Genomic DNA, 144179 nt, shown 5'->3' with positions numbered 1-144179 from the left:
TAGTCTATAGTCTAGTCTATAGTCTAGTCTATAGTCTAGTCTATAGTCTAGTCCATAGTCTAGTCTATAGTCTAGTCTATAGTATAGTCTATAGTCTAGTCTATAGTCTAGTCTATAGTCTAGTCTATAGTCTAGTCTATAGTCTAGTCTATAGTCTAGTCTATAGTCTAGTCTATAGTCTAGTCTATAGTCTAGTCTATAGTCTAGTCTATAGTCTAGTCTATAGTCTAGTCTATAGTCTAGTCTATAGTCTAGTCTATAGTCTAGTCTATAGTCTAGTCTATAGTCTAGTCTATAGTCTAGTCTATAGTCTAGTCTATAGTCTAGTCTATAGTCTAGTCTATAGTCTAGTCTATAGTCTAGTCTATTCTAGTCTATAGTCTAGTCTATAGTCTAGTCTATAGTCTAGCCTATAGTCTAGTCTATAGTCTAGTCTATAGTCTAGTCTATAGTCTAGTCTATAGTCTAGTCTATAGTCTAGTCTATAGTCTAGTCTATAGTCTAGTCTATAGTCTAGTCTATAGTCTAGTCTATAGTCTAGTCTATAGTCTAGTCTATAGTCTAGTCTATAGTCTAGTCTATAGTCTAGTCTATAGTCTAGTCTATAGTCTAGTCTATAGTCTAGTCTATAGTCTAGTCTATAGTCTAGTCTATAGTCTAGTCCATAGTCTAGTCTATAGTCTAGTCTATAGTCTAGTCTATAGTCTAATCTATAGTTTATTCCATAGTGTAGTCTATAGACTAGTCTATAGTCTAGTCTATAGTCTAGTCTATAGTCTAGTCTATAGTCTAGTCTATAGTCTAGTCTATAGTCTAGTCTATAGTCTAGTCTATAGTCTAATCTATAGTTTATTCTATAGTTTATTATATAGTGTCTATAGTCTAGTCTATAGTCTAGTCTATAGTCTAATCTATAGTTTATTCTATAGTTTATTATATAGTGTAGTCTATAGTCTAGTCTATAGTCTAGTCTATAGTCTAGTCTATAGTCTAGTCAATAGTCTAGTCTATAGTCTAGTCTATAGTCTAGTCTATAGTCTAGTCTATAGTCTAGTCTATACTCTAGTCTATAGTCTAGTCTATAGTCTAGTCTATAGTCTAGTCTATAGTCTAGTCTATGGTCTAGTCTATAGTCTAGTCTATAGTCTAGTCTATAGTCTAGTCTATAGTCTAGTCTATGGTCTAGTCTATAGTCTAGTCTATAGTCTAGTCTATAGTCTAGTCTATAGTCTAGTCTATAGTCTAGTCTATAGTCTAGTCTATAGTCTAGTCTATAGTCTAGTCTATAGTCTAGTCTATAGTCTAGTCTATAGTCTAGTCTATAGTCTAGTCTATAGTCTAGTCTATAGTCTAGTCTATAGTCTAGTCTATAGTCTAGTCTATAATCTAGTCTATAGTCTAGTCTATAGTCTAGTCTATAGTCTAGTCTATAGTCTAGTCTATAGTCTAGTCTATAGTCTAGTCTATAGTCTAGTCTATAGTCTAGTCTATAGTCTAGTCTATAGTCTAGTCTATAGTCTAGTCTATAGTCTAGTCTATAGTCTAGTCTATAGTCTAGTCTATAGTCTAGTCTATAGTCTAGTCTATAGTCTAGTCTATAGTCTAGTCTATAGTCTAGTCTATAGTCTAGTCTATAGTCTAGTGTATAGTCTAGTCTATAGTCTAGTCTATAGTCTAGTCTATAGTCTAGTCTATAGTCTAGTGTATAGTCTAGTCTATAGTCTAGTCTATAGTCTAGTCTATAGTCTAGTCTATAGTCTAGTCTATAGTCTAGTCTATAGTCAAGTCTATAGTCTAGTCTATAGTCTAGTCTATAGTCTAGTCTATAGTCTAGTCTATAGTCTAGTCTATAGTCTAGTCTATAGTCTAGTCTATAGTCTAGTCTATAGTCTAGTCTATAGTCTAGTCTATAGTCTAGTCTATAGTCTAGTCTATAGTCTAGTCTAGTCTATAGTCTAGTCTATAGTCTAGTCTATAGTCTAGTCTATAGTCTAGTCTATAGTCTAGTCTATAGTCTAGTCTATAGTCTAGTCTAGTCTAGTCTATAGTCTAGTCTATAGTCTAGTCTATAGTCTAGTCTATAGTCTAGTCTATAGTCTAGTCTATAGTCTAGTCTATTAGTCTATAGTCTAGTCTATAGTCTATAGTCTAGTCTATAGTCTAGTCTAGTCTATAGTCTAGTCCTATAGTGTAGTCTGTAGTCTAGTCTATAGTCGAATCTGTGGTCTAGTCTATAGTCGAGTCTGTAGTCTAGTCTATAGTCCTATGTTCTCTACTTTTATAATTTTAAAGTTTGTTTCTATCATCACCTCCAAATGTAACCTTTAAAAAACTCTAAATTAAATTTGAATTTTTGTTTGTGTTTTTTTTTATAATTGTCAATTATGGCTGACGTCAATTAAAAAACAACAACATATTGAATAAAATCAACAAATGAGAGAAAAAAAGTTTAATTTAATTCTAATTCCAATAGCTTAAAAATAGAGACAGAAAGAGAAATGGCGAAATTTAAAATAAAAAAAGGTTAATGGCACGTTTATTCTCAATTTATTGCACGTTTGGCAACTCAGTTTTATAGCTTAGGTTTGCAGTGATGCCACCCTATTATTCAATAGACCTAAGACAACCAAGTTTCATGAAAGCTGTTGGTTTTATTGACATTCATACGAGAGTATCGGTTAACTTTGGCAAATCGCACTTTAGCTATCTGATAACGATCTCCTAAGAGGATCAACCTTTAGTAAGTTCCAGATTTAGTATTGTCTCCAGACTATGACAAATTTATAGAACAAATTTTATACGATTAATATTTAATCCCTAGTTTGTTTCACTAATAAAAATCAAATAAACAAAAGTTAAAAACGTCTTTAAATTATAACTTTAACGACACAGTTATATTAGCTAACCGGTTTTTAAAGGGTTAATTATAATAAACAGGAAGCTATACATTTTATAACTACATACTATTATAGTTAAATAGATCTTCATTAAATAACACAAAATGTCTATTAATATGAGTTGTAGTAGTGGTAGTATTTAAAATCTATACAATTGTAAATTTTTAAGCACATGTAACTAACAATCAAACCTGCCTTAATGTAAATGAATTGATCATTATTTTTTTTTTTGTTTTTTACTTAATTTATTTATGTAATTATTTATTATATGGTTATATCATTTAAACGAGTATATGTTGTAATATTCATTTCAAGCAGGTTTTAAACATTAAACAAATAAACGAATAAACTGAAGGAAATTTGGTATAAAATTAAGGATTTTATAAAGTAAAAAGTTGTTAAATTTTTATTGCTAGTAATTAAATATTTGAAGAATAGAAGAGATTGTTAAAAACCTTTATTAGATTCTATGGAGTATAATATAAAATAAGGGATAAAACATGGCTCCGCATTTACCCTCTAACGAAATCTCAATAGACAACAAACACGTTACGTGTCTATAGTCTAGTCTACGTTTTGAAGAGTTAGAAGGATTAAATTTTGTAAATTTCTGAAATTGAACCGCGTTATTTTGGGGTTAAACGAATGTTGAGCAAGTCCTAAGTATCACTGGTTTCCCAGGAATCAAGTGAAAACACTCAAAATTTGTTTAATTTAAGGTCCCATAAAACCGAAGCATATCCCGTCTCCGGAATATATAACATTAAGTTCCGATGTCATGACGATGCCAACGAAGTGGAAGAATATTGCATTTGGTGTTCGAATTCTAAATAGAAATCAAATAGAGATTTTGATTACAATTTCCTCACCGGGTTTTAGATTATAGTTTTAAACAAGTCTTGAAGATCACTGGTTCCCATTAAAGCAGAAAGGGAAGGCTCCTCTTTAAAACTAGAGCAAGTTTTGAGGATCACTGGTTCCCATGAAAGCAGAAAGGAAAGGTTGCTCTTTAAAACAAGAGCACTCCTTTTCCCCAGAAAAAAAGAATAAGTGGCAAAAAGTGACGATGTTATTATACTAAGACAGTGAGTTCAAATTATGAAAATCGTTTGACGATTGAGGTCTCAATTGAGACTTCGGTCGATATCGAATGCTGTAATTTGCTTCCAGGAGAAAGTTTTGTGAATTTGTGATATTTAACAAGATCAAGTCTTGAGGATCACTGATTCCCATGCAGGCCCCACAAACCGGTAGCACCTTCCTTCCCCAGACAAATTGCAACATCGACCGATATCGAACAAAATCTTAACAGGTATGGAACAAGTCTTGAGGATCATTAAGTAAGTTTGAGAATTTCACAGATTCCCATGGAAACTGTGGACAGTTGTGAGTTAACAGCTTCTTCAATTTAAGGTCCCGTAAAACTGGAGCACCTTTCTTCCCTTTCAAGTTGCCGAATGCCATGAAGCTATATTACCTTGAAAGTGGTTCAGAAAAGAGCAAACCCTTTTCTGAGAGCATATATTGCGACATCGATCAAAATCTTAAAAGAATTAAATCGATCGAAATTTTCGATAAATATCGTTTATAGCAATTTGTTATCTGCAACATCGATCGATATCGAACAAAGTCTTAACAGGTATGGAACAAGTCTTGAGGATCACTAGTTCTCATAGAAGGAGTTTGGGTAGAAGTTTGGGATTTCCACAGAATCCCAAGCAAATTGTGGACAGTTGTGAGTTAACAGCTTCTTCAGTTTAAGGTCCTGTAAAACTGGAGCTCCTCTTTTCCTTCTCAAGTTACCGAATGCCATGAAGCTATATTACGTGAAAAGTGGTTCAGAAATGAACAAACCCTTCCTGAGAGCATAAATTGCTAGATCGAAATTTCCAATAGATATCGATTATAGCAATTTGTTATCTGGGTTTCAATACATTTGGAACGAGTCTTAAGTTTCACTAGTTCTTTTGGAAGAAGTAAATTTTGTAAATTTGTGATATTGAACTTGGTTGTTTGGCTTTAAACAAGGATCGCAAATTCCCATAGGATCCCATGGAAACTGTGGAAAGTTGTAAGTTATCAACTCCTTCAAGGTCCCCTAAAAATGGAGCACCTCTCTTTCCCGAAAAGCTATGACATCAAGTTGCAGAAAGTCATAAAAAGCAAACACTTCTTTCTCTAAAGAGACAGATTGCGTCATTCGATTGTTATCTGTTGAAATCTTAATCGATCGAATCTCATCTCCGAATCCAAAAGAAGTCTTCCCTGTTGTGAATGACCTCCTCCAATATTACGTTCGGTAAAACCGGAGCACCGCTTTTTCTCGGAAACCAAGGGAAATGGATCAAAAAGAGCAAACACTATTTGAGGGAATAAATTGCGTCATCGATCGTTATCGAATATCCCAGAGTTTTTGAGAAATTGAAGTATTAAGTGTTGGCAATGTCTAACATTTAATCTTTTCGACTTCGTTTGTTTGGGTTTAAAGCAGAACAAAACAAGTCCTTAGGATCACTGTTTTCATTGGACCAGATACGAACTCCACAATATCATGAGTTTACAACTCCCCGGAAAGCAATAACATCAAGTAGCGGAAAGTATTAAAGTTTCCAAAACCAGGAAAGTGCTTCAGGAAAGCGTAACCATTTCTCTCGAACATTTTCCCAAAAAAAACTTGGCACACTGAAAGAAAACTAACTTCTAAACGAAGAAATTCTTACTACAACCTGTTTACGCTAAACAATTCAATCGCCTTCAACTACAAAATTTTAATAAATACCAACAACAAAAACTGTCTTACAAACCCCATTCATAAGCGATGTCAATTGAATACAAGAACAGGCGAAAAATTCTTAGTAAAAACACCAACAACTAAAATATAGATTTTCAAGAAAAATCTATAAAAGTGTTACCCATGTATAATTATTTACAACGTTACTCTTTTGTTAAAATGCATGTTAAAACTTGGCGTAAAAATGTACTGTAAGACAGCCATCAACTATTATCATCATCAGTATGAATGTGAAAGAAACAAGCCAAGTAAACAGACATGCAGCAAGAAGCTCCATCTATATATCTATCTCTACTGGCAAGTTAAAAGCAACGGTTTAAAGTGAGCGCTATATTAAACGAGTACGTTTTACAAAGCATTTACCTAAAGCGGGGTTTAAAGCCAAAACTATGTAGTGCTGATGACGCTGGCAATGATGATAATAATGGCGTTGGTGCTGGTGGTAAAACCACTTTAAGCCAGTACAATGATTTTTTTTTAATATTTCTTTAAGTTAAATCGAAACACTTGCCAATAAGTTAGTCTCCCTCTCCTCGTGTATTTCAAAACACTTAACCATTTTTATATTGCGCTGCAGTGTACAGTGGTTGCACATTTAACGCAATACACTTGGGCTGGCAAGAGTCCATATTTAAGAAAAAAATATATAAATATTTCTTTAGCGCAAAATTGTTTTATATTTTCTTGGATTTTGGTTTTTTTTTTTTTTGTACAAATCTTGTCTTGTATTGAGTGGCACCAGCGACTTGTAAAAATAAGTAGAACTTAGCGGCTAAGGGGGAAATTTATCTTGCAGTTGTTGTAGTTGTTTTTATTTATTTTTATTATTTAAGGCAGTTTGTTTTATATAAACTTTTTATGGTTTAACAAAATTTTTTCAGTAAAGTTTTAAAAACATCAAATATTAAAGGAATATTGAAAGACGAATTTAAAATGCCCTGCTTTTTCAGAGTAAAAGGAAGATTAACCATCAATATTTTGAACTGAGAGGAAGATAATAGGCAAATTTGAACGCTTTGGAATCTCTAAGGTTCATAGACTCTATAAATTTAACAGCAGCTTTTAATTGCTGACGATGTCGTAGTTCAGACCTAACTATTACATTTTCTTAAATAGGCAAAGAATTGTGGATTTGCCAAAAACCCCACAATAACAAAGTTTCCGAATATCGTGGTACTCCTTCGGAAAATAAAAAAGAATGAAGGACCTGCAAAAAAAAACTTTATTTATTGAGAAGTGTTACGATCCACTTTCCTGAAAATTTATTTTTGGATCTCTGCTCTAAAGATACAAGTAGAACGCTTCGAGCCTTACATACAGAGCAAATTTATGTGATATTCAGTAGAATAAAAACCGCTAGGAGCGTTTTGAGTTCTTCAGTCCGTTTACGATAAATGAAGCTCAGCATTTCATCAGAATATTTCTTTTGAGATCAATTGACTCTAAGGCTAGAAAAACTCATATCTCTGCCTATGACTAACTTGAATCTACTGTTTGGTTACGAAATGATGATTTGCATTTCATTCTGCTATTCCTAGTCCATGACAACTTTTATTCATTATTATTTTAACAAACATTTTTAATAGATCCAACATACTATCTAACCAGCTCAACTAATCAATGGCTGGTAAGCAGTTAAACATGAACAGGAATCCGAGATTGGATCCAAAATATACACTGAGAGGATTATATAAATCCTTTGGTACATTTACAGAAATGGTCGGCAACACTATATTAAAACTTTTAGCTTTGATTAGGGGTTACATTGAAAGGAGGATGTACATAATCGGTACTTCTGAGCACTCCTTTCATGGAAAATGTTATTGAATCTATGAAAGGAATTATTGTTAAATGTTCAGAAACTCAGTTTTCTATCAGTGTTCCTGAAGGATGTAAAATGTATTCGACGAAGCCCCGACAATGACAAAGAACATTTCACTCTCCTCTTTACAAGATATACCCCTGCCAACAATTTCTATCCAAATTGTAACCATAACGTTACAGCTTAATGTTTAAAACAATCTAATTTGATATAATCTGAGTGAATGAAAAGTGACCCCGTTCGGAAGAAACTGTTCCGCCTGTTTAATACTTACTTGATGTGCCCATTTCGTTTCAGTTTCAAGTCACTTTTTTATAACATAAAATTTCGTAAATGTAGTAAATTTCCAGTTTTGCCATAACAATAGAGAAGCTGGAAAGTGTTATGATTTTATACTCTTTTATGATATAAAAGCGACTTTATAATAATTTTTTTATTTCTCCTTTATTATACTGTTTTGCACTCACTAATCCCTCACTGATGCTTATTTTATATTAAACTATGTTTTAAATATATTAAATTTTAAATTAACACAATTTATTACAAAATCTAAATTTCACAATATATCACACAACTGATCACAATGAAATAAATATATTTACTGAAATGTGCAAACACTTTTCCTTCTGAATTTTGAGAGCAAGAATGATTCTGCATTAAACTATCTTCTTAGTGTATTAAAAAGTGTTAGTTTTTGAAATTTTTATTCTATCTACTTATTATCATTTAATTTTGCTTTTGGTATATTAAAACGCACTAAAATTTAACAAAATTATGATCAAAATTAGAAAGTACTGTATTTTGTTTTTGTAAATTTTTTAACTTAGCACTGAGAAACATAAAATTGAGCCTTTATAGTGACTATTCAGTTCATGTATCCAAAATTAAACTCAAATTTGCTGGCAGGGTACATTCATCTGAATCCTTTTATCCATTCATTAGTCTGGTATAGTGGAGAGAACCTATTCTCACTATTTTTTAGAAGTCGGAGCATTAGACATCAATCGTCGACTTCGATTTCGCTACAATTTCGTTCAATTTCGGGAAAAAGTGGTACCACACCACTACCTCTAATCTTGTCAATACTCTAAACTGATGAAGTGATTAGACTCCTCTACGGACTCATTCTTTTGACTCGAGTAATGGTTAGAAAACCCTGCAAGCTTATACTTATGAAATCGCGTGGGACCACAGGGTTCATGAATTGGGTGTGGTAGCACCCTGCACTGCATGAAAATAATGTTAGTTTAAAGATTAATTAAGAGCGTTTCATTAATGTTTAGAATAAGTTTGTAGCTGTTGCCGAGACTGCAAGATCTCTCAGAGACTTAACTTTCTTTATTAGTTATGTTCCGGGGATGCTACCAGTCTTAACACAATGTGTACCCTGTCAATAAAAAGAAAGTCTCGGCTTATTGATAGAGATTGTATTTCCCTGCATTTCTAGCTGCTGTTGCTGAATCAATAGTCGCCATTCTATCAGTTTGGTTGTGGATCGGATTTGAAAGTAACGGAACTGCGATGGTGGAGGAATATATAGCTCAAGTACTTGAGCAAAGTTTTTTCATTATTTTTAGAAGTCAAAAAGAAGAAATATGGAAACAAGACCAATGTCTACTGCTTCTTCTAGCAAATAGCGCTATCGATAGTCGTCAAGAAAGATCAGTTTGGTTGTGGATTGTTTACGAAGAATGCTTTAGATAGGATCCGAAAGTAACGGCAATGCGATGGTCAGAGAATAGATAGATCAAGTACTTGAGTGTTTTTTTTAGAAGTCAAAACGAATAAAGGTGGGAACAAGACCAATATGTCTACTGTCTCCCTTACCAAATAGTGCTGTCGATAGACTCCAAGAAATTGTATGGTAGCACCTCAAACCCTCTTCTAGAAACCGATATAAGAATGATTGTAACAAAGATAGAGACATTGATCTTCAGTAGACAGTGGAAATTGTCTCCAGCGTGTAGTTTGCAAGTCACTAAGGGACAGTGGTTAATCGTCTATAAATCACCCTGTGGTTTCAAAAAGTACCACCAAAGCACTCGAACTTCCACTCTTAGTTCTTAAGCAGTTCTTCTAAAACTTCGACTCCGCATTCAGCAAATGCGTCTCGTGCAACAGAAAAGCCCAGCAGCCTTTCCTGAAGGACGAAGTTATACATCATTCAAACAAGAATAAGAAACTCATAAGATAATCTGAAACTCTCTGTCTTCATTTTAAAATAAAACAATGTAATAAACCGGTAGTGAGTATTATGAAATCCCTTTGTTAATAAAAAGCTGCCTCTCGGCGCTGGTCCTATTAAGATCGAAAACTTAAGTTGAGAGTCCAACTAGCATTTAGACGTTAACTTCCAACTGTGAAATCTTTGCATGAAAACCTATAGTTTTTCCAAAGGCCATTTAAGGACATTCGTTACCTCACAGAGCACTCTTATCTCTTATGATTCATCGAGGAAAGACAAGTGGTTCCTATCAAGTTTTTTAAAACTGTCTGGCTTTCATTACACGAGAGATTCTGTGAAATTTTTGCATGAAAACATGTTATAGCATTAAGGACTTTCGTTATCTTACAGAGTCTACTTATCTTCCCTGATTCCGTAAGAAAAGACACGTAGTTTCTATCAAGTTTTATAAAACTGTTACACCACAGATTCCCGTACATTTCCTTCATCCACTTTAAGCCATAAATGAAGCAGAAGGTGTGATTGATTTCCCAATTATCCCAATCGAAGTTTTGGGTATCAATCCGATCTGCATTTTCTTCAGTGTAGTTCTACTAACGATCTAAAAGGCAGGCTTATCAGTTCCGCATAGAGAAGGAGTTCGAAAAGCCGATTCCCGATTCTTAAACATTTAAATCATTTATCTGGTGTAACACATGAAGTAGGGCACAATTTATAAAAAACTATAAATATTTATCATTTAAAGCAAAATTGTTGTTGTTTTTTTTTTTTGCCAAATGATAATTACATTTACCACAATTTTAGTTTTTTTTATAGATTACATTCCACACCACCGCCTTTTCTAGTAGAGCCATTAAAAAAAACTGACTTACGTACAAATGATCATTAACCAAATAAAAAACAAGTAAATAATGAACATTCCCAACAACATAATGAAGTTATTGGTGGGAATGATTTTTTAAAAGTTTTTTTGCATGTAAGTGCAGATTTAAAAAAAAAATTAAAGAAAAATGATAAAGCAACACAATTAAACAAAACCAATTAAATTATTGGTTTTGGAGCAATGAGTAGCATGCAACAAGTTGCCAGCTTGTTATTTATTGCGTGTGCAGTATCTTTGCCAAAAAAAAAAAAAACTAAGTTTTATTTTCTAACTATTAGCAATTTAAAGTGACTATTAAAGAAAAGTTAACATAGCCACCAAAAAAAGAAGAAAAAAAAACGAGGTTAAACGTAATTGTAATTTGGTAGCGTCAAATTAACAATGTATATGTACGAACACTGTAAGGGTTGCAAAATTTGGTAGTTTAGTATTAAAAAAGGAATTTTGAACAAGTTTATATAAATAATTAATTAAAACTTATCTTAATTGATTTCTTTAAATTAAAATTTGTATATGCAATTCAAATTCATTAAATTCAATTTCAACAACTTTTTAAATGTTCTAGAATTATTACGAAATTTCGAAAAATAAAACAAATTTTGTTTGTCATTGTAATTATTGGTGTGTGAGGCAATTTTGTTCCAACTTTTGCCTTTAAGTGGATTTTTTTCCAAGTAATTGTTACTTGTAATGCTATAATATTTATCCACTCATTTATTGAGTGACTGGCTAACTAAATGACTGTTGCCATGACTAGCTAACTTGGTTGGGGTAGAATGAATGAAATCGTTTTCGTTTGAGTCGAGTATAGTAAATTGCTAATTCTGTATATATTGCATTTACTACGTAGTATATATACTTGTTTATTTGTATGTATTTGTATTTAATTTAAATTTACATAAATAAATACAAGTTGAAAGAATAAAACAGAAACAAATTACAACTTTACCAACAGGTGTTTCAGTAGAGAACAGGGTTGCCATATAGATGGGGAAATAAGAAGATAACTAAGGAGAGTATTAAATATTATATCAGCTTGGAAACAATACACTAAGGTCTCTATCGGGTCCATTGTGCGTTCTTTTTCATGGGAATTGTTACTGGAAAGACCTAATGCAGTGACCTATGAAAGGAATTATAATCGACTAATGTTCGGTATCTAAGTTTTATGGAAGAACTCCCCCAGAAATTTTCCAATCAGTGCTACGGAGCGCTTTAAATGAAATCCCTGCGATGACAGAAGAAAGTATACCAGCGTTTCTTTCCTCTTTGCATCCGTTCATTCGACCGAATACGTTCGACCAATTTTTCGACGTAGTTCCTTAGAATGTTCCAATCAGTCTAGCTGTGCGATGTGATAGCCGGATTTCGACGAAAACCTGGTAATCACAGAAGGTGCATTCCAGCTTTTATCTATTCAACCCACGTTCGTCTGACACCTATCGTCCACTTTTGTCCATTAATCACGGATTTGTTCATTTTAAGAGGCTTCTCATTCCTGTAAGAAGCGACACATTCATCGTATTTCATTAGAATCTTAGTTTCAAGGTTAGGTTACGTGGGTTGCTCGCTAGCAAGCGAGTTCACTCGGAGGCCTTGTGGTCCATTGTGATACCCTTAGAATTACCATTCCCTAATATTGAGAGAATAGTTTCGTTCGTTTTCTGTGTAAACCAGCCGGTGCTTTTAATAAAACCGTTCATGTTTATTAGTGACGCATCTTTGAGACAGTCTAGATCATGGAAAAGAGCTCTACCAAGATAAAGTAGTCTGTGCTCTTGTAAGGCTGGGCGGTAACATAGAAGGTGACCATTTCTTCTTCGTCTAAGTTTCTAAGTCTCCTAGAATTTTCCAATCAATGTTCCTGAGCACACCAGAAAATACTCCAGCGTTTCTGTACACTTCTGACGCCATAAATCTGACGTGATAAATCTGTCTAGTGGGAATGACTAGAAGCCTTATCAAGAGAGTATGTCATCTGTGCTAAGTAGAGCCAGAACTTCTAGTATTGGTGAGGCATATCTGAAATTTCACATCGTTTAAAGCTCATTGAGGGAAACAACGCTATTGATAGACGCCAAGAAAGTCGATGGCAGCAACTTGAATCCTCTATATTCTAGAATAAAATCTTAAAGAGAGTCTGTCTCGCTTTTCTTACTTTTCTAGTAAGAAGTCAATAGAAGAAAGATTAGATCAAGTCAATAGATATAGAGACATGTACCCCATGTACCAAATACAAAAAAGCGTTGTTGATAGACCGCAAGAAATTTAGATTCTCGAAACTTCGATCTCTAAGAAGAAAATGTTGCTGAGACTCTCTCCCGCTTTTCCTTCCTCTTTAGAAGTCGTTATAAAAAAGATTGAAACAAGATAATAGATATCAATCCACGGTACCAAATAGCGCTGTTGATAGATAGAAATAATGTGTATGGTAGAAGCTCGAATCATCGATCTCCTAGATCTCTGGTACCAAATACATAAAAAGAACTTCCGATAGATGAAAAGGAAGTGTTAAGCAGCGATTCGAATAATCGATTTCCGAGAAAAAATCCTTCCGAATCTACCTCTCCCTAACATCAGGGTTTGGAGATATTGTGTTCGCAAGTTGAGGCCTTATAATAGCGCGATAACACCTTTATATATAATCTAAGAGTCCAACCTGTCGACTTTAAAGTCCAAAGGTTCAACTTTCTCTCTTCTTTGAGTTATCTTAAACTAAAATTGTATTGTACAATCAACTAGACATTTGAACTTAACTACGCTGAATCCGAATCTACCTTATCTACCTCTCCAAAACATCAGGATTTGGAGATATCGTGTTCGTAAGTTGAGACCTTTTAATAGCACGAAGACACCTTTATTTATAAAGTTTGTTATATAATTTCATTTAGAATTGAAAGATTTGAGTTAGAGAAGGCTTCTTGGACTTTCTAATCTGATCCAAAATTGTATTAAGATCGTCTTGAATAAAGAAACTTATGCCAAGAGTGGCGCTTAATCCAATTATAACTGAAAACACTGTTATACTTCCAAGGTTTTCTGTGAAGAACGCCATCATTCGTGATGACTGTGAATTCAGGATCTTTCTTCCTACATTCCTGACAATGACCACACGTCAACTATTCCTCCGATAATTTTATATCTTGAAAACCATTTTAATTAGACAAAGTGTTGCCTGAATTCGAACAAGAGATGAGCCTCAATAAACGACAGACTGTCCAAGTATATGATCCATTTCATCTTCTTAAGGTTTCGATTAAACCCCGTTAACTTAAAATCCTAACTATTGACAACTCCCTTGCTAAATATACAAGTCAAATGGCAACACTGTAACCACAACTACAGCAACCATTTCAACAATAACAACATACTATTCAAGTAATTATGCATACTAACAACAACAATAAACCCAAGCAACAGCAGCAATAACATAAACAACTTGTTGTTTCTTTTTTTTTATTATTTTCTCCAGTTTTTCAAAATATTTACCATACTATATAGTAAAAATGTTAAGTTAATTTACAAAACAATAAGTAATTTATAAAATTCTACAATAATTTATTTATATAAACAATATAAATAGCCATAACAACCTAAAAAAAACTAAAAGAAAAATAATGCCATTATAACCACACAAAGTATTCTTTACCGCGTTTTCTTTAAACACGTAAATTGGAAATTATATTAATGACCTTGTTCTAATAAGAAATATTTATCGATAAATTTATTGTGCTAATATTAAAGAAGAAAAAAAGTTAAACTTTAGTTGTATTTATTATTAATAATAAATACAATATTCAAACTACTTATACAATAACAAAAACTTGTTAAGTCTAATAGAAAAAAAAACAGAAATAAATTCTAATTCTTTATAAAGGTGAAATACTAGTAATTGTAACAGCAATGAGAATTAAATGTAATATGAATATTTAAAAAAAAATATATATAGAATATAATTTCAAGTTGACCTATTTTATGGTAGAATAAAATTGTTAGCGATTAGTTGGCTTAAACTTTACTGTAATTAATTTCTGTTACAGTTGGTTAATAATTAAAAAAAATGTACACTTAAGAATGAGTAATTAATTTTGAAGTCTTTGTCATGGGGCGGTTAAACTTAGCAATTGTGGAACAGTTAGGAAAATATACCCTTTCGCAGTTCTTAGGGAGGCACTGAATAGATAGAGAGAACTATGGAATTATATTTTAGAAATATTTTTGTAAAATTCTGAAAAAAGTTATTTCGATTTGAGAGTTGTAATTCATGATTATCACATGGAAATTTCTTCAATAAAATTATTCCATATATAGTGGTAATAAATACACTTAGACCGGTACATTCGTATCATTATGTTCACTAAGTCAATTTAGATAAACATGACTGACAATGCCATAAGCAGCCTTTCCTTTCCAAATGCGGAAATATCGAATCCTGGAATAGACAATGTTCGAACATATTTGGGTATAACTTTGTACCTAATCTTATCTGAAGTCCAAACTGCAAAAAAAAAAGACTTAAGAACAGAGACTTGACAGAAACAACTTGGTTCCATGAGGATCAGTAGCCGACCTTCAGATAATGTTTACATTCAGGTAATCTCCAACTCCTTAGCATATAAATATTCCTGTACATACAATTATTTAGGAGTAATTAGAGAAACATTTAAGTGTTCCACAATCTATAAGTACTATTTGCAGGATATTTTAATGATCTATGATGATACTGAAGGACCAAGCTGATCTAAAATCCATTTTATTGATAGACTGAAGCATTGCATTCGATACAGATAAATTGTTAAATGAAATGGAATCATCTTTAATATAATATACGTAAAGCATGACTAATGTGTTCCGACCTTAATCCTTGTACTTGACATAAAACTTATATTGATAATCGCTTGATGATCTCATCACTCTAGGGATGTTGAAATGAATCGTGACTTCGATAGCTTAGCAGTAACTCATTATTTACCGTTTGCATTAGATATACCGTTATTTCAAAGGCTTCTCTAACAATGGATTATAAACCGCTAGACAAAATGTATCAAATCTGCATTGTAAGTATCAATAGATCTAGATCCAATTGCCTATGGAATTTAACTCTCTTTTTAATTTGAGAGCTCTGAAGTAGGCTGCTTAATGTCTAAAACCTGAATTTAGGTTTATGGATCCAACATGGTACGAACTTGATCTGGTAATACCAGCATGAGGGTTTCACAGAGCTTTTATCAGGCATTGCGATTTCAAGAAATAGCGATTATGATTTCATATTTATTTTAAAACATGTTTCTTTAATTATATGTTTTAACATCTGAGAAGATATACGTTAGTTCTTAATGTTCTAGTTTCTTTAAGGATTTTTTATTTTTCCGAGTTCATTCTATCCCGATTGACCTCGAAACTTATGGTCAATGGTATTCCAACGGTTTCAACGTGCTAGAGATCACCGGCCAGGCCAAGTTTGAGGTCTTGAAATAGAGGCATTACTCCATAAGTATTGAAGACGAAAGATCCAAAAAAAAAATTTTCACCTAATCATTAGTTGCGATGAAGAATGGATGCCTTACGATAACCCGAAACGTAAGTGATCGTATTTGAAGACAGGTCAATCAGACGAATCGTCATCAAAGCCAAACATCCGTGTCGCTAATGTATTAATGTGTATTTGGTGGTACCAAAAGGGGTCCTATCTACTGATTAATTTTAAGCCAGTAATGACCGAAAAACTCCCATAAGACGCGGTGAAGCCCGGTCATGCAGCAAAATCGGTACCAAAGTAAAATATCCATGGTGCAAAGGTAATGCAGTGTATTTGTTGGGATTAAAAAAAATCTGCTGAAATATGGCAACGAATGTAACTTTTAGCAAAGGTCGAAAAATGCCCAGAATATGCAGCGAAGCTCGGTCAACCAGTCGAATCGACCCCAAAACCAAATATCCGTGGAGTTAAGGTAATGCTGTGTATTTTTTGGGACCAAAAGGGTTCAGCAATGAATACAATTGATTCGTTTAGAACCAGCAATGATCGAAAAACGCCAACAACATCCATTCAGCAATCATGACAACACTCGGTCTTTTGCTGCAATATCTGTTAAAAACTATTAATAAAGAAATGATTAGGAAGTTTTAAACTTAGAGTTCAGAGCTTGCCCCGTAAAGAACGATATTCGGAACATGATATCCGAAATTGCCATTATTCGTTTTTGCCCGTCACAAGATGAACAATGCTTTTTGCGTTGCCAAAAAGATCCGAAAATTTAAGAGTCCATGCGAAAGTTACAGTAATTTGCAGTAACTTCTAATCATCTGATTGGCCCTAATTCGTCTTTCGTCATGATTGTACTACTTGTAAACAAGAGAGAAAGCAGCAAAAGCGGAAACAGTCGTCACTTTACTGAGATCTAGGTTTATTGTCATGTATTTACTCCTTGGACTAGATTTCTTAATGTCTTTTTGTTATTTATGGAGTGATGATTGCTCCCCTAGAACAAGCACATGCTGAGTAGTCGGTAATTGCCAGAAGTCAAATAGGGCGATATCAAGTGATAAAGTTATATCTAAGATTGTTTTGAATTGTATGAAATCTTTAACCGAATACTTTCCCAGAAGTAAGGTTTACATCATATGGGTACCAGGACACTCGGGGTAAGTCGCTAACGAAAGAGCGAATGTAGAAACTTTAAAGGAAAGGGAGCCCGAGGTAGTTAACCTTCTAAACGCAAAAACATTCAACGCAACGATAAATCAAATACAAATTTGGGTAAGAGAATCTCATAAGGTCTCTCGGAATAATGAAAAGGTGGGTTAGAACCACAAAATCCTATTCGGTGACCCTCTCATACTGCTCTCGATAGGGTCAAGCGCCGTTAAATGAAATGGTGAAGTCTGAGGTTAGTATGATGGTACATATTCTGAGTGGACACAGGATTAGAGCATGTATAGAGGACACTTTCTTTGTCATTGTCAGGTTTTTGTAGAAATTAAATCTAAATATGTATCTTGGGAGTGATATTATTCCGGATATAACAACCCTCATGAACACTGATTGAAAAATTTTTAGGAATAATGGCCAGTTGTGCGCCCCAACTGGCCCGATAGTGGCCTAGGTGTATTTCTTCGGATTTGATGTAGTATACATCTGCCTATCAACCTTAACTAACCCTAATTATCACATTGAAAGACTTAACATTTGACACTTAGCAAATTGGAATGCATTTTCTGAGCCCGCTGAAAGTTGACCCATAACCCTCTTATAACTAATTTTAAATAAATCTAAGTAATTATAAATGTTTGAAAAACACTTACCAAATACTAATGATTTTGTGCTCTCAAATAGGTGTATTCCCAAAAAAAATACCACTCCACTTAGTTATGATGATGCTTTTTACAAAAAATTTAAGACACTTTTTTAAAAAAAAAAAAAGTAATTTCTTTTATTTAAAACACTTGTAAAATAGTAACATAAATTATATATTTTTTAAACAAAAATTTCTTTTTTTACGCTTCTTTGGGGAGTTTTTTGAATTGAATGTTGAATTTTTCTTGGTTGTTTTTGCTTTTTACAACATTTGTTTTTGTTATTTCGCCGTAAGGGCCACAAGTATTTTTTTAGGTTTTTTTTAAACACTTTACAATGTTGTTGTTTTTTTTTTTACATAAATTGAATATTTTTTAATATAACTAACGAATGGTTGTTGTTGTTGTTGGTTTTTTATATTTCGACGGTTCGTTTGTTTGGCTTAATGGAATTTATGAACAAGAAAATAAAACCAAATAACAAAATAAAAAAAAAATTATTCGTTTTTCGTTGTTATGATCGTGATTATTGTAGTCAAAAGGCGAAGAGCAACAACAAAAAATATGTACACAACATAAAAATTTTGTTGTTGTTGGTTTTTTTCGAGGAGCAGCCACTACTTTAAGCTAAAGTAACCGGTTTTTCATTTATTTCGTTCGTTTATTTGTTCGTTTAAACTTTTCTATAGAGGCGAGTGTTAAGTTTTAAACGTGTGTGTGCGTGCCTTTGCAGCATAAACTTTACACTAACAATTCGTTTGAAAACAACACTTTTTTTCTCCCCTCTTTTTCTATATCAAATGCTCTCTCTTCTGTGTAATATTTATTCAAAACAATCTAATTGAGAGTTTTTCATTTAACATTAACAAAATGGAAACAAATTTTTTTTTTGTAACAAAACAGGGGGTCTTTTTCCTAAGATTTTTCTTAAAATTCCCAATTTTGTTATAAATTTTCTTTAAAAATTTCACTGTTTTTTTTTTCTATTAACAATGATTCACCTTCAGAAGTAAGGAGCTGTAGTTATTTTGAAATGGCTGCTTAAATTTTCTTTATGCGTTTTAAAGATTTTGCTTTGTTTTTTTAATTTATGTTTTTTTTTCTCACTTTTTCTTTTAACTGCACTTTTTGTAAAAGTTGTTGTTGTTGTAAATTAATGCATTTATTTAAACACTCTTTTTCTCAATTTATTTTGTATAAAATTTTTAAAACAACGCGCCGTTATTTTTCATAAAGACAACCTCTCACTACGATTACTGTCGTTTGACTGAGTTTATTTAACTCTATGTTGTATGGAATCACTGCTTACTTTTGGACTCTAAAAGTCCACACTCACACATTGCACTACACACACTAGATACTCGCCATAGCCACTCACCATAGTCATTGTAAAATGAATACAGGTTTATTTCTTCTTCGTTAATAATTCCTATTTATTGAAAGTGTTCTCGTTTATCATTGTATCATTTAGTCAATAGTATCCAAGTTGTAATGTTTTACTTACATATTTATGTACACTTATAACAACAACAACAACAACAAAAAGTAACAAGTGTATTTTCTTGTAAAAACAAACACTCGTTACATATTCTCTCTCTTCCTATCCAGTTCTACTCTATTTAGTAACATTTTATGAATGAGTTGTGAGCAAGAGAGTATAATTGGTGTAGTGCAACAAGTTGTGATAATTCTAAATAAAGTGATCACCTAATACATGTTTTTATACGGTTTCAACATAAGGGGAGAAAACAGTTTGGTACAATTTAACATTCTTTGGTACTTTATGAATTATTTTCCTTTAAGAGATTGTTTTGAGAACAAAAAACAAAAACGAATCAATCCAATCGATCATAATGAATAGTAGTCGCAATGCTCGCTTACTGTTTAGGTTCCCTGTGGTGGTTTGGCCCGATTTCAGCAGCTCATAAGATAGGACCCTTTTGATCCAACTAAATACAGACTAATACCTTAACGCCATGGATATAGCTTTGGTGTCGTTAATCGGGCTTTACGAAAGATCTATTAAGTTTTGCAATCTCATAATGGATCTATTTATATCAAAAATATGTATACCGATTTTTCTACATGGTATTACGAACACGATCATATCTGCTGGTCCTTCTTGATTCGTAGTAGAGTTTATGAACACGCACAGATCATACGGTCCAACTAGATCAATAGTAGAATGAACAATCCCTTATGGTATTGACACAGTTGCTGGATTGCGGATTATTAAAGAATTCACTGGTAAGAACAAAGGCCTCCACTAATAAAAGTGTGGACCGATAGACTTGTTTTTTTTTTTTTTTTTGTTTTTTTTTTTAACGTCTGATTCTGGTTTAACTGGTCTCTAAGGCGATGCTGTAGATTTTCAACTCTTATGGATTAGATTTAAATACCACCAAACACTCCTTTGTAGTAATGACACGGTAGGATTGGAATATGCAGATAATTGACTTCTTCCTAGCTGAGTTGTAAACTTTTAAATTGATGATTGAGTCACAAACATGATCTATCAATTTTATAATGAAAATTATCTAATACTCCCTAGTATCGTCACGGTTGTACTGAATTCCGCGACGTTAACAGGTGCTTGATATCATATCAGAACCACTGATAATGACGGGGGATTTCACTGAGAACGGTAGAGTCCTATAAACTTGTAGGTATAAACCTCTGACTTTTGACAGACCCTTTGTACAAGCAGATGTCTTTAATGCGAACAACTGAAATCATCTGTCCATGAGTTCTGCTAAGAAACATAATACCAATGGATAACTTTATATCTCGTGAATCGCGACATCTGTCGAAGCTGTCAAAATGAAAGGGAAGAACGAGAGTTTTGATCAATTTCCCTTAGCTCGACACGCAAGTAAGCTATTTCCTCCTGAACTGATGCATTAATCTCAAATAAGTATTCATTCTTGCACTCCCGAAAGCATGTTATCTTGGTAAACCGCCCACAACTTGATGTTACAATACTCAATAGAGGTTGGAAGAGTTATTTAACTCGCGGTCTTACCAGGGGGCAAAAATGTTCGAATCGAATTACGGAGTAACTCCCCAGAGAACCTTACACATATCTGTTGTCACGGAACTTACCCCATACTTGTTATTGGGGAGGTACTTTCGTGGTGATTATGGGAGGTACTATATCGTGGTAAGAGAATGCTGGTTGAAAGATTCATGCACTATAAAAACCGTGAATAGTTGAATATGTGTTGGATTTAATGAAGACCCTGACCACAAGCTAAGTAATGTTAAGCCTGTTGCTTCAACGCGATCTCAGTAGTGCCAAAACTGCAGCAGTTTTTCTTCAATGTCTGCTAAGGCAATAGGCGACCTCCAAGAACATCATCCTTGCAGTATCCAAAACTGTTTTATTGATGGCGTCTCTATGAATGTCGTTCAAAGCAGCTGCATATGTGAATCGGTTCAACTGGTTCTGCACATAAATAAGTATGTTTTCCTCGTATACACGAAGGTCCTTCCTGACATGCCTCGGCGGAGCATCTAACTGTGTAGGTGCTGTTCTGAGGTAATTTATAAGCAGCCCGTTACAGTATATAAGGCAGCATTTTGGTAGCTTTGAATGTTTCTCTACTGGTTATCATCAAACGGAGTATTTCCGACGACTTTGTTGGTTATAGTTGCAAGAACATTTGTATTTCCTTGAACAGTCATTTGCGCTATCACATAGTTCATAAATGTTATGACCCGTTAACATTACAGTAGAATCTCAGACACTCCTTGTGGAGCTGCAGGTAGTTTAGAAATGAAGAAGTTAAATAGGAGCGACAATAGAACTCCGCCTCTGCGAGGTTTTGAGCGTAGATATAGCAGTCCCTCAGAGTTAAGCTTTTATATGGTACGCAAATTTCCGCCCTAGAACCATTCATAATGAAAAAGTACTTTTTTCGTAACTTCTCTGGTACAATTTGTATTTTCTTTATTTGCCATCCCTAATACATATTTAAGCAAATATGTAAGTGTACTTATTAATGTATTTAAATTTAAGTGAGTGTATTTTCGTTTTTCAAAATACCTATGCACATTTCCATCCAACCATCCCTAAATATTTGTTTTTAGTGCTAAATTCATTCAGAGTTTTTTATTTAAATGTTTTTATTTGTTTCTTTCGATTCGTTTCATTTTTATTATGCTGATATGCATGACATATTTGTACACATGTTTTTACGAGTATTTTTTGTTTGAGCACGTAGTTACACAAAATAATGTTACAATATTTACACTGGCCTACAAAACGTTGTTTCTTATATGAAATACTTTAAAAAACAGTTTTTTATTTAATTGGGGTATGCAGTATTGATTCTGTTATCTATAAATTATCAGCCTAATACCACGAAATCGAAATTTTACGTAGTTACGTCTATAGTCTAGTCTATAGTCTAGTCTATAGTCTAGTCTATAGTCTAGTCTATAGTCTAGTCTATAGTCCTAGTCTACGAGTCTAGTCATAGTCTAGGTCCTATTGTCTAGTCTAGTCTATAGTCTAGTCTCTATAGTCTAGTCTATAGTCTAGTCCTATAGTCTAGTCCTATAGTCTCGTCTTAGTCTAGTATAGTCTAGTCTATAGCTAAGTCTATAGTTCTAGTCTCTAGTATAGTCTATAGTCTGTCTATAGTCCTAGTCTATAGTCTAGTCTATAGTCTAGTCTATAGTCTAGTCTATAGTCTAGTCTATAGTCTAGTCTATAGTCTAGTCTATAGTCTAGTCTATAGTCTAGTCTATAGTCTAGTCTATAGTCTAGTCTATAGTCTAGCCTATAGTCTATAGTCTAGTCTATAGTCTAGTCTATAGTCTAGTCTATAGTCTAGTCTATAGTCTAGTCTATAGTCTAGTCTATAGTCTAGTCTATAGTCTAGTCTATAGTCTAGTCTATAGTCTAGTCTATAGTCTAGTCTATAGTCTAGTCTATAGTCTAGTCTATAGTCTAGTCTATAGTCTAGTCTATAGTCTAGTCTATAGTCTAGTCTATAGTCTAGTCTATAGTCTAGTCTATAGTCTAGTCTATAGTCTAGTCTATAGTCTAGTCTATAGTCTAGTCTATAGTCTAGTCTATAGTCTAGTCCATAGTCTAGTCTATAGTCTAGTCTATAGTCTAGTCTATAGTCTAGTCTATAGTCTAGTCTATAGTCTAGTCTATAGTCTAGTCTATAGTCTAGTCTATAGTCTAGTCTATAGTCTAGTCTATAGTCTAGTCTATAGTCTAGTCTATAGTCTAGTCTATAGTCTAGTCTATAGTCTAGTCTATAGTCTAGTCTATAGTCTAGTCTATAGTCTAGTCTATAGTCTAGTCTATAGTCTAGTCTATAGTCTAGTCTATAGTCTAGTCTATAGTCTAGTCTATAGTCTAGTCTATAGTCTAGTCTATAGTCTAGTCTATAGTCTAGTCTATAGTCTAGTCTATAGTCTAGTCTATAGTCTAGTCTATAGTCTAGTCTATAGTCTAGTCTATAGTCTAGTCTATAGTCTAGTCTATAGTCTAGTCTAGTCTATAGTCTAGTCTATAGTCTAGTCTATAGTCTAGTCTATAGTCTAGTCTATAGTCTAGTCTATAGTCTAGTCTATAGTCTAGTCTATAGTCTAGTCTATAGTCTAGTCTATAGTCTAGTCTATAGTCTAGTCTATAGTCTAGTCTATAGTCTAGTCTATAGTCTAGTCTATAGTCTAGTCTATAGTCTAGTCTATAGTCTAGTCTATAGTCTAGTCTATAGTCTAGTCTATAGTCTAGTCTATAGTCTAGTCTATAGTCTAGTCTATAGTCTAGTCTATAGTCTATAGTCTAGTCTATAGTCTAGTCTATAGTCTAGTCTATAGTCTAGTCTATAGTCTAGTCTATAGTCTAGTCTATAGTCTAGTCTATAGTCTAGTCTATAGTCTAGTCTATAGTCTAGTCTATAGTCTAGTCTATAGTCTAATCTATAGTCTAGTCTATAGTCTAGTCTATAGTCTAGTCTATAGTCTAGTCTATAGTATAGTCTATGGTATAGTCTAGTCTATTGTCTAGTCTAGTCTATAGTCTAGTCTAGTCTATAGTCTAGTCTATAGTCTAGTTTATAGTCTAGTCTATAGTCTAGTCTATAGTCTAGTCTATAGTCTAGTCTATAGTCTAATCTATAGTCTAGTCTATAGTCTAGTCTATAGTCTAGTCTACAGTCTAGTCTATAGTCTAGTCTATAGTATAGTCTATAGTATAGTCTAGTCTATTGTCCAGTCTAGTCTATAGTCTAGGCTACAGTCTCGTCTTTAGTCTAGTCTATAGTCTATTCTATAGTCTAGTCGATAGTCTAGTCTATAGTCTAGTCTATAGTCTACTCTATAGTCTAGTCTATAGTCTAGTCTGTACTCTAGTCTATAATCTAGTCTATAGTCTAGTCTATAGTCTAGTCTATAGTATAGTCTAGTCTAGTCTATAGTCTCGTCTTTAGTCTAGTCTATAGTCTAGTCTATAGTCTAGTCTATAGTCTAGTCTATAGTCTAGTCTATAGTCTAGTCTAGTCTAGTCTATAGTCTAGTCTATAGTCTAGTCTATAGTCTAGTCTATAGTCTAGTCTATAGTCTAGTCTATAGTCTAGTCTATAGTCTAGTCTATAGTCTAGTCTATAGTCTAGTCTATAGTCTAGTCTATAGTCTAGTCTATAGTCTAGTCTATAGTCTAGTCTATAGTCTAGTCTATAGTCTAGTCTATAGTCTAGTCTATAGTCTAGTCTATAGTCTAGTCTATAGTCTAGTCTATAGTCTAGTCTATAGTCTAGTCTATAGTCTAGTCTATAGTCTAGTCTATAGTCTAGTCTATAGTCTAGTCTATAGTCTAGTCTATAGTCTAGTCTATAGTCTAGTCTATAGTCTAGTCTATAGTCTATAGTCTAGTCTATAGTCTAGTCTATAGTCTAGTCTATAGTCTAGTCTATAGTCTAGTCTATAGTCTAGTCTATAGTCTAGTCTATAGTCTAGTCTATAGTCTAGTCTATAGTCTAGTCTATAGTCTAGTCTATAGTCTAGTCTATAGTCTAGTCTATAGTCTAGTCTATAGTCTAGTCTATAGTCTAGTCTATAGTCTAGTCTATAGTCTAGTCTATAGTCTAGTCTATAGTCTAGTCTATAGTCTAGTCTATAGTCTAGTCTATAGTCTAGTCTATAGTCTAGTCTATAGTCTAGTCTATAGTCTAGTCTATAGTCTAGTCTATAGTCTAGTCTATAGTCTAGTCTATAGTCTAGTCTATAGTCTAGTCTATAGTCTAGTCTATAGTCTAGTCTATAGTCTAGTCTATAGTCTAGTCTATAGTCTAGTCTATAGTCTAGTCTATAGTCTAGTCTATAGTCTAGTCTATAGTCTAGTCTATAGTCTAGTCTATAGTCTAGTCTATAGTCTAGTCTATAGTCTAGTCTATAGTCTAGTCTATAGTCTGGTCTATAGTCTAGTCTATAGTCTAGTCTATAGTCTAGTCTATAGTCTAGTCTATAGTGTAGTCTATAGTCTAGTCTATAGTGTAGTCTATAGTCTAGTCTATAGTCTAGTCTATAGTCTAGTCTATAGTCTAGTCTATAGTCTAGTCTATAGTCTAGTCAATAATCTAGTCTATAGTATAGTTTATAGTCTAGTTTAAAGTTTATAGAGTTTAAAGTTTATAGTATAATCTATATTTCACTTTAAAAAAAATTTACTACAAATTCAAAATTTCACAAAAAAATTAATTTTTCATTAAGAATGGAATTTTTTAATAAGAGTGGAATTTTTCTCAATAAATAAATTGTTAATTAAACATTAAATTTGTTTATAAAGCTATTTAAAACTGTCAATCTTAAAAGTACAAATTATTTACGGAATTAATAAATGTTTGAAAAAGCATCCAAATCTTTCCTACTATAAGTCCATAGTTCAACAGTTAAGCTACACGCGCACAATACACCATAGAGCCTGCCTTTGCATTTATTAATTTACTTTTTAAAAACTATGATTTATGCATATCTGATGCAGATAAACATTTTGTTAATTTATGAGTATTTTAATTTAAAAAAATATTTAATCCCGGAAATAAACAAAAATAGAATTCCTTTAAAAAAAACTGAGTGGGTGCAGTAGATTTTCCTAATTTTTCACAGAAAAATTGTCATATATTATTAAACGTTATCAATTAAATGATTGAACACAACAAACTTATTAATGTCAAGTTAAGGCTCTCAATACGATTATTACATTTGATAATCAAATCAAACAAAACCCAAGTCAAGCATTAAAGTAATTTCAATTGAATGTAGAAAAAAAGAGTCAATATACTTGCAGCACTAACGTGTATGTATGTATGCATGTAGATTTCTTTTTCTTCTAGTTATGGGTCTTCAAAAAGTATTTCTTTTTTACTCGTATCAGGAGACAACAATCTACATATTTATTCTTACACATGTGTAGGTAATATTTTATTTTCACTTATAACCATCTTTAAATGAAAAACAAAAAAAACTATGAATCTAGATAGTAAGACAGACAGGCAAAGGGACATACGGCGGGGCGGACAAGCCATAGAATGTCAAAACACCACCACAACACAACTCAAGACAAAGGCTTAATAAGTACAACAAAAAATTCTTATTGTAAATGTCGTGGAAAAAAATAAGGAAAAATCAAAGACGTTTGAAGACATTGCTTTAGGAAAAAGGAATGCAGAACAGTATAGACCAAAATATGTGGGCAATGTGTTGTAGATTCTTAGTTAAATGTGACCAATACATAATTCAAACAATAGATAAGACATTTGTCAATAGAATAGACTAAACAATGTACAATACTATAGAGTGGACTATAGTACGGACTATAGACTAGGCTAAAGTACAGACTACAGACCAGACTATAAACTAGACTAAACTATAGACAAGACTATAGACTAGACTATAGACTAGGCTATAGACAAGACTGTAGACTAGACTATAGACTAGGCTATAGACTAGACTATAGACTAGACTATAGACTAGACTATAGACTAGACTATGAACTAGACTATAGACTAGACTAGACTATAGACTAGACTATAGACTAGACTATAGACTAGACTATAGACTAGACTATAGACTAGACTATAGACTAGACTATAGACTAGACTATAGACTAGACTATAGACTAGACTATAGACTAGACTATAGACTAGACTATAGACTAGACTATAGACTAGACTATAGACTAGACTATAGACTAGACTATAGACTAGACTATAGACTAGACTATAGACTAGACTATAGACTAGACTATAGACTAGACTATAGACTAGACTAGACTAGACTATAGACTAGACTATAGACTAGACAATAGACTGGACTGGACTATAGACTAGACTATAGAATAAACTATAGACTAGACTATAGACTAGACTATAGACTAAACTATAGACTAGACTATAGACTAGACTAGACTATAGACTAAACTGTAGACTAGACTATATACTGAACTACAGATTACTATATATAGGCTGTAGGCAAGACTATAGACTAGACTATAGAGAGACTATAGACTAGACTATAGACTAGACTATAGACTAGACTATAGACTAGACTATAGACTAGACTATAGACTAGACTATAGACTAGACTATAGACTAGACTATAGACTAGACTATAGACTAGACTATAGACTAGACTATAGACTAGACTATAGACTAGACTATAGACTAGACTATAGACCAGACTAGACTAGACTATAGACTAGACTATAGACTAGACTATAGACTAGACCATAGACTAGACTATAGACTAGACTATAGACTAGACTATAGACTAGACTATAGACTAGACTATAGACTAGACTATAGACTAGACTATAGACTAGACTATAGACTAGACTATAGACTAGACTATAGACTAGATATAGACTAGACTATAGACTAGACTATAGACTAGACTATAGACTAGACTATAGACTAGACTATAGACTAGACAATAGACTGGACTGGACTATAGACTAGACTATAGAATAAACTATAGACTAGACTATAGACTAGACTATAGACTAAACTATAGACTAGACTATAGACTAGACTAGACTATAGACTAAACTGTAGACTAGACTATATACTGAACTACAGATTAGACTATATATAAGGCTGTAGGCAAGACTATAGACTAGACTATAGACTATAGACTAGACTATAGACTAGACTATAGACTACTATAGACTAGACTATAGACTAGACTATAGACTAGACTATAGACTAGACTATAGACTAGACTATAGACTAGACTATAGACTAGACTATAGACTAGACTATAGACTAGACTATAGACTAGACTAGACTATAGACTAGACTATAGACTAGACTATAGACTAGACTATAGACTAGACTATAGACTAGACTATAGACTAGACTATAGAACTAGACTATAGACTAGACTATAGACTAGACTATAGACTAGACTATAGACTAGACTATAGACTAGACTATAGACTAGACTATAGACTAGACTATAGACTAGACTATAGACTAGACTATAGACTAGACTATAGACTAGACTATAGACTAGACTATAGACTAGACTATAGACTAGACTATAGACTAGACTATAGACTAGACTATAGACTAGACTATAGACTAGACTATAGACTAGACTATAGACTAGACTATAGACTAGACTATAGACTAGACTATAGACTAGACTATAGACTAGACTATAGACTAGACTATAGACTAGACTATAGACTAGACTATAGACTAGACTATAGACTAGACTATAGACTAGACTATAGACTAGACTATAGACTAGACTATAGACTAGACTATAGACTAGACTATAGACTAGACTATAGACTAGACTAGATCTAGACTAGACTCTAGACTTAGACTATAGACTAGACTATAGACTAGGACTATAGACTAGACTATAGACTAGGACTATAGACTAGACATAGACTAGACTATAGACTAGACTAGACTATGACTATAGACTGATATCGGACTAGACTATTAGACTAGACTATAGACTAGACTATAGAACTATAGACTAGACTATAGACTCGACTATAGACTAGACTAGACTAGATTAGACTAGACTATAGATAGACTATAGACTAGACTATAGGACTAGACTATAGACTATAGACTATAACTAGACTCTAGACTTAGGACTATAGCCTAGGACTATAGAACTAGACTATAGACTAGGACTATAGACTAGACTATAAGACTAGACTATAGACTAGAATATAGACTAGACTATAGACTAGACTATAGACTCAGACTCTTCGACTAGACTATAGACTAGACTATAGACTAGGACTATAGGACTAGACTATAGATAGGCTATCGACTGAGCTATAGACTAGGACTATAGACTAGGACTATAGACTAGACTATAGACTAGACTATAGGATAGACATATAGGACTTAGACTATAGACTAGACTATAGACTAGACTATAGACTAGACTATAGACTAGACTATAGACTAGACTATAGACTAGACTATAGACTAGACTATAGACTAGACTATAGACTAGACTATAGACTAGACTATAGACTAGACTATAGACTAGACTATAGACTAGACTATAGACTAGACTATAGACTAGACTATAGACTAGACTAGACTAGACTATAGACTAGACTATAGACTAGGCTATTAGAATAGGTAGTTGGTGTTATTGTTATAAGTAGAATATTTCTAAAAAATAACTAACCTTATAAGTTTGTTTATAGTTTGTTGTTAAAAACCGACAACTAACAAAAAAAATATTTGTAATCAATTGAGTAGTCGAGTAGGTCCAAGCAGCCAAACATTTGAAAGGGTGTGTGACTTTTAAAAGTTTCTCTAAAGATAAAGTAGAGATGTAAAGAAACTGAAATAATGAAAACGCAAAAAAAGGGCCAATAATAATAACAATAATAACAACACGATAAAGAATGTAAAACGTTAAAACATCTTATAAACAAGATCAAAAGCGGCAAAAGAAACATTTTTCAAATGTAGCCAGAACAACAAGTAACAAACCAAACAACTGCAGCAGCCAAACAATTTCTAGCTAGAATCAAGCCTACAAACAGCAGTGCAGGATAAAGTAATTTTCTCAAATGATTATATAGAGGAAGAACATAAACAGAACACTATACCAACCAACAGGCATTACTTTTAACAATCTACGTTGGTATTTAACACAGGATGATGCTGCTCTTCAAGATGATAATGATGGTAATAGTTTGTGCTGTTTTGTTATTGGCAGCAAGCAGTGTGTGTTGTTTGTTGGTCGTAGACATAAAGGAAACCTAACAAGTATCATGTATGTTAGTTTATCGTTGCAAAAGAATGAAAAATAACTTCAAAAAAACTTCAGCAATATAGTTTTGTTGGTTATAAATAAAAAACAACACATAACAAACTTGTTTGGATTGTGGGAAAAATATGACTAACAAATGTTTGAGATATTGTTCTGCTTTTTTTTTTCTTATAAGAATTTACCTTTCAAATTTCATATATGGTTTATAACAATAGCAATGGAAAAAACTGGTCGGTGAGAGAGGAAGGAAGCAGCCGGTTAATAATAAAAAAAAAACATAATTATAACATAGCTAGGCTACCCAAAGAAAAGCCTTTAACTTTTACAGAAGTTGTTAATGGTCGTTGTTAAAATTATAGAAATTATTAAGGCGTTTCTAACTCCTTTAAGGAATTATATAGAATTTGTTCCTAAAAAGAAAATATGTAGTTTGTCAATAGTTACCAAAGGAAAGTAGGCATTACTTGGCGGCCGATTTAAGTGTGCAAATTGCAAATCAAAGTTTAAACAAATTATTAAAATGTTTAATATATAAAATAAACTTACCTTTTAATTATCCTTAATTGATGTTTAATAATGCTGAATATTATTAAAACTTAAAAACACTTTGATTTTCTTCACACTACTTTGTCACATTTGCGCTTCTACTTTATTTTCTTTTGGTTGTATTTGTAAATTTGTTTTTTGCTGTAAGTACTGTCAACGCAATTGTAATTTAATAAATAAACTATGTTACTATGTTTGAATTACACTAATTGTTATTTAATTAAAAAAAAAACTTCACTATTTCTAAGAAATTTACTTTTTTCACGTTTTCACAAAATTTATGATTTGTTTACATCAATGATGCCGCTTTCTAACTGTATATTCGTCAAGTTGCCAACTTTCTATTAGATATAGTATTGCCAGATGTGTGACGTTTAGTATTGCCAGTGTGATAAAACAATAGATGATGACCACTTAATAAAAAAAACGTCACAACTCAAAATTTTTTGTTTTTGTTGAGAATATTAAATCAGTTACAGTCGTATTAAATGGATATTATTTAAATAATTTAAGAGATGAGAAGAAAAGAAAACAATATCTTTTGTTTTAAATTGTTTTTTTTTTTATCAAAAAGAAAATAATAAATACATTTCTAAAATCATCATTAATGATTTTCCATAAACTGCAATCGATTTCAAATCATACATCAACATTCAGAAAAGTTTTGAAATAGTTCGTTGAATAATGGAAAATAATAGACTTTCTTATTTAAGAAATAATTTTAAATATGGACAAAAGTATATTCAGTCAGAGCAGTCTATTGATTTCAAATATTTTAATTTAATTTCCAAGTGAGATTTGTTTTAATGTAATGAAAGTGAAATTTGACGTTTGAAGACATTGCTTTAGGAAAAGGGAATGCAGAACAGTATAGACCAAAATATGTGGGCAATCTATTGTAGATTCTTAGTTAAATGTGACCAATACATAATCTAAACAATAGAAAAGACATTTGTCAATGGAATAGACTAAACAGTATGCAATACTACGGAGTGGACTATAGTACGAACCATAGACTAGGCTATAGTACAGACTGCAGACCAGACTATAAACTAGAAACTATAGACTGGACTATAGAATATACCATAGACTACACTATAAGCTAGACTATAGACTAGACTATAGAAAACTTGTTCTAGAAAGGGTGCAAATGGCACCACTTTACATTATTCAATAACCTGTCGCTACTAAATCAGGAATCCGTTAAGTTAAAAAAAAAACATTCATATTTTCGGATGTACAGTATTGTTCGAAACCTAAGGAACTATTTTTGCCATTGTATACAAAGTGCTATATTTTCTATTTTAATTGATTTCAATAATATTATGTGTCTACATTATAATAACAACAGCAAAAGTTTAATTCCATTTAGCTGTGAGTTACATGAAAATAATAACTGAATTTACTCGATAAATAGATGTTCGAAACTTAAGCAACTTTTTGATCTTATGAAAATCTTTGGCCCTTTTGACTTTCAAACCTTTATGGAATAGATTATTTACATTCGCAACAAATCCCAATCGGATTTTAAGCCATTCGCCAGCTGCAATGTTTTATAAAACTGCAAGTTTCGACCCAACGCTTCAGAACGCCGAACAGCTTTTTTAAGAGATTTGAGTCAGGAGATTTTGATGAGCAATCATAGAATTTGGATCCTTTTACAAGATAACTAACTACTCTTAGATCAGCTTTGCCAAAGGTTTTGGTTCATTATCATGCTGAAAATCGCAATAAAGTATTCATTTTTTATATTTACCCCTATTCTGAATTTCAATTACCTTTCCTCATTCAGTTACGGTACTATTGAAAAAATGCATTCCAAGAAACAAAACGGAATCGTAAGAAAAAAAGAAGCAATTCAATTTCAATGTTTTAGGTTTGTATGTATTCTGCATTACGATCGTACCTGCATTTTTGAATGTTGTGATTTTAATGACGGAACGACAATTCGAAATACATAATACTAATGTTGCCAAACGGTATCAATCTTCGGCCCTATTGCACACTCTCTTATCTACCGGAGACACACAAACATCTAATTTTGATGAAAACGTTATCTAATTAATTCGCAAAACAAGTTTTTAAAAACGACCTGTTCTATAATAGAATATTTTTTACTTTTCTCTTGTTTTACTACTTTTACTAGAAATGTATTCAAACAAACCTATATTTTATTAACTCGTTGAAAACATTTAATGAAATTTTCCCAAAAAAGAACATCCGTACAATAGTTTCAAAAATATTTTTCTTTTCCAATATATGAATGTTTTTTAGTAAAATTTAAGCCATTGTGAAGAGGTTTTCTAACAGTAAACACTTAACGTTGCCAACTTTCTTAAAGCAGCAGCATTGCCAGAGCAAAGGCCAAACTGTAGTTATTGCCATAACACTGTTTCCAAGATATTTAAAGATGCAAAATTTCAAGTGGGAATGACATTTTTGAAAAATTTATTACAAAAAGAATGCAACATTAACTTTGGGAGTGCATCACATTTTGGAAGTGTTGCCGTTAAATTTGATATATTAATGTCACTTGTAAATATGAACTATTTAACTGACAGTTTTGAAATATGATATAAAATTTACCAAGTACTTTGATATATTTTTTTTTAATTCTTTACCAAACAGTAGCTTGTAATAATAAAAGTTTGTATATTATCGCTAAAATAAATAACACTTGTTTTTAAACGTAATGGGATTTAAATTTGTTGTTTTATTAGTTTAAAAAAAGTTGGGTTTTTTTCTTCTTTACATTAAGGTCAAAAATAAGTTATAAAACAACTTAAATTCTGGATGGGTACAACATCTGCAAAGAAAAAAAACATAAATTAATTAAAAATTTATTAAAAAATAACAAAATTTGAAAGTATGTATTTAATAACTTCCAAGGAAAACACAAAAAACTTTCAGATTTTCTTAAAAAATCGATTCCAAAAATTATTAAATTATTCAGAAATAGTTTAGAAAATAGAAATGTCTACAAAAATTCTCAAAATTCTTGTTAAAAAAAAAACAGTTTTTATAAAAAAAAAAAAAAAAAATAAAAATGATAAAAAAATTTAAAAATTCAGAATGTTTAGTATAGGAAATATGAGGATGTGTATCACTTTGTTAAAAATGTAAACAGAATAGTTGAATTCTCAAGACATGTGCCGTTACATGTTTTTATCAATCAGCTGTTCATTATTTAATAAAAACAAAAATCAGGAAAGTTAAATTTCAGTTTCTTAACTTTAAAAACAACGGTATTGGTCTCATTGAACTGTCCTTGGCAATTTTTTCGAAGAAACACTTTCATTATAAGCATTTTAAAGGAATTTCAAATGAAATTGAACAATTTTAAAGATTTCGAAGTCCAATTTGACTTGCAATCTGATAAGAAATCCACATGTTTTGAATTTAACTAGCACTATTAACATTCCTTGGATTAAAAGCAAATTTTAGTCCTTATCCTTTAAAACTTATATACTTACAATGCGAATACGGTGACCCATAGCGTGACCAGGTAAATTTCTGTTGAAACGAGCACGTACACAACCGCTGTTGCCATGCAAGCGAGTTACTTTACCCCAAACAGCACGGACGCGGGTCTTGCGTTCTGGATGTTGTGGTACACACTTCTTGGTTTCAGCTTTGTAAACATAAACACAACGTTTGCCAATGTAGAATTGACCGTGTTCCTTTCTGCGGGCACCTTCAATCTATTAAACACAAAAAAACGAAAATTTAATATTTTATTTTCAACCACATTCCTAAAAAACATTCCCAATATTTACCTTCAAGATAGCTTGGTTTTCGTGTTGATTTCTCAAACCACGTTTGTAGCCAGTGAATACAGCCTTGGCAAACAAACGACCATGACGCTTGTATTTGGCAGCGGATTTAACATCAGCAGCCTTTTCGGTCTTGGCAGCCTTAACGGCTTTGGTGGCTTTAGCCTTGGGTGCCTTGGCGGCAGCAGCAGCAGGGGCAGCTTGTGTGTCAGCCATAGTTAACTAAACAAAACACAACAAAAATAATCCATTATTAATTTCTTCTAACCAAAGTATTCATCAACTAGCGCTAGTAATTTTTTTAAACATAACACTTAAATATGTAAACATTGCTTTAATTTTTCTTTATCTTTATTTTAATTCTTATTCACAACATATTCTTTTTATAAGTTACTATTATTTTTATCTTCAAACATCTGCCATATTTTCTCTAATAAACACTTTAAATTAATTAATTACAATAGTTGGTAGCATAAATTATGGTTTGCATTATTAATTTAGTTAAATTTAAAGCATTATTTAGCATATTTTTATTATTTTTTATAGAAATTCACAAAAATCGCGTACGTACCGGAAACTTGACAAATGGCGAAAGAGAGAAGGCATGACAGAAATGTCATTTCATAAATTTGACAGTGAACATAGTGAACGTAGCGCCCTCAAGTGACAAAAATAGTTGATGTTTCACTAAAACAGGGTTGTTTAAAAGTAATATGGAAAAAAGAAAACAACCAGTTGATTTACATGGAAATTTATTTTATTATTTAAAAAATTTCAATTATTACAAATTTAATTTAAATAAAATCGTTAATTAATATTAATAGTATAAGTTATATATAGGATATAACATCTTTTAGAAAAAATAAAAAGTATTTTTTTATTAAAGTTTTTTCTTATTGGATTTTTGTTTATTTAAAAAAAAATATTCTTATTACCACCACAAATACTGATTTTCAATAAAATACAATAAACCCTTCTCATGTTTAATAAAAAGCTTCCTAAAAGAACTTTTTTTAATAAAAATCTTCTACAAAGACATATTTTCAATAAAAAGCTTTTATAAAGGAAATCTTTGAAGAAAAAGTTTCTAGAAAGTCTTTCAACAAAAAGTTTTCTAATAAAGATTTTCACAAGTTAAGCTATCTTCTTAAAAATATTATAAACTTCTAACAAAGCTTTATTATGAAATTCTATAAATTCATATACTAGATACTAAATATTATTCAAAGAAAATATATTTTTCGAATTTATGTTTGAAAAACAACAAAAAATAACTAAATAATAATAAAACAATAAAAAAAATTACTGTCATCTGATATTAACTTAAATAACGCATGAAGTAAACGTACTCATTGTGTTCATAACCGTTTAAAACTGTATATTTATATTAAGCTGTCAATCAACAAATAAATATTTGTCGTGTAAACATACATGATTACTTTTACCAATATGGCATCTCTATTATATGATTATTGCTCTTTCGCTCTCTCACCCATACAACTCTGTGTTTATTCGCTTACATTTTTTGTTGCCAAAATTTTTGAAATTCATTCCAGTTGCTTGCATTGAAAAAACAACGTATAAAACCAGAAATTCTTGTAGAAAAAATATATAAAAATAGTGTGACGTATGTTTTATGTTCTGAAAAAGTGTTTATGTGAAAAATAACTTAAATAACTACTACCGTTCAAATTTTGTCAAACAATTAAAAACTTTTGCAAAAAATTTCACAATGGCGGAATTGGAAGCACTCAGCAACAAAGAATTAAGACAAAAATGCATTGAATTTGGCATGCCCAATGTGCCAGTGACCGATTCGAGTCGCAAAATTCTTATCAGACGTCTAGAGGCGGTAATGTCGGGCAAACCAATTGCCACCACGCCGGCTAAAACGAATCGTCGAGAAACAATGCATGTTTCCAAACCATCCGAAGTGGCGTCATCACCCAAAATAACTATTAATAATAATAATGCGACAACAAAACCAGCGGCTGCAGCCAGTAGACCTTCACGACGCACTATAGCGGCTACCGAAAGACATGTTACCACCACTACCACGGTTAGTGAACCAGAATATTCAGATGTTTCCCCTGATAGGGTAGAGCTGGAACCTATAAGAGCTAAAACTAAGACACCAGAAAAGCCAGCTGCCAATCTTTATCCAAAATTGCCGGCTAAAGAGCCCTCGCCTAAGCCGCAACACTTAAGTAAAACGGGTGTTGTTACCACTTCTTATGTGCAGGAGACTACACCAATTAATAAGACTTATGTAGAGCCAGAGGAAATTGATTTGGTGGAGGAGGAGGATTTTGTAGTACAAGAAGAGCCGGTTAAGAAAACCGTGGTGAGCAGTGCTCCCAAACTCAGCTATGTGCCAGTGTCCGAACCCAAGGTCACTACCACTGCACCTTTGGCTGCAAGTCTCAGTTCCAGTACACGTTATAGTTCTATGGATTCCTATAGCTACAATAAAAAACACACTAATTATTTGTCTTCGACTAATGTACGCAAAAGTTATATACCACCCTCCAATGTTTACAATAAACCCTCTATAGGGTCACAATATGCTCAGTCCTATGAAGCTGAACTACAAGATGATGACGAAGACTATGAGGACGAGGAAGAAGAAGAAGTTGTTTTGGTAGAAGAATCACCCGTTAAGGAGCTAGAAACACCTTTTCTCAGTCAATTTGCTCGTAATTTGGAAACTCTTAAGGCCACCCCTTTACGTCAAACCATGGGACCCACCAAACTATCACCACCCAAATCATCTCTACGCAATCGTGATAATGCCTACTCACGACGCACTATAGGCACCCCCTCCAGCAACATTAATCCCAGGCGTACCCTGAAATCTACCCATCAGCCAGAGGACTCGGCATTTCGCCAATTCATTTTGGCCATGGAGGAGAAATATCATTTGAAACACTCTTTAATCTTAATCTCTATATTTATATTGGCCGTTTTCATTTATGTTTTCTTTATACAAAGTGTTTAATTTATGTCTTTTACGTATTTTTGTGAATTTAAAGACTATTTTTTTAAGTATTTCATAATCTCATACATATTTCACAAGAGTTTTGTTTTTTACTGTATTTTTGAAAATTTTGGTTTAATTTTTTTTTGCTAATTTTCTTGTCGATTTGTAATATTTTTGCTTTTGTGTGTATTTTTAAAAAAATCAACTAAAATGTTTATGTTTTAAGTATTTTTTTCAGTGATGCTTTTTTATATAAGAAATGTTAAACAAAATAAGAATTTCAAAATTATAATTTAAAGAAAAAAACTAAATAAAAAGATAAAAATAAAATCTAAAGGAAATTGTTGTTTTGATAAAAAAATATTAAAAGATTTTTAGAAAAGCTTTTTTATAAAAAGCTATATTAAAACGTTGTCATAAAAAGTTCTCTATTACAAAGTTTTATTAAATATATAAAAGCTTTTTCCATTATATGCTTTTTGATAAATTTTTCATAAAAAGCTTTTTCAAAAAAGTTTCTTTCATAAGAAGCTTTTTCAAAAAAGTTTCTTTCATAAGAAGCTTTTTCAAAAAAGTTTCTTTCATAAGAAGCTTTTTCAAAAAAGTTTCTTTCATACAATTTTTCGTAAAAACTAAAAGCTCTAAAAAGCTCTTTCATAAATGATTTTTTTTTCAATTAAAATAATTTTCATTAAAGCTTTTATCACTTTAACCAATTTTATAAAAAAATGTTTTTACAAAAATCTTTCTCATAAAATGTTTATTTGTTATTGTTTTCATTAAAATTGTTTTTTTATAAAACACTTTTCACAAAAGCTTTTTTCATAACATAAAAAATGGATTTTTTTCATCATAAAGATTTTTTCTAAAAGCTTTTTTTCGTTAAAAGGTGTTTGTTGTTTTTTGTTAATAAATTTCATTTTTAGAAAAAGCTTGTCTATATAAGTATTTTCTAAAAAGCTTAATAAAACGGTTTTTTTTAATGTTATTATAAAAAGCGTTTTCAAAATATTTTTTTAATAAAGTTTTTGAAAAGAAATAACTTTTACAAAAAAACTTTTTCATAAGAGCTTTTAAATTAAACTTTTTCATAAAAGCTTTTATACAAAACTTTTGCATGTTTTTTTAAAAAACTTTTTCATAAAAGCTTTTACAAAAAAATGTATAAAAGTTTTTTTTATAAAAGCTTTCAATATAAAAGCCATATTCATAAGCTTTTTCGCACATCATTCACTTTTCAAAAAGAGAACAAAAGATTATTGGAAAAACATTTTTTTCATAAGAGCTTTTTTGCAAAAATCTTTTTCAATTGTCTTAAAAAAGCTTTTTTTGAATTCTCGATAACACATTTTGCCTAAAAATCTCTTTGGTAAACGTTTTTTTAACATAAAATATAAAAAACCATAAAACTACATACTTTTAATAATTTCGTATTTTTCGTTTCTTTTATTATTCTTTTTTGTTGTTGTTATTGTTAATAATGATCGCCACTTATCAAGAGTCTAGTTTTTAATTTTGTTTTTTTTTTTTATTATTTATTCAGGATACAAAAACACAAAAAAGGCTGAACTTGTTATTCAATTTTATATTAATAAATTAGTTTTTTTTTTCATATATTTTTATTAAAAATAACCTACTATTTACAAAAGAAAAGAAAACAAAAACAAACAAAATTACAAGATTGAAAGAAAGAAAAAAAAAATAAACTAAAAGGAAAACTTGTTGATATGATTGATGGCAAATGGAGGTTTTATAACGAAGAAAAAAATAGGATAAATTAAAAACCTTCAAACTATTTAGACAGCAAGAAGAGCATTTAGTTAATTAACATTTTAAAAACTACAACTATACACAGTTCTTTATAGAAAAAATGAAGATAAAGCCAAACTGTTACGGTAATAAATGCTTAACATTTTTTGTTTGTTAAAAGTTTTTTTTTTCAAAGAAAAGGTCCTTTTGTAAATTTACCAAATATAAACTCCCAGAGTTTTGTTTACTATTTTAGTTTTGTTTTAGTTTTAGTGTTGTTGGTTTTGTTTTTTTAGAAAAAAGAATTAAGAATTTTACCTACATGACTATAATGAATTAACTTAGAATTTAAACAAACTTGACTACAAATTAAGCTTAAGATGCCTTTAATTATCTCTGCAAGTGTATGTTAGTTAAAATGGAACTTAAACTGGAACGGTGACCCGTGATGGAAGTGTTGGAAGGGACTGCCACCACGGAAACCATGACCACCTTGTTGGCCTTCAGGATCTAAAGGATCCTGGCCACTGTCGAATTGTCTACGTTTTTCGGGATCTGTTAGCACTTCTTTGGCGGCGGCTATGTCAATGAATTTCTTTTCGGCAATTTTCTTTTCATCACCCTTAAAGTTGTCGGGATGCCATTTTTGTGCTGCCTTACGATAGGCTTTGACAATTTCCTGTTTGCTGGCATTACGTTTAACACCCAAGATCTTATAGTAATCTCTGCGTTCCGCCTGTTTTTGCAGTCTTTTAGCTTTCTCCATGCCCTCTTTGGCTCTTTGTAGGTTTTCATCAAGACCCAAGGCCTCTTGGAAGTCATGTATGGCATCATCATACATTTCAGAGCCGAGATAAGCCTCGGCACGATCACAGTAAATTTGAGCATCACGCAAAATCTCTAAAGCATCATTGCAGTGACCCAATGATTTGGCATATTGTTCGTCGCGCATATAACATGTGCACAATAAACGTTTAGCCTCGTATATCACCATGGTTTCTTCTTTTTCATGTTTCAATGCTGCTTCCGCAGATGTTATACAGTCTTGATATTGTTTTTCATCACGTGCTGTCTCTGCACCCGACAAACCCTTCTCCACTTTTCTCAACTTCTTATAGAAGGGGAAACAGTCTTTGTGTTCTGGATCAAATTTCAAACATTCTCTGATTTCTTTCAATGCACTGGTAGCATGACCAATTTTATACAACAGCAAAGCCAGGTGATAGTAGCCCTCTGTACTGTCTTGTGATAGTTTGTTTACCGATCTTAAATCTGAAATGGCTGCTAAGAGATCATTGGTTTCAATATAGGCATCGGCACGTGCTTGACGGAATGTCACCGACCATGGTGATATTTCGAGTAGTTGTGTTAGCATTTGTATGGCATTACGATGATCACCGCGGTCAATAAGTTCCTGTACAATATCCCATTGTTCTTCGGCCGGTAAAATGCGCGAGTAACTGTCGTGGGCAACTTCATTGTAGGGTTCTTCTTCGAGCTGGAATTAGAAAAATTAATAATTTCATAAAAGTTTTTTCATTAAAAGACAAGACTATATTTGGGACTATAGACTACACTTTAGAATAGCGTAGACATTTAGACATAAATAAAACATTTCTAGAAATTTCTTTAAAACTCTGTTAATATGTATTAAGTTCTCTAAAAATTGGTGCTTCAGACAATAAGTGTTTTGTTTATTAAACAATTTCATATTATTGATAAAGATTTTTAACCTTACGCCCCCCCCCCCCCATAAAAAGTTTAATATTATAAGTAGCAAGAAAGGGAAACTTACCACAGCGGCAAAGTCCTCGGCAGCTTGATGATATTCGCCTGTTTTCATAAAAACAGTACCACGCTGTAAACGAGCTGCTGTGAAATCAGGTTTCAATTCCAAAACCCGACTAAAGTCCTGTATAGCAAAACGAGTCTTGCCCAAAGCCAAATAAACAGTACCACGTTTGAACAAAGTCAAATAGTTGGTGGGATCACCCTCTAAAATGAAACATAAATAGTAAATTATGGATGTAAAAACTAAATGCAAAATGTTAAGTAAACAAACTTACCCACAGCGGCATGGTAATGGGTCAAAGCATCACTTAATTGATTGTGTGCTAAAAATTGTTTACCCAATTCTAAATGGTTTTCTATATCGGCTGCGTTAGGCACTGATTCGGCACCTGTTTTCAAAAACAAAGAAAATAAAGTAAATATTTAAAGAAATCGTATGGCAATAATAACAGCAAAGTGCTAATTAAACAAAATCAACTGTAGCATGACAAATATTAAACATATTACTTCAAATTATCTTGTTATTTTAATTATTATAGAAAAAAACTAATAATAAAGTTCAAGGTCATGATGTTTGTGCTTCATGCATAATATTATTATAATTCAAAATATTTATTTTGCTTTTAGTAAATAAGTAACTAAAACATAGATCACTGACCTTCTAAAAATAGTTCCAATATTAGCAACAACAAACAGGCAGTCAATTTCTTTTCGCCCCCCAGGAGCATTAAATCCGGCAATGACACTACCATGGTTTCATACAGCTGATTTTTATAAACAATTTAACATTAATGAACAATTAATAAAATAAATTGTTAAATTCTAGAAATTCCTTGAGTCCACCACAGATTTCGTTTTGTTGTGCGTTTGTGTTAGCGTGGCAGGGCAGCAAAAAAAAACTTTTAACTTTCTATTACTTTTTTATCACTAAATTTTTGTTGCTATTCCTCCTCCCTGTTCTAATTTTCTTGCTTTTTTTTTTCTTCTCACACCTTTAAAGTATTTACAAAATTTTGTGTAATTTGATTGTTGTTTAAAAAATTTCTTTGTTTTTATTCTTTTGTTTTTTAGAATTTAAAGTGGTTTTTGTATTTTTATTATTTATATTAATGTGCACTGTAGGATATATTAATTAATAATGCAACGAAAAAAACTCTATTGCCGAAAATAGTTTGCTTTTTATGATTTCTTCATTTTCTTAATTTTCAAAACACTGACGTGTGTTCTATCGTTTGCTATCGTCTTTTATTCTACAGAGTTGTATTTAGTATGTGGTTTTTTCTGATTGGTCAATTTTGTTTTTGGTTGAAACAGAACAAAACATTTGACAGTTGTGTGTTATTTTAAAGCCAGGGTTGTATTTTGCTGGCAAAAACCGTTAAGTTGGGAGATGTGTTTAGTAGGCAATAGAATAAAAAGAAATTTAGAAATATTTATTTAATTTAACAAATTTTACATTATTTTATGATTTGAATAAGTATTAATGTTAATTGAAATAAAAACAATGAACATTAAATACTTTTTCATCATTTGCCGTCAAATCTTGTTATAAAAATCTCTAGAAACAATCAGTTTTAGGTTTTTGCAAAACTTAATACGAAGAACAGACTATAGATTAGATTTTAAAATTGACTATAAACTAGACTATAGACTGGACTATACAATAGACTAGACTTTAAATTAGACTATAGACTATACATTTGACTATGAACTAGACTACATTATAGGCTAGACTGTAGGCATAGACTAGAAATTATGGACTAGACAATTGAATAGACTATAAACTAGACTACAGGCTACACAATAGACTAGACTATAAAGTAGGCTATAAACTATATTAGGTTAGACTATAGGATAAGTTATAGAATTGACTACAGACTAGCCATTACACAATCCTATAGAATATACTATAAACTAAACTACAGGCTAGACCATAGAATGTAGTATAAATTTAGCAATAGACTAGACTTTAGACTAGGAACCCACCCTTAATTAATTTCAATAGGTGCAGCGAAGCACTCCGGACACGCTAGTAAAACATAAGTATACTAATTTTTTATTAATTTTGTTTTATTATTAATAGTTTGAAAGATTCAACAAAATATTGAGCTTATTAAAAACTTGTTATATTTAAAAAAATATAAAATTTAAAAAAATTTAAATAACCATTATAAGAGTTTACAATATTTTAGGATAAATGATATATTCTTACATATATAACTATAACAAATTAAATAAAGTTATTAAAAAACTTTTGAGGATATATATGGTTTCTAATATAGATTTTCCGCAGGAAAAAGTATTTTCATTTAAATTAATATAGTAATAGTAAATATTATTTAATTATTAAAATATTCAACTTAACAATTATTAAAGTAAAATGGTTTCACTATTTTTTTTTGTTGCTTTTCTTTTTCTTCTAATAAATGGACTTAATTTAAAGGCATTTAATTTGTGTGTGTATGAGTGACTTTCTACTTAGTTAATTAATTTTGTTAAAATGTTTAATTTTTTTGGCTTAAAACCTTTTTAAAGGCTTTTATAATAAATCTCTAAACATATGTCTTTTTTTGAATTTAAAACATTTCAAAATAAATGCAATTTTTTTAATAAATATATTTTGGTATTTGAGCTTATTTAATTTTTAGTTAAATATTTTGTGTGTTTTTAAACTTTCTAATGTTTAAAATCATAACTACTGGTCAATAAGTGCAGTTTAAAGTTAAAATTTTTAATATTTTGTGCAATTTGTGAAATGTTTATCTTTTTATAAAGTATTTCTTTCGTTTCAATTGTTGTATAATATTGTCTTAAAAGTATAAAATTTATTGCTAAGTAATCACAATATTGACCAAATCGTCCAATGGCAGCTCAATGTTAGTTTTATTTTTATTATTAGGATTTAAATTAGTAGCAGCAGCCACTTCTTCCTCGTCGTGCATTTTTTTCATATGCCCTGGAAGATTAAAAAATTTCTTTATTTCTATATAGAAATCCTTGGACAGGTAATTTTTTAAAGGAACGGACATAATTTTCCTATGAATCGTTGATCAAGATTGAAAAACATCATCCTTACAATCGAAGTAACTACATGTATTCTAATCTATAATCTATATTCTGGTCCAATCTATACTCTGGTCTAGTCTAGTCTATAGTCTAGTCTATAGTATAGTCTATAGTCTAGTCTATAGTCTAGTCTATAGTCTAGTCTATAGTCTAGTCTATAGTCTATCGTCTAGTCTATAGTCTAGTCTATAGTCTAGTCTATAGTCTAGTCTATAGTCTAGTCTATAGTCTAGTCTATAGTCTAGTCTATAGTCTAGTCTATAGTCTAGTCTATAGTCTAGTCTATAGTCTAGTCTATAGTCTAGTCTATAGTCTAGTCTATAGTCTAGTCTATAGTCTAGTCTATAGTCTAGTCTATAGTCTATAGTCTAGTCTATAGTCTAGTCTATAGTCTAGTCTATAGTCTAGTCTATAGTCTAGTCTATAGTCTAGTCTATAGTCTAGTCTATAGTCTAGTCTATAGTCTAGTCTATAGTCTAGTCTATAGTCTAGTCTATAGTCTAGTCTATAGTCTAGTCTATAGTCTAGTCTATAGTCTAGTCTATAGTCTAGTCTATAGTCTAGTCTAGTCTATAGTCTAGTCTATAGTCTAGTCTATAGTCTAGTCTATAGTCTAGTCTATAGTCTAGTCTATAGTCTAGTCTATAGTCTAGTCTATAGTCTAGTCTATAGTCTAGTCTATAGTCTAGTCTATAGTCTAGTCTATAGTCTAGTCTATAGTCTAGTCTATAGTCTAGTCTATAGTCTAGTCTATAGTCTAGTCTATAGTCTAGTCTATAGTCTAGTCTATAGTCTAGTCTATAGTCTAGTCTATAGTCTAGTCTATAGTCTAGTCTATAGTCTAGTCTATAGTCTAGTCTATAGTCTAGTCTATAGTCTAGTCTATAGTCTAGTCTATAGTCTAGTCTATAGTCTAGTCTATAGTCTAGTCTATAGTCTAGTCTATAGTCTAGTCTATAGTCTAGTCTATAGTCTAGTCTATAGTCTAGTCTATAGTCTAGTCTATAGTCTAGTCTATAGTCTAGTCTATAGTCTAGTCTATAGTCTAGTCTATAGTCTAGTCTATAGTCTAGTCTATAGTCTAGTCTATAGTCTAGTCTATAGTCTAGTCTATAGTCTAGTCTATAGTCTAGTCTATAGTCTAGTCTATAGTCTAGTCTATAGTCTAGTCTATAGTCTAGTCTATCTAGTCCATAGTCTAGTCTATAGTCTAGTCTATAGTCTAGTCTATAGTCTAGTCTATAGTCTATCTAGTCTAGTCCATAGTCTAGTCCATAGTCTAGTCTATAGTCTAGTCTATAGTCTAGTCTATAGTCTAGTCCATAGTCTAGTCTATAGTTTAGTCTATAGTTTAGTCTATAGTCTAGTCTATAGTCTCTAGTCTATAGTCTAGTCTATAGTCTAGTCTATAGTCTAGTCTATAGTCTAGTCTATAGTCTAGTCTAGTCTATAGTCTAGTCTATAGTCTAGTCTAGTCTATAGTCTAGTCTATAGTCTAGTCTATAGTCTAGTCTATAGTCTAGTCTATAGTCTAGTCTATAGTCTAGTCTATAGTCTAGTCTATAGTCTAGTCTATAGTCTAGTCTATAGTCTAGTCTGTAGTCTAGTCTATAGTCTAGTCTATAGTCTAGTCTGTAGTCTAGTTTATAGTCTAATCTATAGTCTAGTTTATAGACTAGAACTTTTCCTAGAACCTGTAATCGATTTCTATTAGAGAAACACATACTTACATTTAAACTTAATATGTGTAACAAAACTTTCACTGCATAAATCACATTTGTAATAGGTTTTACCACTGTGTATACGTTCGTGTAAACGCAAAGACTTTTCGAAGAGATATGATCGGCCGCAGGTGGTGCAAGTAAAGTTCTTTTCTAAAACTATTTGAAAAAAAAAAACACTTTAAAATATCAATTGCAATCAATATAAACTCCAAACAAATACCTTCATGACTTCGACGATGTTGCGTTAAGACATATTTCAAAGCGAAACCCTTGCCGCACACATCACAGATATTGGGCTTTTCGGAGGAATGTGTTTTCAAATGCCACTTCATATCTTGCGAACGCTTAAAGCGTTTAGGACATTGCGGGCAGGCATGAGGTCTATATAGTTTAGGGGGAAAAACACAAACACACACTTAAATTATTTTATATTATCTATTCTCTTTAAATTACCGTCCCTCCGTGGAGTGCACAGCCATGTGTCTTTCTAAAGCTGATTTCATATTGAAACGTTTATCACATTTTTCACATTGAAATATACCCGTAAAGCTTTTTGGTTTCTTATTCATTATAACACGTTTATTATTGGAGATTTTAACGGCTCCCTTATTTTCCTTGTGATCTTCCATCATATGATCCTTTAGTTCCTGTTCGTGATCGTAACGTTTGTGACACAGCATACATTCGGTTTTTTCGATCAACGTAAGATTATCCAAATGATATTCGAGCATGTGTAGACGTTTTTCGAAATATGATGTGAAAACTGGAAATGGAATTGAAGGAAGAGTAGATCAATTTAAGAGAGAGTTTTTTTTAGTAAACATCTCAGCATATGAGAGTTTATTTTAAGAAAACTTCTCTGCCATGAAAATTTCTAATATGCTGAGCAAAAAGTGAATGTCTTGATTAATGTTGGAATCCTTACCTTCTGTACATCGGGCACATTTGTAGGGCTTTTCACCACCATGTTGTCGATAGATATGCCATCTAAGTGTTTTCAAATGAAAGAAATCTTAAGAAGAATAATAATCGTTACACATAGTTGTAATTCTTTTACTAAAATCTTTACATAATTTGCTAAAATATTGAAAATAATTAAAGATCGATGAAATATTCTTAACGCTGAATTAAAACACAATACATTTTAAAATCGGAGTCGAATTTCAAGTTCTTAGTAGTTAATTCATAGTATAATTTTTAGTTCATTTGCCCGAACTGATTGTCTTGAAGTTGCCTACACCACTTTGCAGAGTTTATTCTGAAAGTTTATTCTAAACATGATTTTTCTCCCAAATATATCGAAATAGTCTAGTCTACAGTCTAGTCTGTAGTCTAGTCTATAGTCTAGTCTTCTCTGGTCTGGTATGGTATGGTCTGGTCTGGTCTGGTCTGGTCTGGTCTGGTCTGGCCTGGTCAAGTCTAGTCTATAGTCAAGTCTAGTCTAGTCTATTCTATTCTAATCTATAGTCTTGTCTATAGTCTAGTCTTTAGTCTAGTCTACAGTCTAGTCTATAGTCTAGTCTATAGTCTAGTCTATAGTCTAGTCTATAGTCTAGTCTATAGTCTAGTCTATAGTCTAGTCTATAGTCTAGTCTATAGTCTAGTCTATAGTCTAGTCTATAGTCTAGTCTATAGTCTAGTCTATAGTCTAGTCTATAGTCTAGTCTATAGTATAGTCTATAGTCTAGTCTATAGTCTAGTCTATAGTCTAGTCTATAGTCTATAGTTTAGTTTATAGTCCAGTCTACAGTCTAGTCTATAGTCTACTCTTTAGTCTAGCCTATAGTCTACTCTATAGTCTAGTCTATATTCTACTCTACAGTCTAGTCTATAGTGTAGCCTATAGTCTAGTCTATAGTCTAGTCTATAGTCTAGTCTATAGTCTAGTCTATGGTCTAGTCTATAGTCTAGTCTATAGTCTAGTCTATAGTCTAGTCTATAGTTTAGTCTATAGTCTAGTCTATAGTCTAGTCTATAGTCTAGTCTTCTCCAATGTCCAATTATTTTCAATATTTCAGCATTTTTATACTACCTCCTCCCTCCCGACTTACTTTTCCCACAAAACGAACAAACCTCCTGACTCCGATAGCCCGTATGAGTCTCCTCGTGACACTTCAAATGTCGCTGATTGATAAACAAACGATCACAGTAACTACACTTTAATTGCTCTTCCGGATTGTGCCATTTCATGTGATAATTTAAACTTTTACTCGAACAAAAACTCTTACCGCATAGGGTACAATCGAAATCGGTACCACTGTGATATTTTTCGACATGATTTTTTAAATTAAATTTATCGGCATATTTTTTACCACACGTTTGACATTCGTAAACCTTTTGACTGTGTTCATCCTTTAGGTGAGTGGTCCGTGAAGCGGCATCCATAAACATTTGCTGGCAATAGGGACAATTATAGGGTTGATCTGAACTGTGTAGTTTGGTTATATGAGCCAATAGATCTTGCTGGGTTAGAAAATTTTCCGTAGCATTATTTTTCCATTTATAACAGTATTTACATTCAAAGGTTATTTTTAAATCGTTCTCTAAAGGATCATCATCTTCTTGGTCCAGGGTCATAGTGATATTTGTAGTAGTTGGTATATTTTCCAAATCATTCAGCTCCTCTTCCTCCTCTTCCACTTCCGCTTGATGTTCTTCTTCGGTGATTTCTTCTATAATATCAAGTTCTTCGATTAGTTCTTCTATAAGATCATTTTCATCTAAATCGTTGGTATTTTCTGGTAGTATAGTTGTTTCGTTATTATTTAAATTAGTTGAAAGATTATTGCTAGAGACATCTTCTTCTCCCTCATGTGGAGTATTATTGCTGATATTATTGTTATAGTTGGTGTTATTATTAATATCTTCGTCTTCTTCTTCGACTACACTCTGATAAAAATTTGGTTTTATATTTTCGTTTTCTAAAACGGCAGTGTTTGATAATTTTGTTATGGTTCTAAATGAAACCTCGGTGTTGTCGTTAGGATTTAGATTTAAGATTTCACTTAATGTGGAGATATTTTCTGAACAAAAAAATGTATAATTATTAAAGTTTTTAACATTATTTTAAATTCAACTACGTATGTATATAAACAATTACAAATTTTTCAACCTGAGACCAAAGTGTACTATTTCTGAGACCAGATTTGGGTTCCTCTAGAAAAGTATACTTTCATCTCTGGATTTCATCTTTTTCCCAATTTTGTTTGCTTGTGTGATTATTTTTGGTCTAAAAGTTCACTGACCTACCTCTACAATAAAAACAAAACAAAAGGACTTTTAATTTTAATGTTTGTTGTTGTTGTTTTGTTTTCCTTTCGTATTATTGCGCTCATTTCCTTTTGATTTATTTCTATTATTTTTTTTTTTCACTACTCATATAAACTCACCATTGTTGTTATTGTTGTTCTTGTTATTGCTGCTACTATTACTGCTTGTTATGCTCTTTTCAGTTGTTGTCTCTAATGTGTGCTCAATTGACTTTAAGTGCACTGTTAGTACTTCTGCTGCTGATGTCGCTGCAGCTGCTGCTGCTGCAACTGCTCCTATCGGCTGTGTTGCTGTTTTTACATCATTATCCTGTTCATTAGCGAATCCCTCGAAAACTTCTTCATCCTGTATACTTTGTGTATCGATTTTATCGAATATATTGCTTAATATAGTTTGTGCCTCCAGGCATTGTAGGCGAAATGAGGAGACTGTGCAAAATTTTGAAAAACAATCGGTGCAGATTTTTTGTGGCAAACCATCGTTACACGAAATCTTTGTAATATATGGGGGGAGAGAGAGAGATATACGGTGGGTGGTAGTGGGCAAAATGTTGAAATACTTAATACAATCGAATTGTAAATAAAACAGTTATTTTTAGTTCAACAATGTTGTCAATGTAGTGATTTTGTATAATGAACACCCTAGACTAGAAAGTCTTTTTTGCATGAACAAACAAGATGGGAGGAATATTTGTAGCTTTTAAATGTAATATTTAAGCTAAAGTTATCTTTACTCCATAAATAAGCAAGTTTTTTTTCACTTTTTACTTACACCAGAGATATAAGCTTATAAAAGTTCTCGAAGATCTGCGAAATTCCAAGAACCGCAAACTATCAAGGACCGCAAACTATCACAGCAACTGAACGACTATCACAGAGCAACGACGACCTACAACACCTACTTTAAGATGTTCGGCATGAAATCATAGCTAAACTCTGTTGTTCATTACTTTTCCTAACGAACTAGATCACTAACTACAAACTAGTTTTAGAGTCGGCTTAGGAGCTCCTTCATGGAATTTTGTCGCAGTTGCAATGATAACGATGAAGAGGAAACGGCTTTCAAATTCTCTACGATTGCCTTGTGTTAGCTGTTACCCCTCGGGGGCATGTTACCTTGATAATAGTTCCTCATCTTGGAGTTATTGTAATCCCGGGGTAAAGAGGTGTAACCTCTAGCCTGCCGGAAATATGGACTGGATCAAATGTATAATCTGTCTTTCTTTAGAATAATTTGAGATGAGATCGAACCAGAAAACCTCATAATCTGGTACCATGGCAACCGGTAGCACGCAGGTAAGAGTTTCGGACTTTGTCTTGTCCGGATTAGTGGAGGGGAGCCTTTGGGAAGCAAGTGGTGACTGTGGTTTAAACGGAAATTAACGGGAAGAGAAAGTAGTTAATTTCCGTCGGGATATGTTCGGTGCCATTGCCGAGACATCAGATACCCCACAGAGGAGTGACATTGGGACTAAGAGTTGGAAATATATATATACTAGGGTGATCGACTCGATTTTTCAACCGGTTTTAAAACCGGTTTTTTCTGCTTTACCAGTGTCGGTTTTTTCTAAATGTTGATTTTTCGAATATCGAATAACCCGGTTTTTTCACTTTTTAAAAACCGGTTTCGAATACTTTTATTTGCTTTGTATTCAAAGATTATTTAAATGAAATTTTGAAGTAAATAATACAGCCCGTTTAAATTTAAAAATATTCGAGTCCAGGAACTAGGATATATTTTTCTAAAGCACCATTGGTTAAACTTTTTTGATTTTCCTAATTAATTAAAAAATTTTATTTGTAAAATTGATAACTGTTTAATAAAATTTTATTAATCTTAAGATTATATTCCAATTACAATAATTAATTTACCGCTGAAATATTATGGAAGTGTTGGAATGCCTATGAAAATTTCCTAAAAGGGCTTTAGAATAAGCTAGGATTACATAGTACCTTATGTTTAACAGAAGTGTCCACTTTTTTCCTAATTTTTTTTATATTAAAGAAATAATGTAAATCAGACGACTAGATCTAAAGTTATAATCTGTTAAACTGTTAAAAATCATTTCTGGCCAAGTTTTATTAATCAAATTTAATCATAAACATTAATTTCTTCAAATTAACATATATTTTTTTATTTATTATGAAAAACCGGTTAACCGGTTTTTTCTGAATTTGAAAAATATCAACCGGTTTTTTTGAAATGTCAACTATTCGAACTATTCGAAAATCGGTTTTTGGAAAATGTCGAATAATCGATCACCCTAATATATACACCCGTATACCTAGATTGATGATGTAGGATGTTGCTCCCTTTGGGTATATCGAATGAATGGGAAGTGATGGATGAAAGGTATCTTATACAAGTGATACCAATGTATGGTATGTTCAGGACTTACTCTATTAATACCAGATTTACCGCTGTGTGTTCTCTGTGAATAACAACAAGTCCTCGGCTTATTTGATGGATTCGTGATTCGGTCTACTTTCTCTAGGTGCTGTTGTCAACAGAGGCTATCTGCGTGTTTGTAAACGGAAGTGATGTTCTTGTATCTTGGAAGATAAGCAAAGGGGCGTGTAACAACCACAGTGTGGTGAGTCGTCTAATCAGCTTACCTTGTGGTTGAAAAAGTACCACCGTGAAATACGGCTGGTGTTCAGGTAAAGCACTTTGACTTCTTGTTCTAGATGTCAAGAGGAATATATTCCTTGGCTAATCTATATGCAAAACCTTGCTTAATTATGTGTATCCAGAATCAATGACCTATTAAGAAGACATTTCACTGCAGTAGGCTGGATCTAATGCTATATTAGTATTCACTGATCTTGTCAAAACGTACTCTTTACGACTCTACAGTGACAGTTTGCGCGTAGTAAACTACCACGTTAACCACCAACTCATGGAATTAGGGAAATGTATTCGACAATGAACAAGAAGTTAGCCAATTATATCCCAATGGAAGGCACATCTAGCATGAATTTACATGAAGCTTTTACTAAATTCATGTCATCAGATGAGCGAATGTATTTTGCTATGTTCAAGTCTTGAATCCTGTGGAAATTCTCGGAATTTTGACCATAACTTCCTAGTTGTAATACAAAACTGTTTATTTTCCATTGTTCTGAGAGTACATAAAACTTACATATATTCAGCGGAATTCCGCAAAAGTAGATACTGATCACTGTTTGACAATAAGGCGCCTGCATTTGACAGTACATCAGCAATATAGTTAGAAGTGGAATCCCCGTATGCTAGTAAGACTTTTGAGTGTCTCGCCATTCTGTTTAAGGATATCCAATATTCCTGGATCAGTATTAATGAGATGTACAGGCCTGTAGAGGATTTGATTATTTCAATATATCATTGGTATATCCAGTAATATCATATCCATTTTTCCACTCTTTTTTAATGGCTCATCTAATACGAGGCTTATCGAATATTGATTGAATGAATGGAATTAGAAATTCCGTAATGATTTAAATATTTATCAGTATGTTATAGGTTTTTTTTTAACATTGGGACCATGGCACAGTAGGAAATGGTAGAATAGAAACTGATCATAAATACTTTTTATAAAATGTTAAATTTTGACATAATTTTTTATTCATAGTAAAGCTAAGATATTGTGTAATATAGTATAAAAATATTGGAAAAATCCAACTGGCATAACTATCCTAAAATATTGATCAAATGTGAAGGATTTCAAATACAATATTTTTGTACTTTAAAATAGCCATATTTAAGGTCATTATTTTCGATGATATAGCATTTATCGGAAAATATTTTAATTAACATTAGATAGAGTATTTTGTTTAGATATTTATTAAGTCATAATCTTTAAAAAGATTATAAACTGCTCTTAATATTTGCATATTTTCTATTTAATGTTTTATTTATGTAGTATTAAGTTTTTGGTGGAGTATACGTTTTAAGCTCCCCTTGCCTCCGCGTTAAAATTAATATAAAATGAAAGCTTAATGTATTGTGTATTAAATTTAAAAATTTTATCAAATTTTATTTGCGGCGGTCTGCGGCTGCAGTCAGGGGAAATAAAAATCCTTTAGAATTCACAAATTTATTTTTAAAATTGAATACATATTGTATTTTATATATCGCTATCTATGGTATTTTAGTCCCATTTAATAAAGCCAATTCAGGAGAATGTTTGTTTCGTATTCAAATGTGCAATATCGGTCCACGTTTTCTCATAGTCCCCTTACAGTCCCGGAAAACAGTTTTAACAGTCATAACTGGTTTAGAAATACCAGTATAGCTTTGAAATTCCACATAAACAAGTTTTATATGAAGCAAAATCTCTCTACCAAATTTTACGAGGATAACGCCATAATTAATCCTACCCCCCCATATAAAGTCCCCTTTATAAAATGACTTTAACGCTCATTATTAGCTTAAAAATAGGAGTACAGCGACGAAATTCGACTTAAACAAGATTTGTACAAATTAAAATTTCTCTACAAAATTTTATAAAGATCGGTCTATAATTGACCCATACAAAGTCCCCTTCTGAAAATCACGACATAACTGGCCCTACCACACATATAAGGTCTCCTACAAAAAAATTACTTTACATCTCATTACTGGCTTAAATACGAGTACAGCTATAAAATTCAACTTAAACAAGATTTGTACGAGCCAAAATTTGTCTACAAAATTTTAAGAGGATCGGTAGATAATTGACCCTACCCTCTCAGGAAAACTTTTTTGAAATCAAAAAAAAGACATACATCACGATATATCTACTGAAGCTTTTTAAAGAACCTGAACATATCAATTATCTCAATGAGAAATAAATTTAAAAAAGTATACATACCCAGCAAAAACTCGGTAATTCTTGTACTTACATAACGACTTACTTATTAATGACTACTACTTACAGCCTGCATTACTTTTAAGTATACTAATAATGACTTACATATAGTCATATAATTAAGTACTTTATTTTGAGTTTTTCAACACGCAGAAAGCTTTTCTGTGAAAACCAATATTGGACACAATAAAATAACTAAGCATTGGTGTTTTAAGACAGCGAACTAAAAAACAAGAAGCCCGACCCATATTCTGTGTTTTAGTGTTTTTAAAACAAAACAACTTTTTATCTCTTTATTTATAAGTACTTATATAAGTAGTGACTTGTAAGAGAGCGTGGTAAGTACTCGCCTCCAATGTCATGACCGTGTTAAAATAATGAGTTAAAGTGATATTGAATAAGTAGTGAAAAGCGGATTTATTAGCTTTTAACTCATTACTTTTCAATATAAGTTTTTGCTGAGTATTGGTAGGTTTTTATTTATTCACAATTAATTTATATTTAGATAAAACTTATTCCCATATAAGTAGTTAATAATATCAATTGTTCATTAATTCATTACATTCGAAAAGAAATATTACCACAAAAGTTGTGTTCAAACTGTTGCAATAAAAATATTCAATTTCAAACATATATTACCAAGCAACCATTGAATTTTTGAAGCTCATATTAATATATATGATCAGAAATATTGTCAAAATTATTGGTGTCAAATTTAACTCATTTATCGCTAACAGATAAAAAGTTACAGATTTATGATCAGAAAACGACAAAAATTTCCCACTGTGCATGGGTTGTTTCTCAAAATGTTCACTCTCGGTAACTTTAGCAATTTACAGATTTTCTTTCTGCTAAATATGTTTATCTTCTAAACTAACTTACGCTAATAAGACTTTTGAGTGTCTCGCCATTCTGTTTAGGGATGCTAAGTATTCCTGACCAGTACTAATGAGATGTATACGACTATGGAGGATTTGATTGCTTCACTTAAGCTCTAGAACCGTGAAGGTTTAGGTCTGCAATTTTTGGAACTATTTTGGAAATCGAACTCGAATCAAATTGATGGCTATCATAGTAATTTCATACCAAATTAAGCTCGAATAAAGCATTGTCGGTTATGTACAATCAGACTATTTTCCTGGGAGTTTGATATTTAGTGCAGGGTCAAGATGGGCTATATTTGTAATTTTTACTTTTTTCATGATTAATGATAAATTTAAATCGCCAATCACTACTATTGACAACACTGTTATAGTTAAATTAAAATACAGCTATTCCTAGACCATTTACAAAGAAAATAATAAATATAAATACCTTAATTTTCCAAGTACTTAACACCAAATGTATGCGTTCCGTTTCAAGTTGCCAACGAGGAGCATTAAATAAATCAAACCATTGGGTTTCATTATCAAAATCACATTTGGCACAAGTACGACAAGTCTCCATAATTATTGGATTTTTTTTCTTTTGGTATTAAATTCACATACACAACAGCAAACTTTCTAAAACTTTACACTTTTTTTCACTGAGATGAGTTTTTTTTTTAATAGAAAGTTTTGTTTGCCTATTTATTTAGCATCTCTTATAAGGTTTTCTCTTATTAGGCTCCAATTGGCAACTGATGTAACTGGCAGCTACTAGTTAATAAAAAAGTCCTTGTTTGTAATACACGAAAAATAAATGTTTTTTTTTTATTTTTTTGTATGCTTTTCTCCAAACTTTTGTCCCGTTTTCTTTTGCAAAGCTGCAAAGTAACAACAATTGTTTAACTTGTTTTTTTTTTCTGTCTAATACAATTTTTTGCTTATTATCCTTTTTACAAATCTACACACATACATATTTATATACAAAAACACATATTTTCTCGACCAGCATGTAGTAGTTGTAGTAGCACAGATTTTTCAGCTTGAAAGCCTCGGTCAAACTAATTTGCTTTGGTGTAGTTTATAATGGATTTAGTTCAAAAATTTTAGTTGAGTTTGTTCTTGCAATGTTGTCGTCGTTGCCATTTGCTCAGTGTTTGTGAGTTTGGAAAAGAAGAGTGCAAGAATTTTTCATGTTCACACACATCCTGCGGGAGCAGCAAGAAAAAAAAAACAAACCCCCAATTCAGTCACTGAGTTGTGGGGTTGGTTGGATACATACACTTTCACATTTTAACGCATATTCGCACACACAATATCCCAGCAGATCGGCGGGACAGTACCGAAATAGCTTTTTAACCTACCACTTCAGGTTTCCCTCAGCCACCGGTTACCCTGATGATTAGGAATTCAAGGAATTCAATCGTCACTCCATAGTTTTCCAAGAGAGTAGTCAGAATGCTAGTCCTAAGGCGTCAATGCGTGGCAATTAACATATTAGCTGAAGTTTGTTTTCCAAGTGTCCTTTCTCTAGATTACTTCAGGACTGTAAAGTGACGAATCAATCCACTCTCGCTTGCAAAGGACAAAACTGAAGTGGCAACTGACTCCAATCTTATTTACAAAACTCATGATATTCCTGACGAATTAGAGCCAAACAGGTAGTAAGACGTTAATGGAAATGACTGTCTTTATCGGATGCATTGACTCATTGTCGAACTACTGGGTTACGATGTTAACGTATACAAACAAATCTCTTTATACACTTAACCGACGACCTTCATAATATTTTCAGTTTTCCCTACATTTTCATTACACAAATACACACACACACACACACTGCCAACGACACTCAAACACAAAGGACTACTCGGTCGACGTTGATAGTAGTTTCATTTCAAGTCAAATGGAATACAAGTGTTTTTCCCTTTTTAGTATTTTTTGCAGTTTTTGTTGTTGCACAATTATTAGAAGGGGTTAAAAACCTGGCACCTTGTGTTTATATTTTTTTCTTTTTATTTATTTTTATTGCGAATGTATTATTTTTCAGTAGCACACTTTATTTCTGACTATTGTAATGTCGTCCTAGTCTTTGTCATCGTTGTTGTTTGGCAAAATCTCAGCTGGTTTTCTTACGCCTGTCAGTGTTTATTGTAGTTGTTTTTGTTTGTTTGTTTTGCTTTCTACTGACAAAAAGGAGCAGCTTTAATTCCTTTTTGTTTACATTTTTCAAGATGTTTTTGTGAATTTTTGATTTTGCGCAGTCCGTCCCTTGGCTCAGTTTTATGTGGCACAGAGCAAAACAACTGCAGCAATATAGCCACTTCGTAGTAAAACAAGCTAGAAAAAAAATGCGCCAATTATTTTATTTATTTACATTAAAGAATTTTAATCATAATGTCATCATAAGTTGTTGACATTATAGATTTTTATTGTATTATCTTGCAGCGTTAAAAGTGAAGGCATTTTTCGAGTGTATTTGTTGAAGGTGGTGCACAGTGGTCTTGGTTGCTGAAAAATTTATTATTTGTTGACATTTCAGGTTAATATTGTTGTTAACCGCAATCGGAAAGAGCTGAAAGGGTACGTTTCTGGTTTAGTTCCATCACAACTGGTTTTCGAGATATCATGTCCTAAAATATGTAATAACCGCGTTTTTGGCCGATATAAATCTTTGTTTATGAAATTCCTTATCTCTTATAGTCCAAAAGTTTAACTTCGGTCATATCTGCTTCCTTCGTTGAAATATCCCGAATAACTGATATGATGGATTCGTATTCAGTTCAGCTCAATCTCTCAAAAAAGTACACACGAGTATCTGGGTTAAGTAATCTTGTATGTACTGCTATAGAATATCAATTCCTTCACTCAAAAAACATTCCAGAAGACAGCTTTAGAACTCCGAACCATTTGTGTTGTCTCTAATCCATGTAATGTCTTTACAGTTCCTCAATACCGCTGAGCAAACATGGCGCAGCTTATGATCTATTTACTTAGGAGCATGACAACTTTGAGGAGACTTTTAGAACACTGAACTCTCAAAGGTTTCGGTGCATAAGGAAACTCAGCTACACTAGACAGTACTGAGTAAACTATCTAGTGTTGTTGGACAAATTTGCCCAAGAGATTAGAAACTTAGGTGAGGTTTCTGAGCGTACAACCTGAGAAGAGTTTTAATACTCTGAACCCCCATTTTAACAACAAGTTTCACCACTATGAGTTTATTTGGTAAACTTTAAATGAAAGCAAACAAGATCCTCACCATTTTTTTATTGAACCAAAAACGCGGCCACCACTTTTGATCGTCGTAATGCCTAAGGATTACTTAATGACTTCCGGGCTACATTAGGTAATAAAGACAGTTTAAGATATCCATCACTTATGGCTCCATATTTAGGACGCTTTGTAATAGAGGAAATGGTTAAAAAACTCATCATGTTATTATTGAAGGGTGACAACGCCAAGTCAGATATTCCGAAGACGAACACGTTGGCGAAATCAAGCTCTATGGTAAGGGTATGTCAAAAGATGGTATACTGGAAATTCTTGGAGGTCAAAATGCTGAGCTGGCCGTGGAAAAATGGGATGTCTTTTACAGGAAAGAAGAACCTGAGGAAACTCTATTTGTAATCGGTATCGACCAGAAAGCCAAGAATAAAGGTAGGGCTTACTTCGCCTCTAACGCTGTCATATTCAAAATTGGGAAGGTGCCAATTGGAAGCGCACCAAGCCTCGAAAAGGACACTAAAAAATCTAAGAACACCGCATCAGTAGCCACTACTGAAAACGTTGAGGAGTCAAATCCTAAAAGCGAGGAAGTTACCACTAACTTGCCTGAAGAAAGTGCAGCTGACCTTTCCAAAATTGGGAAGGCGCCAATTGAATGGGCTGTCAAAATCGGCCCCGACAAGGACTCTAAAACACCTAAGACGGTACCGAAAACATCATTAGCAAGTACTGGTAATGTTAAGGAGCCAAATCCTAAAAGCGAGGGGGAAATCACTCTTTCGCCAGAAGACAGAACAGTAGTGCTTTCCAAATATGCCACACCGCAGTGCCATCAATAGTACCCACTGCATTAATACCCACTTCAGACTACCCGGAGGAGTCGAATCCAAAGAGCGAGGAGGTGAAATCCTATTCGCTGGAAGACAGTTTAATGGATGACCATGATTGAGGTTATCCAAATAAACCTCAATCGGAGCGAGACGGCTACCAACGCTCTGATGGCCATTGGTACATAAGATTCAAAATACTAAGACCACCACCAAAGCCGATAAAGTTTCGGAATAAGTCTAAAACTAATTGGACAGTGTTCGGGACCTTACTAAAGAACCGTTTAGATCAGGACTCTTTTCAATGTCGAAATAAAGAGGATATAGACGCCAAAGTCGAAACTTTAAGAAATGACCTGGTTGAATCGTTCGAGGATTCAAACAGGGCCTGGGCTCACGCAGATGAGAAACCCTGGATATGGGGGGACCCGGATGGGGGGAAGACTCTTCGCAAACTATTTAACCGGGCATGACGTAAAAAGACCGCAGTATACTGGAGTGAGTATCGTAATAAACTTGGTGAATATAAGAAAATCGTTCGAAAAGCCACTCCTGGAAACTTTTCTGTGAATAGGTAGATAGCGGAATCGATGATCGATGACACGGGAATGCGTAAATTGGATTAGAATAAATATGGCGCCCACAGCGCTTAATATATTTACCAAGACCCAGAAGGCAATTAGGGCGATATCAGGTGATAGAACTAAATCTCGAAAGGGCGAATGAAATAGCTTTAAAGGGAAGGGAGCTCGAGCCAGTTGACCTGAAAAACGCAAAACCATTCGACGCAACAAAAGCTGAACTGAGAATCCCATAAGGCCTCTTGACATAATGAAACAGCGGGTAGAACCACGAAGATCCTATGGGGTGACCCTGATGAGAGCAAGACAAAAAATCTCCTCAAAAAGAGCAAGTCTGAAGTTAGTATGATGGTACGTATTCTGAGTGGACACACAGGATTACGAGCACATCTATGCAAAATTGGACGTGCGGATTCAGACGAATGTAGAGCATGTGGAGAGGACAGTGAAACTCTGGAGCACTTTCTTTGCCACTGCCAGGCATTCGTCGAAGTTAGATCCAAGTATCTTGGAAGTGACGTTATTTCCCAAATAACATTCCTGACTAACGCTGATTGGAAGATTCTTAGGAATTATGTCCTGAAAACTGAGTTTCTGAACACTGAAAAAGAAATCATTCAAATCACTTTTTTTATGATAAGGAGCGCACAACAGGCGCGATAGTGGCCTAGGTGTATTTCTTCGGATTTGATGTAGTATACATCCTCCTATCAACATAACCTTACCTCACACGGGCAGGAGGATATGGAGGAGACAATGAAACTCTTAATTAATTTTTAATAAAAAATCTAATTTTAAATAAACAAATTAATAATAAAAAAAAAAAAATCAAATTTTTTGTAAAAAAATCGAATCTTTAGTAAAAAACTTAAATTTTTATGGAAATAAAAGAGATTTTTAATAAAAAAAAGGATTTGAAAAAACTTTTAGTAAAAAAAAAATAAAAAATCGTACTTTAAGCAAAAAGTCGGATTCTTAGTAAAAAAATCTAATTTTTAGTACAAAGTCGAATTTTTAAGAAAAATCGAAATTTTAGTAAAAATAAGTAAAAAATAAAATTTTTAGAACAAAATCGTTTTTTTTTTATAAAATATTTTTAAGTTAAAAAAATAAAAAAAAAATGTAAAAACTTAAAGTTTTAGTAAAAATATATCAGGTTTTTAGAAAAACTTCAGAAGACTTTTAGAAGAACTTCAAATAAAATCTATTTTTTTGTAAAAAATCTAATGCTAAGTAAAAAAAATCGTACTTTTTAGTTTAAAAACATGGATTTTTAATTTACCACCAATAAAAAGAGAGAGAGAGTAAATCTGCTTAAAAAACTTATTTAAATTTATCTGTTTATTTACATTTTATTTAAACTTATTAAACTTAAAAAAGAAGAAGTAAAAAGTAGTAGAGTAGAAGATTAAATAAAACTCTATACTTTAAATATATAATAACTATATATGTATATTTTACAAATAACATACAAAAAAAGTCTTAAAGCATTTAAATAGTATTTTCTTTCATTTTTTTAGACATATTCTTTAGCCGAATATAAATAAATAACACACGCGTCTCTAAGTGGATGATAGATGATGGATGTTGATGACGATGGCCTTATTTAATAGTAATTCCAAAATTTACTAAAAAATACAAAAATCAATTTTTCTTGGTTTACATGTATTTACAACATGTTTTTGTTTTTGTTTGTTTTATTTAATGCTAACACGCTGGCAATATGCCAATTTGTTGTAGACAATGTTTGGCTGCTATCATTTTTGCTTCTTTCTTGGTATTGCTAGCACGTTCGGGCGTAAATGTTTGTCCATTAACCTGCACGGAAAATAAAAACATTTTACTGTGTGAGGGTCCTTTTTCGTTGACCAGCGTATAGAGCGGTGGTGTCCATTTGCGTTTCGAAGTCAATTCATTGAGTAGACAGACAGGATGTTTTTCTTCGAGATTTTGTTGAGCTAATTGGGCATTGTGGGGTCCGCCACTGCGTTTCTTCATGGGTATACCTTTACGATTGCAATCTTCTTGAGCCACTAGACCACGTTTATCCAGTTTCACATCGAGCAATAGGGGTTGCAAAGAACCATTCTTTTCACGTCCTAAGCCTTCACCTGGTTTCCAGCCCATTTTTTGCAGTAGATGCATACCCATGCCACCGGTTACTGGTTTTGTTGAGGTTAATTGATCCCTACGTGCCCATACCTGTGGGCCGGAGTTTAGTTCGTTTGGCTTTAGGACATTAACACCCGTACTGCCGGTAAATTGTCCTGGCAAGTGTTTGGATGAAGCCCATGAACTCATTTCCTTTTGGGAGTTATACATCATTTTAATGGCTTCTGAATCCATGGGATTTTCCTGCGAGGCAAAGGTATTTATACAGAATAAGGAGGAGTTTTAATAAACTTGTTTTTCGTATAAAATTGTTGGGAACTTCAAATAATAAGCAGAATTACACTTTTATAAACTTGCAAGCAAATAAAAAAGCGAAAATTTAGGAGCAGTTTTAGCAAAAAACGTAGTTTTTAGTAAAAATAGATATTTAAGTAAAACATGTAATTTTTGACGAATTTTTAGCACAGAATCGATATTTTTGTAGATAACATCATTTTTAGTACCAAATAGAAATTTTAGTACAAAAAACATATTTTTAGTACAAAATGCAAAATTTTAATACAAAATTTAATTTTTAGTACAAAATTGAACTTTTAGTAAAAAACGGATTTTTAGAACAAAACTGAATTTTTATTATAAAAATCAATTTTTAGCACAGGGATGAATTTTTAGTACATATAAACAGATATTTGTAGTACAAAAACAAATTTTAAGTACTAAAAGAATTTTTTTTAATACAAAACGAAATTTTTAGTACAAATAAAATGTTTTTTTCAAATTCGATATTTTGTAGTAAACTTAATTTATAGTACAAAAAACTTTTTTTAGTACAAAATAAAAATTTTAGTACAAAATTGAATTTTAGTACAAAATATAAATTTTAATACAAAATTGAATTTGACTATACTTAATTGAATTTTTAGCACAAAAAATGTTTAGTATAAAAACAGGATTTTAGAACAAAAAGCCGCATAAAGTTTTAAGTACAAGAAAATCGAAATTTCAATGTATCTATTTATCTATCATCTATCTGTCTATCTATCTATCTATCTATCTATCTATCTATCTATCTATCTATCTATCTATCTATCTATCTATCTATCTATCTATCTATCTATCTATCTATCTATCTATCGATCTATCGATCTATCGATCTATCTATCTATCTATCTATCTATCTATCTATCTATCTATCTATCTATCTATCTATCTATCTATCTATCTATCTATCTATCTATGTATCTATCTATCTATCTATCTATCTATCTATCTATCTATCTATCTATCTATCTATCTATCTATCTATCTATCTATCTATCTATCTATCTATCTACCTATCTATCTATCTATCTATCTATCTATCTATCTATCTATCTATCTATCTATCTATCTATCTATCTATCTATCTATCTATCTATCTATCTATCTATCTATCTATCTATCTATCTATCTATCTATCTATCTATCTATCTATCTATCTATCTATCTATCTATCTATCTATCTATCTATCTATCTATCTATCTATCTATCTATCTATCTATCTATCTATCTATCTATCTATCTATCTATCTATCTATCTATCTATCTATCTATCTAAGCAGATAGATCTATACGAAAGTTTATTCGTTCGGACGCTGATTAAAATGTAAAAAGGACAGTGGCTGGCAAAAGCAAGTACAGAAGCAGAAATAAGGAATGTTTCAAAATTTTCAATTAACTTAAATCTCCAAAATTCTCTAAAGTTTTAGACTCACCTGTAACCTCCGCATGGCATTAAGTCTTTTTGAAATAATCGATGACACGTCCAATGATGTACAAGTAGTTTTGGGAAATACCGAACTATTCGTAGAAGGTACTGGAACGTCGGGTACAAAAGCTGTGGGTGTGGAAGCTGCTGGCAAACTAAATGGAACATTTACTGTTGAAGCTGGTATAGCTGTAGTAGGAGCGGGTAGAGAAGGGGGAGGAATTATTGCATTTGGTATTGCAAGAGGAGCAGCCACAGGCGTTGGAATGGCAGCTAAAGCTGTTGCAACTCCTGCTTCGACTGCAGGCAAAGGTAGAGCAGGTGTTTCTAACGTTGTGCTTTCACTATTGGGAGCCGGTACCGGTTTAAATGCCGGTTCTTGCTCCTCAGCCATAGGTAAAGGTTTACCTAAGGCATTTTTAGGTAAATTACTTTTAAATATCGTGGTAGACTGTGAAGCAGTTGGTAGAGCAGGAAGAGGCGCCAAATTATCCTTAGTTTCAACGGGCACCCAGTGTTCGGTCATGCGATGCTGTTGTCCCGAGGAAACTGGAAATTGCATGGTTATGGCTTTTGTTTGTTCTTCGGTTTTAGCTAAAATCGGTAAAATAGGCTTCGAGTTGCGTATATGCATGACTATGGGTTCGCGTTCTTTCAGCTGGAAGGGATGATGGAAAGCTTTAGTATTGCCCGCCTTATCGACATCAGAATCTTCATCGGATGAAAGATCCGAAAGATTTTCACCATTTGAGATTTTCTTGCAAAATTCCGTCAAATCTTCTACGGTACGTCCGCCATAACGCATTTTTAGTAGCACCTTATCCTTGATCTCTTGCGACATATTATCACAGCCCGGCAGATTACCACGTTTAAACATACTAATGGCATTTTTACGGGCAATTTCCAATAGACGTTTCTTATCTATACCCAAATCTCTTGATCTAGAACGGGAACGTGAACGGGAATAGCGTGAGTGATAAGGTCTAGAGAAGCCACGATTACGATAAGAATTGTCGCGTTCCCGATGTCGATCCCGGTCTCTATCACGTTCCCTATACCTTTCATCATTATGACCACGATGCCTTTCGCTCCTGTCTTTATCACGGCTGTGACTGCGCTTGACACCATCGTAAAAGCTATTGTGCTGTTTGCGTTTACTGTAATCACTGCTTCGAGTTTCTTTTTCTTTCAGGTAAGTCTCTTCATCGGAAAGTGAAATTTCTGAAATTTGTTCCTCTTCCGAATAACGACGTGATTTTCTCTCTTTAGGTTCTAATTTAATTTTGATCTTATCCTTTTCGCCTACTCTCTCCCGTGAATGTTCCCTTTCTTTAAAACCATTATAAAAGGAATTTGTTTTGTCCTTTTCCTCGGTTTTCTTACGTTTGCTGGCCGTGTCCGCTCTTGAATCCTCTTTATCGTAATGTCTTTTACGTTCCGTTGAGGATTTTGTCTTTTCATATTTATCCAAAGATTCCTTTAGATTTTTATCTCTATCTTTACTTCTAGCTCTATCTTTACTGCGTGCTCTATCTCTACTTTTATCTCGTTCCGCAGATTTTTTATCACTTTTACTTTTATCCTTTTCCTTATCCTTTGATTTTGCTCTTTCCTTATCTTTTTCCTTGTCTTTGCTTTTGCTTTTTTCTTTATCCTTATCCTTGGAGCCGTCTTTGTGTTTATGCTTGTGTTTCTTTTTAGATTTCTTATGTTTATGTTTTTCTCCAGGCGTTATGTCTCCCTCTTCGCCGTCCAATAGCTCTACGCACTCTCCTTTTTGTTTCTTATGCTTCTTTTTCTTTTCCTTTTTATGCTTTTTAGCCTTTTTAATTAAATTCTTATCATCTAGCAATTCCTCGGGTGGTGCCGCATTGAATACTTGAAATAATTCGGTTAATATCTCATTGGAGCTTTTAACCGGCTCGATATTTTTCTTTTCATCTTCCTCGCCTTCTCTACTATTCTCCGCCTCCTCCTCTTCATCATCATCATTTTCCTGTGAACTACTGTCCGAATCATTAGAATCCTCCTCCTCATCATCGCTGTCATCTTGTGTATCTTTAGTTTTCGTATGACCATTTGTAGTTTGTGACTCTGTGTCACCAGTTTCAGGAGGTTCGGTTTTTATATTTACTTCCAGCAACTTTATTTTATTTTCAATTTCTGGATCTATTTTTTCTTGTTTAATTTTAACCACTGGACTTAGAGGAGCTGCGGCATTAGAATTTTCCTCATTGTTGTTGGCCCTTTCCGAGTTATCGTTTGTGGGTGGCTGGGCCATTTCGTTTGCCTTTTTAACTATTACTTTCACTGTATATAATTAGTGAGTAGATTTTCTTATTCCTTTTTTAGTTTTTTGTAAAATTTTAACACATTTTTAGTAATTTTTTAGAGGATTCTAATTTTTTTCTATAATTTGCACTTTTTATGTCAAATTATGCCAGATGTGTTTAGTTGACATAACAATGCTGTGTATTTTTTTCAGTTTTACGGGAATGCCAGATTGATGAAAGTGACTGGGATGATAAAGTGAGGTTTTGTTTTTAAATGTCAAAATTTAATTTTTATATTTTTTTTTAATTTCGTGAAAAGTATATACATTTCGTTTTTATTTTTATAATTACATATATATATTGCGAGTCCTTATAGTTAGAGGAGTTGGTTTGTTTGTCTGTCTTTATGTATGTTGAAATGAGTTGAGTGACTAGACCCCAGATATTTGCGATATTGGAATATTCACTCAAGAGGGTTCCGAAAAATGCTTTAATTGTTAATAACTATCTTTGTAGTACTGATTTTTTTCATATATAATTCTAACATTAATAGAAATAATATTACCAACTAAAACCTGGATCGGTCCATAATTGGTCATAGCTCTTATATAAGATTTTCTTCCGAAAATCTATAAAGATATCAAAACTTATTAATAAATAACCATATCGGAACAATACTCTACACAAATATATTGTGTTCAGCTAATTCTTTTCCGAATCTGACCATAATTGGTCATAGATCCCATGTAATAATGTTAAATAACCTATGCATTAATACTGATATCGACTTAAAATTCGGCTCTAATTTGATTCGTATAAGTGCAAATTATTATGTATGACCAATTATGGATTCATAATTGGCCATAGCTCTTTTACAAAGCCCTCTTTTGAAAATCATTAAGTCGTAAGTAGCTCCTGAATTTATAATGATATCGGCATAAAAACTATATAACGATATTTTTAAATACAACACAGTAAGTCTGGTAATATTATTCATTGACACATCTCTGTATTAGATAATTTTAGTCTTGTCAATATTGTTTTTTTATTAATGGACTTTTTAATAACTATCATAGACAAAACAGAGAAGATATTTGTTAACTAATTAGTATTACGAATTACAGTTCAAAATTGCGGAAATAGGCTATTTTAATATAGCTATTTTAACGTTTTTTTAATTGTATTAGAATTTCGTTAAAGCTTTTAATTTAGTGCTTTCTCTTATGCCCAAAAATCGCTTTAATTTTCTCCATTTAAGTTGACAAGTTTGTTTTCGAGATTTGACAGCTGCGGCAGAGAATTTCAGTTGGATAAAAAAATGAGAAGAAGAATTATAATACATCAACTTGGCACAATTAATTAACAAAAAACGACGCGTATTCATTTGTTTATACCAAATTAATTGTGTTTTATTTAAAGTAAACATTATATTCTTAGCAAATAACAAAGAAATTTAATAAAAACATTAAATTGTAAGGCATAAAACCACAAAACAATAAGAAACTTTTTTTACTAGGGGTGTGGTTGAACGGAGCTCTTCTACACACATAATACACAGCAACATTATTTTACGGATTATTATACAAATAAAAAAAGAAAAAACGCGAAAAATTTTAAAGAAATTTACATTTATAGTTTGAGATTATTAAAATTAATAAATAAATTTGACATGTAAAACAGCAACAACAAATTAAGCAGAAATATGAAAACATTTTAAAACCGTGAACGTGTTTAGAATTAATTAAATATAAAATAAAAACGGGGCAAACTGGTATGAAAAAGTAGAAAAGAAAAGAAGTTTTGTGTATGCAAATTAGAAAAGAAGAATTGAAATCTACCAAAAAGTAGGAACGTAATTTAAAATTTATAATAAATTCAAAGGTGAACACAATAACAACAAGAAAAAGTGGTTTTGTCAAGATATCAAGAAAAAAAAAGAAACAAACGAAAATAAGTGGGGATTAAAACAATAGTTAATAAATTAATAATTCACTAAATTTAAAAAGAAAATATACAAAATACTATACAAATCTTTGAAAGGAAATACCAAAAAAAGTTTGACCGACGTATGTGTACGTGTTTGATAACAAAAGGGTATTTTTAAAAATTTCTTGTTTTGTTTTTATTTTATTTTTACAATTACAAAGTTCGATAAAAACACAATAAAAAGAAAACGCAGGCAATGCATTATTAACAACATCCAATCTACTTCCTTATCTTCATAAACTGGTCATTATTTTTTTGGGAGAGCAATGTCACGGCTGGCAGATTACTTTGTTATTGTTGGTTATGATAATGAGAAAGATCGTGAGTTTTTGTTTTTATTTTTCTCTTATTAGTAGTAAAACTATATGTAATTTTCCTTTAATGTTTGTTTTTCTATAATTAGGTACAACTACAGATAACCAATTGTTAACATGTGGCAAGATTATACAACGTTTTCCCGAAAAAGATTGGCCGGATACTCCGTTCATAGAAGGCATAGAATGGGTAAATATTGCAAAGATGAGAAAAGGAGAATTTATGTTATTCTCTTTTAAAATTTATTTAAAAGAATTGGAGTGGTGTTTTCCCATTATAGTGGGATAGATTTCTATGCATCCTGGACTATTGTCATTCCATGAAGGATCGTTGGTGCTGTTTAATAATAGCCTGTTAGTAACTGCATATTCAATGCATTTTCGTTTTGAATTTTCTTTAAATAAAAGAGAATTGAAATGTAATTGAGGCGAAAAATATAAAATTTTGTAACGACCCATTACTTTAAAGTGTGAATGAGGGAAATTAGTACAAAGTTCAAAATGTTTTGGCATTATCTTAGTTGTCATCATGCCAGAAATAAAAACTATATATGTATTTAAAAAAAATTTCGAAATTTATGATATGGTTACAAATAGAAGGACCAACTTATATAGCAGCTATTGGCTCCCACTTCAGTTCTAGTTCAGTTCTATTTCAGTTCTAGTACAGTTCTAGTTCAGTTCAAGTTCAGTTCTAGTTCAGTTCTAGTTCAGTCTAGTTCTGTTCTAGTTCAGTTCTAGTTCAGTTCTAGTTCAGTTCTAGTTCAGTTCTAGTTCAGTTCTAGTTCAGTCTAGTTCAGTTCTAGTTCAGTTCTAGTTCAGTTCTAGTTCAGTTCTAGTTCAGTTCTAGTTCAGTTCTAGTTCAGTTCTAGTTCAGTTCTAGTTCAGTTCTAGTTCAGTTCTAGTTCAGTTCTAGTTCAGTTCTAGTTCAGTTCTAGTTCAGTTCTAGTTCAGTTCTAGTTCAGTTCTAGTTCAGTTCTAGTTCAGTTCTAGTTCAGTTCTAGTTCAGTTCTAGTTCAGTTCTAGTTCAGTTCTAGTTCAGTTCTAGTTCAGTTCTAGTTCAGTTAGTTCTAGTTCAGTTCTAGTTCAGTTCTAGTCAGTTCTAGTTCAGTTCTAGTTCAGTTCTAGTTCAGTTCTAGTTCAGTTCTAGTTCAGTTCTAGTTCAGTTCTAGTTCAGTTCTAGTTCAGTTCTAGTTCAGTTCTAGTTCAGTTCTAGTTCAGTTCTAGTTCAGTTCTAGTTCAGTTCTAGTTCAGTTCTAGTTCAGTTCTAGTTCAGTTCAGTTCTAGTTCAGTTCTAGTTCAGTTCTAGTTCAGTTCTAGTTCAGTTCTAGTTCAGTTCTAGTTCAGTTCTAGTTCAGTTCTAGTTCAGTAGTTCAGTTCCAGTTCAGTTCTAGTCTACAACTAATCTAATATAATATTTCTTCTTATCTAGTTCTGCCAACCATTAGGCTGGAATCTCTCATACGAAAAACAAGAACCGAAATTTTTTACCTCCGTTCTTACCGACATCGATGCCAATAAGCATTATTGTGCCTGCCTGAGTTTCCATGAAACTCTCGCCATTACACTCAACAAGAAAGTCGTCGATGAAGAAGACGAAACCATATCCACCTCAACGAAATATCAACCGAACTCATCACCACTCAACAATAGCATCGGCTTACCCACAAACAATGGTTGTGCAAATACATCAACGTCATCGCCATCTCCCAACACTTCGACATCACTTATTTCTCATCATAGTGTGATGTATGCTCCCAAATGTTTAGTTCTAATATCACGACTCGATTATGCCGAGACCTTTAAAAATTGTCTCGGTACCATATATACGGTGTATATAGAAAATTTACCGTATGCTTTGGAAACATTAATTGGCAATATATTGGGTTGTATACAGGTACCACCAGCTGGCGGACCACAAGTACGATTTTCGATTGGTGCAGGCGATAAGCAATCTTTGCAGCCACCTCAATCTTCTTCGTTGCCAGTAACGGGCACATCGGTGAATTTTTTATTTAAACAATTGGGTGAGTTGATTGAGGGAAAAACAATTCTAAATTTTATACATGAATCTAATCTTCCCAATTTTGTTTTTTTGCAGGTATTAAAAATGTATTAATTTTGCTGTGCGCCGTTATGACTGAAAATAAAATACTCTTTCATTCGAAAAGCTATTCCCACCTAACGGAGAGTTGTAAGGCATTAGTGGCTCTCATGTATCCCTTCCGTTATACCCATGTGTACATTCCGATTTTGCCGGCACCCCTAACGGAAGTACTCTCAACGCCCACTCCCTTTATCATGGGCATTCACAGTTCTTTACAAACTGAAATCACCGATTTACTGGATGTCATTGTTGTCGATTTAGATGGTGGCTTGGTAACAATACCACCAACCCTTACACCACCCGTACCCGTACTACCGTCTCCGTTGTGGGAACAAACTCAGGAATTATTGACAATGATACTATTTCCCAACCTATCACAGTCCGATTTGGCCTTTCCATCGCAAGAGAAACCTACCAATTATCCTAAAACAGAAGCTGTTATCGATAAGGAATTGAGAGCCATATTTATGCGTCTATTTGCTCAACTTTTACAGGGCTATAGATCGTGTTTGACTCTTATACGAATTCATCCCAAACCAGTAATAACTTTTCATAAGGCGGGCTTTTTGGGTGCCCGAGATTTGATAGAAAGTGAGTTTTTATATCGTGTACTGGACAGTATGTTCTTTACGACTTTTGTTAATGAGCGAGGACCACCCTGGAGACCCTCCGATGCCTGGGATGAGCTATATAGTTCTATGAATGAACTTGTAAAATCAGAGGCTAACAATAAAAGTCTCCTACATATACACATCTCGGAATTGGGTAAAGTTTTGTACGAGAATGAAATACCCAATCAGCAAATGTATGTACAAAAAGTATTACGTCCTCCCGAGGGTTCATCACATCGTATACACCAGCCCGCATTTCCACGTTTAAGTTCGGATAAGGTGGAATTGATTATTAATGATGGCATACGCAAGAATTGCATACAACCGCGTTTAACATCGGCACGCAATCAAAATCGCACCATTCCCATGGGACCTCGCTTGCCAGAAGTATTAGATGTCAGACCTAATCTCTCGAATTCGGCTAGACGTTTGGAAGTTTTGAAAACATGTGTTTCCTATATATTTGAGAATAAAATAGCCGACGCCAGAAAACTAGTACCAGCTGTTACTCGCACTCTCAAACATCGTGATGCTCGTTTGATATTTTGCCGTGAACTGTTTGGCTATGTACACGGCAATAAAGCTGTACTAGATCATCAACAATTCGATTTGGTTATCAAGTTTATGAATAAAACTTTACAAAATTCTTCTGGCATAGATGAGTATACAGTGGCAGCCGCTTTACTACCCATGTCTACAATATTTTGCCGTAAACTATCTACTGGAATTATACAATTTGCCTATACTTGCATACAGGATCATCCCATCTGGAAGAATTTACAATTTTGGGAATCTACCTTTTATCAAGATGTACAAACTCATATTAAGGCCTTGTATATGCAACATAGACGCGCTAATGAACACAATAAGGAATCGAATTGTGTCTTGGATGATGTGCCGCTCGAAGAACCAACTGCTTTGGAAATAACTGCAGAACAATTGCGTAAATCACCCACCATTGACGAGGAGAAGAAAAAAGAATTGGCTCAGTCGGAAGAGTCGACATTGTATAGTCAGGCTATACACTATTCGAATAGGATGGTTTCGCTGCTCATACCACCGGATGTCAATGCTGTGGGACATCAGAAGCCCAAACAAACATTTCGTTTTGATGATAATCAAAGTGTGTCAAATAGGTGAGTTTAAGGACTGAACTAGAACTGACTAGAACTAGAACTGAAACTAGAACTGAACTAGAACTGAACTAGAACTGAACTAGAACTGAACTAGAACTGAACTAGAACTGAACAAGAACTGAACTAGAACTGAACTAGAACTGAACTAGAACTGAACTAGAACCTGAACTAGAACTGAACTAGAACTGACCTAGAACTGAACTAGAACTGAACTAGAACTGAACTAGAACTGAACTAGAACTGAACTAGAACTGAACTAGAACTGAACTAGAACTGAACTAGAACTGAACTAGAACTGAACTAGAACTGAACTAGAACTGAACTAGAACTGAACTAGAACTGAACTAGAACTGAACTAGAACTAGAACTGAACTAGAACTGAACTAGAACTGAACTAGAACTGAACTAGAACTGAACTAGAACTGAACTAGAACTGAACTAGAACTGAACTAGAACTGAACTAGAACTGAACTAGAACTGAACTAGAACTGAACTAGAACTGAACTAGAACTGAACTAGAACTGAACTAGAACTGAACTAGAACTGAACTAGAACTGAACTAGAACTGAACTAGAACTGAACTAGAACTGAACTAGAACTGAACTAGAACTGAACTAGAACTGAACTAGAACTGAACTAGAACTGAACTAGAACTGAACTAGAACTGAACTAGAACTGAACTAGAACTGAACTAGAACTGAACTAGAACTGAACTAGAACTGAACTAGAACTGAACTAGAACTGAACTAGAACTGAACTAGAACTGAACTAGAACTGAACTAGAACTGAACTAGAACTGAACTAGAACTGAACTAGAACTGAACTAGAACTGAACTAGAACTGAACGGAACTAGAAACTGAACTAGACTGAACTAGAACCTGAACTGAACTGAACTAGAACTGAACTAGAACTGAACTAGAACTGACTAGAACTGGAACTATAACTGACTAGAACGAACTAGAACTGAACTAGAACTGAATAGAACTGAACTAGAACTGAACTAGAACTGAACTAGACTGAACTAGAACTGAAAGAACTGAACTAGAACTTAATACTAGAAACTGAACTAAACTGAACTAGAACTTGAACTAGAAATGAACTAGAACGGAACTAGAACTGACTGAACTGAACTAGAACTGAACTTGAACTGAATTAGAACTGAACGCGAACTGAACTAGAATTGAACTAGAATGAACTAGAACGGACTAGAACTGAATTGAACTAGAACTGAACTAAATGACTAGAACTAAACTAGAACTGATCTATAACAAAAGAGTATAAAATGTGTTATTTTATCATTCTCTTTTAGTATAATGGGTTCAGCACAGCCTAAGTGAACACTCCGATGAGGGTTTCGAGGAGAATGATGCTTCCGAAGTTGGTGTGGCTGTTGGAAAAATCGTATCACGTTTCATAGATCGAGTTTGCACCGAAGGTGGTGTGACATCCGAACATATACGTAATCTGCACGATATGGTACCTGGTGTTGTACACATGCATATTGAATCTCTGGAATCAGTTTATCTAGAAGCTAAACGACATCCTCATGTACAAAAACCAAAAATACAAACACCTTGTCTTTTGCCGGGCGAAGAAATCGTAACGGAACATTTGAGATGTTACCTAATGCCGGACGGGCGGGAAGATGATACACAGAGTTTAATACCAGCTGAAGGAGCTTTATTTCTTACCAATTATCGCATAGTATTCAAGGGAAATCCTTGTGATCCTTTAGCCTGTGAACAAACAATTATAAGAGCTTTTCCGATTTCGTCTCTATTGAAAGAGAAGAAAATATCGGTGTTATATTTGGCCCACTTAGATCAGACATTGCCTGAGGGCCTGCAGTTGAGATCAAGTACTTTTCAGTTAATGAAAATTGCTTTTGATTTAGAGGTAACGCCCGAAATGATAGAAAGTTTTCGTAAGATATTATGTAAGGCCAGACATCCCATAGATGAATTTGAACATTTTGCTTTTCAATCATATGGTACAATTATACATGGAGCGGCTCCTCTAAAGGCCAAAGAGAAGTATTCAACTTTGAAGGGATTCGCCAAGAAAACCCTAATGCGTACCGCTAAAAAGGCAGGCCTTAAGCAGAAGTTTACGCCCAAACGTAAACTACTAAATCCCGGCATGGATTTCGATACCATGGTGGCCTCGGTGGATGCTTTGGAAACACATTCCCAAAACGATGAATTGGAAGATGATGAATTCGAGTGCAATAATGAAACATTGCCACGCATAGCCACCGCCAAGGATGTAGAACGTATGCGTGAAAGAAACTATGTCAGAGATTGGAAACGTTTGGGTTTTGAGGATACACAAAGTGGTTTTCGCATAACGGCGGTAAATTCCAACTACAGTATGTGTCGATCTTATCCAGCCATATTTGTGGCTCCTTTACAAGTGCATGATGCCGCCTTAACACATCTAGGACGTTGCTATAAGAGTCAAAGAATACCAGTGCCCACTTGGCGTCATCGCAATGGAGCCATGTTGATAAGAGGTGCCTTGCCGCACAGTAAGTCTGTAATAGGCATGTTGAAAAATACCACTGGCTCTAATACCATGTCCAATGATGTGGCTAATTATCATGAACAGGATAAATATTTCATGTCTCTCATAGACACCATGCCCAAGCCAAACATTTCTTTGGCCCAGTACAACTTGTCGGGCATTAATTTATCCATGAATTCTTTGCTTTTAAATACTTCAGCGGTAGATGATTTACATTATTTGAATACCTCTTTAACGCCCGAGGTAACACGTAAAAATAAGGGACTCTCGGCCAGTCATGAGAGCAAACAAAAGAGTGGCACTATTAAAAATTCCTCAGCAGTTTCGAATTCCAATGCCTCCGCCTATCGTAAAATACGTTTATATGTTTTGGGTGAGAAATCACAAACTAAATCCAGTGTTAATGCTGACTTGGGTGCAGAGTTTATACCCGTCGACTATCCCGATATAAGGCATTCCCGTATAGCATTTAAGAAACTCATGCGTGCTTGTCTGCCCTCGAACAATACCAACGATACCGATCAAACTTTTGCCAAGAATATCGAACAATCCGATTGGTTGCAACAGATTTCTTCTCTATTACAACTATCCGGAGCCGTCGTAGATCTCATCGATTTACAGGAAGCCTCTGTTATGCTCTCCCTCGAAGATGGTTGGGATATTACCGCACAAATATCAGCCATTGCGCAATTATGTTTAGATCCTTATTATCGTACCATTGATGGTTTTCGTGTGCTGGTGGAAAAGGAATGGATTGCTTTTGGTCATCGTTTTGCTCATCGCAGTAATCTAAAACCTTCTCACAATAGTTCAAATATTGCATTTGCTCCCACATTTCTACAGTTTATGGATGCTGTGTATCAGATACAAAAACAATTCCCCATGGCTTTTGAATTCAATGAGTTTTATATACGTTTCTTGGCCTATCACACGGTATCGTGTCGTTTTCGCACATTCCTATTCGATTGTGAGGTGGAGAGATTTGATATGGGCATAACATCGGTGGAGGATAAGAGAAGTACATTGTCGTCGAAACATTTGATTGGAAGTAATAAAGGTAAGTCTAGTTTTTATTGAGAAACATTTTAGTTAGAAAAGTTGCTACTTTTAGAGAAAAAAGTTGCTGTGATTCAGACAACTTTTCTCTAGAAAAAGTTGCTCTGATTCAGACAACTTTTCTTTAGAAAAAGTTGATCTTTTTCTCTTGAAAAAGTTGCTCTGATTCAGACAACTGTTCTCTAAATAAAGTTGCTCTGATTCGGACAACTGTTCTCTAGAAAAAGTTGCTCTGATTCGGACAACTTTTCTCTAGAAAAAGTTGCTCTGATTCGGACAACTTTTCTCTAGAAAAAGTTGCTCTGATTCAGACAACTTTTCTTTAGAAAAAGTTGATCTTTTTCTCTTGAAAAAGTTGCTCTGATTCAGACAACTGTTCTCTAAATAAAGTTGCTCTGATTCGGACAACTGTTCTCTAGAAAAAGTTGCTCTGATTCGGACAACTTTTCTCTAGAAAAAGTTGCTCTGATTCGGACAACTTTTCTCTAGAAAAAGTTGCTCTGATTCAGACAACTTTTCTCTAGAAAAAGTTGCTCTGATTCAGACAACTTTTCTTTAGAAAAAGTTGATCTTTTTCTCTAGAAAAAGTTGCTCTGATTCAGACAACTTTTCTTTAGAAAAAGTTGATCTTTTTCTCTTGAAAAAGTTGCTCTGATTCAGACAACTGTTCTCTAAATAAAGTTGCTCTGATTCGGACAACTGTTCTCTAGAAAAAGTTGCTCTGATTCGGACAACTTTTCTCTAGAAAAAGTTGCTCTGATTCGGACAACTTTTCTCTAGAAAAAGTTGCTCTGATTCAGACAACTTTTCTTTAGAAAAAGTTGATCTTTTTCTCTTGAAAAAGTTGCTCTGATTCAGACAACTGTTCTCTAAATAAAGTTGCTCTGATTCGGACAACTGTTCTCTAGAAAAAGTTGCTCTGATTCGGACAACTTTTCTCTAGGAAAAGTTGCTCTGATTCGGACAACTTTTCTCTAGAAAAAGTTGCTCTGATTCAGACAACTTTTCTCTAGAAAAAGTTGATCTGATTCAGACGTTTTTTTTTTTCTAGAAAATGTTATTTAATCCCTTTTTTCACCTTTTATTATATTTACATAGGCAACAATGGCTCTGATGACGAATCCGGTGTTTATCCTGTCGATATGCGCAGCAAAACTTTGGTCAACTTTAATCGCATTGGCCACTCTATATTCGATTATATCGAACGTCAACATTCGAAATCTCAAATTTTTTATAATTTCATTTATTGCCAACAAGACGAAGTTCTGCGACCACAAAGTTGTGCTGCTGCCTTAGATTTGTGGCCTTACTATACCAACGAAGAATTAGCTCAGGGTCCACCCTACGATCTAGAGCTAACCAATGCAGATGATGAACTCGATTTATCCGAGCTAAAAGGCAAACGTATTGTTATATCAGCTGGTTATGATAACATAGAAAAATCCGATCCCAATACTTTTGTTTGTCTACTGAGCGAGGTAAAACAGGCTGAAACGGAACGCGGACACTTGCCGCAAAAATGGCAACAGGTGTGGTCGAGTCTAGAAGTGCCACGTACCGAACGTATTGAACGCAAATCATCACTCAGCAGTATTTTCTATCATGGCAAATTGCAGCATAAACGTTCAACACTGGAAATTATTATGAAAGGCCGTTTGACAGGTTATCAGGATAAATTCTTTCATCCGCATCGTTTCGAAAAGCATCCTTATACAACACCCACCAACTGTAATCATTGTACGAAACTATTATGGGGCCCAGTGGGTTATCGGTGCATGGATTGCGGTAATTCTTATCATGAACGTTGTACGGAGTTGTCATTGAAAAATTGCACTAAATATAAAGCGGTCGAAGGTGTTGTACCGCCAAATGTTAATATATCACAAGGTGATACCTCAAGCATTGCTTCTAGTGCCGCCACTACCGCTCGAACCTCATCACATCATTTTTATAATCAGTTTAGTAGTAATGTTGCTGAAAATCGTACACACGAAGGGTGAGTTGGAATTGTTATTATTATTATGATATCGTTTAATTGATATTAAATGTTTTGGTGTTTCTTTTCTAAAGACATCTGTATAAACGTGGTGCCTTGTTGAAAAACTGGAAACAACGTTGGTTTGTTTTGGATTCCATAAAACATCAATTACGTTATTATGATTCAGAGGATTCTACATGCAAGGGATTTATAGGTAAATAATCAAACATTTACAACAGATTCCGTCGAGTTTACTTAAAAAAGTTGTTCTAATTCAATCCACTTTTCTTTAGAAAATGTTGTTCTGAGTCAATCAACTTTTCTTTAGAAAAAATTGCTATGATTCAGACAATTTTTCTCTAGGAAAAGTTGTTATGATTCAGACAACTTTTCTTTACAAAAAGTTGTTATGATTCAGACAACTTTTCTCTAGGAAAAGTTGCTCTGATTCAAACAACTTTTCGTTTAAAAAGTTGCTGTGTTTCAGACAACTTTTCTCTAGGAAAGTTGCACTTATTCCGTCAAGTTTTCCCTAGAAAAAGTTGTTATGATTCGGACAACTTTACTTTAGAAAAACTTACTCTGATTCGGACAACTGTTCTCTTAAAAAAGTTGCTTTAATATTTCTCTAAAAAAGTTGCTTGAACAACTTTTCTATAAAAGAAAGTCGCTCTGATTGAGACAATTTCTATAAAAACGTTGCTCTGTTACAGATAACTTTTCTATAAAAAAGTTGCTTTGATTGAGACAACTTTTCTACAGAAAAGGTTGCTCTGAATGCGACAACTTTTCTATAAAAAGCGTTCTAATTGAGACAACTTTTCTAAAGAAAGAGTTGCTCTGATGAAAACAACTTTTCTAAAGAAAGAGTTGCTGTGATGAAAACAACTTTTGTCCAGAAAAAGTTGCCCTGATTCAGACATCTTTTCTCTACAAAATGTTGTTCTTATTCAGTCATCTTTTCTCTAGGTGCAGAAAAACTTGATTCCACTACTTTTCTTTAGAAAAAGTAGCTCAGTTTTTAGACTAATTTTCTCTAGAAAAAGTTGCTCTATTCAGACAACTTTTCTCTAGAAATAGTTGCTCTCATTCAGACAACTTTTCTTTAGAAAAAGTTGCTCTCATACAGACAACTTTTCTTTAGAAAAAGTTCCTCTCATTCAGACAACTTTTCTTTAGAAAAAGTTCCTCTCATTCAGACAACTTCTCTAGAAAAAGTTGCTCTGATTTAGACAACTTTTCTTTAGTAAAAGTTGCTCTGATTTCGATAACTTTTCTTTATAAAAAGTTGCTCTGATTCAGACAATATTTCTTTAGAAAAAGTTGCTCTGATTCAGACAACTTTTCTTTAGAAAAAGTTGCTCAGATTCAAACAACATTTCTTTAGAAAAAGTTGCTCTGAATCTTTTTTCTTTAGAAAAATTTGATCTGATTCAGACAACTTTTCTTAAGAAAAAGTTGCTCTGATTCAGACAACTTTTCTATAGAGAAAAGTTGTTCCGATTGAGACAACTTTTCTGTAGAAAAAGTTGCTTTGACAACCTTTCTATAGGAAAAGTTGTTTATGAGAACTTTTCTCTTTCTTGGTTGTTTTATTTACTTACATAAACTTCATTTATAGATTTAGCCGAAGTTCAATCTGTTACTGCCGCACAACCAACACAAATTGGCACAAAACGTGTGGACGAAAAGGGATTCTTTGATGTGAGTTTTTTCCCATTTCTTAAGAAAATTTATATTTATGAAATAATTGCCTTCTCTTTTCTTTAGTTAAAAACATGTCGACGCACTTATAATTTATATGCCATGGATGCTAATTTAGCCCAAGAATGGATCGAGAAAATACAAGCTTGCTTACAGTAAACATGCTTAACAACAAAAAAAAAAGAAACGCTATTGATTTAGTTACTTTGCTAGTTAATAATTTGTACATGTACACGCCAGAAGATGAGAGTATTTTCTAACGATCAGATTAGATTTTGTTATTGTTTTAAGTGATTTATATATAAAAAAAACAAATTTTGTTTAACAAATATATTTTCTGTGTATATAATTTAGAAAAAACATAAAGAAAGGAAAAAAAAAACAAAGCATTTCCGTTGCAATATGCAAAATATGTATTTATATTCATATTAAATAGTTGGTTTTTTATTATTACTATTATTATTATTATTATAAGTATTGTTTTGTTTATTGTTTTTGTATTAACTAAAGAAAAAAAAAAAGAAAAAATCTTCCACTTTATATAACAAACACTTTATGTAATTGATATTATTTAATTTAATAATTGAAGAAGAAAGAAACTAGTTTACTAAAGCTAAATTGCTGTTTAAGCCCCTTTTAACTTCTGTTGAGTTCAGTTTTAATTTAATAAATTTCTTTTATATTATTATATTCATAAAAAAACATAATAATTAAACATACCTCCTGATTTTTTCTAAAGCAAATATACAAAATGAATACCTACAAATTAAATAAAAATCTACCATGTCTTTAAATGTGATTAATCCTTAAATAAATGAATAAAAAAATTGTTTAACATAACTAAAAAAATATATATATAAAATATATTTATAATTTAAATGTATCCTTTATATAGTAAAAAAAAATATTTGTCAAACTTTAACTTTTTTCAAAAAAAAAAAAAAAACCTTTATACTCGATGTTATGCCAAAGAATCGGTTAAAGAAATATATTATATATTACCTACACATATATCATTTATCGTTTTTAGTTTTCTTTTAAGTTGTAATGATTTTTCTTTTTAAATATTTTACTCTGAATTTAGTAAATTTTGAAAAATAAACAAAAGAAATTATTTCTATTTAATGCAAATCAACAACTTTTTGGTGTTTTCTTTTTTAAATAACATTTTTAAAACAAATGTGTGTGTGTGTGTTTTTTTTATTGTGTGTTTGATTATTTTACAAATGTTTTCCTTAATTATTACAGAAATGTCGTCCAGTAGACAATGTTTAATATAAAAAATGAAAATGGAAAAAAGAATCGGGAAAATTTATCAATATATATCGCTGTGGCATGACCATTACAAAATGTATCATATTGTGGTTCAATTATCGATTCACGATGATGATACTGGAAATAAAAGAGGTAAATTTCTATAAAAAGTTTATTTAGAAAAAGTTGATCTTTTCTAGGGATATTTTCTGTAGAAAATGCTGATCTGTTACAGATAACTTTTCTATAGAGTCGATACAGAGCAACTTTTTCTATGGAAATGTTGTGCGAACTAGAACTGAAATTGAACTGAACTAGAACTGAACTAGAACTGAACTAGAACCGAACTAGAACTGAACTAGAACAGAACTAGAACAGAACTAGAACAGAACTAGAACTGAACTAGAACTGAACTAGAACTGAACTAGAACTGAACTAGAACTGAACTAGAACTGAACTAGAACTGAACTAGAACTGAACAAGAACTGAACTGGAACTGAACTGGAACTGAACTAGAACTGAACTAGAACTGAACTAGAACTGAACTAGAACTGAACTAGAACTGAACTAGAACTAAACTAGAACTAAACTAGAACTGAACTAGAACCGAACTAGAACTGAACTAGAACTGAACTAGAACTGAATTAGAACTGAACTAGAACTGAACTAGAACTGAACTAGAACTGAACTAGAACTGAACTAGAACTGAACTAGAACTAGAACTGAACTAGAACTGAACTAGAACTGAACTAGAACTGAACTAGAACTGAACTAGAACTGAACTAGAACTGAACTAGAACTGAACTAGAACTGAACTAGAACTGAACTAGAACTGAACTAGAACTGAACTAGAACTGAACTAGAACTGAACTAGAACCGAAATAGAACTGAACTAGAACTGAACTAGAACTGAACTAGAACTGAACTAGAACTGAACTAGAACTGAACTAGAACTGAACTAGAACTGAACTAGAACTGAACTAGAACTGAACTAGAACTGAACTAGATCTGAACTAGAATCTGAACTAGAACTGAACTAGAACTGAACTAGAACTGAACTAGAACTGAACTAGAACTGAACTAGAACTGAACTAGAACTGAACTAGAACTGAACTAGAACTGAACTAGAACTGAACTAGAACTGAACTAGAACTGAACTAGAACTGAACTAGAACTGAACTAGAACTGAACTAGAACTGAACTAGAACTGAACTAGAACTGAACTAGAACTGAACTAGAACTGAACTAGAACTGAACTAGAACTGAACTAGAACTGAACTAGAACTGAACTAGAACTGAACTAGAACTGAACTAGAACTGAACTAGAACTGAACTAGAACTGAACTAGAACTGAACTAGAACTGAACTAGAACTGAACTAGAACTGAACTAGAACTGAACTAGAACTAGAACTGAACTAGAACTGAACTAGAACTGAACTAGAACTGAACTAGAACTGAACTAGAACTGAACTAGAACTGAACTAGAACTGAACTAGAACTGAACTAGAACTCAACTAGAACTCAACTAGAACTGAACTAGAATGTTGCTATATTTCTTCCAATATTTCTATGTGAAAAGTTGTTCCGTTTAAGACTACTTTCTTATAGAAAAAGTTGCTGTTTCAGACATCATTTCTATACAAAATGTTGCTTTGATTCTGGCTAATTTTCTATAGAAAAAGTTGGTTTAATTCAAACATCATTATTTCCTTCTCCCACTTACTTTCAAATCATCCATATCAGTAATATTTTCATCTGAATAACCCTTCATTGCTTTCGTCGCTACCGGACCCATATAATTGTTGACGAGAGCAAATTCCATCAGAGATAAAAACACAAATACCGAACACGAAGACATCCAAACGTCAATTGCTTTAACATAGGACACAGGTGGCAGTGACTGTTGTGATTGTGTATTTTGTGTGGCCAATGTTAAGAGAGACGTAACACCCAAAGTAACACGAGCCGGTATAGCTTCCGGTTTAATCCAAAACGAAATCCAAGACATGACAACAATTAAGGCGGACGGTATGTAAGTGTGAAGTAAATGATAGCCCAAGCGGCGGCGTAAATTGAAAACAATGGCTAAACAAGTGAAATTGCCTGGAATTTGTAGCGCAATTAAACAGAAATAGTTTTTGAGAAAATAAATTGCAAGATTTATTTAATAAAAACTTATTTGAGTTAATCGTGTCTTTGAAATTGTTTAAATTTTATCAAATTTATTTTTTAAACCATTCGTAGTACAATAGAATAAAACCAAAGACTTAAGACACAAACTGGTGGGGAATTTATTAAAAGAGAATGAAAAAACGTAAATGAGAGAAAGATGGAGAGAAATTGTTAAAGGTTAATGGGTTTGTTGCTTAAGTCTTTAGGTTTATAGATGATAAATTCTTTTCGTGTGACAAATTTACCTGTCGAATATTCTATGGTACAGTCGGTTGTATAATTATTTGATATATCTAATTGAGGCAATTCAATTTCACTATTCACCACTAAAGGATCCGTCATATTCCAAATAAATACCAAATCCTGAACCGTGTGAGATACTTGAAGTAAATTTTAATTAAAATTGTATCAATTCTTTAAAAAAATTTCCGAAAAAAGAAAAAACTTACAACTCTCTATCATCATGGAGCATATTTGTGTATCATGGGGATATGATTCAAATTTCATGGCGCAGGACAAAACCAATGTAAGTCTTTATAATCGAAAAAAGAAAACATCCACAATTTCCCCATTAATATAAAATATTTCATCCTCCACTTACTTGGACATATACAGCAGCGTTTTATCATGATACAACCACAGATAATGATTGGGTATGCTCATCTCATGAAATGTTACTTTTTTGGCATTTTTGAAAAAACAATCCGGTCGCCATATACTGTGCAACCAGTCCACATCTAAGATACGATATTCCTCACTCATATTTTCAGGTAAACGTAAACGTGGATCACGCCAACTTTGTGCTAAAAATATATCGGTTACATATGTCTGCAAGAATAAAGGAAATTATTTATTTTTATTACTTGAAGCCGAATAGTTAACTTACCATTGATTCCTCATTTATGGAATCTAAAGATAATACAGTCACATGAAAATACACCACTGTCGGTTGACCCAGTAATTTGGGTGCTCGATTTTTATCATATGTTTTCGAGGGTGTGGGCAAAATATCGGGCAATGATAAACTCGATTCAACATGTGATACTAATTCTGCACTTTCGGTATTATTTCTGAAAAGAGAATAGAAATATTGTTAGAAATCGATCAACTTTCCTAATAAAACTTAAACGATTAGAGCACAAAACTGAACAGCTTTTTCCATAGAAAAGTTGTCCGAAACAGAACAACATTTTCTTTAGGAAAATTTTCTCTGACAGAACAACTTTTAGTGTAACTAAAGCTGCCTAAAACAGAGAACATTTTTATAGAAGAGTTGTCTGATACAGATCTACTTTTTGTACTAAACTAGAACTGAACTAGAACTGAACTAGAACTGAACTAGAACTGAACTAGAACTGAACTAGAACTGAACTAGAACTGAACTAGAACTGAACTAGAACTGAACTAGAACTGAACTAGAACTGAACTAGAACTGAACTAGAACTGAACTAGAACTGAACTAGAACTGAACTAGAACTGAACTAGAACTGAACTAGAACTGAACTAGAACTGAACTACAACTGAACTACAACTGAACTACAACTGAACTAGAACTGAACTAGAACTGAACTACACTGAACTACAACTGAACTACAACTGAACTAGAACTGAACTAGAACTGAACTAGAACTGAACTAGAACTGAACTAGAACTGAACTAGAACTGAACTAGAACTGAACTAGAACTGACTAGAACTGAACTAGAACTGAACTAGAACTGAACTAGAACTGAACTAGAACTGAACTAGAACTGAACTAGAACTGAACTAGAACTGAACTAGAACTGAACTAGAACTGAACTAGAACTGAACTAGAACTGAACTAGAACTGAACTAGAACTGAACTAGAACTGAACTAGAACTGAACTAGAACTGAACTAAAACTGAACTAGAACTGAACTAGAACTGAACTAGAACTGAACTAGAACTGAACTAGAACTGAACTAGAACTGAACTAGAACTGAACTAGAACTGAACTAGAACTGAACTAGAACTGAACTAGAACTGAACTAGAACTGAACTAGAACTGAACTAGAACTGAACTAGAACTGAACTAGAACTGAACTAGAACTGAACTAGAACTGAACTAGAACTGAACTAGAACTGAACTATAACTGAACTAGAACTGAACTAGAACTGAACTAAAACTGAACTAGAACTGAACTAGAACTGAACTAGAACTTAACTAGAACTTAACTAGAACTGAACCAGAACTGAACTAGAACTGAACTAGAACTGAACTAGAACTAGAACTGAACTAGAACTGAACTAGAACTGAACTAGAACTAAACTAGAACTGAACTAGAACTGAACTAGAACTGAACTAGAACTGAACTAGAACTGAACTAGAACTGAACTAGAACTGAACTAGAACTGAACTAGAACTAAACTAGAACTGAACTAGAACTGAACTAGAACTGAACTAGAACTGAACTAGAACTGAACTAGAACTGAACTAGAACTGAACTAGAACTGAACTAGAACTGAACTAGAACTGAACTAGAACTGAACTAGAACTGAACTAGAACTGAACTAGAACTTAACTAGAACTTAACTAGAACTGAACCAGAACTGAACTAGAACTGAACTAGAACTGAACTAGAACTGAACTAGAACTGAACTAGAACTGAACTAGAACTGAACTAGAACTAAACTAGAACTAGAACTGAACTAGAACTGAACTAGAACTGAACTAGAACTGAACTAGAACTGAACTAGAACTGAACTAGAACTGAACTAGAACTGAACTAGAACTGAACTAGAACTGAACTAGAACTGAACTAGAACTGAACTAGAACTGAACTAGAACTGAACTAGAACTGAACTAGAACTGAACTAGAACTGAACTAGAACTGAACTAGAACTGAACTAGAACTGAACTAGAACTGAACTAGAACTGAACTAGAACTGAACTAGAACTGAACTAGAACTAGAACTGAACTAGGACTGAACTAGAACTGAACTAGAACTGAACTAGAACTGAACTAGAACTGAACTAGAACTGAACTAGAACTTAACTAGAACTTAACTAGAACTGAACCAGAACTGAACTAGAACTGAACTAGAACTGAACTAGAACTGAAGAAGAACTTGTATAATTCTGTTCAACTTTTCCATGTCAGATGTGGTGGTCAACATGCTGTTTTACACACTTTGCTTTTGGCTTTCTTTGCGTTTTGTCTAACATTTAAAAATGTGTCTTCAAACCTTGTGCAATAAAAACAAAAGCGAGAATAACATGACAGCTTAAACATAAAGAATTGTAAAAAAGTTAAATGTCATTGATACGGCAGTAAAGAATATTTAAATCTCTACTTGTTCCTAATTATAGATATGATATGAAAATTATAAACGCCGTATTTATTTGTAAAATTTGAATAACAATGTTAATGCAACAAGCTGTCATTAGTCTGACAATTTTGATTAAAGTGTCATTTTGACAGGTATGTACAGTGAATCAACTAAGTTTTTTGCCTACCTTTTTTTAAGAGAATTTTGTTTTTTGTTCATAAATAAAATCCAAAAAAACAGGTAAAAAGTAAATTTATGTTTTCCAATTGAAAATAGAGATTGTGTAGAATGGGAAAACCAAGAAAAAAATATTAAAATAAAAATTTTAGTGCATTTGTTGTTGCATTTTATTATTTTTCATCAGAATTTGCACGTCAATAAAGTATTTTGCATATTGAAATTTCCAGTTAATTTCGTTGGGTTTTTCAAATTATTTTTTAATTTCTTTTTGGAATTTATTGGTTTATTGTTAAAAGGACACGTGTTAAGTATTTTTCAATTGTAATTTTCAAAAATCATATCGTTATTGTGTGAAACTGTGTAGTTATTTGCGTTAAAAATGTTTAAAGGGAAATAATGAGGCAATTCCAATATAAAAAATTAGTTTAGATTTTTAGAACAAGTATAAATCAATGAAATTCATTAAAAAATAAAAAATATAGTAATTGATGAAATAACACAAAGAATTATTAAAAAAACGCACTGAGTTGTCTTTAAAAATCTTTAACTGCCAAAGGAGAGCGACTTGTATCCAAGCTAAAACCATCATTTATCTTCTCCAAAGTCCATATACGAACTTAAAAGAACACTATGTTTAAATTTAAACCCCTAAACAGACCTTAGGTTGCTTGGAAAGAATATAAAGTGAACTATCGTGTGGTACGGGAAAAATACTTAATTTAGATATTTACAAATAGAGGCGGTTCTCATCACCTAAGATCCACAAAAGCAATATTTTTCAGCTAATACATACACTTATATATAGTTAGAACCCAAATCAAGAATAACTATCCAAATCCAGCTACGCCTACTGTATTTTATTCATAAAATAATGCATTCAAAATATGAGGTAGAATATCAAAATTCTAGCATGTAATAGTTCTATAGTGGTATACGGTGATATCCCCATACTTAGAGTGGCTAGGATGGTACTTAGTGTTAGCTTTATTGAATAAGAATCAATATTATACAACTCTAAATAAAATTCACACAGTACTCCCCAAATGGATGGGGTTTCCGCAATGTAGTTTTTGTTTATCAATACAAAATGACCAAAATCCCAGATTATTTTTGTTATAATCTATAGATTTATACCCCACTAATATTTTTTTCTAGATCCAAATCTATTGATTTCCTAATATATCATGTATCCAATTCAAAATTACTTATTATTTTCGAAATTAAATCAAAGAAACGATAGATTTCATGTTAAGTCAAATATTGAAAAATTCTTATAGGTATATAGGATAATAAATCGGTTAAGAAATGTCCAAACTTAGTCGTTCCACTACTAAAATATCTAAAAAATGTTATTCTAATATATAGGAGTAATAAAAATATTAAATTTTATAAAATAATACAGCAATATTAAAAAAATGAACAAAAAACCTAAAAAAGCAAAATACTTTATTGACCTTAAAAATTAACAATACGTTCACCTTTTATCAAAAATCTCGTTAATTAATATCACGATTTTACTTTTTATGGTAGAAAATTAAAATATAAGATATTCTTTAAAAAATACAACAAGCAAATTGCTTTATTTTGCTAAAAATAATTGTTCAGATAAAGTTTTTTCTTAAAATTTATAAAATTGTACATAGGCAAATTACTTAATTGATTCACTGTATATGTACTAAATGATATTATTAGTTTTGGCGGGAAATATTTAGCATTTTATAAAATTAAAGTTAAATTTAAGAATTTTTAAGAAAGTTATAGATATTGTCCGATATAAAGAAGGGTACTTTTTAAACTGATTTACCAATAATTGGGCATTGAATCGTGCTCAAACACGCCTTCATTATGACAATACAAAAATAACAAATCAACGTTTTGTTTGAAATACATATTTACATTCATTCGCATGTAGATATTTTTAGACATGTGTCTATTTACAATAAAAAATTGGTATTAAAAAATGTCAACACCTAAAGTGATTTTTAATATAAGAAAATATTGAAAAACAAATTTATTTTTGGAGACATACTAAATACAGGAGGAGGGGTGGTGGTGGTGACGTTAAAAATTACCTGTAACCATGAACACAATTGCACAGCAATATTGATTTTTCAAATATCAGATAAAAATAAAGTGTTATAATTATTAGAAATTTGTGTTGTTGTAATTGATTTGAAATTGAAAACATTGTTTTTTTTTTCAAATTCGTTAAAAATAATCTTCAAATACGGTTATTTGCAAGTTTTTACTATTTTGTTATTATAAAATTTTATTAATTGATTATAGTGAGACTTTAAAGTGATTTTAAACATTTAATCAGGTTTTCGTTTTTCTAGTTTTGTTATGTATAAATATTGAGATTTGAAATTTGTATTGGAAAACGTTTTCTTTTATATTTTATTTTAATTTAGATTTATAAATATTCTTGTTTAAATTTAAATGCTTATTTTTTTTTTTTTTGGTTTTTGTACAAAAATGATTTAGCGTTTCTCTGTATTTTAGTTTGAAATTTTTTCCGCTATTTTATTTCGGTTTATGTTCTATCAAGGAATATTTAAATTCTAATTTCTAAGGTTTCTTTTTCTAACATTTCTTTTTCATTTGACACTTACATTTCTATTGTGGCATTAGATTTTCTGACAATTGTAAATAAGAATTAAATAATACAATAACAAGAAATAAATAATAAAAAAAAAAACGTTATTTTTGTTCTGTTAAGTTGCTCTAGTTCAGTTCTAATTTAGTTCTAGTTCAGTTCTAGTTCAGTTCTAGTTCTAGTTCTAGTTCAGTTCTAGTTCAGTTCTAGTTCAGTTCTAGTTCAGTTCTAATCCAGTTCTAGTTCAGTTCTAGTTCAGTTCTAGTTCAGTTCTAGTTCAGTTCTAGTTCAGTTCTAGTTCAGTTCTAGTTCAGTTCTAGTTCAGTTCTAGTTCAGTTCTAGTTCAGTTCTAGTTCAGTTCTAGTTCAGTTCTAGTTCAGTTCTAGTTCAGTTCTAGTTCAGTTCTAGTTCAGTTCTAGTTCAGTTCTAGTTCAGTTCTAGTTCAGTTCTAGTTCAGTTCTAGTTCAGTTCTAGTTCAGTTCTAGTTCAGTTCTAGTTCAGTTCTAGTTCAGTTCTAGTTCAGTTCTAGTTCAGTTCTAGTTCAGTTCTAGTTCAGTTCTAGTTCAGTTTTAGTTCAGTTCTAGTTCAGTTTTAGTTCAGGTTCAATTCTAATTAAATACAGCTTTAGCTTTAATTGTAAAGCATTTTTAAACAAAACTTAAACATATTACGGAATTTAGTATTTAATTTATTAAACTATAGTATTTATTATATGTATATTCTTAATAATAATAATAGTCTGCTAGTCTTAATAATTAATAATAGTCTGCTAAATACTCAATATTTTCTAACGATTTTCTTTAACAAAACGGAAATGCTAATCATATTGTCTTAAAAACAACCCTGTTTTTAACATGCTCTCTCTCTCCCCCTTACACATAGTTGTTTTCTATTTTCATTACTAAACATAAACAATGTACATATGCTACCATTTATGTACAACTCTGTACAATAAGTAGTGACATTAAAACTATTTAGTAGCAGTCAAAGTGTATTAATACGGTGGCCTTATAAGTTCAGTTGATTATTTTTATAAAACGATACATTTACAAAAACGATAGACAAATTTTGACATTAAGTGAGCTAATAACAAAAACAAGAGGCATATTTTGACAGCTGGGTAGTTGAATAACAAAAACAATTGCCAGTAGTTGTGGTATATTCACACCGTATTAATACACTTTAGTAGCAGCCTCTCTATAATATTGAAGAAAGAAAAAATTCTTTTAGTGCTTAACGTGTTGAAGAAAAATGTAAAATTTATTAAAATATTGCTTAAAATATTATTAAAAAAGTGCTTATAATTAAAATTAAATATATTTAACATGGATTTTCCACAACAAATTGAAGGTATAACAAAGTTTAAAAGGAAAATTTGTTAAATGAAAAGAAAACATAAATTTTTTCTTGCAAAAAAAAAATTTTTCCTTAGTAAAAATCAATTTCCATTTTGCTTTGTATATATGAAAATGAAAAAAAAGAGAAGAAAAAGTGGGTGGCAGGCAGGTTGCAATAGCAGAGTGTATACAAGCAACAACAAAAGCAAGCAAGTATTAACAAAAACAACAACAGAAATGTAAAGGAAAATACTTGTAAAGTGCATGCAGAAGTTAAAATCAAAGTAAAAATTTGTATGGAAAAAGTTGTAAGCAAGTGTTAAGGAGAAGGGGGGTTTTCAAAAAGGGGGGTTGTATTTTAAAAGGGGTGTTGTATGTGTTTTGTTTTTTTCTACTAATGTTCAATGGAGATTTTATAATATATAGAATAGAATAAATACTGTTTTACGACTAGAGGGGGAGAAGATTTTTGTTCTCGTTGTTGTTATATTATGTATTTTATTCTATTGTTTTTGTTTTAAATATTGTTCTTGTTTTTTTTTTGGCCGGTATTCCTGCCATTCTTTGTTAAGCTGAAAAAAAGTGTACATTCTGCGTTTATTGATTATTTTGAAAAAAAATGTTTTTTTCTTGAATTGCATTTAAAAAAGATAATTTTAACTAGCTTAAATGTTAAAAAAGTATTTAAATTTTCTTTAATTTATTTTTAGTGAGTAGTTTTTGTTTAATTGTTTAACAAATTTAGCTATGACGTGATTTTAGTTAAACAAAAACAAATTAAAGACAAAAACGCAATTTGTATTGTAAAATTGACTGTCATGACTAATAATGAAAGAAAGACAATAAGCTGACCGACCAATTGCAGGCAAAAAGAAGATTTTGTGTAGAAAATTCCGAGAATTGATGTTAAATTTGTAAAATGTTGAAATTTTGATAATGCGAAAACTTAACTAAAACGTAGTAACTACTTTAAATTTTACTTATTTTGAATAAAGTGTAATTTTGAAAAACTTAACGAAACTTTATTTTGTTTTTAGTATATTCCTCTACTAACTTATAAAGTTATATTCAAAACTGTAAAATTTTGAAGTACCTATTTTCGAGATTTATAAAACTTAACGAAACTTTATTTTCTAAACTAAACAGATTTGAAAACAAAATATATAGTAATTCAATATGCTAAACTTGTAAGTTAATAATTCAAACCCATAACATTTTTAGTTTTTTTTTTTTTGGTCATTTACAAAACTTAACGAAACTTTATTTTCCATACTAAAGGGATTTGTAAAGAGTTTTTATAAAATTCGTTTAGTATTCATTACCTTAAGTGTAAAACTGAAAATATTCTAATTTTTTGGACATTTTGAAAACTTAACGAAACTTTATTTTCTAAATCAGATAAATTTGAAAAATATTTTCATTAAATTCGTTTAGTATTCAAAAGCTAATATTCAAATCCATCATTTTGGATAAATTTTGGTCTTTTAAAAAACTTAACGAAACTTTAATTTCTAAACAAAGTAAATCTGAAAAATATTTTTAGTAAATTCGTTTATTATTCATAGGTTACTTTTTAAATCCATGACTTTTATTATATTTTGGAAATTTTTAAAACTTAACGAAACTTTATTTTCTAAACCCAAAGGATTTGAAAAATATTTTTACTAAAATCTTTTACTATTCATAGGCTAATATTGAAAACAATATTTTTTTTTAAATTTTTGGACTTTTAAAAAACTTAACGAAACTTTATTTTCTAAACCCAAAGGATTTGAAAAATATTTTTTGTAAATTCTTTTAGTATACATAAGCTAATATTTGATTTCATGAGTTTTTTTAATTTTTGGACTTTTAAAAAACTTAACGAAACTTTAATTTCTAAACTCAAAAGATTTGAAAAATATTTTTACGTAAATCGTTTAGTATTCATAGGCTAATATTGAAAAGCATAATTTTTTAAAATTTTTGGACTTTTAAAAAACTTAACGAAACTTTATTTTCTAAACCCAAAGGATTTGAAAAAATTTTTTATTAAAATCGTTTAGTATTCATAGGCTAATATTGAAAAGCACAATTTTTTTAAATTTTTAGAGTTTTAAAAAACTTAACGAAACATTATTTTCTAAACCCAAAGCATTTGAAAAATATTTTTCTTCAATTCTGTTAGTATTCATAGGCTACTATTAAAATCCATGTACTTTTTCATATTTTGGACTTTTAAAAAACTTAACGAAACATTATTTTCTAAATCCAAAGCATTTGAAAACTATTTTTTGTAAATTTGTTTAGTATTCAATAGTAAATATTTAAATTCGTGAGTTTTTTTGAAATTTTTTAGACATTTTAAAACTTAACGAAACTTTATTGTTTTAATTAAATACATTTTACAGACTTTATCACTTTTCTGGTGAACCCTATAAACCTTTTTCTACCTTTAATAATATAATTATAATTTGAAAGTGCGAATATTTTGTATTAATTAATCTTATCTAAATATGTTTGTTTATAAGTGTTTATGAATGAAGTGTTATCAGTCAATATATTTACAGATAATTAGCCATGAAATAGTTTAATTTTCTAATGTTATTATAAAAGATAATATTAGAACTTTTATTTCGAAGAATAATATTAACTTGATAGTGAGCAGAGTTTCACTTTGACACGACTTCGGGAAGAAACCTACTGCCACCTACTTCTTTTTTTAATTGCTTATCTTCTCTTTCATATTATTAGCAAAATGGATGAATGGAAAACTGTTGGTCCTTCGAGATGTCATATTAGTGATGTTTTGTTTATTTTATCCCGTTTTTATTTATGTTATTTCTTTATTTTGTTTTGTTTCTTTTTAATTTATTTGCAGAAATCCTGAAATTCTAATATTTTTAATGTTTATTTTTAAAGATAAGCATCAACATTTTAGCAACACACCAAACACCTACAAATAATCGGCTAAAAAAAGCACTCAAAATTACAAAAGAAACAAAAAACCCATCATTTCCTTTACATCCTTAAAAAAAGTTTTGTTTTGTATATAAAATTTCCCAAAGAAACCTTTTAGTATATAAAACTAGCTCCTCAACTACTACTTAACTTTCAATATACACAGAGACACTAGTGGAGAGACCACCCACGGCCTATGATGTTGTAATGGAGTCACCGCTTTATGCGGCTCAACAAACGGAACGTACGCAACAACGTTTGAATACGAAAACAACTACAGATACAATTAGTACTAATCTTAATTATGTAGATAAAATGTCTACCAGTATGAATAGTACTTTGGAAGACACCACACCCAGTGATTCGGGTGTACAAATGTTAGATTCGGAATCTAGTGAATTAATGGTGGAATCTATTAGTTCACAGACAGGCTTTGAGTTTGAGGAAGCTAAAGTGGCGGCTGCTAAATTGGAAAAATCTAAAGAGGCTTTATTGTTAAATGCCGCCGAGGAGACCACTGTTATGGATTCCAACTCGAATATAACCACGGTCTCGGCGGTACCCTCCACCGTGGTAGAGGAGGCCATGACTACTAGTCAAATGTCCACTTTTGATACTACCGAAAATATAGTATTTCGCCGTAAAGTACGCAAAAGTCCTAATATAGCTAAGGCACCCAAAAAACGAGTTTCATTCCATGAAGATATTTTGAAAAATACTCGCACCGATAACATACACATAGAGCATGGTTTTATAACCTATAAGGCGGGAGGTGTACGCAAAATGGCTCCTCTTGTGGGTCAGGCAGGTCGCTATTCCTGGTGTTCCGAAGGTGATAAGCAGCAGCCTACGGAAATATCGCATCATCAAGAGTCAGAAGATGGCGCTAATGAAGATGTAACCAAACGTAGACGGCGTGTGGTATATCGTAATGCCTGTTCAGATGTTTTAGACTATGGCAATTCGGATGTTTATGATATGAATGATAGTGCAGCCTTACAGTACGACAATTCGGGGGTATTTGAATACATGCCCAAAGAACTGAATGAGGACAAGACCGGCAAGTGTGAGGAAAAGCCGGAAAATAAACCAGAACTATATAAATGCTCTTGTTCCAGTTCGAATTCTAGTCTAGATTCCGATGAAAATGATAAAAATTCCAATACACAGCAACAGCAGCAACAATATGGTCAGGCTAAAAGCAGTTCCTGTGATTGTATAGGGGCAGCCAATAATGCCAATAATAATTTCATAGGCAAGTCATACTAACCTTTTAAAAACATGTGTAATTAATTATCTTTATTCCTACTACCAACAGGTGAAAATTGCTATTACTCTGAACCCAATATTGACATTAACGAAAGTCCTCCTCGCCAGAAATCTGTGTGGAATAAGGAAAAGAAACCCAAATCTAGTTGTTTGAAAAAATCCAAATGCCAAACCAATATTATACATGAACAAGATCTTACTACTAAAATGAAGAAATTTAATGTACACGATATGAATCAATTGCTCGATAATAGCAGTAAAATGATATTTGGTTCCTTGAAAAGTATATTCACTATGCCTTTGCCCGAAAGAGGAGTACCCGAGGGTTCTGAGGATCTACAATCTGTAATAGAATGTGTGGCTGAATTGGAACAACAAACTCCAGAACATAAAACCGCCACACAAGACTCGCAAGATTCACAGCAGCTCTCTGAATCGCCACCCCTTAAACAGAAACCTTTTCTCAGCAAAAGCCTAGATGGTTCCAAGCAACAGCAACCCATTAAGAAATTTGTGCACAATGTTGATGAGCAATTAAGACGCAAAAAAGAGGAGGACATCTATGCCCCTACCAGACAAAACAGTGATGAGAAAAATCAAAAAGATTCTACCACAACCACACCCCATCAACTGCAGCGGCAGCAAGAGTTCGATGCCACCGAACTTGATAACAACTCATCATCTTCTTCGCTCGCCACCTCTGCTGCCAATTCGGCCGCCACTTCAGCTTGTGAAACCTCAGAACGTACACCATTTCGCAATAAATTCATTATCAACTGTGAGAGCACTGTTTTCGAACATACTGGCGTTTCGTATTGCTATGAATCATCTTCGTTCAATGATCTCACCAATATGGAAGATTCTCAAGGCAGTATTGCTAGTTTAATTGAAAAAGATACACCCATTGCTCAACCAGAACCGGATCAATTACGTTCAGCGTTTATCTCTGCGCCCATAGCGAAGACATTTTCGAATTTCTTTCGCAGTTTCAAAGATGCTGGCAAAGAGAAACAACATCAACAGCAAACCTCACCTAAGAAGTTGTCTACTAAGAATCGTGCACAAGAGGAGGCTAAACAATTGCAACAGGCTACGGACAATTATTTTGGTAAGTTTAAGGAGGAGTTGGTGGTTGTAAGAGAAAGGGTTTCAAGTGGTAGATGTAATTTAGTGGAAACCGAAATTTGTTAAAACATTTTTTAATATAAAAGCTTCTTTAAAAGGTTTTCCCTGTATAAAAGCTTACATATATATAAAAGATTTTCATTAAAACACTTCTTTGAAGTGTTTCAGTAATTTTTTTTAAGCTTTTTCACAATAAAGCTTTTTTGTAAAAAAGCTTTTTCGCAATACAGCTTTTCCGCAATAAAGCTTTTAATCTTTTTTTAGATTTTCACTAAAAAACTTGTTGATACTTTTCAGTAATATCAAAATATTAGTTTACCCGAAAAGCTAAATTTAAAAGATTTTCACTAAAAACTTTTTTGAGCTTTTGATTAAAATTTTTTTTAAACTTTTTGCCTAAAAAGCTTTTTTAGGCTTTTTTCCTGACTAAAAATCTTTTTTAAGCTTTTTGACTAAAAAGCATTTTTAAGCTTTTACACTAAAAAGCACATTTATGCTTTTTCACTAAAAAGGTTTTGACTAAAAATCTCTTTTAAGCTTTTTGACTAAAAAATTTATCTAATAAAAAGCTTTTTTCACTAAAAACTTTTTTAAGCTTTTTTCGCTAAAAAAGTTTTTTAGGCTTTTGCATTAAAAAGGTTTTTGAAACTTTTTCACAAAAAAGTTTTTTTAATTTTCATTTTGGGACATTTTGACAAAAATGTTTTTTGAAATATTTTCATCAAAAAAGCTTGCTTAGGCTTTTTCGCAAAAAAAAAAATTGTTTAAGTTTTTTCACTACAGTGCATTTTAAGCTTTTTTACAAAAGAAAAGTTCTTTAATAAAAAGCTTTTTTCACTAAAAACTTTTTTAAGTTTTTTTCGCTAAAAATTTTTTTTTGGCTTTTGCATTAAAAGGTTTTTGAAGCTTTTTCAGTAAAAAGTTTTTTTTTTTTAATTTACATTAAAAAGCATTTTGGGACAAAAAACAAAAAAGCTTTTTGAAATATTTTCAGTAAAAAGCTTTATTTGAGCTTTTTCATCAAAAAGTTTTACACTAAAAAGGTTTTTTGAAAAAAACATTTTCAATAAAAAGCTTCTGAACATAACAATATAAAGCTTTCTAAAGCTTTTTTCGATATTAAGCTTTTTCAATAAAATTTTTCAACCTCTTTTAGCAATAATTTTTTTCAATTCAAAGCTTTCTAGAACTTTTTAAATTAGAAGTTTTTTTTTAAATTAAAAGCTTTAAAATGTATATTTCAATTAAAGCTCTGTAAGGATTTCTATTTTAAACTTTTCAACAAATTCTTTCTAAAGCATTTTCAATAAGAATTGTTTTAAAGCATTTCCAATAAAAAGTTCTTTTTAAGCATTTTCAATAAAAAGCTTTTCGATATAAAGTTTTCTAATAAAAAGCTTAGAAAAACCGTTTTAGATGCTTACAAAAAGTTTTGAATAATTTTTAAACTTGAAAGCTTTCTAAAAGCTTAAAATTACTTTAATATTTTGTAAAAGCTTCCAAATATTTGATTCGCAATCAAATAGAAAACAAAAATCGAATTTTTGAAAAGTTATATTAGAAATTCAAATTATATATGGATTAGTTCCATCTACCATTTGAAATCCCCCCGCCTTAAGAGATTCATTTGATCATTATTTATTTTTCAGAAATTTTGTTTACATTATAATTTTATTTTCTTTAATTTTCTCCTCTTTTCTCTCTCTCAGCTCTTAAAATGCCCAAAAAACCCAACAATATCCCCACACCTTTAGCCAATAGTACTCCAACAAAACTCTCTAAATTCCCCAACACAACATCATCATCCACCATATCTGAACTAACAACTAATACTAATACTTCCAATTCTAATACACAAGCGATGCTACAACATCAAAAGTCAAGCACTTCCTTAACCAGTGGCATAGCCAGCGGCAGTGGTGGTTCCTCCACGACAACACCAGCACAAAGAGAAAGTCTGGCCATCGGGGCTGATTATCGCACCAATCTGGACAAACAATCGCGACACTTGCCATCACCGCTGAAGAAACGTTTAAGTGGCAATGGCTCAAATCTCATACAACAACAGCAGCCGCCACGCTATGGCTGCAGTGTACCGCCAACAACTGATTACTCAGCACTAAGTCCTGATATCTACAACAATTATATGGGTGCTAGGGGTGGGTGTGGTCGTGATTCTAAGAGTACTATTTTAAGTGAAGAATTCGATGATATTCTGACCATAACCACTGATACGGAGCGCAATGAAAGTGATATTGTTATTGTGGACTATCACGATGTCAGCGACCGCCAGAGTGCGATGGCTGACTATAATAATCTCTTAAAACCACCATCACAGCCACCAGCCAAGACATCGCTTATCAATCGTTTCTTGCGCAACGTGACACAAAAGAAAATACTCGAATCCTCAATACGACGCAACAATTTCTTTGCGCACAAATTGAAAAACGAACAGAAACTGCTGACGGGCAATTTGTATGTTAAGGGCGCCAAGCCGCGCAATTTAGAATTAATCGATGATTTGAATGCAGAAATTGCCATGGAAATCGAAATGTCTGGCGTTAATTCTCCACGCAAAGAATTGACTAGTTTAGATGCCGATCTTCCAGGAGATTTGTCACGTTTCGAATTGGGCATAGGCGAAATATCGATAGATGTTTTTGCGGGTGTTCAATTGCACATTCTACGCGATGAGAGTGAACAATTGATGAAGGTTTTCAAATTGTACACGGGCTATAGTAAGGAGGGTTATATGACGCCTGTTTTGGTTCTATTAACTGATAAAACGTTGTATGTTACCGATTTGGTAAGAAATCGTTTATGCTCAAAATTTGTTTTGGCCTACAAGGACTTGGATGTTATATTGGTAATAAGGAGATTTAATGAGATTTTAGGAATTTTTTTTATTAACTTTTGTTTACTTTCCAGATGGGTCCTTATGGCAATACAGTGTTACTTTCGAATAATAATAGGGACATGCAGCAGGTGCTGTTGGCTGGCGGTCCTTATCCGGCAGCTGGTTTAGTGGCTAATTTGGAATTGTGTGCTAGACGCAGTGGTTCTACACTACCCGCAGTGGGTCAGCTTACATTGGATCATTTGGCCCCTTTGCAACATTTTGTTAGGGAAAATTCTTGTGTGGGCAAATCTGATACCTGGATGTATTATGCAGTCGTGAATGTACCCGGTTCTGCCATAAATGATCCTGGGGATCAAGAGCCTCTGGGTCCACATGCCAAAGGTTTCCTCATGCATCGACGCATTAAAGAGCATATGGGTAATTCCAAACATTCTTGGAATCCAGGATATTTTCTATTAAAGTAAGTTTTGCAAATAACAAATACTAATCGATAGTCTATTCTATAGTATAGTCTATAGTCTAGTCTATAGTCTAGTCTATAGTCTAGTCTATAGTCTAGTCTATAGCCTAGTCTATAGTCTAGTCTATAGTCTAGTCTATAGTCTAGTCTATAGTCTAGTCTATAGTCTAGTCTATAGTCTAGTCTATAGTCTAGTCTATAGTCTAGTCTATAGTCTAGTCTATAGTCTAGTCTATAGTCTAGTCTATAGTCTAGTCTATAGTCTAGTCTATAGTCTAGTCTATAGTCTAGTCTATAGTCTAGTCTATAGTCTTGTCTATAGTCTAGTCTATAGTCTAGTCTATAGTCTAGTCTATAGTCTAGTCTATAGTCTAGTCTATAGTCTAGTCTATAGTCTAGTCTATATTCTAATCTATAGTATTGTCTATAGACTAGTCTATAGTCTAGTCTATAGTCTAGTCTATAGTCTAGTCTATAGTCTAGTCTAGTCTAGTCTAGTCTATAGTCTAGTCTATAGTCTAGTCTATAGTCTAGTCTATAGTCTAGTCTATAGTCTAGTCTATAGTCTAGTCTATAGTCTAGTCTATAGTCTAGTCTATAGTCTAGTCTATAGTCTAGTCTATAGTCTAGTCTATAGTCTAGTCTATAGTCTAGTCTATAGTCTAGTCTATAGTCTAGTCTATAGTCTAGTCTATAGTCTAGTCTATAGTCTAGTCTATAGTCTAGTCTATAGTCTAGTCTATAGTCTAGTCTATAGTCTAGTCTATAGTCTAGTCTATAGTCTAGTCTATAGTCTAGTCTATAGTCTAGTCTATAGTCTAGTCTATAGTCTAGTCTGTCTATAGTCTAGTCTAAAGACTAGTCTATAGTCTAGTCTATAGTCTAGTCTATAGTCTAGTCTATAGTCTATAGTCTATAGTCTAGTCTAGTCTATAGTCTAGTCTATAGTCTAGTCTATAGTCTAGTCTATAGTCTAGTCTATAGTCTGGTCTATAGTCTAGTCTATAGTCTAGTCTATAGTCTAGTCTATAGTCTAGTCTATAGTCTGGTCTATAGTCTAGTCTATAGTCTAGTCTATAGTCTAGTCTATAGTCTAGTTTATAGTCTAGTCTATAGTCTAGTCTATAGTCTAGTCTAAAGTCTAGCCTATAGTCTAGTCTATAGTCTAGTCTATAGTCTAGTCTATAGTCTAGTCTATAGTCTAGTCTATAGTCTAGTCTATAGTCTAGTCTATAGTCTAGTCTATAGTCTAGTCTATAGTCTAGTCTATAGTCTGATCTATAGTCTAGTCTATAGTCTAGTCTATAGTCTAGTCTATAGTCTAGTCTATAGTCTGGTCTATAGTCTAGTCTAAAGTCTAGTCTATAGTCTAGTCTATAGTCTAGTTTATAGTCTAGTCTATAGTCTAGTCTATAGTCTAGTCTATAGTCTAGTCTATAGTCTAGTCTATAGTCTAGCCTATAGTCTAGTCTATAGTCTAGTCTATAGTCTAGTCTATAGTCTAGTCTATAGTCTAGTCTATAGTCTAGTCTATAGTCTAGTCTATAGTCCAGTCTATAGTCTAGTCAATAGTCTAGTCTATAGTCTAGTCTATAGTCTAGTCTATAGTCTAGTCTATAGTCTAGTCTATAGTCTAGTCTATAGTCTAGTCTATAGTCTAGTCTATAGTCTAGTCTATAGTCTAGTCTATAGTACAGTCTATAGTCTAGTCAATAGTCTAGTCTATAGTCTAGTCTATAGTCTAGTCTATAGTCTAGTCTATAGTCTAGTCTATAGTCTATAGTCTAGTCTATAGTCTAGTCTACAGTCTAGTCTATAGTCTAGTCTATAGTCTAGTCTATAGTCTAGTCTATAGTATAGTCTAGATTCTAGTTTATAGTACAGTCTAGTCTAACAATAATTTTCATTTTATTGATTTTAGAGCTGGAGTTCTGTACATGTTTAATGATTCCACACAAAAAATCCCCAGTTGGGCCATGGCTTTGGCCGAGTGTCAGGGTGCTAGAAGAGCGGTCAAAGCTCAAAGACCTCACTGTTTCGAAATAATGCTGAAAAATAAAATGCTTTTGCAGCTGGCTGCTCCCGATGAGTATGTGGCTTCCGAATGGTTACAGGCTTTGTTACAATCAGCCAGTGGGGTAGGTTACTTTGAAAGATACCAAAAAACTTAATTCTTTATATAATAAACAACTTAATTTCCAGCTTTTTGAAATGCAAGAAAAACACAAAACCTTGGGCTGTACCTTGGTGGTTACACAAAATCATTTAATAACTTTAAGAGAAGATTTCCTATCTCCTCTAAGAAAAATCAACCGAAAACCAGAACAAAATAATGAAATAGAAACTGCTGCAGGTGCATCAAACAAAACGGAAGACGACTTAAATCCTTATCAACAGGAAACTGGCAGCTTGGTAAGTTGAAAGTCGATAAATGTAGTTTGAAAACAATTTAGCTAATTCCTATGTATATTTGCTATCTCTATCTGTGTGTTATCCCCCGTCCCTCCTATATAGTTAAGTTCCGCCATGAGCACACCCACACGTAATACACAACGTTCATCGTCATCGGTAAATTCAACACCAACCAAACTGTCGCAACTATCACGTTCCACAACCACATGTCATACCACCTTAGCTACTACATCCTCGTTAGCTAGTAATGCTACACAATCCTCTGTATCCACAACCACCAATTCGAAACGTACTCAACCCACACACACCACCAACACCAATAATACCAATGATCTTCAACTGCAGCAGCAACAACAACAACAGCAGCAGCCCTCACAATCGTCATCCTCACCACCACCAACATCTTCGTCCCGCCTTTCGACCATGAGCAGTGTTTATGGTAAAAATTCCGGTTTAGAGATATTAACTTGTGCCGATATTAAAGAGATGACTGGCATTAAAATTCCCTCGCTTAACGAGACCTGGTGGTGTATTTTGGAATTTTCTTGTCAGGAGGTTCGTGAGTGTTCCGATGATTTGGTGATATTTTTTGCTAGCAGCACTGAAATGCAACGATTCTTAAGATTGTTGGAGAAACTATGGCAGGCTAAAAATGTAAGTATGATTTTTTTTTGGGATGAAAAGGTTTTCAAAGGGGAAAGGCTCGAAAACTACACTATAGACTAGAATTAAGACTAGACTATAGACTAGATTATAGACTAGACCATAGACTAGACTATAGACTAGACTATAGACTAGACTATAGACTAGACTAGACTAGACTATAGACTAGACTAGACTAGACTAGACTACTATAGACTAGACTATAGACTAGACTATAGACTATAGACTAGACTATAGACTAGACTATAGACTAGACTATAGACTAGACTATAGACTAGACTATAGACTAGACTATAGACTAGACTATAGACTAAACTATAGACTAGACTATAGACTACACTATAGACTTCACTATAGACTGGACCATAGACTGGACTATAGACTGGACTATAGACTAGACTATAGACTAGACTATAGACTAGACTATAGAATAGACTATAGACTAGACTATAGACTAGACTATAGACTAGACTATAGACTAGACTATAGACTAGACTATAGACTAGACTATAGACTAGACTATAGACTAGACTATAGACTAGACTATAGACTAGACTATAGACTAGACTATAGACTAGACTATAGACTAGACTATAGACTAGACTATAGACTAGACTATAGACTAGACTATAGACTAGACTATAGACTAGACTATAGACTAGACTATAGAATAGACTATAAACTAGACTATAGACTAGACTATAGACTAGACTATAGACTAGACTATGGACTAGACTAGACTATAGAATAGACTATAAACTAGACTATAGACTAGACTATAGACTAGACTATAGACTAGACTATAGACTAGACTATAGACTAGACTATAGACTAGACTATAGACTAGACTATAGACTAGACAATAGACTAGACTATAGACTAGACTATAGACTAGACTATAGACTAGACTATAGACTAGACTATAGACTAGACTATAGACTAGACTATAGACTAGACTATAGACTAGACTATAGACTAGACTATAGACTAGACTATAGACTAGACTATAGACTAGACTATAGAATAGACTATAACTAGACTAGACTAGACTATAGACTAGACTATAGACTAGACTATAGACTAGACTAGACTATAGACTAGACTATAGACTAGACTATAGACTAGACTATAGACTAGACTATAGACTAGACTATAGACTAGACTATAGACTAGACTATAGACTAGACTATAGACTAGACTATAGACTAGACTATAGACTAGACTATAGACTAGACTATAGACTAGACTATAGACTAGACTATAGACTAGACTATAGACTACACTATAGACTAGACTATAGACTAGACTATAGACTAGACTATAGACTAGACTATAGACTAGACTATAGACTAGACTATAGACTAGACTATAGACTAGACTATAGACTAGACTATAGACTAGACTATAGACTAGACTATAGACTAGACTATAGACTAGACTATAGACTAGACTATAGACTAGACTATAGACTAGACTATAGACTAGACTATAGACTAGACTATAGACTAGACTATAGACTAGACTATAGACTAGACTATAGACTAGACTATAGACTAGACTATAGACTAGACTATAGACTAGACTATTGACTAGACTATAGACTAGACTATAGACTAGACTATAGTTTAGACTATAGACTAGACTATAGATTAGACTATAGACTAGACTATAGATTAGACTATAGACTAGACTATAGACTAGACTAAAGACTAGACTATAGACTAGACTATAGACTAGACTATAGACTAGACTATAGACTAGACTATAGACTAGACTATAGACTAGACTGTAGACTAGACTGTACTACAGACTAGACTACAGACTAGACTATAGACTAGACTACACTAGTTTTGACTCTATAGTCTAGCGTATAGTATAGTCTGTAGATAAAATTATACAAATTTTATGAAAAATTTTAAAAATTTTATAATTTTCCTTTCAGAATGATCTATTTCCTATAACAGTCCTCGACGAAGATGATATTATTGCTGAGCAGTGTACTATGTTATATATGGATATTAATCGTTCATGGGAACCTCTACTATCGGCTGCTTTAGGCTATCCCCTATAAATTTGCTTGTTACAAACAAAAAATTAAAAAAAAAAAAATATTTAAAAACAAACAAATATTTTTGCAATAATATTAACAAACAAACAATAAGATAAACTCAAATACTAAAAAATAACAACAACAAAATATTTATACCAGCAAACAAATTTATATTCAAAAAATGAAAGCTTGACAAATATTTTACTCTCAACTAAAAAAATTACTTCTTAAAATACAAAAACTTATTAAACAAAATACAATAAGGAGAAAGAAAGTCAAAGTGAAGTAAGAAACGAAAATATTTGGCAAAAGTAAACAAACATCAGGATTTATAAAATTAACAATTAAAAAATAAATACATACATACATATTCTAATGAAAATTATTTAAATCAAAATACGAAAACATTTATACAACAAGTTATAAAGTAACAAAGTTATAAACATTTTTCTTAATTTTTTTTATTAAGGTTCTATTGTAAAGTTTATACTATTTTTGTTTGTTCTTTAAACATTTCATTCTACAAATGGTGATTTAATGTTATTTTTTTGCTTTAATTTTGATAATTTAAAAATGTGATATTTTTTTTTCAAATAATTTTGAAATTTATTAAATATATTTTCTTTAATTAAGGTATTTTTGTGTAATGGTAGTAGTGTATATAAATATGAAATGAAACAATTGTAGTTAAATGTGAAAGCTAAAGAATTTTAAATATTTTTTTTTAAAATAATTTTATTTTTATTATATTTTTTTATGTTTTTGTTTAATTTTAATTTAATTATCTCAACATTCTCATAAATGTCTGGTACATATTAGTTTATGTCAGGGTATTCCATTTTTTTCGCTCTTTGAAAATATAAAACACAAGATTTCAGAATAAAATTCTGTTTTTCTCATCTCATATATATTTTTTTTATAAAATAATAAAAAATATCCAGCACAAATAAAGGTTTTTTTTCTTTAAACATTTATCATAGTTTGCCAAATTGTTTATAAATATTAAGTTTATAGTTTAAAACAAAATTATGTTTTATTAAGATACTCTTTTCTCTACCCCACCCCCCCCTAAAAGCAATTGTTAATATTGAACAAAGCCTCCCAATTTCTATTTAAATTAAACTTAGTTTAGTGTAAACTATTTACAATTTCATTTGCTTTAATTAATTGCTTTCTTATTACAAAAATATTAAAATTATTAATAAAAAAACCTGCCTTATTGTGTTATAATTTTCTCTTTAAAAAAAAAATTAATAAAATTTAAAATCTATACTGTGCTTTTTATAATTGTTGTTTTATTTTTCATTTGTCCCTCTTTTAGTCAAACTCTAAACTCATATTACAATTTTTTTGTCTTAATAATCTTTCAAGATAAAATAATATAAACAAATGAAAAAATTTAAATATTAATCTTTATTAAAACAACAAAAATATATTATTATAATCAATAAAGGTAAAGAAATAAATACAAAAACAAAAGTGATTGTACTACATAAATAAAAATATACTTAATTTAATAAAAAAAAAGTATAATAAAATAAACAAAAACTAAAATAATACGAGTTTTATTAAGGTCAAGCAAAGTTATCGATACCTTTCTAAGGAATAACAAAGTTATCGAAATGTTTTCTTTAGGAAAACCGAAGTTATCGATAAATTTTATAGTCTAATAGTCTAGTCTATATTCTAGTCTATAGTCTAGTCTATTGACTAGTCTATAGTCTAGTATATAGTCTATTCTAAAGTCTAGTCTATAGTCTAGTCTATAGTCTAGTCTATAGTCTAGTCTATAGTCTAGTCTATAGTCTAGTCTATATTCTAGTCTATAGTCTAATCTATAGTCTAGTCTATAGACTGGACTGAAGACTATACTATAGAATACTATAGACATTTCTATAGTCAAGACTATAGACTGTTCTATAGTCAAGACTATAGACTTGTCTATAGTCAAGACTAAAGACTTGTCTATAGTCAAGACTATAGACTTGTCTATAGTCAAGACTATAGACTTGTCTATAGTCAAGACTATAGACTTGTCTATAGTCAAGACTATAGACTTGTCTATAGTCAAGACTATAGACTTGTCTATAGTCAAGACTATAGACTTGTCTATAGTCAAGACTATAGACTTGTCTATAGTCAAGACTATAGACTTGTCTATAGTCAAGACAATAGACTTGTCTATAGTCAAGATTATAGACTTGTCTATAGTCAAGATTATAGACTTGTCTATAGTCAAGACTATAGACTTGTCTATAGTCAAGACTATAGACTTGTCTATAGTCAAGATTATAGACTTGTCTATAGTCAAGATTATAGACTTGTCTATAGTCAAGATTATAGACTTGTCTATAGTCAAGATTATAGACTTGTCTATAGTCAAGACTATAGACTTGTCTATAGTCAAGACTATAGACTTGTCTATAGTCAAGATTATAGACTTGTCTATAGTCAAGATTATAGACTTGTCTATAGTCAAGATTATAGACTTGTCTATAGTCAAGACTTTAGACTTGTCTATAGTCAAGACTATAGACTTGTCTATAGTCAAGATTATAGACTTGTCTATAGTCAAGACTATAGACTTGTCTATAGACAAGACAAAAACAATTTGTACCTACTAGATATTACAAATCACTCACCTTTATCTTTTGTTGTTCAAATAACGATATTCACCTGTTCGTATTTCCTTACATACAAAAACAATATTTCCACTTTGCAACACATACATATATACATTTATACCCACCAATGCTGTTTCTTTAACTTTTTTCATTATTTTTCACACCTTTTCCTATTTAAAATCAGCAAAATTCGTCCATAAACAACGGAGATATAGCAAAAATCCCAGACAACTTGTGAAAATTTCATAAAAAAGACAATTTTTTATGCTTTGATTTTGTTTTTGAGTATTTCGTTTCGTATGTTTGGATGGCTGTGTGTTTCATTGCCTTGTGCATATTGTTTTTGTTTCTTGGTGTATTCATTTTCGTATGTTTGGATGTCTGTTGGTTTCATTGCATTGTGCATTTTGTTTTTGTTTTTTTTTTGTATATTTCGTTTCGTATGTTTGGATGGCTGTTGTTTTTACTGCCTTCTGTATTTTGTTTTTTGTGTGTTTATTTCGTTTAGCATTGTTGTTGTTCATTTTGTTTTGCTATTGCTATAATAATGACAGTCGGGAAAATGAAATAAATTTAAATTTTATAAAATTTATACATATTTTTTAAATACACTATGGTGAAGGGTATATAAGATTCGGCACAGCCGAATATAGGACTCCTACTTGTTTTCTTTCCAAACTATCTCACTACCCCTCCTTTGATTAACGCTTTCTCATCACTTAACAAAACGAATGGCCCGATAAAAGAAAAAAACGACCAGCGCTCGGCCTAACAAAATTGCATTGTATTTTTGGCAAATTTTAAAACACTTTTATAAACTAATAATTTAACACATTTTATAAAAATATGTACATAACGGTATTTATAAAAAATGTTTAACAAATTTATTTAAATATTAACAATTAATTTACGCTTTAGATTAATTTAAACAGGACTATCAACACTAAACAACCGAACACTTTAGACATTTTTAGAAACTAAAGAAGAAGACGAATAACTAAAGCAACAAATGGCAATAGAAATTGTCATTGTTGTTGTTATTATTAGTACTCTATTTGAAGAGCTAATATCTACTAACAATAACAACAACTGCAATAAGTGATGGATGTTTTTTTGTTATTGTTCCATTTCATTAGTTTTCTTAATATTTCTAAAGTGTTCGGTTGTTTACGCTTAATGGTACTGTTTAAATTAAGCTAAAACGTTAATTAATTGTTAATAATAAAATATTTTTTTGGTTTAATATTAAACAAATGTTAATTTATTACGGTATATAAAAATATTTATGAAAAAATTTAAGAAAAAAGTGAAAAAGTGTTGGAAAATTTAATAAAAATGTGCAATTTGCCAAATTTGTTAAAGCAATCGTTAGAAGGCAGCCGTTGTTTCTAAAACGTCAATTAAATGTTAATAATAAAATATTTTTGTTGTTTAATATTAAACAAATGTTAATTTATTTCGGTATATAAAAATATTTATGAAAAAATTTTATATGAGTGAAAAAAGTGTTAGAAAATTTAAAGAAAATAAGCAATTTGCCAAAGTTGTTAAAACAACAGTTAGAAGACGATCGTTGTTTCTTGGTTTCCATCGCCATTCGTAAGCAGCCAAAAACGAAAGAGATTGTTGTTGAGTGGGGAGTGTAAGAGGGGGTATATGTTTTAGCAAATCATTTATATGTTGTTGTTATTACATAAATCAAATTATTTGAAGAAGAGAAAAATTTAATTATTGTGTTTGAGCTGCCAAATCAGGACACAGCAACAATAACAAACAAAGGTAAGTTATCCATATGCCAGGCATAGAAAACTGAAATTTTGAAATAGTACTAACTTAAACCAAAAATGGTACTGTTTATATAGGTTTTAAAGTGCTAAATTAATTTTCCTTAGACTATAGACTAGACTATAGACTAGACTATAGACTAGACTATAGACTAGACTATAGACTAGACTATAGACTGGACTATAGACTAGACTATAGACTAGACTATAGACTAGACTATAGACTAGACTATAGACTAGACTATAGACTAGACTATAGACTAGACTATAGACTGGACTATAGACTAGACTAGACTAGACTATAGACTGGACTATAGACTAGACTATAGACTAGACTATAGACTAGACTATAGACTAGACTATAGACTAGACTATAGACTAGACTATAGACTAGACTATAGACTAGACTATAGACTAGACTATAGACTAGACTATAGACTAGACTATAGACTAGACTATAGACTAGACTATAGACTAGACTATAGACTAGACTAGATTAGACTATAGACTAGACTATAGACTAGACTATAGACTAGACTATAGACTAGACTATAGACTAGACTATAGACTAGACTATAGACTTAGACTATAGACTAGACTATAGACTAGACTATAGACTAGACTATAGACTAGACTATAGACTAGACTATAGACTAGACTATAGACTAGACTATAGACTAGACTATAGACTAGACTATAGACTAGACTATAGACTAGACTATAGATTAGACTAGGACTAGACTATAGACTAGACTATAGACTAGACTATAGACTAGACTATAGACTAGACTATAGACTAGACTATAGACTAGACTATAGACTAGACTATAGACTAGACTATAGACTAGACTATAGACTAGACTATAGACTAGACTATAGACTAGACTATAGACTAGACTATAGACTAGACTATAGACTAGACTATAGACTAGACTATAGACTAGACTATAGACTAGACTATAGACTAGACTATAGACTAGACTATAGACGAGACTATAGACTAGACTATAGACTAGACTATAGACTAGACTATAGACTAGACTATAGACTAGACTATAGACTAGATTATAGACTAGACTAGACTATAGACTAGACTATAGACTAGACTATAGACTAGACTATAGACTAGACTATAGACTAGACTATAGACTAGACTATAGACTAGACTATAGACTAGACTATAGACTAGACTATAGACTAGACTATAGACTAGACTATAGACTAGACTATAGACTAGACTATAGACTAGACTATAGACTAGACTATAGACTAGACTATAGACTAGACTATAGACTAGACTATAGACTAGACTATAGACTAGACTATAGACTAGACTATAGACTAGACTATAGACTAGACTATAGACTAGACATAGACTAGACTATAGACTAGACTATAGACTAGACTAAGACTAGACTATAGACTAGACTATAGACTAGACTATAGACTAGACTATAGACTAGACTATAGACTAGACTATAGACTAGACTATAGACTAGACTATAGACTAGACTATAGACTAGACTATAGACTAGACTATAGACTAGACTATAGACTAGACTATAGACTAGACTATAGACTAGACTATAGACTAGACTATAGACTAGACTATAGACTAGACTATAGACTAGACTATAGACTAAGACTATAGACTAGACTATAGACTAGACTATAGACTAGACTATAGACTAGACTATAGACTAGACTATAGACTAGACTATAGACTAGACTATAGACTAGACTATAGACTAGACTATAGACTAGACTATAGACTAGACTATAGACTAGACTATAGACTAGACTATAGACTAGACTATAGACTAGACTATAGACTAGACTATAGACTAGACTATAGACTAGACTATAGACTAGACTATAGACTAGACTATAGACTAGACTATAGACTAGACTATAGACTAGACTATAGACTAGACTATAGACTAGACTATAGACTAGACTATAGACTAGACTATAGACTAGACTATAGACTAGACTATAGACTAGACTATAGACTAGACTATAGACTAGACTATAGACTAGACTATAGACTAGACTATAGACTAGACTATAGACTAGACTATAGACTAGACTATAGACTAGACTATAGACTAGACTATAGACTAGACTATAGACTAGACTATAGACTAGACTATAGACTAGACTATAGACTAGACTATAGACTAGACTATAGACTAGACTATAGACTAGACTATAGACTAGACTATAGACTAGACTATAGACTAGACTATAGACTAGACTATAGACTAGACTATAGACTAGACTATAGACTAGACTATAGACTAGACTATAGACTAGACTATAGACTAGACTAGACTGCACTAAACACTAGACTATCGACTGTAGACAGAAAACTATTCAATTAGTCTTTAACTATAGGTTAGATTAAAGACTAGACTTTACTAAAGACTAGATTTCAAGACTTTGACTTACCATTTTGTTTTCTTTCCTTCTTTGAAAAAAATTGTCTTTTGTTTTTGTTTTATTTTTATAATCTTTATTGAATTTGAAATGGTTACAATTTAAACGTTTTGTAATAATTTTTACTTTTTGTTTTATTTTTAATATAATTTATGTTGTGTTTTGTTTTTATTTTTTTTTTGGGGATTAAATTAAAATTGTTTTTTTTTTATATATATATATAATCATTACAAAGTTTATATATATTTGTTTATATTATATATAATAAGTATAATTATCATTATTATTATTTAATTTATTTGTTTTTTTTATGTTTGTCCTTATATTACAATAATTCAATACTTAAGTGAGTTGTTGTTTTGTTTTTTTATTAAAAAAAGAAGGAAAAAATTATGTTTCTAAATAAATTTATATTTTTAAATTTAATATTTTTTTGTTTTTTTATCGTATCGAAAACCTTTTTGTTTGGTTTTAAGTAATATTTAATTTAAAATTGTGTTTTTTTTATTAATTCATATTATTATACGTTAATCATCACACTTAATATTAAAAACAAAAATTAGTTTTTTATATAATTTTATTAAAAAAATATTTTTATATTTTATGAATTCTATAGAAACTAATTTTGTTTTTTTGTTTAATTTTTAAGAAAAAAAATATAGTTTTTTAATGATAACTAAAAGATAGTTTAGTTTGATAAAAGAATTTTAAAAAATAAATATAATTTTAAATCTTTCTTTTCATCTTTCCAAATCTACTTTATAACCTAAAAACTCTTTCCTTTTTTATGGTTTATTTTCTTATAGTTTTTATTTTCACATTTATTTACCACTGTTTTTCTTTTATTTGTGTGAGTGTGTTTTTTCTTAAATAATTTAAAAATATTTTTATTTATTTGTTAAATACTACAATTTTTATTTGTTTGCCTTAAATTCAGTCCATTACTTAATCAATTTGTTTCGTTATTTCCTAAACATTTTATAAAAAATAAATGAACTTAATAGAAATCTATGGGATTTTTTATATAAATTAAACGATTTTTTCAAAAGTTTTCTTTAAAACTTAAGAGAGAAATCAATAACTATACTATAGACTAGATTCTAGACTAAACTATACATCAAACTATAGACCAGACTATAGACTAGACCATACACTGGACTATTGAGTAGACTATTGACTGAACTTTAGACCAGATTATAGATCAACCTATTAACTATGCTATAGACCATAGACCAGACTATTAACTAGGCTATTACCTAGACTATAGATTAAGCTAAAGGCTAGACTATAAACTGGACTATAGAGTAAACAATAGATTAGACTATAGACTAAGTTATAGACCAGACTGTAAACTAGACTATAGATTAAACTATAGACTAGACGGTAGACTCGGTGGCAGACTAGTCTATTGATTATACTATTGACAAGAATGTAGAATAGACTATAGACTAAGCTATACACTAGACTGTAAACTCGATTATAGAATAGACTATAAACGAGTCTATAGATTAGACCTTAGACAAGACTAGACTATAAATCAGACTATAAACGAGATTATAGGTTAGACTTTAGACTAAGCTATAGACTAGATTATAGACTAGACTGTAGACTAGACTATTGACTAGACTATTTACTAGGCTATTGACTGGACTATAGACTACACTATTGACTAGACTGTAGCTCAGACTATAGAATAAGCTATACACTAGACTGTAACCTAGACTATAGATTAGACTATAAACGAGACTGTAGATTAGACTAGAACACAGACTAGATTATAGACTAAACTATAGACTAGACTGTAGACTAGACTATTGACTAGACTATAGATTAGATTAGACTGTAAGTAGACTATAGAGCAGAATATAGAGTCGACTAATGACTAAATCATAGACCAGAGTATAGACTAGACTGTAGATTAGACTATAGACTAGACTATAGACTAGACTATAAACCAGACTATAAACGAGACTATAGATTAGACTTTAGACCAGACTATGCACCAGATTTTAGTCTATAGTCTAGTCTATAGTCTAGTCTATAGTCTAGTCTATAGTCTAGTCTATAGTCTAGTCTATAGTCTAGTCTATAGTCTAGTCTATAGTCTAGTCTATAGTCTAGTCTATAGTCTAGTCTATAGTCTAGTCTATAGTCTAGTCTATAGTCTAGTCTATAGTCTAGTCTATAGTCTAGTCTATAGTCTAGTCTATAGTCTAGTCTATAGTCTAGTCTATAGTCTAGTCTATAGTCTAGTCTATAGTCTAGTCTATAGTCTAGTCTATAGTCTAGTCTATAGTCTAGTCTATAGTCTAGTCTATAGTCTAGTCTATAGTCTAGTCTATAGTCTAGTCTATAGTCTAGTCTATAGTCTAGTCTATAGTCTAGTCTATAGTCTAGTCTATAGTCTATAGTCTAGTCTATAGTCTAGTCTATAGTCTAGTCTATAGTCTAGTCTATAGTCTAGTCTATAGTCTAGTCTATAGTCTAGTCTATAGTCTAGTCTATAGTCTAGTCTATAGTCTAGTCTATAGTCTAGTCTATAGTCTAGTCTATAGTCTAGTCTATAGTCTAGTCTATAGTCTAGTCTATAGTCTAGTCTATAGTCTAGTCTATAGTCTAGTCTATAGTCTAGTCTATAGTCTAGTCTATAGTCTAGTCTATAGTCTAGTCTATAGTCTAGTCTATAGTCTAGTCTATAGTCTAGTCTATAGTCTAGTCTATAGTCTAGTCTATAGTCTAGTCTATAGTCTAGTCTATAGTCTAGTCTATAGTCTAGTCTATAGTCTAGTCTATAGTCTAGTCTATAGTCTAGTCTATAGTCTAGTCTATAGTCTAGTCTATAGTCTAGTCTATAGTCTAGTCTATAGTCTAGTCTATAGTCTAGTCTATAGTCTAGTCTATAGTCTAGTCTATAGTCTAGTCTATAGTCTAGTCTATAGTCTAGTCTATAGTCTAGTCTATAGTCTAGTCTATAGTCTAGTCTATAGTCTAGTCTATAGTCTAGTCTATAGTCTAGTCTATAGTCTAGTCTATAGTCTAGTCTATAGTCTAGTCTATAGTCTAGTCTATAGTCTAGTCTATAGTCTAGTCTATAGTCTAGTCTATAGTCTAGTCTATAGTCTAGTCTATAGTCTAGTCTATAGTCTAGTCTATAGTCTAGTCTATAGTCTAGTCTATAGTCTAGTCTATAGTCTAGTCTATATTCTAGTCTATAGTCTAGTCTATAGTCTAGTCTATAGTCTAGTCTATAGTCTAGTCTATAGTCTAGTCTATAGTCTAGTCTATAGTCTAGTCTATAGTCTAGTCTATAGTCTAGTCTATAGTCTAGTCTATAGTCTAGTCTATAGTCTAGTCTATAGTCTAGTCTATAGTCTAGTCTATAGTCTAGTTTATAGTCTAGTCTATAGTCTAGTCTATAGTCTAGTCTAGTCTATAGACTTAACTATAGACCAAGTTATAGACCGGAACAAACTGGTCTCTAGTCCACCCTATATTAGACATAAGTGAAATTGCTTCAAAACTTATAAAATCTTATTTCCCAATTAGCATTTCTTCTAAAATATTTTCAAAATAAAGACATTTTCACAAAAAGCTATCATTCATCTGCTCCTAGAAACCGCTTTTCAAAATTTTTCAAAATAAAATATTTAAATCATAGAAAAACTATAGAAATTTTAAATTCAAATTAATTTTTTTTTTAAGGAAATAATAATCACTACTTTTTTTTATAATTATATAAAATGAAATTATTATAAAATTTTGTTTAATATTGTGCATTTTCTTTTCTCTTCAAAAATTTCTATTATTTTATTAAAAATTTTATACTTTTCAATATTAATTTTTCAAAAATTTTAAATTTTTCTTAATAAATCTTAATAATTTTGCTTAATTTCGTGTTTACTTGTAATTTGTTTTTTTTTTATTTTTCAAATATTGCGAAATTTATTAAAAATTTTGTTTTTTTATTTTGTTAAATATTTGTTTTTTTGGTTTTTTATATTTTGGAGGCATCATCCCTGAGTTTTGAATTGCTAAATTTGTTTTTTCTTTTTTTGTTTTCCTTCTTAATAATTTCTTTTAATTTAATTTTATTTGTATTTTTTGTTTGTTTAAAAAAACTTGTAAATAGTTAATGGGATGATTTTGTGAATTTTTTATTTTGTAGCCGGTTTTTGTTTTTCTTTTTGTTTGAAATTTGTATTTGTTTTTTGTTATTGCATTTTGTTGGTAGTTTTTTTTAAACAAAAAAAGTTGTAAGTTTTATTGTTTTAAAAGTAGTATGAGTCTGAAATTAAAAGTTTAATATTTTATTTTATTAATTATTAAATTAATACTACTATTGTTTTTGTTTTGTTGTTTTCTAAGTATTTTTTTGTTTTGTTTATTTGTAATGAAAGATTTGTACTTTCTGCAAGTATTTTTGTTGTATTTATTTGTTGTTATTGTAGTTATTTCTTTGTTTTTATTTTGTTTTTGTAATTTGTATTCTATAGTAAGTTTGTTTGTTGTATTTTTTTGTTTTGTTTTCTGCAGTAGAAGACTATTTAATTTTTAGTAAAAAATATTAAGTTTTATTTTGTTTTGTAATTTGTAGTTTTATAACAGAGTTGTAGTTTAGTTAGAAATTGTGTTTAAACTGTAGTTTAAACTTGGTTTTAATGTAGTTTAAGTTTAAGATTGAAAACTTTAAGGAGAAGTTATTAAATATTTTCAATTTAGGAAATGAAATTTTAAGAATAATAGACAAGTCTTAACACTGGACTATTGAATAGACTATAGACCAGACTATTGACAAGACTTTAGACTATGGACTAAACTATAGGCAAGTCTATGGACTTGACTTTAGTCAAGCCTAAATACTAGTATATAAAATAGACTATGGACTCGACTAAAGACTAATCTATAGAATATGAACCAGAATAAAGACTAATCCATAGAACGCACTATAGACTAGACTATAAACTATACTATAGACCAGACTATTGGCAAAACTTTAGACTATGGACTAAACTATAGACCATAGACTTGACTTTAGACAAGCCTAAATACTAGTCTATAAAATAGACTATGGATTCGACTATGGACTCGACTATCGACTAGACTAAAGACTAATACATAGAACGGACTAGACTATAGACTAGACAATACACTAGACTATAGCCTTAATTAAAGAATAATCTATATATTACGCTATAGACTCGATTAAAGACTAATCTATAGAATATACTTTGGACTAGACAGTAGAATAAACTATGGACAAGACTATAGATTAGACTATGGACTTGATTTAAGACTAATCTATAGAATAGACTATGGACTAGACAATAGGCAAGGCAAATCCATAGAATAAACTATGGATTAGAGTATAGACTAGACTAGAAACTAATCTATAGAATAGACTATGGACCAGACTAAAGACTAATCAATAGAATAGAACATAGACTAGACTATAAACTAAAGACTAGTCTATAGAAAATACTATGAACTGAACTAAAGACTTGAATATGTCCTAAGCTATAGATTAGATTACTATAAACTGCTCTAAAGACTAGGCTTTGGAACAGGTAATTAACAAGATTATAGACTTGATTACAAACTAAACCTTGGGCTAGAATATGCAATAGTCTATGGACTAGACTACGGACTAGGCTTTGGACTTGACTTTAGACAAGCTTAAATACTAGTCTATAAAATAGACTATGAACTCGACTATCGACAAGACTTTAGACTAGACTATGGACTAGACTATATACTGGACTAGTCTTAAGACTAATATATAGAGTAAGACTAATATATAGAATAGTCTATGTATTAGACTATTAGTCTATGGATAAATCTATGGATTAGGCTATGGACTAGAATAAAGACTAATCTATAGAGTAGACTTTGGACTAGAATATAGAATAAACTATGGACTAGACTATAGACTAGACTGTGGACTAGACTATAGACTTGATTTAAGACTAGACTATAGAATAGACTATGGACTAGATAATAGACAAGGCAAATCTATAGAATAAAGTATGGACTAGACTATAGACTAGACTAAAAACTAGTCTGTAGAATAGAATATGGACGAGACTAAAGACTAATCAATAGAATATAACATGGACTAGACTATAGGCTAGACTTATGACTAATCTATAGTAAAGACTATGGACTAGATTATGAACTAAAATATGTGCTATGCTATAGACTAGACTATAAACTGCACTATAGACTAGACTATGGAGCAGAAAATTGACAAGCTTATAGACTAGACTACAAACTAGACTATGGAATAGTCTATGAACTAGGCTATGGACTTGACTGTGGACTTGACTATGGACTTGACTATGGACTGGAATATGGTCTATGCTATAAATTAGACTTTAAACTAGACAATAGACTAGACTTTAGATAAGACTATAGACTATGAACTAGACTTTAGGTTAGACTATAGACTAGACTGTGGACTAGACTATGGACTAGACTATGGACTATACTGTGGACTAGACTATACTGCGGACTGGACTATAGACAAGACCATGGACTATACTATGGAGTAAACAATGGACTAGACTGTTGGCAAACCTATAGATTAGTCTAAATTAGTTTGGAGTAGATTAAAGACTACACTGTTGCCAAAACTATAGAATGGTCAATCGACTGGACTATGGACTAGACAAATGTCTAGACTATGGACTAGACTGTAGACAAGACTACGGACCAGACTATTGTCTATATTCGGAACTGAGACTAGTCTGCTGGCAAAACTATAGACTAGACTATTGACGATACAATTGATTAGACTATAGACTTAACTATAGGCAAAACTATAGACTAGACTGTGAACTGGACAAATGGACTTGACTATACATATATAAGACTTTAGACTAAGATTTCATATGTTTAGTTATAAAAATTTTTTTTAAATATAGAATTTCTCCTTAAAATCTTCAATCGAGTTTGTTAAAAAAGGGATTTTCATTTCTATTTAAAAAGTTTTTCAAAATTTCTTATGGCAACTCTTGCACGCTATTGACAATTAAGCAGTTAGGGAGGGTTTAGGTATTTTTTCTCTTTGTAAATGACATTGATGCTGTTCGGATTATTATTTTATGGTAAAATATTTATGTATGAATTACTTAAAAATTAATTATTTTATTTTCATAAATGTATTGTTTATTAAGTTAATGATGTTTTGAAATATTTAAGTATTTTATGTATGTATATAAATGGAGATTATTGTTTTATTAAATTTGTATTTATTATTATTATTTATGGTTTAAATTTAATATAGTAATGCTTACTACCTGCTGACATGTCATTGTTGACATGTCATTCACTTGTGTATTTTTTTGTAATTTTAATTAAATTTAAGTTTTTCTTTTAATTATTTTGTTTTATTTTTGTATAAATATTGTTTTATTTTTTGAACTTTAAATTTACCATAATTTTATCTGAGAAGTTTACTTTTTTTTATTTTTCCTTTGTTCTTAAAAATTGTAATTTGTTTTTATTTTCAAAATTCAGGCAAAATTTTTACCTTTTTTTGCGATTTGTCTTTTCATTTTTTATTGGTTTCTTTCACAAAATATTTGTATATATTTAGTTGTTGCAATTATTTTTAGGTTTTAAAACTATTTCTATATAAATGTTTTAATTACTGTAATATTTGTATTGATTTATATTGAACATTTTGTTGCAGTGTTTTATTTTATTTTTTTTTTTTTCTATATTTAAGGTTAAAAAGTTTTTGAAAAATACTTGACAGTTAGTTGTGTGTTTTGTAGTTTTGAGTTTAGTTTTTAAATAATAGTTTGTAAATGCTTTATTGTATTTTTAAGGGGAAATTTCTTTAAAAACAAATTTAAGTTTCGTTTAAAGGGGGAGTTAGTTAATTTGTTTAAAATTTCTTGTGATTTAGTTTTGAAATTAAAAAAAATATTGAGTAAAAATTTTTTGCGTTTTTTAAATTTAAAAACTACTAATATTTATAATAAGTTTATAAGCTTAAATACATAAAGCCTTAAAAGCATTATTACATCTAATTAATTATTCATTTTTTTATTTTAGTAAAAAGAAAATTAAAATATTTTTTTTTTTAAATAAAAAAAAAATCACAAAAATAATACAAATTTAAACTGCTCGGGTTTTGAAATTGAATTTAGGAACTTGTTCTTTTTCAGAAAAAGAAGTTTCTAAAGAAAATTTAGCTAAAACTTGAGATTTCTCTAGAGAACTTTTAAAAAGTTTAAATTTTCTGTAGAAAATTTAACTTTTAACTTTGGTTTACTTAAAAACCTTAAACCATAACTTTAATTTTCTGCCAAAAAGTTATCGATAACATAATTTTTGCATAAATTCTTAAAAAGTTTTTAAAAAATTTTAGTTTATATAATAACAATAATATTAAATTTCTTTAAAAAAAAGTTATCAATAACTTTGATTTTCTTTACAAAACTTATCGATAACTTTTAATATCTATAGAAATAATATCGATAACTTTATATTTTATACAAAATGAAACGATAACATTGTTTTTACCACAACATTTTGGAAAAGTATTGTTTGTAAAGCAAAATTAACGATAAACGAGATTATTAATAGAAAAGCTATCGATAACTTGGATTTTATACCGAAAATCAACGATAATTGAAATTTTTTATGGAAAACTTATCGTTAACTACATATGTTTTTTTTTAAGAAAAAGTTATAGAAAACTTATTTTCAGATAAAATAGTCGTTAATTTTAGTGCTCTACAGGAAACTTAATTTTTTGTCTAAAAAGTTATCGATAACTTTTATTTTATAAAATCTCATAGGGAAAAGTTATCGATAACTTTATTTTTTAAAGAAAACTTAAAGACAACTTTGTTATTTAAAAAAAGGCATAGAAACATTTAAATTTAAAAGAAAAGCTATCGATAACTGTGTTTCTAAATAGAAAAGTTATCGAAAATTTAGATTTTCTTTAGAAAATGAAACGAAAACTTTGTTTTTTTTTTTTGTTAAGAAAACATATTGAAAACTTTAGTTTTGCTAAAAAGTGTAAAAACTTTGATTTTCTATAGAAAATTTAACGATAATATTGATTTTTGGATAGAAACATTATCACCAACTTTAATTTGCTAGAGAAAACTTATCGATAACTTGGATTTTATATAGAAATGTAACCGATTATACTTTCTTTAAGAGAAAATTTATTACAACTTTGTTTTTTTATGCAAAAGTCGATAACTTAGATTTTTTATATAGAATTATTAGCGATAACTTTATTTTTTTATAAAAAAACTATCGATAACTAATATTATATAAGGAAAAGTTATCGATAGCTTTGTTTATTGAAGAAAACTTATTGACAACTTTGTTTTTTATATAGAAGTCATTGGTTTTCGATTTTCTTTAGAAAAATCAGTTTTTCTATAAAAAAAACTTATCGATAACTAATATTTCATAAACAAACTAATATCGATTAGTTTGTTTATAACAGAAAATGGCAACTTTGTGTTTAATAGAAAAGTCATTCTATTCTATTTTCTTAAAAAAAAACTTAGATTTTTCCACAGAAATGTCGATAACTTTTATTTTTTATAAAAAAAACTTATCGACAACTAATATATCATAAAGAAAAGTTATCGATAACATTGTTTATTATAAAAAAACTTATTGACAACTTTGTTTTTATATACAAAACTCGATAACTTTGAGTTTCTTTAGAAAATATTAATTTTTGTAAAGAAATATTATCGATAACTTTAGTTTGTTATAAAAAACTTAACGATAACTAGTATTTCATATAAAAAAGTTATCGATAACTTTGTTTATTATAAAAAAAGTATTGACAATTTTGTTTTTATATACGAATGTCGATAACTTTGAGTTTCATTAGAATACATTATTTTTGCAAAGAAATGTTATCGAGAACTTCTATTTTTTATAAAAAACATATCGATAACTAATATTTTATAAACAAAAGTTATCGATTACTTTGTTTATAACTGAAAACTTATTGACAACTTTGTGTTTAATAGAAAAGTCAATATATTCGATTTTCTTTAAAAAAAACTTAGATTTTTGTATAGAAATGTTATCGATAACTTTTATTTTTTATTGAAAACTTATCGATTACTATAATCTTATATATAAAAGTTATCGATAACTTTGTTTATTACAGAAAACTTATTGAAAACTTTGTTTTTTATACAAAAGTCTTTAATCTTAATTTTCTTTTCAAAACTTAGATTCTTGCAGAGAAATGTTATCGATAACTTTTATTTTTCATAAAAAACGTATCGATAACTAATATTTCATAAAGAAAAGTTATCGTTAACCTTGTTTATTACAAAAAATGTATTGATCACTTTGTTTTTATATACAAAAGTCTATAACTTTGAATTTCTTTAGAAAAGATTATTGTTTTTCAATCAAATGTTATCGATAACATTAGTTAATTTACCAAAAACTTAACGATAACTGATATTTCATAGAAAAAAGTTATCGATAATATTATTTATTGCAGAAAACTTCTAGACAAGTTTGTTTTTTAGACAAATGACATTTTCTTTAGTTTTATGTATAAAAATGTTATCGATAACTTTGTTTTAATATAATATTCCTATCGTTAACAAATTTCTTATATAGAAAAGTTATTGATAACTCTTTTAATTAAAGGAATAATACAGACAACTTTTTATTTAGCCAAGAAAGTCAAAAACTTTAATTTTCCTTCAAAAATTTATCGATAACTTTCATTACATATATAAAACTCATGCGTTACTTTAAGTTTATAAAATAAATTAATCGATAACTAATATTTTATATAAAAAATTAACAATAACTTTAGCTTTGTTGTAAAAAACTTATTGAAAACTTTTTGTTTATAATAAAATCGATAATTTTGATGTTCTACAGGAAAATATTCATTAAATTTCATTATTTTGGAAGGAAAGTTATCGATAACTTTAGTTTGCAAAGCAAACTGTACAATAACATTAAAGTTTTTATAGAAAATTTTTAAAAAGTTTGTTTTACTTACAAATTACTTTATAATTTGCTATTCTATAGAAAAGTTAGATTTTCTTTAGAAAAGTTATCGATAAGTTTGCATATATTTAGAAAACATATCGATAACATTGTTTTTCTATAGAAAACATAGTAAATAGTATAATTTTTTTAAACCAAAGTTGTAAAGAAAGTTTTTCTAAAGAAAAATTATCATTTATTTTAATTTATTAAGGAAAATGTAACAAAAACTTAGATTTTATAAAAAAAAGTTATCGATAACTTTATTTTTTGAAGAAACCTAAACTAAACTTGAATTTTTTAAGGAAAACTCACAATAAATTTGATCTTTTTGTTGTTAATAACTTAAATTTTCTATATAAAAATTGTCGATAAGTTAGTTTTCCTTGAGAGAAGTTATCGATAACTTAAATGCTCTATAGAGAAAAACCAGAATATAGTAATTTTTCTGTTTATAAAGTTCGGAATAACGGAAATTGGAACAGAATTGTTACTCATCATTTCAAACTCAAATCCAGGGTGGCGTTATTTCAAAAACCAACTGAACACAATTCTATTAAAATATTTCATCAATATAATTAAACATTTAATACATAAAACAAATTAAAAATTAAATAATTCATAAACAACTAAAATTATTTAACAAAAAATTAAAACAAATTCTTAAAAAAATATATATAATTTCTTAATAACAAAAGAATTAAATAAATAAAAAAATATATTTTTTAAAAAATTGCACATTGAAAATTTTACAAAATATCTATTATTTAATAAATATACACAAATAGTTTTTATTATTTTTGTTTTGTTTTTGTTTTATAGCCAGCAAAGATCACAAATATTTTTTTTTATTTATAAAAGTTTAAAACAAAACATAATGCATTTGTTTTTTTATATTATTAAAAGTTTACTTAACTTGGCTTTTCAGCTGGCAATGTTGGGTTAAGTTTCATTTTGTTTTTGTTTTTTTTTATTAAGTATTTTATTTAATATTAATTGTTGTTTTTGTTTTGTAAATATGAATATATTGTTGTTGTTTTTTTGTATAACTTTTTGTACATTTTAATTGCTATCATTTCAGTATTTATTTTTTCTTTATTTTAATAAAAATTTTCAGAATTTTCTTTTTTGAGTTTAACAAATAGATTTTTGTTTTAACAATTCTTTTGTTAGCAAATTTGTGCGTTTTTTTTAAAGTAAATTTATTTTGTAAATAAAAATAAATAAAATGAATTTTAAATTAAAAAAAGAGAGTTTTTAAACTAAACTTTTTTAAAAAATATGACGCTTAGCAGGACATTTAGTAAATTTTTATAAAATTTCTGAATGTTTGAAATCTTTTGCAAAGTAAAGGATTGGAAAACTTTAAATGTTAACCATTTTCCTTTAAATTTTCTTTTTCTTTACAATGCAAAAGATATCAAACATTTTTTAGTTTAGAAATTTTATAACAATTTACCAAAAGTCCTTGTACGAACCTCAGGAACCATGTAGCGTGCTGTTCTGATTGTTGGTATTGTTGTTGTTGGTGCCATTACCTGTGGTGTTGACATTTTGGGCTGAAACCTCGGATTTAACACGACGAGCGATGTGCGAACGTGTGTGTTTGCGTAAGTGATCTTTGCGATAGAAACCTATACGGGGAGGGATAAGAAAAGTTAAACAAGTTCTAGATCTATTTTAGATTCGTTCAGCTCTATTTATTCTAGTTCAGTTCTAGTTCAGTACTAGTTATGTTCTAGTTCTGTTATAGTTTTGTTTTAGTTCTGTTTTAGTTCTGTTCTAGTTCTGATCTAGTTCTGTTCTAGTTCCGTACTAGTTTAGTTCTAGTTCAGTTCTAGTTCAGTTCTAGTTCAGTTCTAGTTCAGTTCTAGTTCAGTTCTAGTTCAGTTCTAGTTCAGTTCTAGTTCAGTTCTAGTTCAGTTCTAGTTCAGTTCTAGTTCTAGTTCTGTCAGTTCTAGTGTCAGTTCTAGTTCAGTCTGTTCTAGTGTCTAGTTCTGTTCTAGTTTCTGTTCTAGTTATGTTCTAGGTCTGTTCTAGTTCATGTTCTAGTTCTGTTCTAGTTCTGTTCTAGTTCTGTTCTAGTTCTGTTCTAGTTCAGTTCTAGTTCTGTTCTAGTTCTGTTCTAGTTCTGTTCTAGTTCTGTTCTAGTTCTGTTCTAGTTCTGTTCTAGTTCTGTTCTAGTCTGTTCTAGTTCTGTTCTAGTTCTGTTCTAGTTCTGTTCTAGTTCTGTTCTAGTTCTGTTCTAGTTCTGTTCTAGTTCTGTTCTAGTTCTGTTCTAGTTCTGTTCTAGTTCTGGTTCTAAGTTCTGTTCTAGTTCTGTTCTAGTTCTGTTCTAGTTCTGTTCTAGTTCTGTTCTAGTTCTGTTTCTAGTTCTGTTGTTCTGTTCTAGTTCTTTCTAGTTCTGTTCTATTCTGTTCTAGTTCTGTTCTAGTTCTGTTCTAGTTCTGTTCTAGTTCTGTTCTAGTTCTGTTCTAGTTCTGTTCTAGTTCTGTTCTAGTTCTGTTCTAGTTCTGTTCTAGTTCTGTTCTAGTTCTGTTCTAGTTTTGTTCTAGTTCTGTTCTAGTTCTGTTCTAGTTCTGTTCTAGTTCTGTTCTAGTTCTGTTCTAGTTCTGTTCTAGTTCTGTTCTAGTTCTGTTCTAGTTCTGTTCTAGTTCTGTTCTAGTTCTGTTCTAGTTCTGTTCTAGTTCTGTTCTAGTTCTGTTCTAGTTCTGTTCTAGTTCTAGTTCTGTTCTAGTTCTGTTCTAGTTCTGTTCTAGATCTGTTCTAGTTCTGTTCTAGTTCTGTTCTAGTTCTGTTCTAGTTCTGTTCTAGTTCTGTTCTAGTTCTGTTCTAGTTCTGTTCTAGTTCTGTTCTAGTTCTGTTCTAGTTCTGTTCTAGTTCTGTTCTAGTTCTGTTCTGTTCTGTTCTGTTCTAGTTCTGTTCTGTTCTAGTTCTGTTCTAGTTCTGTTCTAGTTCTGTTCTAGTTTTGTTCTAGTTTTGTATTAGTTCTGCTCTAGTTCTGTTCTAGTTCTGTTTTAGTTCTGTTCTAGTTCTGTTCTGGTTCTTTTCTAGTTCCCGTTCCTCCAAAATCTGTTCTTACCTTTTCCACACTCAATGCAGACATGTTTCTTTTCGCCGGAATGTATGACAATGTGTAGAGTTAATTGCTCTTTTCGTTTAAATGATTTCATACAAATCTATGAAAAATAGAGAATAAACAAAAAAATCATTAAAATCTCAATTAAAACATTAGAAAATTTTACTTACATTGCACACATGTGGTCTATCCGGTATATGCGACAACTTGTGTCGTGTCAAATGATCCTTACGCTTCAATGCTGCATTACAGATGTCGCAAACAAAACGTCTTTCGACGGCATGGGAGATGACATGCTGTTCGATTAACGAACGATCTGGATAGGCCATTTGACATTCGGGACAACAGTATAGTGTGGAACCATCCAAAGCCTTGGTTTCCCTAATCTCACCAGGTTTTGGCCTGGGTTTCTTCTCCTTTGGGGGCTTCTTCTTTTTACCCTTTTTTCCCTTAGTGGGGGCAGCCGGTGCCGTGCCATCAGTTGTGGTTGCCGTGCCATTGGGCGCTGCAGGCGCTGTGCTTGTCACAACGGTATTACCATTAGTCACACCATTACCATTTGTGGTAACATTAACATTGCCATTTGTGGGCGGCATTGTTTGATTGGCCACCATCTGCTGTTGTTGCTGCTGCTGAGCATTGGTGACATCATTTAAATTGGGTATATGCCCCTGCTGTTGTTGCTGCTGATGATCCATGCTGACGAGTCCCGTAGTGCCATTGCCATTATGTGTATGATGATTACCATTCGTTTGCGTTTGACTAGGTGCCAGCGATACGCCACCCAAGGCCAAACTAGCCAAATTGGTGCCATTCTTAAGCACATCGTTTTTTATGTTAAATCCAGAAGTCGTATCCAAATTGCTCAAATTCAAATTCCCTGAGTTGATTTGTGTGCCCACAATACCTGAGGATTCCTTTTTAATCGTTTCGGAATATTTGAGGAAGTGTTGTATGGAAATTGGCAGTGTAGCGGAGAGCAAATGCGATGAATAATCAACGGTATTGGCAGTATTGGCCAATGTTTGCCACGATTGATTGACATTTTGTAAAATTTGTTGATTCAAAACTGTTCTCGGAAAAGACGAAAAGTAAGAGAGAATATTGCGAAAAGAGGTTTTTAGAGTGTATAGAATAGAGAGTGGGAGTTTATATATACAATTTTTGATCGAAAAGAAAACAGAAAATAAAGAATAGAACATAGTTTCACTACTAATTAAAATCAAATTACTTGGTCAATTCTAGTTTAGTTTTAGTTCAGTTCAAGTTCTAATTCAGTTCTAATTCAGTTCTAGTTCAGTTCTAGTTTAGTTCTAGTTCAGTTCTAGTTCTAGTTCAGTTCTAGTTCAGTTCTAGTTCAGTTCTAGTTCAGTTCTAGTTCAGTTCTAGTTCAGTTCTAGTTCAGTTCTAGATCAGTTCTAGTTCAGTTTTAGTTCAGTTCTAGTTCAGTTCTAGTTCAGTTCTAGTTCTGTTCTAGTTCAGTTCTAGTTCAGTTCTTGTTCAGTTCTAGTTCAGTTCTAGTTCAGTTCTAGTTCAATTCTAGTTCAGTTCTATTTCATTTCTAGTTCTAGTTCAGTTCTAGTTCAGTTCTAGTTCAGTTCTAGTTCAGTTCTAGTTCAGTTCTAGTTCAGTTCTAGTTCAGTTCTAGTTCAGTTCTAGTTCAGTTCTAGTTCAGTTCTAGTTCAGTTCTAGTTCAGTTCTAGTTCAGTTCTAGTTCAGTTCTAGTTCAGTTCTAGTTCAGTTCTAGTTCAGTTCTAGTTCAGTTCTAGTTCAGTTCTAGTTCAGTTCTAGTTCAGTTCTAGTTCAGTTCTAGTTCAGTTCTAGTTCAGTTCTAGTTCAGTTCTAGTTAGTTAGTTAGTTAGTTAGTTAGTTAGTTAGTTAGTTAGTTAGTTAGTTAGTTAGTTAGTTCTAGTTCAGTTCTAGTTCAGTTCTAGTTCAGTTCTAGTTCAGTTCTAGTTCAGTTCTAGTTCAGTTCCAGTTCAGTTCTAGTTCAGTTCTAGTTCAGTTCTAGTTCAGTTCTAGTTCAATTCTAGTTCAGTTCTAGTTCAGTTCTAGTTCAGTTCTGGTTCAGTTCTAGTTCAGTTCTAGTTTATTTCTAGTTCAGTTCTAGTTCAGTTCTAGTTCAGTTCTAGTTCAGTTCTAGTTCAGTTCTAGTTCAGTTCTAGTTCAGTTCTAGTTCAGTTCTAGTTCAGTTCTAGTTCAGTTCTAGTTCAGTTCTAGTTCAGTTCTAGTTCAGTTTTATTTCAGTTCTAGTTCAGTTCTAGTTCAGTTCTAGTTCTGTTCTAGTTCAGTTCTAGTTCAGTTCTTGTTCAGTTCTAGTTCAGTTCTAGTTCAGTTCTAGTTCAATTCTAGTCTAGTTCAGTTCTAGTTCAGTTCTAGTTCAGTTCTAGTTCAGTTCTAGTTCAGTTCTAGTTCAGTTCTAGTTCAGTTCTAGTTCAGTTCTAGTTCAGTTCTAGTTCAGTTCTAGTTCAGTTCTAGTTCAGTTCTAGTTCAGTTCTAGTTCAGTTCTAGTTCAGTTCTAGTTAGTTAGTTAGTTAGTTAGTTAGTTAGTTAGTTAGTTAGTTCTAGTTCAGTTCTAGTTCAGTTCTAGTTCAATTCTAGTTCAGTTCTAGTTCAGTTCTAGTTCAGTTCTAGTTCAGTTCTGGTTCAGTTCTAGTTCAGTTCTAGTTTATTTCTAGTTCAGTTCTAGTTCAGTTCTAGTTCAGTTCTAGTTCAGTTCTAGTTCAGTTCTAGTTCAGTTCTAGTTCAGTCCAAGTTCAGTCCTAGTTCAGTTCTAGTTCAGTTCTAGTTCAGTTCTAGTTCAGTTCTAGTTCAGTTCTAGTTCAGTTCTAGTTCAGTTCTAGTTCAGTTCTAGTTCATAGTTCAGTTCTAGTTCAGTTCTAGTTCAGTTCTAGATCAGTTCTAGTTCAGTTCTAGTTTCTAGTTCAGTTCTAGATCAGTTCTAGATCGGTTCTAGTTCAGTTCTAGTTCAGTTCCAGTTCATTTCTAGTTCAGTTACATTTATCAATCAACTTGAATTGATATCTTATCCGGGGATGGACAATTTTTGATTTTTTCGTGAGATGATAAAGACATTTCCTTCTTCATTTTATTTTTGGAAAAACCTTGAACATATTAAACTTTTAAATCAATTCGGAAACCGGAAATATTTGTACAATCAAATTCTATAATAACTTCTCATTTCTGCTTCATTTACTTTCAAAGTGCCATTTGCTATTTGTCTTATCAAACTCCCTGAAACCCCGACTTATCAATGAAGTGAAATGTGTGTCAAAAATATTTGTATTACTTTAATACTCTTTAAAGGAATTTTTGCCAATGTGCTTTAAATTTACCTTTTAGAACTTTTTTTCCGTTTCATTTATATTTAATTTTTCCAAGAACCTTAAAACAAATTCCCCAAAAATAAATCATTATGTATAAAAGCTATAATAGCTGTAGAACAACAAAAACCTGATGGAACCTACTTATATTTATAATGTGTACATAAGATTTTCTTTTGCTTTGAAGGAATAAATAAATAAAATGAAAAAACCTACCCCAATATAGAAATCATAGAAGGTATAGAAATGTATAGAACAAACAAATCGGCAACAGAAGAAAAAAATAATGACAGCAAAAGCAATTTACTTCCTACAAATCCCAGGCTCTAAAATACACACATTTTTAGGCTTCTTATAGAAAGTGTTTATATAAAGATGTATGTATATATTACATAAATACATACTTATATAAGTATGTATGTATGTACTTACGACGGTTTTTATATATTTACTAAACTCAAGGACGAACCTATTTTACATTAGGAACAAAACCATAAAAAGAAATATCTTTTTTTTTCTTCTTCTGCGAATTTCTGTTGTCTGGTTATTGTGGATGGGGATGATGGAGAGTCCTATAGAAACGTCTGGGGGCTGACAGTTATTTTATCAAATAAATGGCAAAAACAACAACAATAACAAAAATCACACAAATATTTAACAAATAAAAAGAAAAAAACAAATTATGATGAAATTGTTAGGAAAATATAGAAAATTTATTACATTATTGAGTAAAAATTAAAAATAATTAACAAAAAATTTAATATAACTAATTAACTAAATTTAATAATAAAAATAACATAAACAAATTTATAAAAATTAAATAATAATTAACAAAATAATATAAATATTATTAAACTTAATAGTATATCTAAAGAAACTTAAAAAGTTTAGTTAAATAACTTCGGAATATAGAACTTAAACTAAGTTCCCGATCTGTACACATTTTAGATACTTTAGAGGCCTCAGTTCTAATTCATGATAAGTTATATTTCAGTTCCAATTCAGTTCTAGTTCACTTCCTAGTTCAGTTCTAGTTCAGTTCTGGTTCAGTTCTAGTTCAGTTCTAGTTCAGTTCTAGTTTCAGTTCTAGTTCAGTTCTAGTTCAGTTCTAGTTTCAGTTCTAGTTCAGTTCTAGTTTCAGTTCTAGTTCAGTTCTAGTTCAGTTCTAGTTCAGTTCTAGTTCAGTTTCTAGTTCAGTTCTAGTTCAGTTCTAGTTCAGTTCTAGTTCAGTTCTAGTTCAGTTCTAGTTCAGTTCTAGTTCAGTTCTAGTTCAGTTCTAGTTCAGTTCTAGTTCAGTTCTAGTTCAGTTCTAGTTCAGTTCTAGTTTCAGTTCTAGTTCAGTTCTAGTTCAGTTCTAGTTCAGTTCTAGTTCAGTTCTAGTTCAGTTCTAGTTCAGTTCTAGTTCAGTTCTAGTTCAGTTCTAGTTCAGTTCTAGTTCAGTTCTAGTTCAGTTCTAGTTCAGTTCTAGTTCAGTTCTCGTTCAGTTCTAGTTCAGTTCTAGTTCAGTTCTAGTTCAGTTCTAGTTCAGTTCTAGTTCAGTTCTAGTTCAGTTCTAGTTCAGTTCTAGTTCAGTTCTAGTTCAGTTCTAGTTCAGTTCTAGTTCAGTTCTAGTTCAGTTCTAGTTCAGTTCTAGTTCAGTTCTAGTTCAGTTCTAGTTCAGTTCTAGTTCAGTTCTAGTTCAGTTCTAGTTCAGTTCTAGTTCAGTTCTAGTTCAGTTCTAGTTCAGTTCTAGTTCAGTTCTAGTTCAGTTCTAGTTCAGTTCTAGTTCAGTTCTAGTTCAGTTCTAGTTCAGTTCTAGTTCAGTCTAGTTCAGTTTCTAGTTCAGTTCTAGTTTCAGTTCTAGTTCAGTTCTAGTTCAGTTCTAGTTCAGTTCTAGTTCAGTTCTAGTTCAGTTCTAGTTCAGTTCTAGTTCAGTTCTAGTTCAGTTCTAGTTCAGTTCTAGTTCAGTTCTAGTTCAGTTCTAGTTCAGTTCTAGGTTCTAGTTCAGTTCTAGTTCAGTTCTAGTTCAGTTCTAGTTCAGTTCTAGTTCAGTTCTAGTTCAGTTCTAGTTCAGTTCTAGTTCAGTTCTAGTTCAGTTCTAGTTCAGTTCTAGTTCAGTTCTAGTTCAGTTCTAGTTCAGTTCTAGTTCAGTTCTAGTTCAGTTCTAGTTCAGTTCTAGTTCAGTTCTAGTTCAGTTCAGTTCTAGTTCTAGTTCAGTTCTAGTTCAGTTCTAGTTCAGTTCTAGTTTAGTTCTAGTTCAGTTCTAGTTCAGTTCTAGTTCAGTTCTAGTTCAGTTCTAGTTCAGTTCTAGTTCAGTTCTAGTTCAGTTCTAGTTCAGTTCTAGTTCAGTTCTAGTTCAGTTCTAGTTCAGTTCTAGTTCAGTTCTAGTTCAGTTCTAGTTCAGTTCTAGTTCAGTTCTAGTTCAGTTCTAGTTCAGTTCTAGTTCAGTTCTAGTTCAGTTCTAGTTCTAGTTCAGTTCTAGTTCAGTTCTAGTTCAGTTCTAGTTCAGTTCTAGTTCTAGTTCAGTTCTAGTTCAGTTATAGTTCAGTTCTAGTTCAGTTCTAGTTCAGTTCTAGTTCAGTTCTAGTTCAGTTCTAGTTCAGTTAGTTCTAGTTCAGTTCTAGTTCAGTTCTAGTTCAGTTCTAGTTCAGTTCTAGTTCAGTTCTAGTTCAGTTCTAGTTCAGTTCTAGTTCAGTTAGTTCAGTTCTAGTTCAGTTCTAGTTCAGTTCTAGTTCAGTTCTAGTTCAGTTCTAGTTCAGTTCTAGTTCAGTTCTAATTCAATTCTAGCTCAGTTCTACTTCAGTTCCGGGTCAATTCTAGTTCTGTTCTACTTCAGGTTAAGTTTGATTTTGGGTTAATTCTAGCTCATTTTTACTTCAGTTCCGGGTCAATTCTAGTTTAGTTCTGGGTCAATTCCGGTTCTGTTCTACTTCAGGTCTAGTTTGATTTTGGGTCAATTCTAGTTCAGTTTTACTTCAGTTCCTTGTCAATTCTAGTTCAGGTCTAATTTAGTTCTGGGTCAATTCTAATTCTACTTCAGATCAAGTTTGATTTTGGGTCAATTCTAGCTCAGTTCTACTTCAGTTCCAGGTCAATTCTAGTTCAGTTTTAGTTTAGTTCTGGTTCAATTCTAGTTCTGTTCAACTTCTGGTCTAGTTTGGTTCTGGGTAAATTCCAGTTAAGTTCTTCTTCTAGTTTGGTTCTAGTTCAGTTTTAATTCAAATTGAGTTTTATTGTTCAACCTGTAGCATGGACTTTACTTTTTCTTTTCTTCTTTTATATAAATTAACAATCATTATAAACTGATAACACATGCAGAGATGGTAAGATTTTAGTTTGGTATTAAAAATGTATAAACAGAACTGAAGTTACAAAAAACTACATTTGTAATTTTATTAGAACAAAAGTTATAAAACTTTTTAATAATAAAACCTTCCAATTTGGGTAAAACTTTAATAAAATCAAACAATAAAACAACTTGAAATTAAAGCGAAACAAATTCCACTTAAATTTAAAATAACACTACCCAAAAAAACTTAAGTGTTACGCAGAAAATTCAAATTTAAATAACAACAATATAACATATAAAATAAAACCAACTGAAACTGATTTCAAAATTAACATAATTTCTATATGTAAGAATGTTTGTATATATTTCACCATTTAACTAAATTTACGAGAAAAAAAAAAACCGAAATCGAAAAAAATGAACAATGTCAACATGAAATTTATCAGTTATAACAAGCCTACAATGGTAGTACCCATACTATGTCCGGCTCCTTTAAAAAAATATAAAAAATGAGCAAAAATATATATAAACCTCCTCTTTATCGGCTGTTACCAACGGCAGACATACCCATACACCAGAAAAAGAATAATAATAAAACCAAGAAGAAAAAAACTGTTAAAGTAATAAACTTACACATACACACATTTAGCACTAGTATATAGTATTTATGGTATATGTTACAGTTGTGTTTAAAAAAAATAGCACTTAATACTAAAACAAATACATATTTTTAAAGCTTATACATATATAAAAAAGATTTATTTGTAAATTGAAAGTTGGTTCGTTATATGAAATTATATCTTAAGAGTTTAATGAGGGCTTAAGTCAATTATGAAACGAATTCTACGGAATTTGATATGGAGAAAAAAAATCATTTTTGTAGAATTTTATCTTTCCATAATTTTTAAATTATTTATTGAAGCTAAACTGATTTTCTACAAGAGGAGTTATATGGCATCTATGTAGGTTCAATTATGGACCGATGATCCTCTTGAAAATTGGTATTAACGTTAAAGTATTTTTCTGAGGTGGACCTTATATGGGGACTAGGGTGGTCATTATTTCATTTAATCTTCCTAACACCTTTTTTCGTGCCAACAAACAGACTGATAGACGAAGTGATATCTCATTGTTTTAGAATCTTACAAGGGAACAGAATATATTTATTTGATAGGGTCTGTGGACAAGATCTTGTATTAAAAACGGCAAATAGGCCAAACCAGTTATTTTAAAGACAACTGGCTTTTCACAGAAAAGCGGGAATACAGAGAAATATAGGGATTTGATATAATGATACTGGGGTTTTCATAAAATATGTACCAGACTTTTATTGAAATACAGATTTTTACAGAAATACTGCTTTTTCCATAAAAATACTGCTATATTTTTGGAAATACTGGTTTTTCATAGAAATACTGGTTTCTCATAGAAATACTTTTTTTTATAGAAATACTTGTTTTTCATAGAAACACTGGTTTTTCATATAAATATTGGTTCTTCATAGAAATATTGGTTTTTCATAGAAATACTGGTTTTCCATAGAAATACTGGTTTTTCATAGAAATACTGGTTTTTCAAAGAAAACTATTTTTTTTCATAGAAAAACTGGTTTATCATAAAAAAACTGGTTTATCATATAAAAACTGGTTTTTCATAGACATTTTTTTCATAAAAATACAGGTTTTTCCTATAAATACTGGTTTTTCATAGAAACACTGGTTTATCATAGAAAAACTGGTATTTCATAGAAATACTGGTTTTTCATAGAAATATTGGTTTTTTATAGAAATACTGGTTATTCATAAAAATACTGGTTTTACACAAATTTTTTTTTTTTTCATAGAAAAACTGGTTTATCATATAAAAGCTGGTTTTTCATAGAAAAAGTTTTTTTTTTATAAAAATACAGGTTTTTCATATAAATACTGGCTTATCATAGAAATAGTGGTTTTTCATAGAAATACTGTTTTTTCATAGAATAACTGGTTTATCAAAGAAAACTGTTGTTTCATAGATATACTGGTTTTTAATAGAAATACAGATTTATACAGAAACATCGGTAATAGAAATACAGGTTTTTTTATATACTGTTTTTTCATAAAAATACCGGTTTTCATGAAAATAATTTTTTTTTATAGAAATACAGTTTTTTCATAAAAATAAGCGTTTTTCACATAAATACCGAATTTTCATAGAAATACCGGTTTTAAATAAAAATACCGGTTTTTCATAAATAACCGAGTTTTCATTAAATACTTCTTCTTCATAAAAACTAGGTTTGTTATAAAAATACAGTTTTTTCATAAAAATACCGCTATTCATAAAATATCGGTTTTTCGTAAAAAATACTGTTTTTTCATAAAAATACCGGTTTTTCAAAAAATACTGGTTTTTCATAAAATTATCGGTTTTTCATAGAAATACTGTTTTTTCATAAAAATTACGGTTTTTATTATAAATACCGGTTTTTTTTAACAAAAATACTGTTTTTTTCGCAAAATACCGGTTTTTCATGCTGGTTTTTCACAAAATAACTTGTTTTTTCGCTTTTAACGCAAGCATTTTCACTAAAATTTTTTTCACATAAAATAAGTTTTAAATTCACTAAGTTTAGTTAGATCCAGTATTTCGCAAAACAACCCTTATCTTTAATGAAATTCACCAAAACAAAAATTTTACCAAATATTTCAAGTTCAACATTTTATAAAAAATATTTTATTGAGGATATATCAAATTTTATGAAAATTTAAGCAACATAAATAAAACCTCAAACATTTCCTAAACTAAAGTCTGGAGAGAAAAACTTCCGCCACATTTAACCCAAACTGCTATTTGTTCAAACACAACTGTATACATTAAAAGGATGTATGTATGTGTTAACTATATACTTCTGTTAGGTATGTATGTATATAAAATTAAGTAAACGTCCTTGAAACTCTTTTTTTTTCTTCTCATATATAACAGCTATACATGCCGAAATTATGGTTATAGTTAAAATTATTACAATTTGTAACGGCAGACAATGAAGAAGAAGACGACGACGTTGTAGGGAAGGAGTAATTGTCCGAAAGGGTCTGTTGGTTAATGGCATTGGATTGGTCATGATAATTGGTATTCATTATAGACGTGTTATAACTAATTGTATTACGTTGTATTGTATAAAAATTATAATTATAATTAATGCGATTATTACCTTCTTCCCGATCACGTTCAATTTTTGGATGAATTTTACCTTTATGATCCACGGAGGCGGCAGCATTTAGAAAATTCAAATCAGTTTGTGGTTGAGAATATGGTATGGAGATATTTTGACCATACTGCATGGTATTATTAGCGGCTGAAACTGTAAAGAAATTGAAAAGTTAAATTTCATTTAAATTAAAAATTGTTAAGAATTTTGCTATTTGATTTATAGTTTTAAAGATATTTACACATTATTAATTAGATCCTTTAGTTTAAGGGAGGTAGTTTGGTTTTTAATTTTAGCTATTTATTTCAAAATTGATTTCAGTTTAAAATATTTATAATGCTCTAACTTTAGTTTATTTCTAAAAAAATAAGCACAAAATCACAAAATGTTTCTTTTTTATTAGCCCAACTTCCCAGCTACTACGTTACGCACTCACTGTAAGGCCAACTACCATTTGCCAACTGAAAAGCGGCTGTTTGTTTGAGGTTCATTTTACCCAGCTGACGACGACTAGTATGATGAAGATTTTCATCGTATATTGTTGCTGTTGTTGTTTCGGGGGCCTTTTTTCCATTGCTTTTCCCAAAAAAAAGAAAACATGTTTGTTGGTAAGAGGACTCAGACAACATCCATATTTTTGTACGTGTTTGTATATTAAATCGTGTTCAGTTCTGTTGTGTTCTGCTGTGTTTTGTTGTATGTTATAAACGAATCCTTGAAACGAAGGTATACGACGCATGGGTAAGATTAACCGGGACAACAATAGCAGCAACAGCAACAATAACAACAAAAATTGTAACAACACCAGCAATAGCAACAACAATAAGTAGGAAAAAAATGTGATTAAAAAAACTGTAACAATTTTGTTTTTGTTATTTGGAACAGAAAAACATCCGAAATATACTACTCCTACTTTTTTCTTAAAATAGGGTTACCGAAAAGCACAGACAGTCGACATAGCGGAATATCTATCGATCATCTATCGAAAATCTATCTAGCGAGCGAGCAAGCGAAGCGTAGCACAGCGAGCAGCGAGCGAGCGAGCGAGCGAGCGAGCACGAGCGAGCTAGCGAGCGAGCAGCAGCGAGCGAGCAGCATAACGAGCGAGCGAGCGAGCGAGGCGAGCGAGCGAGCGAGGAGCGAGCGAGCGAGCGAGCGAGCGAGCGAGCGAGCGAGCGAGCGAGCGAGCGAGCAGCGAGCGAGCGACGAGGAGCGAGCGAGCGAGCGAGCGAGCGAGCGAGCGAACGAGCGAACGAGCGAGCGAGCGAGCGAGCGAGCGAGCGAGCGAGCGAGCGAGCGAGCGAGCGAGCGAGCGAGCGAGCGAGCGAGCGAGCGAGCGAGCGAGCAGCGAGCGAGCGAGCGAGCGAGAGCGAGAGCAGCGAGCGAGCGAGCGAGCGAGCGAGCGAGCGAGCGAGCGAGCGAGCGAGCAGAGCGAGCGAGAGAGCGAGAGCGAGCGAGCGAGCGAGCGAGCGAGCGCGAAGAGCGCGCGAGCGCGCGAGCGCGCGAGCGAGCGAGCGAGGAGCGACTAGCGAGCGAGCGAGCGAGAGAGCGAGCGAGCGAGCGAGCGAGCGAGCGAGATATTAGCTATCGATCTAGCTATCTATCTATCTATCTATCTATCTATCTATCTATCTATCTATCTATCTATCTATCTATCTATCTATCTATCTATCTATCTATCTATCTATCTATCTATCTATCTATCTATCTATCTATTTAACTCTTTCAGATAGATTCTTAAATCTTGCTTTTCAACCGATTCAGTTATTAACCAGATCTGAACAGTTTTGATCAGATCTGGACAGATTTACTTTTATTCATAATAACGGACCACTTGGTCAAGACTTTAAAATTTTCATTAATAACAAAACATGTTCCCTATTCCTGGGGTCAGCCTACTTGCCAGCACCAGCTGTGAAAATATCATAGAAGATATTGCTAACAGAATCAAATCATATGTGCGTACAGCGGCTTTTAAATGTTGTTATTACTTTAACAGACTTTTTGTTGTTGTTGAGGTTTACACTGGTACTTGTTGTTGCTTTCAAGAGACACATACTCTCTTACACACAAAAATTATAACTGTAAAAGCCGAATATACGAAGGAGCCTATTCTTAGTCGATGATGTAGTTAATGTGAGCGAAAGTAAACGAATATAAAATATATTACCAAAAAAAAAAAAAAAAAACAACAACAAAACAAATTTTTGAATACTCATACTCCGGTCTACAAGTGCCAAGGCCATATTTATATACTAAAAAGTATATAGAAAATGTCTATTACAATATATACCAAACACAATTATATATGTAAAACTTTTACTATATATTTGCTATAGTATATTTTTGGGGATTTGTGTGCTGTTACTTTTTGGTATTGTTGTTGCTATAGTCGCCTAAAATGTAAATTGTATATATACTCAGTTATACATACATATAATCCTTCAATTTGGTTTCAATATTTAGGGAACTTTTTGAAATATGTTACAAATTTATTTGCCGGTTGTTTTTTTATTTTTCTCTCGATTTTTTTTATTAAATCTTTTTTTTTTCTTTCATCTACTTGTTAATTTTATGAGCTGTTGTCAACTGCATTAAAGGTATTTTTTTTCTATGAGATATTTTTAGCCAAAATTACCCGAAACATGAATAAACTTGTATAAACATGACTGGAAAACAGTGTCGTCTTCCTTGTAGATTTAATGAAAAATTTCATTGAAACGAAGTTCAATGATATTGTTCTATTTATTCGTATTTGAGTATTTGAAAGGAAGTTTATGTTAAATAAAATTATTGACCTTCTTTTTTAAGTAGAATTTCTTAATAAACATTAAAATGATAGAATAATTGGTTCAAATGTAGGTTAATTTGTAAATAAGGAAGTTTTAATGCAAAAATAATTATAAGGTTTAATTTCTTTTAAGGAAAAAAAGTTAAAATAAACAAATGATATATCATTTGAGAGGTAATAATGTCTTCTTTGGAAAAATCTATAAAAAAATTTAATTAATATGACTTTCCTAAAACAAATTTTCTTGAAAACGCCAAGAAGTGGACAATTGATTTCTTCTTTCATTTCTTTTGAGAAAATAATTAAAATAAACAAATTATATATCAATTAAAAGGAAATTAGGTCTTATTTCATTCTTTCATTTCTTTTAAAAAAACATTAAAATAAACAAATTATATATCATTTGAAAGGAAATTAGGCCTTCTTTTCAAAAATTTATAAAAAGTTAAATTATTATGAATTTCCTAAAACAAAATTTATTGATAACGCCAAGTGATGAAAAGTAGATTTCTTCAGCAAAAACATTAGTTTACGTTCTTTCATTTCTTTTAACTGAAAAGTTAAAATAAACAAATTTTATATCATTTGAAAGGAAATTATATCTTCTTTTAAAAAATCTATAAAAAGTTTAATTATTATGAATTTTCTAAAACAAAATACATTGAAAACGCCAAGAAGTGAAAAATAGATTTTTTTTAGCAGAAACATTATTTTGCTTTCATTAATTTCTTTTAGGAAAAAAGTTAAAATAAACTTATTGTATATCATTTGAGAGGAAAACTTTTAATAACTTTGAATTTCATAAAACAAAATTTTACAGAACTAGAATGTATTTTATTTTATTATCAAATTAAATTTATATAAAGTAATTTATTGACATTTTGTTCAAAATTCTTTAATGAATTTTAAAATTTTAGAAATGTGGTTTTATTTTTGGAAAGCTAACAAAAATTCCTTTCCATTTATGTACAATTTTATTATTTTTACACTTTACACTGAAGGAAATTTTGTACTCCAAGTTAGATTTTGGGTGTTAAAATTAACTTATGCCTGTTAGGCGGTTTTTAACAAAAACTCTTGTATGAATTTCAAAATATTTAAACTTTTTTTATATGTTTGAAAAATTGATAAAATTTCCTTTCCAATGATATACAATATGTTTATTTTCAAACTTACACTGAAGAAAATTTTGTTGACAAAGTCAAGGTTTTTGAAATTAAAATCAATTTTATATTTTATTTTCAGTTTTTGTTTAAAACTATTTAACGAATTTTAAAATAATAGAAATTTGGTTACATTTTTAGAATGCTGACACAATGTCCTTTCTCTTGATATACAATTTGATTATGTTATTCATTACACTTCAGAAAATTTTGGTTAAAATAAGTATTTCTTACACCTGAAGAAAATTTTGTATGTAAATTTCCCCTTTGGCACAAAAATAGCTTTTGCGATTTTTTGGCATTTTTCTTAAATTTTGTTTTATAAAATGCAAAGTAATACAATTTTTTATATATTTTTGGAAAGACGGCATAATTTCCTTTCAATCGATGTATAATTTGTTTATTTTAACTTTTCTTTTGAGAGAAATTTTAATGAAAACAAAATTATATTTCAATAAATAAAAAACAATATTTTGTTTCACTTTATAATAAATATTTTTTAATGAAATTTAAATTAATTAATATTATTAAAACTTTTTTGTAGAGAAGACATAATTTCCTTTCATTTGATATATAATTTGTTTATTTAAATTTTAATTTAGTTAAAGGGGTTTCTCTTTGAAAAATTGTTGTTTAGATTTTTGGTGTTTTTGACATAGTTTGTTAAAGAAATTTAAAGCAATCGAAATGCAATTAACATTGTTGTAAAATAGACAAAATTTCCTTTCATTTGATATATAAGTTGTTTATTGAAATTTTTTTAGTAAAACCATTAATGAAAACAAAATCATGTTTCTCTTTGAACACTTTTTTTTTGGCTTTTTGGTGTTTTTGACAAAATTTGTTAAAGAAATTTAAAGCATTAGAAGTGTAAATTACATTGTTGCAAAGTAGACAAAATTTCCTTTCATTTGATATATAAATTGTTTATTTGAAGTTTTCTTTAAGAGACTTAAATGAACTCAAAGTTTGGTTCCTTTAACTTCAATGACCCTTCTTTTATTAATTTCCTTGAAAAAAAATCTCTTTAAAAGTTTCACTTTCCAACTCAATCAATCTTTAACAGTAAAGCAAGTAAGGCTGGCAAAGCATTTGTCAATATTTGATATGAAGCAATTACTGTCAAAAACGCGTCAATGTGCATTAAAGGAATTGAAGGCCAAATAATTAATCATGACGCCAGAGTGTTTTAATGAAAACAGATGGATGGTTAGAAACAAGAAATAAAAGAAAACAAAACCTCCCTTATGCATTATCAGTATTAAATCAAAAGAAAAAAATTGAAATTTAATGTTTTCACATGATTTTCCAAAGGGACTAAAACAAAAACAACATGAATTAAACAAAATATAAACTCCTATGATAGAGACAGAAATGATAATTTGTTCCCATATATAGAGAAAACTTTAAAAACATTAGAAGTAAATAGTGAAAAATAACAATTAGATAAAGCTAATATAACAACCACCAACATATAGAACAGACAAACTTAACAACAACAACAACGACACCGACAACAACAACATCCTCGTATAACATATAGAAAATGTGGAAAAGTGAATAGTGAAACACACACGGCTTTTCACTTTTCAAACATCACTTTCACATGCATGAAAAATAAACAGAAAAATGTAACAATAATAATAAAAAACACTAACATATCATATCCACTCTCTCTCTCTCTTGTTGTGGGAGCAACACTCACTAACTGTAAATATGTTAACACCACTAACACAAACTCTTAAGGAAAAGTACTCAAAATGAAAACAAAACATAAACCCAAGAGAAAGAGCAAAAACAAAAACAAAATAAGCCGAGTTACCAACCAACCTAGAAAATTTCAACACAACATTAGAATTTTCACTAAAATAATGCGTTGAGTCATAATAAAAAGGAAAATAATGTTAAAGAAATTTAATGGATAAATTGTGAATAAAGTAGAGCAAGGCATAGTGTCAAAGTCACAATAATAACAACAACAATAACAAAGCAACAGCAATAACAACATTGTTAATAAGAGAATACATGAAGGTTGGTTAGTGGTGTTAACATAACAAACGAGTGCTAATAAGAAACAGAGAGAGAGAGTGTTGCTAAACCTGCTTTTCACAACGGTAAATGAATGATGAGAAATTTGTTAGAAAAAAGCTCAAACTTAGCAACAACAAACATACATGGTTTTGTAAACTATTTTAGAGCAAAAAAGCCTATAAATAAAGTTAGTTTAAGTTAATGAGAGAGCCGGGGTAGTAGAAGTGATTTGCTGTTTCACAAATAAAATGGCAGCAAACAGGAGTTAAGTTAAGAGCCAAGTAAGGGAATGAAGGGAATTGAAATTTCACTTAAAGATTAGAGCGGGAGTTTAAAAATAAAGTGAGTTTAAGGTGAAAAACAAAAAGTGTTATCAAGGTACTAAAACAAAAAAGTACTTTTCTTTACAAAAAGTACTAAGTAAGTACTATTCATGCTATTTTTTTAACATTTCTCATAAATATGTTAATTGTAATTAACAATTTGGCCAAACATTTTCTTAAATTTCTCTGAACAAAAAATTTCCCTTCTAGGGATATTTATTTTTAAGCAGATTATTTCCCAGATTTTGTTAATTTTTTATAAATATGCAAATTGTTATTAAGAAATCCAACAAAATTTTACAAATTTTCCTTGTTAGAAAAAATTTCCTTAAAGGGAAATTTTATTTTTAAGCTAATTTTTTCTAAATTTTGTTATTTTTTATAAATATGCTCTCTGTTCTTAAGAAATCCGTTAAAATTTTATAAATTTCCCTAGCAAAAAAAAATCCCTTAAAGAGAAATTTAGTTTTAAAGTAAATTTTGCCAAAATTTAGATATTTTCTATAAATATTTTAATTTTAATAAAAAATTTACCAAAATTTTATAAGTTTCCCTTATTAGAAAAAATTTCCCTTAAAGGGAAATTTTATTTTTAAGTAAATTTTCTTAAATGTTAGCATTTTTTGTTAAATATGTTGAGTGCTATTTACAAATCCAAAAAAAATTTATAAATTTCCCTTATTAGACAAAATTTCTCTTAAAGGGAAATTTTAATTTAGAACAAATTTTTTCAAAATTTTTAAATTTTTCATAAGTATGTGGATCGCTATTTAAAAATCCATCAAAATTTTATAAATTTCCCTTGTTAGAAAAAATTTCCCCTTAAGGGAAATTTTATTTTTAAGCTAATTTTCTTAATTTTATGCATTTTTGTTAAATACGTTGAATGCTATTTAAAAACCCATACAAATTTTAAAAATTTCCCTTGTTAGAAAAATTTCCCTTTAAGGGAAATTTGATTTTTATGCAAATTTTTTAATAATTTTGCATTTTTCTTTAACTATTTAGGTTCATAATAATAAATTTAATAAAATTTTATAAATTTCCCTTGTTAGAAAAAATTTCCCTTAAAGGGAAATTTTATTTTTAAGCTAATTTTCTTAAATTTTAGCATTTTTGATAAATAGGCTTAATGTTATTTAAAAATCCAACAAAATTTTCTAAATTTCTTTTGTTAGAAAAAATTTCCCCTTCAGGGGAATTTTATTTTTAAGAAAATTGTTCTTAAATTTTTATAAATTTCCATAAATAGATCAATTATAACTTAGAAATCTATTAAATTTTTCAATAAATTTCATTATTTTCTAACTCTATGAAAAGAATTTTCTAAAGCCTAAAAGTAGGCAAAGAATTATTACCATTTCGTTTTCTGGAATCAAACCATCACTGGTTTTTTCTTGGCTAACAGTGTGTATGAGTAATTTTATTTACAATACATACACATACGTTTTAATAAATGTAAACATGCTAACGGTTTTAAAAGAGAGAATGAGTATTTCAAAATAAGTGAGAGTGAGTTTTTTCCATTATAAATATTAAAGGGAGAGTATGTGTAAGTGTAAACTTACACAGGCTTGGGGGAGATAACAACTACACACATATAAACATACAACAACATTTTAAAGAGTGAGAGTAATTACAATAACATGGGGGGATAGTAAATGTGTTGAGAGTAGGTAGTTCCATTAAGGGAGGGAGTTTTTTGTTTTCTTATAACAGCAATAGCAAATACAAATGTTAAATTTAAATAAAAGACTTTAAAATGCAAAACAAAAGAATATTAAGAAATGCATTTTATAGATTTAAAAACAAATTATAAAGAAGTTTTAATAGTAAAACAATAGGATATATAATTAAAAATTAATATCAATTACTAATTAGTATTCTAACAGATTAATTTTGAAAATAATTTTAACATAGTTGTCAAGTTGTTGGTTGTTGTTGTTAGTTAAAGTATATAAACATATTAGTACATAGTTTGTATATAATAACAACAAAAAAATCACTTACTCTTACTATATAATATTTTTATATGCTTTTTTTATAAATGGCGGCATGGCGTTTTATATGCTTTTGCATATAAACTCATACACATGTACAGACAATATATGAGGTTGGATATGTGTATGTAAGAGTAAATACTAGATTTTGTGTGTGTTGACTCTACAATAAAACTCCAGTACTCTAGACTTTTTATACCCCAAACAAACTCACTTTTTTATAGATGTCAGAACAAATGTACAAACAAACATAAGTACATACATATGTTTGTATGTATGTATGTAGCAGGTACTTACTACTCATACTATAGAAACATATGATTGTATGTATGTAAGTATCTTTATATACATACTATACATACATATGTATAACAATACTCATACTAAATAATAGTTAAAAACAAAGCATGTTCGGTGTGGGGTGGGTGTTATTATGCATGTGTAGTAGTAATAGTACTTATTTTTATACATACACACATGTGTTTGAGAGTAAGAGTATGTCTCATTTCATTATTTCACTTGAATAGTGGGGTTGTTTTGGGGGGATCGATATTTTATAGAAATTACAAAAACAAGCAAGCAGCACAAAAAAAGTGGACGTTAACAAAATTAATGAAGTTCTTGCGTGTGTGTGTGTGTCTGTGCTCGCTGTCTTTATTGTTCTGGTCTTGGATTTGATTGTTAGCGATGAAGTTGTCATCAGTATTTATCATTTTCTAATGTTTATTTGTCTGTTGGATTTTTCTCTATTTAACAAGGGTATGACCAGACAGGGAGGGTGTTAATTTCTTATTAAATTTAAAAAATTTTAATTTGAAAAACTTAAAATAACATGGAATCTAAAAATATAGTTACAAATTAATTTCTAATAAATTTCTCTGAAAGGAGAAAGTAAGTTTTTTTGTCCATAAAGATTTTTTAAAGTACTTTTTATAGGTTAAGCATTGTTTACATGATGTCAACAATGTAAATTAAAGATTTTTTTTTGGTATGTATTAATATTCCAAACGATTTTTTTTAATATCTGCAGTATTTCTTATAGTGTAACCATTGTTTACATGACGTCAACAATGTAAATTAAAGATTTTTTTGTATTGGTCAATAATTCCTAAGTATTTTTCCAAGATCTGGAATATTTCCTAGTGTTTACCCATTGTTTACATGATGTCAACAGTGTAAATTAGAGATTTTTTTATATCGTTTTATTTTCTATAAGAATTTTTTATATATCTGGAATATTTCCTATTGCTTACCCATTGTTTACATGATGTCAACAGTGTAAATTAGAGATTTTTTTCATATCGATTCATATTCTATAAGAATTTTTTAAATATCTGGAATATTTCCTACTGTTTACCAATTATTTACATGATGTCAACAATGTAGATTAAAGATTTTTTTGTATAGATTCACATTCTATAAGAATTATTTCATTGTTTACATGATGTCAATAATGTAAATTAAAGATTTTTACATATAGATTAATATTCCATAAGAATTTTTTAAATATCTGAAATATTTCCTATTGTTTACATGATGTCAACAATGTAAATTAAAGATGTAGATATATAGATTCATATTTCACAAGATTTTTTTCAATATCTGGAGTATTTCTTATTGT

At 31.2% G+C, this 144179-nt stretch overlaps 9 protein-coding genes across 14 annotated transcripts; 3 read left to right on the top strand and 6 right to left on the bottom strand.

Annotated features, from left to right (window-relative positions):
• Positions 1–33379: 33379 nt before the first annotated feature.
• LOC119610480 (60S ribosomal protein L35a) lies at positions 33380–35122 on the bottom strand. Its single transcript, XM_037965716.1, has 4 exons — positions 35044–35122; positions 34476–34694; positions 34173–34400; positions 33380–33505 (listed from the first exon to the last, which is right to left on the bottom strand). Exons 2-4 carry the CDS (start codon positions 34686–34688, stop codon positions 33482–33484), a joined length of 465 nt encoding a protein of 154 aa, XP_037821644.1. The 5' UTR covers positions 34689–34694; positions 35044–35122; the 3' UTR covers positions 33380–33481.
• An 841-nt stretch (positions 35123–35963) lies between these two features.
• On the top strand, positions 35964–37549 carry LOC119610479 (otefin). Its single transcript, XM_037965715.1, has one exon. The coding sequence runs from the start codon at positions 36205–36207 to the stop codon at positions 37468–37470; it is 1266 nt and encodes a 421-aa protein (XP_037821643.1). The 5' UTR covers positions 35964–36204; the 3' UTR covers positions 37471–37549.
• A 1320-nt stretch (positions 37550–38869) lies between these two features.
• On the bottom strand, positions 38870–42241 carry LOC119610476 (dnaJ homolog subfamily C member 3). Its single transcript, XM_037965711.1, has 4 exons — positions 41651–42241; positions 41268–41381; positions 40997–41196; positions 38870–40699 (listed from the first exon to the last, which is right to left on the bottom strand). The coding sequence occupies exons 1-4, from the start codon at positions 41742–41744 to the stop codon at positions 39611–39613; spliced, it is 1497 nt and encodes a 498-aa protein (XP_037821639.1). The 5' UTR covers positions 41745–42241; the 3' UTR covers positions 38870–39610.
• A 1011-nt stretch (positions 42242–43252) lies between these two features.
• On the bottom strand, positions 43253–55808 carry LOC119610481 (zinc finger protein 436-like). The gene is made up of 8 exons (XM_037965717.1): positions 55195–55808; positions 49172–49544; positions 47834–48805; positions 46708–46794; positions 46236–46545; positions 46003–46163; positions 45789–45938; positions 43253–43948 (listed from the first exon to the last, which is right to left on the bottom strand). Exons 1-8 carry the CDS (start codon positions 55324–55326, stop codon positions 43824–43826), a joined length of 2310 nt encoding a protein of 769 aa, XP_037821645.1. The 5' UTR covers positions 55327–55808; the 3' UTR covers positions 43253–43823.
• A 4902-nt stretch (positions 55809–60710) lies between these two features.
• LOC119610477 (protein SON) lies at positions 60711–65701 on the bottom strand. The gene is made up of 2 exons (XM_037965712.1): positions 63247–65701; positions 60711–61734 (listed from the first exon to the last, which is right to left on the bottom strand). Exons 1-2 carry the CDS (start codon positions 65518–65520, stop codon positions 61087–61089), a joined length of 2922 nt encoding a protein of 973 aa, XP_037821640.1. The 5' UTR covers positions 65521–65701; the 3' UTR covers positions 60711–61086.
• Positions 65702–66813: 1112 nt separating this feature from the next.
• LOC119610473 (myotubularin-related protein 13) lies at positions 66814–79102 on the top strand. Its single transcript, XM_037965700.1, is given in 11 exon segments — positions 66814–66984; positions 67660–67819; positions 67902–68002; positions 69245–69839; positions 69914–71666; positions 72977–72989; positions 72991–75247; positions 76345–77242; positions 77317–77438; positions 78846–78928; positions 78995–79102. Coding segments are annotated over 10 exon segments (5970 nt in total). The 5' UTR covers positions 66814–66984; positions 67660–67764; the 3' UTR covers positions 79088–79102.
• Positions 79103–80110: 1008 nt separating this feature from the next.
• On the bottom strand, positions 80111–88296 carry LOC119610475 (glycine receptor subunit alpha-4). Of its 2 annotated transcripts, none has more exons than XM_037965709.1 (7): positions 87897–88296; positions 83242–83425; positions 82957–83183; positions 82805–82887; positions 82601–82735; positions 81907–82286; positions 80111–80320 (listed from the first exon to the last, which is right to left on the bottom strand). In XM_037965709.1, exons 1-7 carry the CDS (start codon positions 88010–88012, stop codon positions 80171–80173), a joined length of 1275 nt encoding a protein of 424 aa, XP_037821637.1. In that variant the 5' UTR covers positions 88013–88296; the 3' UTR covers positions 80111–80170. The 2 variants fall into 2 exon arrangements, with proteins under 2 accessions (XP_037821637.1, XP_037821638.1); XM_037965710.1 differs by lacking the exon at positions 87897–88296 and adding an exon at positions 85506–85592.
• Positions 88297–89436: 1140 nt separating this feature from the next.
• On the top strand, positions 89437–104813 carry LOC119610474 (serine-rich adhesin for platelets). Of its 5 annotated transcripts, none has more exons than XM_037965708.1 (9): positions 89437–89770; positions 92864–93952; positions 94016–95074; positions 96801–97957; positions 98020–98411; positions 100333–100549; positions 100614–100823; positions 101169–101477; positions 103429–104813. In XM_037965708.1, the coding sequence occupies exons 1-9, from the start codon at positions 89746–89748 to the stop codon at positions 103555–103557; spliced, it is 4587 nt and encodes a 1528-aa protein (XP_037821636.1). In that variant the 5' UTR covers positions 89437–89745; the 3' UTR covers positions 103558–104813. The 5 variants fall into 5 exon arrangements, with proteins under 5 accessions (XP_037821636.1, XP_037821635.1, XP_037821634.1 ...); XM_037965707.1 differs by having other exon boundaries at positions 89438–89770; positions 96951–97957; positions 100926–101477; XM_037965706.1 differs by having other exon boundaries at positions 89440–89770; positions 92659–93952; positions 100926–101477.
• Positions 104814–122869: 18056 nt separating this feature from the next.
• LOC119610478 (zinc finger protein 391) lies at positions 122870–134395 on the bottom strand. Its single transcript, XM_037965713.1, has 4 exons — positions 134254–134395; positions 124640–125538; positions 124473–124569; positions 122870–123024 (listed from the first exon to the last, which is right to left on the bottom strand). The coding sequence occupies exons 1-4, from the start codon at positions 134381–134383 to the stop codon at positions 122870–122872; spliced, it is 1281 nt and encodes a 426-aa protein (XP_037821641.1). The 5' UTR covers positions 134384–134395.
• Positions 134396–144179: the final 9784 nt, after the last annotated feature.

This window comes from Lucilia sericata, unplaced genomic scaffold (genome assembly GCF_015586225.1).
Source record: "Lucilia sericata isolate MDLA Ls3-8-SP2 unplaced genomic scaffold, ASM1558622v1 Contig001207F_arrow, whole genome shotgun sequence".
Lineage (NCBI taxonomy): Eukaryota > Metazoa > Arthropoda > Insecta > Diptera > Calliphoridae > Lucilia > Lucilia sericata.
Note: the sequence above shows the minus strand (reverse complement) of the source record. Positions and strands in the feature narration are given on the sequence as shown.

What these genes read in the sequence shown, in the direction of transcription:
- LOC119610480 (XM_037965716.1), bottom strand. Translation starts at nt 34,688, where the DNA reads ATGGCTGACACACAAGCTGCCCCTGCTGCTGCTGCCGCCAAGGCACCC. An exon ending in AAAACCAAGCTATCTTGAAG is followed by an intron (nt 34,401 to 34,475) that starts GTAAATATTGGG and finishes TGTGTTTAATAG; the next exon opens with ATTGAAGGTGCCCGCAGAAA. An exon ending in TGGGTCACCGTATTCGCATT is followed by an intron (nt 33,506 to 34,172) that starts GTAAGTATATAA and finishes TTTTCTTTGCAG; the next exon opens with ATGTTGTACCCATCCAGAAT.
- LOC119610479 (XM_037965715.1), top strand. Translation starts at nt 36,205, where the DNA reads ATGGCGGAATTGGAAGCACTCAGCAACAAAGAATTAAGACAAAAATGC.
- LOC119610476 (XM_037965711.1), bottom strand. Translation starts at nt 41,744, where the DNA reads ATGGTAGTGTCATTGCCGGATTTAATGCTCCTGGGGGGCGAAAAGAAA. An exon ending in CCATTACCATGCCGCTGTGG is followed by an intron (nt 41,197 to 41,267) that starts GTAAGTTTGTTT and finishes GTTTCATTTTAG; the next exon opens with AGGGTGATCCCACCAACTAT. An exon ending in CCGAGGACTTTGCCGCTGTG is followed by an intron (nt 40,700 to 40,996) that starts GTAAGTTTCCCT and finishes TTCTAATTCCAG; the next exon opens with CTCGAAGAAGAACCCTACAA.
- LOC119610481 (XM_037965717.1), bottom strand. Translation starts at nt 55,326, where the DNA reads ATGGAGACTTGTCGTACTTGTGCCAAATGTGATTTTGATAATGAAACC. An exon ending in ACATCGTCGAAGTCATGAAG is followed by an intron (nt 45,939 to 46,002) that starts GTATTTGTTTGG and finishes TTTTTCAAATAG; the next exon opens with TTTTAGAAAAGAACTTTACT. An exon ending in TACACATATTAAGTTTAAAT is followed by an intron (nt 43,949 to 45,788) that starts GTAAGTATGTGT and finishes TTAATCTTCCAG; the next exon opens with GGCATATGAAAAAAATGCAC.
- LOC119610477 (XM_037965712.1), bottom strand. Translation starts at nt 65,520, where the DNA reads ATGGCCCAGCCACCCACAAACGATAACTCGGAAAGGGCCAACAACAAT. An exon ending in ATGCCATGCGGAGGTTACAG is followed by an intron (nt 61,735 to 63,246) that starts GTGAGTCTAAAA and finishes TTTGCCTCGCAG; the next exon opens with GAAAATCCCATGGATTCAGA.
- LOC119610475 (XM_037965709.1), bottom strand. Translation starts at nt 88,012, where the DNA reads ATGTTTTCAATTTCAAATCAATTACAACAACACAAATTTCTAATAATT. An exon ending in ACGCTGCTGTATATGTCCAA is followed by an intron (nt 82,888 to 82,956) that starts GTAAGTGGAGGA and finishes TCGATTATAAAG; the next exon opens with ACTTACATTGGTTTTGTCCT. An exon ending in TACCATAGAATATTCGACAG is followed by an intron (nt 82,287 to 82,600) that starts GTAAATTTGTCA and finishes TACAAATTCCAG; the next exon opens with GCAATTTCACTTGTTTAGCC.
- LOC119610474 (XM_037965701.1), top strand. Translation starts at nt 89,746, where the DNA reads ATGGATTTTCCACAACAAATTGAAG. An exon ending in TGCCAATAATAATTTCATAG is followed by an intron (nt 93,953 to 94,015) that starts GCAAGTCATACT and finishes TACTACCAACAG; the next exon opens with GTGAAAATTGCTATTACTCT. An exon ending in AACAGGAAACTGGCAGCTTG is followed by an intron (nt 100,824 to 100,925) that starts GTAAGTTGAAAG and finishes CCTCCTATATAG; the next exon opens with TTAAGTTCCGCCATGAGCAC.
- LOC119610478 (XM_037965713.1), bottom strand. Translation starts at nt 134,383, where the DNA reads ATGCAGTATGGTCAAAATATCTCCATACCATATTCTCAACCACAAACT. An exon ending in TGAACGTGATCGGGAAGAAG is followed by an intron (nt 125,539 to 134,253) that starts GTAATAATCGCA and finishes TTCCGAGAACAG; the next exon opens with TTTTGAATCAACAAATTTTA. An exon ending in ATAGACCACATGTGTGCAAT is followed by an intron (nt 124,570 to 124,639) that starts GTAAGTAAAATT and finishes TATTTTTCATAG; the next exon opens with ATTTGTATGAAATCATTTAA.